Below are 144179 nucleotides of genomic sequence, written 5' to 3' on the forward strand. Positions count from 1 at the left end.
AGTTACAGGAGAGTGAGGAGACCGTCGATCAGTTACAGGAGAGTGAGGAGACCGTCGATCAGTTACAGGAGAGTGAGGAGACCGTCGATCAGTTACAGGAGAGTGAGGAGACCGTCGATCAGTTACAGGAGAGTGAGGAGACCGTCGATCAGAGTTACAGGAAGTAGTCACCCTGAAATTACAAGAGGTAGCTGGGTGACAATCAGGAGAAGGAATAAGACAGTGAATTAGTCAGTTAGCACCCCTGTGGCCTTTTCCCTCAATATTAAATATACTGTTTTGAATACCGTTGTGGGGGTTGACCTCCCAGGTGAATGCCACAGAGACCAGGCTACTGGCATTGAGCATGGGCCCGGAGTGCCGGATGGAAAGAGAGAGAAGAGGGGAGCAGTAGTTGTAGGGAACTCAATAGTCAGAGAAACAGACTGGAAATTCTGTGGATGTGAACAGATGGTGCAGTGGTGCTAGAAAGTTTGTGAATCTTGAATAATTTTCTCTATTTCTGCATAAATATGACTTAAAATGTGACTAGATCTTCGTGTAAGCCCAAAAACTAGATAAAGAGAACACAAGTAAATAAAGAACACAAAAATTATACTTGTTCCTTTATTTACTGAGAAAAATGATCCAATATTACATGTATTTGTTGGAAAAAGTAGGTGAATCTCTGAGGTAATGCCTTCTACAAAAGGTATTTGGAGTTGGGTCTTCCAGTCAATGAGATGAGATTGGAGGTGTGGGTTGTACAGATGCCCTAACCTATAAAAAAGACACACGAAGTCAGGTTACTGACAGAGACTGAACTTCTCAAGACAGATCTATTTTTGTGCCCCATGCCTCTATCAAAACAACTTTCAGAGGACCTTGAATGAAGAATTGTAGAGATGCATGAAGCTGGAAAAGGCTACAAAAGCATTTTGCATTTCTAAAGAAAATTTGTGTTCATCAGTCCACAGTAAGAGAAATTGTCTACAACTGAAGCACTGTTGCTGCTCTCCCTGGGAGTGGGCATCCTGCAAGGATCACATCGAGAGCACAATGTGCCACACTGAAGGATGTGAATAGGAACCCAAGGGTAACAGCAAATGACCTGCAGAAATCCAGAACTTGCTAAAGTTTCTGTTCATGAGTCCATATAAGAAAAACACTGAACAACGATGTTCATGGAAGGACACCTCAGAGGAAACCACTACTCTCCAAAAAAAAAAAAATTGCTGCATGTCTCAATTTTGCAAAAGATCACCTGGATGTTCCACAATGCTTCTGGGACAATGTTCTGTGGACAGATGAGACAAAAGTTGAACTTTTTGGCAGAAATGCACACCACTATGTCTGGAGGGAAAAGGGCACTGCACACCAACACCAAAACCTCATCACAATTGTGAAGCATGGTGGAAGGACCATCATGGTTTGGGGCTGCTTTGTTTCCTCAGGGCCTGGACAGCTTGCAATCATTGAGGGAACAATGAATTCAAAATTGTATCAAGACATATTACAGGAGAATGTCAGGGTACCAGTCTGTCACCTGAAGCTTAATAGATGTTAGATAATGCAACAAGAATATCATCCGAAAGGCATGAATAAATCAACAGCAAAATTGTTTAAAAAGAAGAAAATTCATTTTTGTAATACCTGAGTCAAAGTCCTCTCCTTAATCCTATAGAAATCCTGAAGCAAGCAGTTCATGCAAGGAAGCCCACCAACATCCCAGAGTTGAAGTAGTTTTGTAAGGAGGAATGGCTTAAAATTCCTCCAAGCCAAGGTGCAGGACTGATCAACGGTTACTGGAAATATTTGGTTGAAGTGATTGCTGTACAAGGGGGTCACACCAATTACAAAAAGCAAAGGTTCACATAGTTTTTCCAACAAATACTTGTAATATTGAATTATTTTTCTCAATAAATAAATGAACAAGTGTAATGTTTTTGTGTTATTTCTGTAACAGAGTTCTCTTTATCTAGTTTTAGGATTTGCATGAAGATCTGATCACATCTTAGGTCATATTTGTGCAGAAAGAGAGACATTTTGACAGGGCTCACAAACTTTCTAGCACTGCTGTATGTTGCCTCCCAGTTGCCAGGGTCAGGAACGTCTTGGATTGCGTCCACAGATTTTGGAGAGGGAGAAGAAGCAGCCAGATGTCTTGGTACATATTGGTAACAACGACATAAGAAGGAAAAGCAATGAGGTCCTGAAGAGAAAATTTAGAGAGTTTGGCAGAAAACTGAGAAGCAGGATCTCGAGGGTAGTAATTTCTGGATTGCTACCTGTACAATGTGCCAGTGAGAATAGATGAAGGATGATTTCACAGATAAATGTGTGGCTGAGAAGCTGGTGCAGGGGGTGTGGCTTCAGGTTCTTGGATCACTAGGATCTCTTCTGGTGGAGGTATGACCTGTACAAAAGAAATGGGTTGCACCTGAACCTGAGGGGGAGCAATATTCTTGTGGGCAGGTTTGTTAGAGCTGTTATCACAATTATCAGGATTCAGTTAAGGCTGTGAGAGCAAAGTACTTTTCTGATCTAATTTCTAACAATTTTCATAATCCCAAGGTCTTATTCAGTACCATAAATTCTATCATTTGTCCCAGTATTAGTTTAGATGTGTCCCCTGCTAAGTGTGAAGAACTTTAAAAATTCTTCATTAGCAAAGTTGAAGACATTAGAATGAATATTCTCCCTCCCGCCACCCCCACCCGTGACCTAACTGTCTCACTGGTCTGTTCACCCAAACTGGACTGTTTCCAACCCATCACGCTACCGTCCCTTACAAAGATTGTTTCCACCATGAAACCTGCAACCTGCCCCCTTGACATTGTCCCCACTGCCCTCCTGAAGGATGTCTTTGACATAGCCGGTCCCAGCATCCTCGCTATTATCAACAGCTCCCTGGCCACTGGTACCGTTCCAACCTGCTTCAAGCATGCCGTGGTCCAGCCCCTCCTGAAAAAAAACAACTTAGACCCTACCTTACCTAGTAACTACAGACCTATTTCTAAACTTCCGTTCCTGTCAAAGGTTCTCAAAGGTTATTCTTAGTCAATTGCTGTGCTACCTATACCAAAACAACATCTTGGAAAGATTTCAGTCAGGTTTTAAGGTTTATCATAGCACAGAGTCTGCCCTGCTGAAAGTGTACAATGATCTCCTCCTCTCTACCGACTCAGGTGACTCTGCCATCCTAATTCTTCTTCACCTCAGTGCTGCGTTCGATACTGTGGATCATGCCATTTTAATAGACCGTCTTCCAGTACGGGGTTGGTGTTGATGGCACAGCCTTGAACTGGTTCACATCCAACCTCAAAAATAGAAGCTTCTCCATCAACATAGGCAAATCTTCCTCTTCTCCAGCTAGTTTCTCCTGCAGGGTCCCACGGGGTTCCATCCTAGGTCCCATTCTTGTCTCTATATACAAACACGTACATGCTATCCCTCAGTCAAATCATTCAAAAACACAACATTTCCTTCCATTGTTTTGCTGACACCACAAAGCTTTATCTTCCCTTGAAACCAAACGACCAGTCCAATCTAGTCAGCCTCATGAACTGCCTTGAGGACATAAGGTGTTGGATGGCACAAAACTTCTTACAGCTGAATGAAGGCAAATCTGAAGTTGTCCTATTTGGCCCCCCTGTCTCCATCAAAGTGATTACCAACAGTCTTGGTAACCTGTCCACCCTTGTCAAACCCCATGTCAAAAACTTTGGTGTGATATTTGATTCCGCCTTTAAGTTTGACAAGCAAGTTAATGCAGTAGTAAAAGCCAGTTTTTTTTTTTCCAGCTTCGTACTATTGCCAAAATCAAGTCGTTTCTCTCTTTCAAAGATCTTGAGAAAGTCATCCACGCCCTTATATCCTCCCGCTTGGATTACTCCAACTCCCTGTATACTGGGATTAGTCAGTCGTCCCTGTCCCGCCTACAACTGGTCCAGAACACCGCAGCCAGGCTCCCGACAGGTGCCTGGAAGAGGGACCATATTACTCCTATCCTGGTCTCTCTCCACTGGCTACCTACCAGTACGGTTTAGAATTGATTTTAAGGTTCTCCTGTTTGTTTATAAAGCCCTAAATGGGCTGGCCCCCTCCTATATCGCAGACCTTTGAACCCCTTATTCCACTTCCAGGTCCCTCAAGTTGGCTGACTTGGGGCTCCTGGCTGTCCTGTGATCTAAATTTAAGTTCGGGGTGACCGCGCCTTTGCTGTTGTAGCCCCTAGACTGTGGAACAGCATTCCCCTTCCTATCAGATCTACCCCATCCATTGACCCTTTTAAGTCCAGGCTCAAAACTTACCTTTATTCACTAGCGTTTGAATCTTCCTGATGTGGTCAATTTTTGGCTTGTGCCTAGGCTCATGTGTTGTTTATTTTGTGCCTATAAGTTGTGTGCCTTGTTGTGTGGGCACGTGGCCAAGTGGTTAAGGCATTCGTCCAGTGATCTCAAGGTCGCTAGTTCCAGTCTTAGCTGTGGCAGCGTGCTTGTGTCCTTGAGCAAGGCACTTAACCACACATTGCTCTAGTGTCTGTACGAGGAGTGGCGCCCCACACAAACTTCCAATCTGTGCCTCGTAAGGCATGAAAATGCCCCACGCAGGCCTCTCATGGTCTGAGTCGATGTTCCCCCCTTGTTGTTTATATCTGTGTTTCTTGTATTTGTGACTTTAGCTACTTGTTATGGTTTGTATAGCACCTTGGTCAACATGGGTTGCTTTTAAATGTGCTTTATAAATAAATTTGACTTGACTTGACTTTAAAATAATTTGGCAGGAGGAACTGAAGTGAAGGGACTCAGGATAGGACAGATGGTAAGAAACCAAAGATGGCATGCAGTCAGATTGTCAGGAAGAACAGGCAAATGATAAGACAACATTGCAGCCAGCAGGGTGAGTATCAGTGCATTAGGGATGAAGAATCAAAAAGGGTAGCAAATACAGTACTCGAAGTGTTATATCTCAGTGCACGAAGTATAAGAAATAAGGTGGATGGTCTAGTTGAACTTATACAGGTTGTTAGGTATGATGTTGTGGCCATCACTGACTCGTGGCTGAAGAATGATTGTAGTTGGGAGCTGAATGTCCAAGGTTACACATTGTATTGGAGGGACAGGAAGGTAGGCAGAGGGGGTGGTGTGGCTCTGCTGGTAAAGAATAACATCAACTCATTAGAAAGATGCAGCAAAGGATCGGAAGATGTTGAATCCTTGTCCGTTAAGAAGCTGCAAAGGTAAAAGGACCCTGATGGCAGATATATACAGGCCTCCAAACAGTAGCTGGGATGTAGAGTACAGATTGCAATGGGAAATGGAAAAGGCATGTCAAAAGGGCAATTTTATGGTAGACATGGGAGATTTTAACATGCACTTAGATTGCAGAAATCAGGTTGGTAATGGATCTCAAGAGGGTGAATTTGTTGAATGCCTATGAGATGTCTTTTTAGAACGGCTTGTCTCTGAGCCTGCTAGGGATCAGCTTAACTTGATTGGGTGGTATATAATGAACTGGAGGTGATGAGGGAGCTTAAGGTAAAGCAACCCTCAGGAGACAGTGATCACCATATGATTGAATTCAACTTGAAATTTGATAGGACAAAAGTAAAGTCTGACCTAGCAGTATTTCAGAGGAGTAAAGGAAATTACAGTGGTACAAAAGAGGATTTTGCCAAAGTACACAGGGAGGAGCTGATGTCAGGAAAGGTGCAGGATAGATGTATTTCAAAAACAAAGAAATACTCAAATGGCAAATAGGTACAGCCGTGGCTAACAAGGAAGGCAAAGCTAATGTAAAAGCAAAAGAGAGGGCATACAACAAAGCAAAAAATAGTGGGAAGGTAGAGGATTGGGAAGATTTTAAAAACCTACAAAAAGCAACTAAAAGAATCATTAGGAGGGAAAAGATGAAATATGAAAGTAAGCTAGTAAACAATATCAAGGTAGATACGAAAAGCTTTTTTTTAAGTATATAATTATAAAAGAGAGATGAGAGTGGATACAGCACTGCTATAAAATGAGGGACAAGGAGATGGCAGATGAACTAAATGAATATTTTACATCTGTCTTCTCTGTGGAAGGCACCAGCAGTGTGTCAAATGTTGAAGGGTGTGAGAGAAGAGAAGTGAGTGCAGTTGTTGTTATAAGGGAGAAGGTGCTCAAAAAGCTGAAAGACCTAAAGGTGCATAAGTCAATGAGACCAGCAGAACTGCACCCTAGGGTTCTGAAAGAGGTAATGTTAGAGATTGTGGAGGCATTAGTAATGATCTTTCAAAAATTATTGGATGCTGGCATAGTTTCCTTAAAGGAAAATCTTGCTTGAAGAACTGTCGGAATTCTTTGAGGAGGTTACCGGTAGGATAGGATGTTGTATATTTGTATTTTCATTAGGCCTTTGACAAGGTGCCACACATGAGGCTGTTTACGAAATTAAGAGCCCAAGGTATCACAGGAAAGCTTCTAAAATGTTTGGAGTATTTCCTGATTGGTAGGAGGCAGTGTCTGGAAATGAAGTCCTTTTCTGATTAGATGCCAGTGAGCAGCGGTGTTCCACAGGAGTCGGTATTGGGACCACTTCTTTTTATGCTATATATTAATGATTTAGATGATGGAATGGGTGGCTTCATTGCCAGTTTTGCAGATGATATGAAGATTGCTGGAGGGGCAGATAGTATTGAGGAAACAGAAAGGCTAGAGAAGGACTTAGACAGATTAGGAGAATGGGCAAGAAAGTGGCAAATGAAATACAATGTTGGAAAATGCATGGTCATGCAGCTTGGTAGTAGAAATAAATGTGTGGACTTTTTTCTAAATGGGGAGATAATTCAAAAATCTGAGATATAAAAGGAATTGGGAGTCCTTGTGCAGAAACACTAAAGGTTAACTTGCAAGTTGAGTCAACAGTAAGGAAGGCAAATGCAATGTTGGCATTCATTTCAAGATTTCTAGAATACAAGAGCAGGGGTGTGATGCTGAGTCTTCACCCTGAGTATCGTGAACACTTTTAGGCTCCTCATCTAAGAAAATATGTGCTGGCATTGGAGAGGGTTTAGAGGAGGTTCACAAGATGATTCTGGGAATGAAAGGGTTATCATATGAGGAATATTTGATGGCTTTGGGCCTGTACTTGCAGGAATTTAGAAGGATGAGGGGGGGATCTCATTGAAACCTTTCAGATATTGAAAGGCCTAGACAGTAGATGTGGAAAGGATGTTTCCCATGGTGGGAGAGTCTCGGACAAGGGGTCACAACCTCATGATAGAGGGGTGTACATTTAAAACAGAGAAGGGGAAAAATTTCTTCAGACAGAGGGTGGTGAATTTGTGGAATTTATTAACACAGCCAGCTGCAGAGGCCAAGTCATTGTTATATTTAGGGTGGAGATTGATAGACTCTTGATAGGTCATGACATCAGAAGTTATAGGGAGAAAACTAGGAAGTGGACTGAGGAGGGGGAAAAAGAATCAGCTCTGATTGAATAGACAATAGTCAATGGGTGCAGGAGTAGGCCATTCGGCCCTTCGAGCCAGCACCGCCATTCACTGTGATCATGGCTGATCATCCACAATCAGTACCCCGTTCCTGTCTTCTCCCCCTATCCCTTGACTCCACCATCTTTAAGAGCTCTATCCATCTCTTTCTTGAAAGCATCCAGAGACTTGGCCTCCACTGCCTTCTGGGGCAGAGCATTCCACAGATCCATAACTCCCTGGGTGCAAAAGTTTTTCCTCAACTCCGTTCTAAATGGTCTACCCCTTATTCTCAAACTGTGGCCCCTGGTTCTGGACTCCTGCAACATTGGGAACATGTTTCCTGCCTCTAGTGTGTCCAATCCCTTAATAATCTTATATGTTTCAATCAGATTCCCTCTCATCTTTCTAAATTCCAGTGTTTACAAGCCCAGTCGCTCCAATATTTCAACATATGACAGTCCTGCCATCCCGGGAATTAACCTCGTGAACCTACGCTGCAATCCCTCAATAGCAGGAATGTCCTTCCTCAAATTTGGAGACCAAAACTATGCACAATACTCCAGGTGTGGTCTCACCAGGGCCCTGTACAACTGCAGAATGACCTCTTTGCTCCTATACTCAACTCCCCTTGTTATGAAGGCCAACATGCCATTAGCTTTCTTCACTGCCTGCTGTACCTGCATGCTTACTTTCAGTGACTGATGAACAAAGAGACCAAGATCTCGTTGTACTTCCTCTTTTCCTAACTTGACACCATTCAAGTAGTAATCAGCCTTCCTGTTCTTACCACCAAAGTGGATAACCTTACATTTATCCACATTAAACTGCATCTGCCCACTCACCCAACCTGTCCAAGTCATCCTGCATTATCTCAACATCCTCTGCACATTTCACACTGCCATCCAGCTTTGTGTCATCTACAAATTTGCTAATGTTACTTTTAATCCCTTCATCTAAATCATTAATGTATATTGTAAATAGCTGCGGTCCCAGCACCGAGTCTTCCGGTACCCCACTAGTCACCACCTGCCATTCTGAAAGGGACCCGTTAATCCATACTCGTATTTTCCTGTCTGCCAACCAATTTATGATCCATGTCAGTACCCTACCCCCAACACCATGTGCTCTAATTTTGCCCACTAATCTCCTATGTGGGACCTTATCAAAGGCTTTCTGAAAGTCCAGGTACACTACATCCACTGGCTTTCCCATGTCCATTTTCATAGTTACATCCTCAAAAAATTCCAGAAGATTAGTCAAGCACCATTTCCCCTTCGTAAATCCATGCTGACTCGGACTGAATGACGGAGCAGAATCGATGGGCTAAGTAGCCTAACACTGCTTGTACGTTTTCTGGTCTTATGGTCTGCATTTCCACATTGTCCAGCCTGGGCAACACCTATCCTGCCAATATCCTAAAGAACTTTGTGCTTCAATGGTTCTGCCCTTGTACTAAAGAAATACAATACTTGTTCTTTCTTTATACACCCATCCGAATAAGGCACGAATGTGGTGACTGTAGAGGATGGGGGAGATCAGTTTGGAGAAGGAGCTGAAAACAAAGATGGAACAACAGCTATGACAGAGCTGTCAATAGACAGAAAAAGAATGTTTCTGGAAACGTAGCATTCACAGTAAGTGTGGGCCACTTCAGCATTGGCTTGCAGTTGTGTTCTTGAAGTAGTCCCATGCTTTCATTAATGAAGTACTGGCCCAAAAAGTTGCTCAGGAGCTTTCTCATACAAGGTTTTCCATTTAAAAAGACTAAAGAGATTTGCTTGAAAATGGAACATTTGAAAAGAGGGTGCGAGGTAAAGGCCGAAGCAGTTTGGGAAGGATCAGGCCTAAGCCACCAGTGGTGGATGGACGGGAGTCAGGAACGAGTGAGAGGTTGGACACAAATGAAAGCAATATCCTGGAGAAATTTATAGTGATTCCACAGAATGTTGGTTTAATTGGGCTCCCTCTGTACTAGAATCTGTCATTTGGAGATGAGGGATTTGCAGCTGTGAATGGAGGTATATTTTATAAACTGTGCTACCACATTTCACTTTGCTTTTTCATGGTGGTTGTCTTGGAATCAGTTGTCCACTTGTCTGCAAACATGTAGTAATCTCAGAGGAGAGGTCAGCACTGAGACCGCTGGACCAGGCTGCAGAAGCTCTATAATTGATGGTGACCTTGGTCACTCTCTCTTTGACATTTGAGCTCTGACACTTGACCTCTCTGGGATCAAGATCAGTCATTTGTTGAGGGTTAAATGAATTAGCGGCTGCCTAGCCATTTAATAGCTTTGGCAATACTTAGGCTTTAATCATCTCAGTCTCTCTCCAGATTCACCTTTGACCCCTCCATGCTATTGTCTTTCGAATGAAGAATGGGAGCTGTTTTCAACTGCACAGAGGTCTGTTCAATAGTGCAATCAATTTGGATAAATATTCACCTGAATAATCATGAGATATTAGTTAAGAGTTAAGGCTCTTCTATTGATTTATCCCATCAATATTAATTACATTTTTGGATCTTATTTGCATAACCACAAAACCTGCAACCATTTCCTTCTGCTGGGCTTATAAATATTGGGAGTTATGGCTTTAATTGCTTATTTGATGTTGGCTGAGTCAGTGCAGGACACACAGATCATAAATACATTGAGCTAGTTGCTGTTATATTGAACTTTTCACAAGCTCTGAAGGTAAAAGCACAAGGAAACATGGGGGTTAGTTATCAATGTCATGCAGAGAGAGCCTGTTCAGGGCTCCAGGGAAAAGTCTCTGTCTTCTCCTCAGAATCATGCCAAGGGTCATCAGATGAAGGAAGACACTGTTCAACTCCCTGAGGGCTGCCTGTTTCCTGCACTGATGTTCTCACTGATAATTCCCATCTGTGGTAGGTACCGGTATTAATGTCTGGTCCTCTTTCATTAACTACAGTCTTGCATAGTGGCAAGAGGGGAGTACAGACAGAGGCTGCAGACAGATTAGTCCCTCTCCACTCAGTCATACGTCTCCATCTCTGTGGAGACACCAGAGACTAGATTCTGAATACTGAATCAACACAAAGTATTGGACAACTCAATGGGTCTGGCAGCAAGTGTGGAGGAAAATGAATAGATGACATTTTGACTCAACATACTTCATCTGCACTGGTGGAGGGAAGGGTTGGATCCAGGTGAGAGGTGATGGGTGGAGGACAGAGAGAGAGAATGACGTCAGAAGCAGGAAAAGGTTGACTATACTGGAAGTTGTAGGATTCAGTACTCATGCCTCCAGGTTGGAGACTACCCAGGTGGAATATCAGGCACTGTTCCTCTAATTTGCATTCAGCCTCAGCTTGCCAGTTGAGCAGTCTGAAGACAGACACATCGGCATGGGAATGGCAAGCAGTATAAACATGACCGGGAACTGTGAGATCAGGCAGTCATGGAGGATGGAGTGAAGGTGCTCAGCGAATTAATAACTCAGACTGTGAGGTCACCCTTCAGTTTCTTTACATTTTTTTCTCTCCTCCTGATCCACCTGGTCTCACACACTCCTCCCACTAGTTTCCCTTATCCATTCCTTTCATTTATCCATCTTTACCACCATGTCCTACCAGATTCCATCATCTTCAGCCTCTCTCACTTCCACCAATCACCTTCTGACTCCTTTGGGCTGTGGATCAGGAATTGTTGAGGGCCAGAAGAAATGCTGTCAGCTGATCGGTAGTTTCCTGGACTGGGGCACATGCACTGTTAACCCTTTCCTGATGGTTCCAGCCAGTTGAATGGCACAGCAGTTCCTCCAGCCCAAGCTGTCCATGCTGACCAAAATGTCTTCCCTTTTAAACCTTTCTCCTCTACTTTGGAAAGAAGACTGTGACAATTTATCATATGCCTCTCCAGATTTTTAAAATTCATCCCTGAACCTGCTTGTCTGAAGTGCCTGCATTGACCTCCCTTTGACCCGAGTGCTGTTGTTGCCATGATCAGCCTGTGCCTTTTCCTCTGAGGCTCCAGTACCAGATAAATACAAGTTATTGTCAGCACCAACTTCAGCCGTGAGTCATACAGAACACTTCCTGCAGAGTCACATAACCTCTGCCAAGCTCCCACTAACCCTTGGCATGGCATCCCATTACTACTGGCAACAATAACCTGCATTTATATGATAGCACCTTATACTGGAGTAACACAGACATTTGTTTAGCAGACATGTCAGTTACAGGAGATGCTGATAAAGGCTGGAAGGTGTGTCCAAAGAAGGGAGAGGAGGGGAGGAAGATTAATGAGGGGAAATTCAGAACTTGCAATGAAGATAGGTGGATTCCATGCTTCACAGGTAAGACCTCATCACTTTTTAACATCTACTCATTTGGAGATATTAGACAGCTGACAAAGCTTGATCATAAGGGACCGCGTTACGGAACTGGAGCTGCAGCTCGATGACCTTCGTCTGGTCAGGGAGAGTGAGGAGTTGATAGAGAGGAGTTATAGGCAGGTGGTCACACCGGGGCCACAGGAGGCAGACAAATGGGTCACGGTTAGGAGGGGGAAGGGGAAGAGTCAGGTAATAGAGAGTACCCCGGTGGTTGTGCCTCTTGACAATAGGTACTCCTGTTTGAGTACTGTTGGGAGGCACAGCTTACCTGGGGGAAGAGACAGTGGCCGTGCCTCCGGCACAGAGTCCGGCCCTGTAGGTCAGAAGGGTAGGGCAAGGAAGAGGAAGGCAGTTGTGATAGGGGACTCGATAGTAAGGGGGTCAGATAGGCGATTCTGTGGACGCAGTCCAGAGACCCGGATGGTAGTTTGCCTCCCTGGTGCCAGGGTCCGGGATATTTCTGATCGTGTCCAAGATATTCTGAAGTGGGAGGGTGAGGAGCCAGAGGTCGTGGTACATATAGGTACCAATGACATAGGTAGGAAAAGGGATGAGGTCCTGAAAGGAGAATATAGGGAGCTAGGAAGGGAGTTGAGAAAAAGGACCGCAAAGGTAGTAATCTCGGCATTACTGCCTGTGCCACGTGATAGTAAGAGTAGGAATGCGATGAGGTGGAGGCTAAATGCGAGGCTGAGGAATTGGAGCAGGAGGCAGGGATTCAAGTTTTTGGATCATTGGGACCTCTTTTGGCGCAGGCGTGACCTGTACAAAAAGGACAGGTTACACTTGAATCCTAGGGGGACCAATATTCTGGCAGGGAGATTAGCGAGGGCTACTGAGGTGACTTTAAACTAGAATGGTTGGGGGGGTGGGAATCAAATTAAAGAGGCTAGGCGAGAGGAGGTTAGTTCACAACAGGGGGATGAGAACCAGTGCAGAGAGACAGAGGGGTGTAAAGTGAGGGTAGAAGCAAAAAGTAGTAAGGAGAAAAGTAAAAGTGGCAGGCCGACAAATCCAGGGCAAGCATCAAAAAGGGCCACTTTTCAACATAATTGTATAAGGGCTAAGAGATTTGTAAAAGAGCGCCTGAAGGCTTTGTGTTTAAATGCAAGGAGCATTTGTAACAAGGTGGATGAATTGAAAGTGCAGATTGTTATTAATGATTATGATATAGTTGGGATCACAGAGACATGGCTCCAGGGTGACCAAGGATGGGAGCTCAACGTTCAGGGATATTCAATATTCAGGAGGGATAGACATGAAAGAAAAGGAGGTGGGGTGGCGTTGCTGGTTAAAGATGAGATTAACGCAATAGAAAGGAAGGACATAAACCGGGAAGATGTGGAATCGATATGGGTAGAGCTGCGTAACACTAAGGGGCAGAAAACACTGGTGGGAGTTGTGTACAGGCCACCTAACAGTAGTAGTGAGGTCGGAGATGGTATTAAACAGGAAATTAGAAATGTGTGCAATAAAGGAACAGCAGTTATAATGGGTGACTTCAATCTACATGTAGATTGGGTGAACCAAATTGGTAAAGGTGCTGAGGAAGAGGATTTCTTGGAATGTATGCGGGATGGTTTTTTGAACCAACATGTCGAGGAATCAACTAGAGAGCAGGCTATTCTAGACTGGGTTTTGAGCAATGAGGAAGGGATAATTAGCAATCTTGTCGTGAGAGGCCCCTTGGGTAAGAGTGACCATAATATGGTGGAATTCTTCATTAAGATGGAGAGTGACATAGTTAATTCAGAAACAAAGGATCTGAACTTAAAGAGGGGTAACTTTGAAGGTATGAGACGTGAATTAGCTAAGATAGACTGGCAAATGACACTTAAAGGATTGACGGTGGATATGCAATGGCAAGCATTTAAGGATTGCATGGATGAACTACAACAATTGTTCATCCCAGTTTGGCAAAAGAATAAATCCAGGAAGGTAGTGCACCCGTGGCTGACAAGAGAAATTAGGGATAGTATCAATTCCCAAAGAAGAAGCATACAAGTTAGCAAGAAAAAGTGGCTCACCTGAGGACTGGGAGAAATTCAGAGTTCAGCAGAGGAGGGCAAAGGGCTTAATTAGGAAGGGGAAAAAAGGTTATGAAAGAAAACTGGCAGGGAACATAAAAACTGACTGTAAAAGCTTTTACAGAAATGTAAAAAGGAAAAGACTGGTAAAGACAAATGTAGGTCCCCTACAGACAGAAACAGGTGAATTGATTATGAGGAGCAAGGACATGGCAGATCAATTGAATAATTACTTTGGTTCTGTCTTCACTAAGGAGGACATAAATAATCTTCCAGAAATAGTAGGGGACAGAGGGTCCAGTGAGATGGAGGAACTGAGCGAAATACATGTTAGTAGAGAAGTGGTGTTGGGTAAATTGAAGGGATTAAAGGCAGATAAATCCCCAGGGCCAGATGGTCTGCATCCCAGAGTGCTTAAGGAAGTAGCCCAAGAAATAGTGGATGCATTAGTGATAATTTTTCAAAACTCGTTAGATTCTGGACTAGTTCCTGAGGATTGGAGGGTGGCTAATATAACCCCACTTTTTAAAAAAGGAGGGAGAGAGAAACCGGGGAATTATAGACCGGTTAGCCTAACGTCGGTGGTGGGGAAACTGCTGGAGTCAGTTATCAAAGATGTGATAACAGTACATTTGGGAAGCGGTGAAATCATCGGACAAAGTCAGCATGGATTTGTGAAAGGAAAATCATGTCTGACGAATCTCATAGGATTTTTTGAGGATGTAACTAGTAGAGTGGATAGGGGAGAACCAGTGGATGTGGTATATTTGGATTTTCAAAAGGCTTTTGACAAGGTCCCACACAGGAGATTAGTGTGCAAACTTAAAGCACACGGTATTGGGGGTAAGGTATTGATGTGGATAGAGAATTGGTTAGCAGACAGGAAGCAAAGAGTGGGAATAAACGGGACCTTTTCAGAATGGCAGGCAGTGACTAGTGGGGTACCGCAAGGCTCAGTGCTGGGACCCCAGTTGTTTACAATATATATTAATGACTTGGATGAGGGAATTAAATGCAGCATCTCCAAGTTTGCGGATGACATGAAGCTGGGCGGCAGTGTTAGCTGTGAGGAGGATGCTAAGAGGATGCAGGGTGACTTGGATAGGTTAGGTGAGTGGGCAAATTCATGGCAGATGCAATTTAATGTGGATAAATGTGATGTTATCCACTTTGGTGGCAAGAGCAGGAAAACAGATTATTATCTGAATGGTGGCCGATTAGGAAAAGGGGAGGTGCAACGAGACCTGGGTGTCATTGTACACCAGTCATTGAAAGTGGGCATGCAGGTACAGCAGGCGGTGAAAAAGGCGAATGGTATGCTGGTATTCATAGCAAGACGATTCAAGTACAGGAGCAGGGAGGTACTACTGCAGTTGTAGAAGGCCTTGGTGAGACCACACCTGGAGTATTGTGTGCAGTTTTGATCCCCTAATCTGAGGAAAGACATCCTTGCCATAGAGGGAGTACAAAGAAGGTTCACCAGATTGATTCCTGGGATGGCAGGACTTTCATATGAAGAAAGACTGGATGAACTGGGCTTGTACTCGTTGGAATTTAGAAGATTGAGGGGGGATCTGATTGAAACGTATAAAATCCTAAAGGGATTGGACAGGCTAGATGCAGGAAGATTGTTCCCGATGTTGGGGAAGTCCAGAACGAGGCTGGAAGTCTGCAATATGCTCAGGTAGAGGAGTTGCTGTTTCCCTTCTAGTGTGGTTTGGTCTGGTTCAAACAGTGCAGAAGTCAGATTTCCGAACAGTCCATGAACCCATGAACAATACCTCATTCTTCCTCACTATCAGATTTCCAAATGGCCTTGAACCCATGAATACTACTTCACCATTTCTCTTTTGCACTATTTATTTTTTTTAATTGTAACTTCTGGGAGTTTGTTCTGCCTGCTCTGTACTGCTGCCACAAAACAGCACATTTCATGACTTAGTCAGTGGTAGCATGGCTGATTCTGACTCTATGTTGTTACTTCAATCCCTCTTTATTTTGTTCATTTTTTGTTTCGAGGCTGGGAGAATCTGGAGCGAGTGGCACAAGTTTAAGGTAAGAGGTGAAATTGCAAGGATCCAAAGATTAACTTTTTCACATGGGGAGGGTGTTAGTGGAACGATCTGCCGGAGGAGGTGGTAGAGGCAGATACAATTACAATTTTACAAAGTGTTTGACAGGTACCTGGATGGGAAAGGTGTAGAGGGATACAGGCCTAATGCAGGCAAATGGGATTAGTACAGGCAGATTTTGGGTTGAAGGGCTAATGACTGTGTGTATAGTTCCCCCTCTCTGTGCTTCAGCCTGATAACTTACTCAGTGTATCAGGTTTCAAACTGAGCTGAGCTTTTTACCTTCAAGTGCGGTGTCATCTTTGACTGCTGTCTGGCTCATCACTGTAACACTGCCCGAGTGACAAGCTCAGATGTCAGAACAACAAGCAGCATATCTGTTTTTGTTAAGTCAATAAACATTGTGAACCAATCCCCCCCATACTGTACCTAGAACATGAAGAACTGCACGCTACGTCCTGCAGAACTTAAAACTGTCATTACTGTTGCTGCAAGCTTCCAACTTGCTCTCAACTTCGGCTTGTCCCTTCTGAATCTTTCTTTACTTCTAGTGTCTGCCTCAGCTGTTAGGTTAGTGACAAATATCCATTTTATGTCTAGAGTCCACAAATCTTCCATTCTCAAAGTTCCTTCATTTCCATCAGATCACCTTCTACTCTACCTGGTTACAATGTCAGGAACTTCAGAAATATCTTACCCCTGTAATTTCTTTCTTTGATTTATTCATCTTTGCCTTATGTTGGCTCTTACAAACTCTGGTAATGTGGTCTTTCAGACCTCAGCTGAACACTGGGCTGAATCAACAAACAGCTCCATATGCAGCCATGCGATTTTTATGGTTTCTTAACCATGAGTTAAATGTAAATCTTTGCACCAGCAATCTTCTTCGTCTGCCTCCCAATGCAGCCATGCGATCAATCAGTTCCCTTTGTTTGGCTCCCTATGCAGCCATGGGATCATTATGGTTTCTTATCCGTGAGTTAAGTGTAAACCTTTGCACCACCTTTCTTGGCTTTGGGCCAAAGTGATTCTTCGACAATCCACCAATATCTTAAATGCTTAATAACCAGGTCTCTGCAGGTTATATAGAGCAGTACAGCCCAGGAAAGGCCCTTCAGTCCACAATGTTGTGCCAACCTTTTCATCTACTCCACGATCAATCTAACCCTTCCCTCCTACAGTACTTAGCATTTTGTTTTTCTTTTATCCATGTGCCTATCTAATAATATAACCATATAACAATTACAGCACGGAAACAGGCCATCTCGGCCCTTGTCGAACTCTTCCTCTCACCTAGTCCCACCGACCTGCACTCAGCCCATAACCCTCCATTCCTTTCCTGTCCATATAGTTGTCCAATTTAACTTTAAACGACAACATCGAACCTGCCTCAACCACTTCTGCTGGAAGCTCGTTCCACACAGCTACCACTCTCTGAGTAAAGAAGTTTCCCCTCATGTTACCCCTAAACTTTTGCCCTTTAACTCTCAACTCATGTCCTCTTGTTTGAATCTCCCTCATTCTCAATGGAAAAAAGCCTATCTACATCAACTCTATCTATCCCCCTCATAATTTTAAACACCTCTATCAAGATCCCCCTCAACCTTCTATGCTCCAAAGAATAAAGACCTAACTTGTTCAACCTTTCTCTGTAACTTAGGAGATGAAACCCAGGCAACATTTTAGTAAACCTCCTTTGTACTCTTTCAATTTTATTGACATCTTTCCTATAATTCGGTGACCAGAACTGTACACAATACTCCAAATTTGGCCCTACCAATGCCTTATACAATTTCAACGTTACATCCCAACTCCTATACTCAATCAGGAGGAATTCTGCAGATGCTGGAAATTCAAGCAACACACATCAAAGTTGCCAGTGAATGCAGCAGGCCAGGCAGCATCTCTAGGAAGAGGTACAGTTGATGTTTCGGGCCGAGACCCTTCGTCAGGACTAACTGAAGGAAGAGCTAGTAAGAGATTTGAAAGTGGGAGGAGGAGGGGAGATCAAAAATGATAGGAGAAGACAGGAGGGGGAGGGATGGAGCCAAGAGCTGGACAGTTGATTGGCGAAAGGAATATGAGAGGATCATGGGACAGGAGGCCCAGGAAGAAAGAAAAGGAGGAGGGGGAAAACCCAGAGGATGAGCAAGGGGTATAGTAAGAGGGACAGAGGGAGAAAAAGGAGAGAGAGAGAAAGAAGCAACACACATAAAAGTTGCTGGTGAACGCAGCAGACCAGGCAGCATCTCTAGGAAGAGGTGCAGTCGACGAAGTCCTGATGAAGGGTCTCGGCCTGAAACGTCGACTGCACCTCTTCCTAGAGATGCTGCCTGGCCTGCTGTGTTCACCAGCAACTTTTATGTGTGTTGCTTGAATTTCCAGCATCTGCAGAATTCCTGTTGAGAGAGAGAAAGAATGTGTTCATCTCCCCCCACACTGATTTGGACAGACCCCTGTTCATCTCCCCTCGCACTGATTCATGAGGGACCCATGTTCGGCTTCCCTCAGACTGATTCATAGGGGCCCCTGTTCAGCTTCGCCCACACAATGATTTGGGGGGCCCCATGTTCAGCTTCCCCCACTCTGATTCATAGGGGCCCCTGTTCAGCTTCGCCCACACAATGATTTGGGGGGCCCCATGTTCAGCTTCCCCCACTCTGATTCATAGGGGCCCCTGTTGAGCTTCCACACACTAATTTGCAGGGACCTTTGTTCAGCATCCTCCCACACTGATTCGGGTGTTGGGGGTTCTGCTGTTTAGCTTTCCCCGCACTGATTGGGAGGGACCCCTGTTTATTCTCAACATCTGCAGCCAAGACACCTGGTGGTATCTCACCACGTTCCTCCCCATGTTCCTCCCATGCCTGGCTTTCAGAATCAAATCTTCTTTTAAACCTACGGCCTCTTTCCTCCCTCAGTTTTTAAAGCAGATAGCTCTCCTCCTGCTCCTCACATCCCATCCATTTACTTGCTTTAAGAATGCATTTTCCCAACACAGATGTCTGACCTGGGAACTATTGTCCCCGGCAGCAGTGTGATCATTCTTCAGGTACAAGAAGAGGAGTGTGAGCTTTGTCCTTTACAACGTTTATTTATTTTCTGAAAGTTTCTGAGTGCAGTGTCTGCAAACTCCACACTTAAAGACATTAACCAAAATAGAGTCTGCCAAAGAGCAAGACAGTGACACAAGATAGGCCCCAGATACCATGGCTGTGACATTGTTGAGAACAATTGCGCACATATGTTACTATGTATGTTACTAAATAGAATATGTCCTTAAAAAGTGCAAAGAGAAGCCCAGGCAAGTGGCTTTCTTTCTGTTGAGAGGCTGTGTACCCATGAATGTTTGGGGGAGATGACCAAGGTGGTGAAATCGGCCTCAGTGGCATTACACTATTATGTACCAGATCTTCAAAGTTGATGCAGGTGGGAGGTTCAGTGATAACACAGGTGACACTCCCAGTCCGCCAGCTTGTTCGAAGGCTACAGATTCAAACACAGGTTTCTAATAGTGGAGGCAGGTCAGTTTCGACTCCGTCTGAGGAGGTGTTTTGATTGAAGACAGGATCCCTTGAAGAACATTCTTTGGCCTGGGATTCTGGCCTGTCCTTAATCAGGGGAACTGGTGCTGCTGATGAGCTGTTTGCCTGTGGAGAAGTGAACAAGTAGGAAGGAGAGTGTAATCATCATGTTTGTTGTAACACCAGATGAGGTGTCTGCATTCCTATAACACCCCTCAGGTCCCAGGAAACAGCTTGCGGATGTCGAAGCTCTCTTCAAATCCTACTACCCGATAGAATCTAGGGAAAGCTAGGCTGTAATCTTCATGTAGTACCATCTTTGCTTCTTTAGGAACAGGTTCTGTCCCACCGGGAACGGGTTCAGTCCCCATTGGAAATGCGTTTAGTCCCGCTGGGAACGGGTTCAGTTCCCATTGGAAATGCATTTAGTCCCTCTGGGAATGGGTTCAGTCCACCTGGGAACAGGTTCTGTTCATGGAACACTAGAGCACAGAAACAGGCCCTTCTGCACTTCTAGTCTATGCCAAACCAGTAATCTGTTTAGTTCTATTTCGAGTGCTCCCAGACCATTGCCCTCCACTCAATTCCCATCCATGTACCTTAAACATTGAAATCAACCCCCACATCCACTAGTTGCGCTGGGACCTCCATTTCACACTCTCACCACCCTCTGAGTGAAGAAGTTCACCCTCATGTTCCTCTTAAGTACTCCACTTTCACCCTTAACCCATGACCTCTAGTTATAGTCTTACCAAACCTCAGTGGAAAGAGACTGCTTGCTTTTACCCATCTATATGCATATAATTTTATGTACTCCATCAAATCTCCCTCAATATTTTATGTTCTAGGATAAAGTCCTAACCCATTTAACCTTTCCCCATAACTTAGGTTCTCAAGGCACAGCAACATCCTTGTAAATTTTCTCTGCACCCTTTCAATTTTATTTACATATTTCCTGTGGGTAGGTGACCAAAACTGCACACAATACCCCAAACTAGGCCTCACCAACGTCTTATATAATTTCAACATAACATGCCATCTCCTGTACTCAGTACATTAATCTATGAAGGCCAAAGTGGCAAAAGCTTTCTTTATAACTCAATGTACCTGTGACACCACCTTCAAGGAGTTATGGATCTGTATTCCCAGATATCTTTGTTCTACCACACTCCTCAGTGCCCTACCGCTCACGTATCAGGCCTATCCTGGTCAATCCTCCCAAAGTGCAATACCTCACACTTGATTGCATTAAATTTCATCTACCATTTTCAGCCAATTTTTCCAGCTGGTCCAGGTCCTGCTATAAGCTTCGATAGCTTCCTTGCTGTCTACTACACCCCCAATCTTGGCGTCATCCTCAAATTTGTTTATCTATTAAACCACATTATCATACAGATGGTTGATATAAACTGACAAACAGCAATGGACCCAGCACTGATCCCTGTGGCACTCCACTAGTCACAGGCCTCCAGTCAGAGACAACCATCTACTACCACTTCGTGGCTTCTCCCGTGAAACCAATGTCTTATCCAATTTACTACCACATCTTCAATGCAAGCGACTGAAACTTCTTGATGACCTCCCAGGCAGGATCTTGTCAAAGGCCTTGACATATAGACACAGATTTCCCTTCATCAACTTTCTTGGTAACTTCCTCGATAAACTCTGTAAGATTGGTGAGACATGAATTACTATACACAAAGCCATGTAGATGATCCCTAATCTGTCCTTGTCTATCCAAGTAGTTTTATATCTGGTCCCTCGGCATACCTTCCAATAACTTTCCCACTACACCAGCCTATAATTTCCTGGCTTATTCTTAGAGCCTTTCTTCAACAGCAGAACAACATTAGCTAACCTCCAATCATCCAGCACCTCACCAGTAGCTGAGGATGTTTTAAGTATCTTTACTAGGTCCCTGCAATTTCTGCACTAGTCACCCACAGGGTCTGAGGGAACACGTTGTCAGACCCTAGGGATTTATCCATCTGAATTGCCTCATGCATGGTCCTGGAGGACTGGAAAATTGCAAATGTCTCTCCATTCTTTAAGAAGGAAGGAAGGCAAAAGACAGGAAATTATAGGCCATTTAGCCTAACCTCAGTGGTTGGGAAAGTGCTAGAGTCTATTATTAAGGATGAGGTTTCGGGGTGCCTGGAGACTAATGATAAAATACGTCAAAGTCAACATGGTTTGCGTTAAGGGAAATCTTGTCTAAATCTGTTAGAGTTCTTTGAGGAAGTAACAAGGAGGGTGGACAAAAGAGAGGCAGTGAATGCCATTTACTTGGAATTTCAGAAGGCATTTGATAAGGTGCCACACCTGAGGCTGCTCAACAAGATAAAATCCTGTGGCTTTACAGGAAAGATACTGGCATGGATAGAGGAATAGCTGACAGGCAGGAGGCAGTGAGCGGGAATAAAAGGGGCCTTTTTTAGTTGCTTACTGGTGACTAGTGGTTTTCCTCAGGTGTCAGTATTGGGACTGCTACTTTTCACATTGTTGAGCAAAAATGTGACAGATGGAATGCAGTGTTGGGAAATGTATGATAATGCATTTTGGTAAAAGGAACAATAATACAGACTATTATCTATATGGGGAGAAGTTCAAACATCAGAGGTGCAGAGGGACTTGGGAGTCCTCGTGAAAAATTCCCAGAAGGTTAATTTACAGGTTAAGTCTGTGGTAAAGAAGGCAAATGCATTTACTTAAAGGAGAATTGAGTATAAAAGCAAGGAGGGACTGCTAAGCATTTATAAGACACTAATCAGGCTGCACTTGGAGTATTGTCAACAGTTTTGGGCCCCATATCTCAGAAAGAATGTGTTGTCATTGGAGAGAGTCCAGAGGAAGTTCATGAGGATGATTCAGAGAATGAAAGAGTTAGCATATGAGAGGTGTTTGGCAGCTTTGGGCCTGTACTCACTGGAATTTAGAAGAATGCGTGGGGATCTCATTGAAACCTAGAGAGTATTGGAAGGACTAGATAAGGGGACATGGAGAGGATGTTTCCTGTGGTGGGGGTATCCAGAACTAGAGCACAGCCTCAAAATTTTGGGGTGACCTTTTAGAACAGAGGTAAGGAGAATTTTTTTTTTAAGCTAAAGAGTAGTGAGTCTGTGGAATGCTCTGCCACAGACTGGAGTGGAGGCAAAATTCGTGGGTGTATTTAAGGTGGAAGTTGATCTTTTCCTGATTGGATAGGGCATCAAAGGATATGGTGAGAAGGCAGGTCTATGGGATTGAGTGGGTTCCAGGATGAGCCATGATGGAATGGTAGAGCAGACTCGATGGGTTGAATGGCCTAATTCGGCTCCTATATCTTATGGTCTTATGGTCCTATAGTCAAGACAGCAAACCACCCCCCACCTTTGTAATATGTATAAACACCATGACCTCGCAGCTATATTGCTTCATATCTATAGACTTTGTGTCCATCTGCTGAGTAAATACAGATGGAAAAATATCCATTTATGATCTCCTCCATCTTTTTTGACTCCATGCATAGATCACCACTCTGAGCTTACTATCCTTTTGCTCTTAACGTGTCCATAGAAGCCCTTGGGATTCTCCTTCACCTTGTCTGCTAGAGCAAACTCAAGCCTTATTTTAGACCTCCAGATTTCCTTCTTAAATGTTCCCTTGTATTTCTTATACTCCATAAGTACCTCCTTTGTTCCTGCCAGGGCCTCAATATCTTTAGAACAACCATAAGCCTATTCTCCTTGCTTTCATTCTGACAGGAACTTTGGACTATCAACATTTCGCTCTTGAAGGCCTCCCATTTACTAAGTACACCTTTGCTAGAAAACAGCGAATACCTATCCACACTTGCCAGACCTTCTCTGATACTATCAAATTGGCCCATCTCCAAGTTAGAATCTAAACTTGAGAATCAGACCGATCCTTTTCCAAAATTACCTTGAAAATACTGGCATCGTGATCACTATATGCAAAATGTTCCCCTTCACAAACTTCTGTCACCTGTCCTGTCTCACTCCCTAATAGGAGACCTAGTATCTCATTCTTTCTGCTTGAGACTTCTATGTACTGATTAGGGAAATTTCCCTGAACATTTTTAACAAACTCTTTCCCATCCAGCCCTTTTACAGTATTGGAGATGCAGTCAATTTATGGAAGTTAAAATCACCTACTATCACAATGTTATGTTTCTTGTAAAAGTCTGCAACTTCTCCACAAATTTGCTCCCCTAAAAGCTGTGGACTGTTGGGTGGTCTCTCATATAACCCCAAAATTTGGTCACACCTTTCTTATTCCTCAGTTCCACCCATAAAGAAATGGCAGATGGAATACAGTGTCAGGAAATGTATGGTTATGCACTTTAGTAAGGGAAATGAAATGATTGACTATTTTCTAATTGGAGAGAAAATGCAAAAAACCGAGGAACAAAGACACTTTGCTGAGCATCTATGCTCCGTCCGCCAGAAAAAACGGGATTACCCAGTGGTCAGCCATTTTAGTTCCACTTCCCATTCCGATTCCAACATGTCCAGGGGTGTGTGCTCAGCCCACTGCTCTACTCTCCACACCCATGACTGTGTGGCTAGGTACAGCTTAAATACCATCTATAAATTTGCTGATGATGCAACCATTTTTGGCAGAAATTCAGACAGCAGTGAGAGGGCGTACAGGAGTGAGGTAAATCAGCAAGTTGTGTGGCGTCTCAGTAACAACCTTGCATTCAACATCAGTAAGGTGAAAGAACTGATTGTGGACTTCAGAAAGGGAGAGATGAAGGAACATGCATCAGTCCTCACTGACATATCAAAAGTGGAGAGAGTGAGCAATTTCAAGTTCCTGGTTGCCGCAAAGTCAACAAATCTCATGACGTATGCCAGAGACATTAAACCCGATTCTGATTCTGATTGGCAGGAGGCAAAGAATGGGAATAAAGGGAACCTTTTCTGGTTGGTTGCCGGTGACACAGGGGTCAGTGTTGGGGCCGACTGCTTCTTTTTATGTTATATTCAATATCTTGGATGACGTAATTGATGGCTTTGTGGCCAAATTTGCTGACAATACAAAGATATGTAGAAAGGCAGGCAGTTTTGAGGAAGTAGAGAGGCTACAGAAGGATTTAAACAGATTAGGAGAATGGACAAAGATGTGACAGGTGGAATACAGTGCCAGGAAGTGTATGGTCATGCACTTTGGTAGAAGAAATAAAAGGGAAGACTATTTTCTAAATGGAGAGAAAAATTCAAAAAATTGAGGTGGAAAGAGACTTGGGAGTGTTCATGCAGGATTTCCTAAAGGTTAATTTTCAGGTTGAATTGGTCGTGAGGGAGACAAATGCATTGTTAGTATTCATTTTGAGAGGACTAGAATATAAAAGCAAGGATGAGGCTTTATAAAGCACTGGTAAGGCCTCATTTGGAATATTGTGAGTAGTTTTGAGAAAGAAAGGATGTGCTGACGTTGGAGAAGGTTCAAAGGAGGTTCGCAAAAATGATTTCAGGATTGAACGGCTCATCATATGAAGAGTGTTTAATGGTTCTGGACCTGCATTCATTAGAATTCAGAAGAATGAGGAATAATCTTATTGAAACCTATCAAATGTTGGAAGGCCTTAATAGGGTGGATGTGGCGAGGATGTTTCCTATTGTGGGGGACTCTATGACCAGAGGATACAGACTCAAAATAGATGGGCATCCTTTTCGAATGGAGTTGAGGAGGAATTGCTTTAGCCTGAGAGTGGTGAATGTGTGGAATTTGTTGCCGTGGAGGCCAGGTCATTGGATATACTTAAGGCAGAGGCTGATAAGTTTTTGATTGCTCAGGGCATGAAGGGATACGGAGAGAAGGCAAGAGATTGGGGCTGAGAGGAAGATTGGATCAGACGTGATGAAATGGTGGAACAGAGTCATAGAAACATAGAAACATAGAAAACCTACAGCACAATACAGGCTCTTCAGCCCACAAAGCTATGCCAAACATGTTCCTACCTTAGAAATTACATAGGGTACCCGTAGCCCTCTATTTTTCTCAGCTTCATGTACCTATCCAGGAGTCTCTTCAAAGACCCTATCGTATCCGCCTCCACCACCGTCAGTGGCAGCCCATTCCACGCACTCACCACTCTCTGCGTTAAAAAAAAATTACCCCTGATATCTCCTCTGTACCTTCTTCCAAGCACCTTAAAACTGTGCCCTCTCATGCTATCCACTTCAGCCCTGGGAAAAGGCCCCTGAATATCCACATGATCAATGCCTCTCATTATCTTGTACACCTCTATCAGGTCACCTCTCATCCTCCATCACTCCAAGGAGAAAAGGCCAAGTTCACTCAACCTATTCTCATAAGGCATGCTCCCCAATCCAGGCAACATCCTTGTAAATCTCCTCTGCACCCTTTCTATGATTTCCACATCCTTCCTGTAGTGAGGCGACCAGAACTGAGCACAGTACTCCAAAAGTGGGGTCTGACTAGGGTCCTATATAGCTGCAATATTACCTCTCGGCTCCTAAACTCAGTCCTACGATTGATGAAGGCCAATGCACAGTATGCCTGCTTAACCACAGAGTCAACCTGACTCGATGGGCCAGATGGCCTAATTCTGCTCCTATATCTTATGGTCTTATGGTCTAATACCATACTAACACTGTGTGAGCGACGATGAATATCCCTGTAATAACCATGCTCACTCTGATGGGCCAGGTGTGTGAGAGGTGATGGATAATTGTAATAATCAGGCTAACACTGTTGGGTTGGGTGTGAGAGAGACAATGGATATCCCTGTAATAACCAAACTAACACTGATATGTCAAGAGCGTGAGAGACGACAGATGTTCATTTTACGACTGTACCAACACTGATGGTCTGAGTGTGCGAGACCCATCAGATATCGCTGTAAGAACCTTGTTCTCACTGATGGACCAGGTGTGTGAGAGACTATGGATATCTGTGCAAAAGCAACACTAAAACTGATGGGATTAGTTTGTAAGACATGACTAATATCCCATTAATAACCATACTAACACTGATGGGTCATGTGTGTGACAGATGTTGTTTAACCCTGAAATAAACATACTAACTCTGATGGGCTGGCTGGGTGAGAGACAACGGATATCACTGTAATAAACATACAAACACTGATGGACTGGGTGTGTAAGGGACAATGGATATCACAAGATCACAAGACAAGGAGTAGAAGTAGGCCATTTGGCCCATCGAGTCTGCTCTGCCACTCCACCATGAGCTAAAATATTCTCCCATCCAGTTCCAATTTCTGGCTTTTTCCCCATATCCCTTGATACCCTGACTAATTAGATACCTATCAATCTCCTCCTTAAACACCCTCAATGATCGGGCCTCCACAGCTGTATATGGCAATGAATTCCATAAATCCATGACCCTCTGGCTAAAAAAATTCCTCCTCATCTCTGTTTTAAATGGGTACCCTCTAATTCTGAGACTGTGGCCTCTTGTCCTGGAAACAGCCTTTCTACATCTACTCTGTCCAAGCCTTTCAACATTCGGAATGTTTCTATGAGATCCACTCTCATTTTTCTATCACTGTAATAAACCTACCAACACTGATGGACTGGCTGTGTGAGACGTTGGATATCACTGTAATAAACGTAGAAACACTGATGGGCCGGGTTTGTAAGGGACAATGGATATCCCTGTAATAACTACTCTAACACTAATGGGCTGGCTGTGTGAGAGACAATGGATATCACTGTAATTAACGTACCAACACTGATGGACTGGGTATGTGACAAGATGACCAATATCCTGTAATAACCATTCTAACATTGATGGGCTGGGTGTGTGAGAGACAACGGATATCCCTGTAATTACCATTCTAACATTGATAGGCCGGATGTGTGAGAGATGATCAATATCCTGGTAATAGCCAAACTAACATTGATTGGCTGGTGTGTGGGAACTGATAGATATCCTCTCATTTTCAACCTCTCACTGCTAAGGGTGGAAGTTCCCACTTGCTTCAAAAGGTCAAGAATTATACCAGTGTCTAAGGAGAACAATGTGAGCTGCCTTAATGACTATCGCCCGGTAGGACTCACATCTAGAGTGATGAAATGTTTTGAGAGGTTGGTCATGACTAGAATGAACTCCTGCCTTAGCAAGGACCTGGACCCATTGCAATCTGCCTATTGCAGATGCAATCTCAACGCCCCTCCACACGGCTTTAGACCACCTGGACAACACAAACACCTACGTCAGGATGCTGTTCATCAGCTATAGCTCAGCATTTAATACCATCATTCCCACAATCCTGATTGAGAAGTTGCAGAACCTGGGTCTCTATACCTTCCTCTGCAATTGGATCTTTGACTTCCTAACCGGAAGACTGCAATCTGTGCGGATTGGTGATAACATCTCCTCCTCACTGATGATCAACACTGGTGCACCTCAGGGGTGTGTGCTTAGCCCACTGCTCTACTCTCTGTATACACGTGACTGTGTGGCTAGGCATAGCTTAAATACCATCTATAAATTTACTGACAATGCAACCATTGTTGGTAGAATCTCAGGTGGTGACAAGAGGGCGTACAGGAGTGAGATATGCCAACTAGTGGAGTGGTGTCACAGCAACAACCTGGCACACAACATCAGTAAGACGAAATAGCTGATTGTGGACTTCCGGAAGGGTAAAGCAAAGGAACACATACCAATGCTCATAGAGGGATCAGAAGTGGAGAGAGTGAGCAGTTTCAAGTTCCTGGGTGTCAAGATCTCTGAGGATCTAACCTGGCTCCAAAATATCGATTTAGTTATAAAGAAGGCAAGACAGCGGCTATACTTCATTAGGAGTTTGAGGAGATTTGGTATATCAACAAATACACTCAAAAACTTCTACAGATGTACTGTGGAGAGCATTCTGACAGGCTGCATCACTGTCCAGTTTGGGGTGGGTGGGGCTACTGCACAGGACCGAAAGAAGTTGCAGAGGGTTGTAAATTTAGTCAGCTCCATCTTGGGTTCTAGCCTACAAAGTATCCAGGACATCTTCAGGGAGCGGTGTCTCAGAAAGGCAGCATCCATTATTAAGGACCTCCAGCACCCAGGGCATGGCCTTTTCTCACTGTAGAAGGTACAGAAGCTTGAAGGTACACACTCAGTGATTCAGGAACAGTTTCTTCCCCTTTGCCATCCAATTCCTAAATGGATACTGAACCCTTGTACACTACCTGACTTCTTTTAGAATGTAGAACATAGAACAGTACAGTACAGGCCCTTTAGCCCACAATATTGTGCCGACCCTTAAACCCTGCCTCCCATATAACGGCCCACCTTAAATTCCTCCATATACCTGTCTAGTAGTCTCTTAAACTTCACTAGTGTATCTGCCTCCACCACTGACTCAGGCAGTGTATTCCATGCACCAAACACTCGCTGAGTGAAAAACCTTCCTCTAAAATCCCCCTTGAACGTCCCACCCCTTACCTTAAAGCCATGTCCTCTTGTATTGAGCAGTGGTGCCCTGGGGAAGAGGCGCTGGCTATTCACTCTATCTATTCCTCTTAATATCTTGTATACCTCTATCATGTCTCCTCTCATCCTCCTTCTCTCCAAAGAGTAAAGCCTTAGCTCCCTTAATCTCTGATCATAATGCATACTCTCTAAACCAGGCAGCATCCTGTGGTAAATCTCCTCTGTACCCTTTCCAATGCTTCCTCATCCTTCCTATAGTGAGGCGACCAGAACTGGACACAGTACTCCAAGTGTGGCCTAACCAGAGTTTTATAGAGCTGCATCATTACCCCGCGACTCTTAAACTCTATCCCTCGACTTAGGAAAGCTAACACCCCATAAGCTTTCTTAGCTACCCTATCCACCTGTCAGGCAACTTTTAACATATCGTATTACTGTTTATGTATGATTTGTAATCTATTGTATATATATATACTGGAATTGATTTACATATTTATTTATTATTATTATTATTTTATTGTGTGTCTCTTTTCCTCCATATTATGTATTGCATTGAACTGCTGCTGCTAAGTTAACAAGTTTCACGTCACATGCTGGTGATAATGACCAGATCACTTTAGTAACCATGCTAACACTGATGGGCCAGGTAGATGAGAGACGATTGATGTCCCTGTAGAACAACAGTAACACTGATGGGCTGAATGTGTAAGAGATGATAGATATCCCTGTAATAATCAGAGTAACACAGATAGGTGGGTGTGTGAGCGATGATGGATATCCTTATAATAATCAGACTGACACTGAATGGCCAGGTGAGAGAGACGATGGATATCACTGCAATAACCATACGAACACTGATCGGCTGGGTGTGTAGGTGAAAACCGTAATCACCATGACACAGATGGAACTTACATATTTGATTGGTATTTCCTCAGTCTCTTCAGAAAGTGGCTTCCCTTTAAACAGATCCCACCAGAGCAGACCACTGGCAATGTCTTTTCTCATTGTCGGCCCTAAGTATTGAGTAAATTACGAAAACATCACTTATTTAACCAAATAAAGCCAATCCCACTGAAGACAGTCACATCACCCAAAATCTCCCAGTGAAACTAGTTCCATCACTCCCAATCTGCCCAACTGAAACACATCACACCAGTCCCAAATCCCCCACGAAACCATCACACCAGTCCCATTCTCCCCACTGAAACCATCACACCAGTCCCATTCTCCCCACTGAAACCATCACACCAGTCCCAAACTACCCACTGAAACCATCACACCAGTCCCATTCTTCCCACTGAAACCATCACACCAGTCCCAAACTTCCCACTGAAACCATCACACCAGTCCCATTCTCCCCACTGAAACCATCACACCAGTCCCATTCTCCCCACTGAAACCATCACACCAGTCCCAAACTCCCCCACTGAAACCATCACACCCATCCCATTCTCCCCACTGAAACCATCACACCAGTCCCATTCTCCCCACTGAAACCATCACACCCGTCCCATTCTCCCCACTGAAACCATCACACCAGTCCCAAGCTCCCCACTGAAACCATCACACCAGTCCCATTCTCCCCACTGAAACCATCACACCCGTCCCATTCTCCCCACTGAAACCATCACACCAGTCCCAAACTACCCACTGAAACCATCACACCAGTCCCATACTCCCCACTGAAACCATCACACCCGTCCCATTCTCCCCACTGAAACCATCACACCAGTCCCATTCTCCCCACTGAAACCATCACACCCGTCCCATTCTCCCCACTGAAACCATCACACCAGTCCCATTCTGCCCACTGAAACCATCACACCAGTCCCATTCTCCCCACTGAAACCATCACACCAGTCCCATTCTCCCCACTGAAACCATCACACCAGTCCCATTCTCCCCACTGAAACTATCACACCAATCCCATTCTGCCCACTGAAACCATCACACCAGTCCCATTCTCCCCACTGAAACTATCACACCAGTCCCAAACTCCCCCACTGAAACCATCACACCAGTCCCAAACTACCCACTGAAACCATCACACCAGTCCCAAACTACCCACTGAAACCATCACACCAGTCCCATACTCCCCACTAAAACCATCACACCCATCCCATTCTCCCCACTGAAACCATCACACCAGTCCCATTCTCCCCACTGAAACCATCACACCCGTCCCATTCTCCCCACTGAAACCATCACACCAGTCCCATTCTCCCCACTGAAACCATCACACCAGTCCCATTCTCCCCACTGAAACCATCACACCAGTCCCAAACTACCCACTGAAACCATCACACCAGTCCCATACTCCCCACTGAAACCATCACACCCGTCCCATTCTCCCCACTGAAACCATCACACCAGTCCCATTCTCCCCACTGAAACCATCACACCCGTCCCATTCTCCCCACTGAAACCATCACACCCGTCCCATTCTCCCCACTGAAACCATCACACCAGTCCCATTCTCCCCACTGAAACCATCACACCAGTCCCATTCTCCCCACTGAAACCATCACACCAGTCCCAAACTACCCACTGAAACCATCACACCAGTCCCATTCTCCCCACTGAAACTATCACACCAGTCCCATTCTGCCCACTGAAACCATCACACCAGTCCCATACTCCCCACTGAAACCATCACACCCGTCCCATTCTCCCCACTGAAACCATCACACCAGTCCCATTCTCCCCACTGAAACCATCACACCCGTCCCATTCTCCCCACTGAAACCATCACACCCGTCCCATTCTCCCCACTGAAACCATCACACCAGTCCCATTCTCCCCACTGAAACCATCACACCAGTCCCATTCTCCCCACTGAAACCATCACACCAGTCCCAAACTACCCACTGAAACCATCACACCAGTCCCATTCTCCCCACTGAAACTATCACACCAGTCCCATTCTGCCCACTGAAACCATCACACCAGTCCCATTCTGCCCACTGAAACCATCACACCAGTCCCAAACTACCCACTGAAACCATCACACCAGTCCCATACTCCCCACTGAAACCATCACACCAGTCACATTCTGCCCACTGAAACCATTATATCTGTTCCAAACTTTATGAGTGAAGCCCATGACATTCAGCCCCCTCTGAAAATTATCACAACAGTCCAGTTCCGAATTCCATTGCTTGCACTAAGATACTTTTATCTAAGCCAAGTATTCCCAGCCTGGAGATCCGCAGACTCCTTGCTAAATGGTATTGGTCGATGGTGTAATAAAGCTTTGGGATCTCCTGATATACGTCTATCTCTCTACCTGCTTAGTTGTTTCATGAACATCTCTATCTAGTTCCTATTGCTTTTCAGTGCATCTTTTTCAATTTCCAACACCAGCCTCTCCATTAGTTCTTCCCCCAGTACCCTGTATGAATTGTTACATCTTTTAAATTTTCTAAATAGTGTAAGGTTGCAGGACTATTCTTACAGAACATGGTTCAGGATTTTGTGCATAATTGTCTGACTTACCTGTTAAATAACTCACTCCGATTCCAATGATTATAGTTACTGTTGTTCCCAGGATTCCATAATAAAGGTAAGACAAGGCATAGAAATGCTGAACTACAGGTGTTCTGCAACAGAAATGACGTGAGTGAGTTGCAATGGATTCACGTTACAAACCTCTCAGATGTGTGGACACCTGCATCTTGTATCTGTTTCTGGCTTATCGCAGTTCACTGCCCCTGTCACACCCACTTGTTCCACCAATTATTCCTCCACTATGGAGATCTCTTATCTATTTTGATTCCAGGTGTTACTCCCTCTCTGACCCAGCTATACCTTTTCCACTCACCAATACAGATGAGACCACTCTCTCTCCTCTCAATCTAGATGTCACTTTGAGTTTTCACTGATTATTCCCAACAGCAAACCTCCTCTGGTTAAGCAGTCAGACATGGAAAAAATTGACTATTGCACATAACTTCAGAGATGGAGGTGACAACAGAGCTGTGCCAGGATATCAAAGATTAGTCTCACCTCTCCATTTGTCCTGAAATCTCTCCTCCTCTGTCAATGATCCACACACTGCCATTGACGGTTGTGTTGTACCTGTAGGAGGCATTGCAGCTCTTTGTGTTGAGTGGTAGGACACCCATAATTCCAGGGCTGGGTGGGTATAGAATACCTCCAATGGAAACCCACAAGGATATTGCAAATCCAGCTGCCAAGCCTGAAAATGCACCCTGCAAAAGGGAGACTAGAATGGAGAGATCAACGCTGCTGAACAGAACTAGAGTGTCAGCAATAGTAGCTAAATGGCATTGCATCAGATGGAGGGGAACCAATATCCTGGCAGGGAGTTTTCTCTGGTGCTACTCGGGAGGTTTTAAACAAGTTAGGGGGATGGGATTAAGGGCACCAGGTCAGCAAGTGGAGGAAGGCAGACGTTAAGAACAAAGTAATCGACACAATGGGATAGATGGGGTGAAGTATGTATTTTAACACTAGAGTATTAGGGGCAAGAGTGATGAACTCAGAGTGTGAATCAGCTGGATCTGTAAATGGAGCCATGGTGTGTAGCCAGAACAGAGACCTGTTTGAGTAAGGGACAGGAACGGGTGATAAATGTGCTGTGTGGCTAAGCACAGCTGCTATGCCATATTCAAGTTTGTCGATGACACCACTGTTACAGGCTGAATTAAAGGTGGTGACGACTCAGCATATAGGAAGCAGATTGAAAATCATAACAACCTCTTACTCAATATCAGCATGACCAAAGTGCTTCAGGAAGAGGAAACTACATGTCCATGAGCCAGTCCTCATCGAGGATCAGAGGGTCAGCAAATTTAAATTCCTTGGTGTTATCATTTCGGCAGACCTGTCCAATATCTAGCACATGAGTGCAATTATGAGGAAAGCATGGCAGTGCCTCTTCTTCCACAGTTTATGAAGATTCAGCTACAGGGAGTTAGTCACCCCGAGGCTGCAGCAGTCAGATAAGTGGGTGACTGTCAGGGAAGGGATGGGAAGAACTCAGATAGTAAATCTCCTCTGCACCCTTTCTATGGTTTCCACGTTCTTCCTGTAGTGAGGCAACCAGAACTGAGTACAGTACTCCAAGTGGGGTCTGACGAGGGTCCTATTTAGCTGCAACATTACCTCTTGCTCTTACACTCAAGAAGAAAGCAGAGAATGGGGTTGAAGGGGATAATAAATCAACCATAATGGAATGGCAGAACAGACTGAATGGGCCAAATGGCCTAATTCTGCTTCAATGTCTTATGGTCTTCAAGTCATAGAGTCATAGAAAAGTACAGCATAGAAACATTGGCCCATCTTGTCTGTGCCGAATTATTTAAACTGCCTTTTCTGGAAATGTTGAAATCAAGCTGACATGCACCACTTGCACTAGCAGCTTATTCAACACTCTCACAACCCTCTGACTGAAGAAGTTCCCCCATTTTCCAATTAAACCTTTCACCTTATACCCTTAACCCATGACTTCTAGTTGTAGTCCCAACCAAACTTAGTAGAAAAGCCTGCTTGCATTTACTCTATCTATACATATCATAATTTTGTCTACCTCTATTAAATCTCCCCTCAATCTTCAACCTTCCAAGGAATCAAGTCCTAACCTATTTAATCTTTCCTTATAACTCAGGTCCTCTAGTCCCAGCAAAATCTTTGAAAATTTTCTCTGTATTCTTTCAACCTTATTTTCTTTTTTCGTCACTAACCAATCTTATAGAATTATACAAGGAAATTACCAGTAAAGTTGAAGGTAAGGTAGTGGATGTTGTCCACATGGAAGGCATTTGACAAGGTCCGCATGGGAGATTGGTCAAGAAGGATCAGTCATTCGGCATACAAGATGAGGTAGTAAATTGGATTAGACATTGGCTTTGTGGGAGAAGCGAGAGTGTGGTAGTAGATAGCTGCCCATGACTAGTGGAGTACCACAGAGATCAGTCACCATCTGAGTAATTACAGATGTAAAAAATTCATTTATATCTCCCCCATCTCTTTTGGCTGCATGCATGGATTACAATTCTGATCTTCTAGAGGACCACTTTTGTTCCTTGCAATCCTTTTGCTCTTAACATATCTGTAGAATCCTGTAGGATTCTCCTTCAACTTGTCTGCAAGGGCAACCTCATGCCTTCTTTTAGCCCTCCTGATTTCCTTCTTAAGTGTTCCCCTGCATTTCTCATACTCCATAAGCACCCCAATAGTACCTACTATGCCGCTCCTTTTCTTTTATTAACCAGAGCCTCAATGTCTCTTGAAAAGCAAGGTTCCCGAAACCTGTTATTTTTACCTTTTATTCTGACAGGCACGTACAAGCTTTGTACTCTCATATTTCACCTTTGAAGGCCTCCCATTTAACAAGTAGACCTTTGCCAGAAAACAACTTCCCAATACACACCTGACAGATATTTTCTGATACCATCAAAATTGGCTTTTCTCCAACTGTGAATCCCGACCTGCAGACCAGACCTATCTTTTTCCATACTTACTGTACTTTGAAACTAATGGCATTATGATCTCCAGGTGCAAAGTGTTCACCTATACAAACTTCTGTCACCTGCCCTGTCTCACTCCCTAATAACAGATCAAGTATTGCTGATACAATAGGGTCCTTTAAGATACTCCTGGATAGATACATGGAGTTTAGGAAAATAGAGGGCTATGGGATACCCTAGGTAATTTCTAAAGTAAGTACATGTTCGGCACAGTATTGAGGGCCGAAGGGCCAGTATTGTGCTGTTCGTTTTCTATGTTTCTATTAACGCTTATGTCAAAAAGCCAAAGAAGAATGGTTAAACCAGGAATGTGAGCAAATAGAAAGAATCCCTGTTACTGATCCAAAAAGGTTACATCAACAAATCAAGAATATCACTGGTAAAAAGCTCCTCTGTTCTTCAGGCGGATGTTTAAAAGCAAAGGACGGTACCATTATCATGGAAAAAGATGAGATTATGAACAGATGGACTGAGTATATTCAGGAATTGTTTGAAGACAATTGAGGCGAAAAACCAGAAATTAAGGAAAACATTGAAGGTCCAAGTATTTTAAAATCTGAAGTTCGTAATGCAATAAATAAGATGAAGAAAGGAAAGGCAGCAGGTCCTGATGAATTAGTAATAGAACAAATTATCGCCCTTGAAGATTATGGAATCGAAAAACTTACTGATTTAATCAATGGACATTTATGAGACTGGAATAATACCAGAAGAGATGAAAAAATCAGTATTATCACTCTTCCTAAGAAACCTGGAGCAATAGAACATGAATTACATAGTACCATTAGTTTAATGAGTCATATCACTAAGATACTTCTAAGAATTTTGATGACAAGAGCTAAAAGTAAGATACAAGCTGAAATAGGTAAAGAACAATGTGGTTTTGTGAAAGACAAAGGTACAAGAAACGCAATATTGATGTATTGATGTTAAGGATACTATCAGAATGAGCTATTCAAGTGCAAAAAGATTTGTTTGTTTTATCGACTACACAAAAGCATTTGACAAAGTGAAGCACAATAAGTTATTTGAAATATTACAGAAAACTCTAGATCTAGATTCAAAAGACCTCCGCCTAATCAGAAATCTGTACTGGGAACAAACTTCCGCTGTAAGAATAGATGGAGAAGTGAGTCAGTTTATGAAAATCAAGAGCGGCCTTAGACAAGGGTGTATTTTCTCCCCTGATTTGTTTAATGTGTAAGGTGAAACAATATTACAAAAAATAAGAGACGTCTTGGGAATCAAAGTTGGCGGTGAAAACATCAATAATTTCAGATATGCAGATGACACTGTGTTAATTGCAAGTATGGAGGAAGAACTACAAAACTTAATTGATATAGTTGTTGAAGAAAGTGCAAAAATGGGTCTATCTATCAATTGCAAAAAGACAGAATGTATGGTGATATCCAAAAAGAAGGAGAATCCTATCTGCAGGCTGAGAATAAGTGGCGAAGACATAAAACAAGTACAGAACTTTTGCTACTTAGGAAGCTGGGTGACATCAGATGGCAGGTGCGACATGGACATCAAAAGAAGAATAGGGATGGCAAAAGACACCTTTATGAGAATGAAGAGTATACTGACCAATACTAAACTAGGCATGACAACCCGCCTCAGAGTACTGAAATGTTCCATTTATCCAGTTATGTTATATGGCTCAGAATGTTGGACAATATCTAGTTACATCAGGAAACGAATTGAAGCAGCAGAGATGTGGTTTTTGAGGAGGATGCAAAGAATATCATGGATGAAACGATTATCTAATGAGGATGTCATGAACAAAGCAATCACAAAAAGAGAAATAATGTATGAGATCATGAAAAGGCAACATAACTTCATTGGACATGTGATTAGGAGAGAGGAGTTAGAATGCCCGGTAATTATGGGAAAGATTGAAGGGAAGAAAGCAAGAGGAAGACAAAGACAAATGATGATGGAGACAGCAGCCAGGGAACAGGAAATGAATACCAATGAATTGATCCACTTGATCCGAAACAGGAGTGTGTGGGCTATGGTAGTCAAAGCTCAGACCGGGCACAGCACCTGATGATGATGATGATGTTTCTATTGCATACTCTCTTGCTGGAACTTGTATTTAATGATTAAGGAAACTTTTCAGAACATCTTTGACAAACTCTTTCCCATCCAGCCCTTTTACAGTATGGGACTCTCAGACAATATATGGAAAGTTAAAATCACCTACTATCACAACCCAATATTTCTTGCAAAAGTTCAGAATCAAAATCAGGTTTATTATCAGCATGTATCATGAAATTTGTTAACTTAGCGACAGTGATTCAATGCAATACATAATATAGAAGAAGAAAAAAATAAGGAAATCAATTACAGAAAACGTATATTGAATAGATTAAAAATCATGCACAAAACAGAAATAAAATATATTATAAAAGTGAGGGAGTGTTCAAGTGTCAATGTCCATTTAGGAATCAGATGACAGAGGGGAAGAAGCTGTTCCTGAATCGCTGAGTGTGTGCCTTCAGGCTTCTCTACCTCCTACCTGATGGTAAACAGTGAGAAAAGGCCATGCCCTGGGTGCTGGAGGTCCTTAATAATGGACACTGCCTTTCTGAGACACCACTCCTTGAAGATGACTTGGGTATTTGTAGGCTAGTACCCAAGATGGAGCCGACTAAATTTACAACCCTCTGCAGATTATTTCGGTCCTGTGCAGTAGTGCCCCCCCCACCCAATACCAGACAGTGATGCAGCCTGTCAGAATACTCTCCACAGTATATCTATAGAAGTTTTTGAGTGTATTTGTTGACATACCAAATTTCTTCAAACTCTTAATGAAGTATAATCGCTGTCTTGCCTTCTTTATAACTACATCGATATGTTGGGACCAGGTTAGATCCTCAGAGATCTTGACACTCAGAAACTTGAAACTGCTCACTCTCTCCACTTCTGATCCCTCTGTGAAGATTGGTATGTGTTCCTTCGTCTTACCCTTCCTGAAGACCACAATCAGCTCTTTCATCTTACTGACGTTGAGTGCCAGGTCGTTGCTGCGGCATCACTCCATTAGTTGGCATATCTCACTCCTGTACGCCCTCTCGTCACCACCTGAGATTCTACCAACAATGGTTGTATTATCAGCAAATTTATAGATTGTATTTGAGCTACCCCTAGCCACATAGTCATGTGTATATAGATAGTAGAACAGTGGGCTAAGCACACAGCTGAGGTGCGCCAGTGTTAATCGTCAGCGAGGAAGATATGTTGTCACCAATCCGTACAGATTGTGATCTTCTGGTTAGGAAGTCAAAGATCCAATTGCAGAGGGAGGTACAGAGACCCAGGTTCTGCAACTTCTCAATCAGGATTGTGGGAATGATGGTATTAAATGCTGAGCTATAGCTGATGAACAGCATCCTGACGTAGGTGTTTGTGTTGTCCAGGTGGTCTAAAACCGTGTGGAGAGCCATTGAGATTGTGTCTGCCATTGACCTATTGTGATGCTAGGCAAATTTCAATGGGTCCAGGTCCTACTGAGGCTGGAGTTCGTTCTCGTCATGACCAACCTCTCAAAGCATTTCATCACTGTTGATGTGAGTGCTACCAGGCGATAGTCATTAAGGCAGCTCACATAGGCACAGGTATAATTGTTGCCTTTTTGAAGCAAGTGGGAACTTCTGCCCATATCAGTGAGAAGTTGAAAATGTCCGTGAACACTACCGCCAGTGTGTTGGCACAGATTTTCAAAGCCTTACCAGGTACTCCATTGGAACATACCGCCTTGCAAGAGTTCACTCTCTTGAAAGACAGCCTAACATCAGGCCTCTGAAACGGAGATCACAGGGTCATTAGATGCAGCAGGGATCTTCACAGCTGTAGTTATATTCTCCCTTTCAAAGTGGGCATAGAAGGCATTGAGTTCATTTAGTAGTGAAACATCACTGCCAATCATGCTATTGGGTTTTGCCTTGTAGGAAGTAATGTCTTGCAAAACCTGACAGAATTGTCATACATCCGATGTTGCCACCAATCTCATTCGAAATTGTCTCTTCGTCCTTGAAATAGCCCTCTGCAAATCATACCTGGTTTTCTGGTGCAGGCCTGGGTCACCAGACTTGAATACCACAGATCTAGCCTTCAGCAGATGACGTACTCCTGGTTCATCCATGGCTTTTGATTTGGGAATATACAGTAAGTCTTTGTAGGCACACACTCATCCATGAAGTTGGCAAGTATGATGTTGTAGGAATAACAGAGACATGGCTGCAAGAGGACCAGGACTGGGAAATGAATATTCAAGGCTTTACGTCCTATTGAAAGGACAGACAGGTGGGCAGAGGGGGTGGGGTGGCTCTGTTGGTGAGGACTGAAGTTCAGTCCCTTGCGAGGGGGGACATAGAATCAGGAGATGTAGAGTCAGTATGGATAGAACTGAGAAATTGTAAGGGCAAGAAGACCCTAATGGGAGTTATCTACAGGCCCCCAAACAGTAGCCTGGATATAGGGGCAAGTTGAATCAAGAGTTAAAATTGGCATGTCGCAAAGGTAATGCTACGGTTGTTATGGGGGATTTCAATATGCAGGTAAACTGGGAAAATCAGGTTGGTACTGGACCCCAAGAAAGGGAGCTTGTGGAGTGCCTCCGAGATGGATTTTCAGAGCAGCTTGTGCTGGAACCCACCAGGGAGAAGGCAATTCTGGATTTAGTGTTGTGTAATGAACCGGATTTGATAAGGGAACTCGAGGTAAAGGAGCCATTAGGAGGTAGTGACCATAATATGATAAGTTTTAATCTATAATTTGAGAGAGAGAAGGGAAAATCGGCAGTGACAGTATTGCAGTTGAACAAAGGGTCTATGGAGCCATGAGGGAGGAGCTGGCCAAAGTTGACTGGAAAGATACCCTAGCAGGGATGACAGTGGAACAACAATAGCAGGTACTTCTTGGAATAATACAGAAGGTGCAGGGTCAGTTCATTCCGAAGAGGAAGAAAGGTTCTAAGGGGAGTAAGGGGCGACCGTGGCTGACAAGGGAAGTCAAGTACAGCATAAAAATAAAAGAGAAGTATAACATAGCAAAGGTGAGCAGGAAGCCAGAGGACTGGGAAACTTTTAAAGAGCAACAGAGGATAACTAAAAAAGCAATAAGGGGAGAAAAGATGAGATATGAAGGTAAGCTAGCCAAGAATATAAAGGGGGATAGTAAAAGCTTCTTTAGGTACTTGAAGAGCAAAAAATTAGTTAAGACCAAAGTTGGGCCCTTGAAGACAGAAACGGGTGAATTTATTACGGGGAACAAGGAAATGGCAGACGAGTTAAACAGGTACTTTGGATCTGTCTTCACTAGGGAAGACACGAACAATCTCCCAGGTGTAATAATGGTCGGAGGACCTAGGGTAATGGAGGAACTGAAGGAGATTCACATTCGGCAGAAAATGGTGTTGGATAGACTGTTGGGTCTGAAGGCTGATAAATCCCCAGGGCCACCAAAAGGAGGTGGCTCTAGAAATCATGTACGTATTGGTAATCATTTTCCAATGTTCTATAGATTCAGGATCAGTTCCTGAGGACTGGGGGGTAGCTAATGTTATCCCACGTTTTAAGAAAGGAGGGAGAGAGAAAATAGGGATTTATAGACCAGTTAGCCTGACATCAGTGGTGGGGATGTTGCTAGAGTCAATTATAAAAGATGAAATAGCGGCACATTTGGATAGCAGTAACAGGATCGGTCCAAGTCAGCATGGATTTACGAAGGGGAAATCATGCTTGACTAATCTTCTGGAATTTTTTGAGGATGTAACTATGTAAATGGACGAGGGAAAGCCAGTGGATGTAGTGTACCTGGACTTTCAGAAAGCCTTTAATAAGGTCCCACATAGGAGATTGGTGGGCAAAATTAGAGCACATGGTATTGGGGGTAGGGTACTGACATGGATAGAAAATTGGTTGGCGGACAGGAAACAAAGAGTAGGGATTAATGGGTCCCTTTCAGAATGGCAGACAGTGACTGGTGGGGTACTGCAAGGTTCGGTGCTGGGACCACAGCTATTTACAATATACATTAATGATTTAGATGAAAGGCTTAAAAGTAACATTAGCAAATTTGCAGATGACACAAAGCTGTGTGGCAGTGTGAAATGTGCGGAGGATGTTGAGATAATGCAGGATGACTTGGACAGGTTGGGTGAGTGGGCAGATGCAGTTTAATGTGGATAAATGTGAGGTTATCCACTTTGGTGGCAAGAACAGGAAGGCTGATTGCTATCTGAATGGTGTCAAGTTAGGAAAAGGGGAGGTACAATGAGATCTAGGTGTCCTTATTCATCAGTCACTGAAAGTAAGCATGCAGGCACAGCCAGCAGTGAAGAAAGCTAATGGCATGTTGGCCTTCATAACAAGGGGAGTTGAGTATAGGAGCAAAGAGGTCCTTCTGCAGTTGTACAGGGCCCTGGTGAGACCACACCTGGAGTATTGTTTTTAAAAACGCAAACAACAGGAATTCTGCAGATGCTGGAAATTCAAGCAACACACATAAAAGTTGCTGGTGAATGCAGCAGGCCAGACAGCATCTCTAGGAAGAGGTACAGTCGACGTTTCAGGCCAAGACCCTTTGAAGGGTCTCGGCCTGAAACGTCAACTGTACCTCTTCCTAGGAATACTGCCTGGCCTGCTGCGTTCACCAGCAACTTTGATGTGTGTTGCTGGAGTATTGTGTACAGTTTTGGTCTCCAAATTTGAGGAAGGACATTCTTGCTATTGAGGGAGTGCAGCGTAGGTTCACGAGGTTAATTCCCGGGATGGTGGGACTGTCATATGTTGAAAGATTGGAGCGACTGGGCTTGTATACACTGGAAATTAGAAGGATGAGAGGGGATCTGATTGAAACATGTAAGATTATTAGGGGATTGGACACACTAGAGGCAGGAAACATGTTCCTGATGTTGGGGGAGTCCAGAACCAGAGGCCACAGTTTGAAAATAAGAGGTAGGCCATTTAGAATGGAGTTGAGGAAAAACTTTTTCACCCAGAGAGTTGTGGATCTGTAGAATGCTCTGCCTCAGAAGGCAGTGGAGGCCAATTCTCTGGATGCTTTCAAGAAAGGGTTAGATAGAGCTCTTAGTGATAGCGGAGTCAAGGGATATGGGGAGAAGGCAGGAACGGGGTACTGATCGTGGATGATCAGCCATGATCACAGTGAATGGCGGTGCTGGCTTGAAGGGCTGAATGGCCTACTCCTGCACCTATTGTCTATTTCCTATTGGTAACAATTTTAGCATACTCATCCAGATTCGAAGATGAATCCCTGAATACAGTCCAGTCCACCAATTCAAAGCAGTCCTGTAAGTGCTCCTGTGCTTCCCTTGTCCATACCTCACTACTGGTGCTGCAGTCTTCAGTCTCTGCCTATAGTCAGGGAGTAGAAGTACAGCCAGGTGATCAGACTTCCTGAAGCGAGTCTGATCACTTCACAAACTCCCAACAGTTTGCAATAGTTGCAAATTCTCTACAAATTTGTTCCTCTGAATCCCTTGTACTGTTGGGTGATCTATAATATTGGTCCATTAACATGTATATATTTTTTTATTCCTCAGCTCCAGCTATAACACCTGACTAGACGAGTTCTCCAGACTGTCCTGACTGAGCTTAACTGTGACATTTTCCATGATGAGTAATGTCATTTCTCCCTCCTGCTCTCTCACACATAAAACAACAGAACCGTGGAATATTGATCTGCCAGTCCTTCCCCTCCTGCAACCAAGTCCAACTAATGGCTACAATATCATAATTCCATGTGTCGGTCCATGCCCTGTGCTCACCTGCCTTTCCTCCAATACTTCCTGCATTGAAATATATGCGCATCAGGACACTAGTCACATCATGGTCAACCTTTTGGTTCCTAACTACCTGAGGTCTTAAAAACATCTGTCTCCACAACCTCTCCAATATCTGTTCAGGCACTTTGGTTCCCATCCCCCTGCAGCTCTAGTATAAACCTCTCTGTGCAGCATTAGCAAACCTTTGCACTAGGATATTAGTCCCCTTCTAGTTCAGGTACATAGAGATAGAACATAGAATAGTACAGCACAGTACAGGCCCTTCAGCCCACAATGTTGAGCCGACCCTCAAACCCTGCCTTCCATATAACCCTCCACCTTAAATTCCTTCATATACCTGTCTAGTAGTCTCTTAAACTTCACTAACGTATCTGCCTCCACCACTGACTCAGGCAGTGCATTCCACGCACCAACCACTCTCTGAGTAAAAAACCTTCCTCTAATATCTCCCTTGAACTTCCCACCCCTTACCTTAAAGCCACGTCCTCTTGTATTGAGCAGTGGTGCCCTGGGGAAGAGGCGCTGGCTATCCACTCTATCTATTCCTCTTATTATCATGTACACCTCTATCATGTCTCCTCTCATCCTTCTTCTCTCCAAAGAGTAGAGCCCTAGCTCCCTTAATCTCTAATCATAATCTATACCCTCTAAACCAGGCAGTATCCTGGTAAATCTCCTCTGTACCCTTTCCAATGCTTCCACATCCGTCCTATAGTGAGGCGACCAGAACTGGACACAATACTCCAAGTGTGGCCTAACCAGAGTTTTATAGAGCTGCATCATTACCTCGCGAGTCTTAAACTCTATCCCTCGACTTTTGAAAGCTAACACCTCATAGGCTTTCTTAACCACCCTATCTGCCTGTGAGGCAACTTTCAGGGATTTGTGGACATGTACCCCGCACCCCCTCCCCCCCCCCCCCATCCCTCTGGTCCTCCACACTACCAAGTATCCTGCGATTTACTTTGTACTCTGCCTTGGAGTTTGTCCTTTCAAAGTGTACCACCTCACACTTTTCCGGGTTGAACTCCATCTGCCACTTCTCAGCCCACTCCTGCATCCTATCAATGTCTCTCTGCAATCTTCAATAATCCTCTACACTATCTACAACACCACCAACCTTTGTGTCATCTGCAAACTTGCCAACCCACCCTTCTATCCCCACATCCAGGTCGTTAATAAAAATCATGTAAAGTAGAGGTCCCATAACTGATCCTTGTGGGACACCACTAGTCAGAACCCTCCAATCCGAATGTACTCCCTCCACCACGACCCTCTGCCTTCTGCAGGCAAGCCAATTCTGAATCCACTTGGCCAAACTTCCCTGGATCCCATGCCTTCTAACTTTCTGAATAAGCCTACCGTGTGGAACCTTGTCAGATAGTCATAGTCATAGTCATACTTTATTGATCCCAGGGGAAATTGGTTTTCGTTACAGTTGCACCATAAATAATAAATAATAATAGAAATAGTAATAGTAATACTACTATTAGTAAATAGTAAATAGTAATAGTCATGGAAATAATAAATAGTAACAGAATAGTAATAGAGAAATAGTAATAAATAGTTAAATAGTAATATGTAAATTATCCAGTAAATTAGAAATAAGTCCAGGACCAGCCTATCGGCTCAGGGTGTCTGACCCTCCAAGGGAGGAGTTGTAAAGTTTGATGGCCACAGGCAGGAATGACTTCCTATGACGCTCTGTGCTGCATCTCGGTGGAATGAGTCTCTGGCTGAATGTACTCCTGTGCCCAACCAGTACATTATGTAGTGGATTGGAGACATTGACCAAGATGGCATGCAACTTAGACAGCATCCTCTTTTCAGACACCACCGTGAGAGAGTCCAGTTCCATCCCCACAACTTCACTGGCCTTACAAATGAGTTTGTTGATTCTGTTGGTGTCTGCTACCCTCAGCCTGCTGCCCCAGCACACAACAGCAAATATGATAGCACTGGCCACCACAGACTCGTAGAACATCCTCAGCATCGTCCGGCAGATGTTAAAGGACCTCAGTCTCCTCAGGAAATAGAGACAGCTCTGACCCTTCTTGTAGACAGCCTCAGTGTTCTTTGACCAGTCCAGTTTATTGTCAATTTGTATCCTCAGGTATTTGTAATCCTCCACCATGTCCACACTGACCCCCTGGATGGAAACAGGGGTCACCAGTACCTCAGGTCTACCACCAGCTCCTTAGTCTTTTTCACATTAAGCTGCAGATAATTCTGCTCACACCATGTGACAAAGTTTCCTACCGTAGCCCTGTACTCAGCCTCATCTCCCTCAAATGCCTTACTAAAATCCGTGTAGATCACATCCACTACACTACCCTCATCTATATGCCTACTCACCTCCTCAAAGAACTCTATCAGGCTTGTTAGACATGATTTGCCCTTCACAAAGCCATGCTGACTGTCCCTGATCAGACCATGATTCTCTAAATGCCCATAGATCCTATCTCTAAGAATCTTTTCCAACAGCTTTCCCACCACAGACGTAAGTCTCACTGGTCTATAATTACCCAGACTATCCCTACTACCTGTTTTGAACAAGGGGACAACATTCGCCTCCCTCCAATCCTCCAGTACCATTCCCGTGGACAATGAGGACATAACGATCCTAGCCAGAGGTTCAGTAATCTCTTCCCTCGCCTCATGGAGCAGCCTGGAGACTTATCTGTCCTAATGTATTTTAACAACTCCAACACCTCCTCTCCCTTAGCATCAACATGTTCCAGAACATCGACTTTACTCATATTGTCCTCACCATTGTCAAGTTCCCTCTCATTGGTGAATACCGAAGAGAAGTATTCATTGAGGACCTCGCTCACTTCCACAGCCTTCCCACCCTTATCTCTGATTGGTCCTACCTTCACTCCTGTCATCTTTTTGTTCTTCACATAATTGAAGAAGCCTTGGGGTTTTCCTTTACCCTACTCGCCAAGGCCTTCTCATGCTCCCTTCTTGCTCTTCTCAGCCCCTTCTTAAAGTCTTTTCTTGCTGCTCTATGTTCCTCAATAGACCCATCTGATCTTTGCTTCCTAAACCTCATGTATGCTGCCTTCCTGCACCTGACTAGATTTCCCTCTTCACTTGTCACCCATGGTTCCTTCACCCTACCATTCTTTATCTTCCTCACTGGGACAAATTTATCCCTAGCATCCTGCAAGAGATCTCTAAACATCAACCACATGTCCATAGTACATTTCCCTGCAAAAAACATCATCCCAATTCACACCCGGGTACAAACAGAAGGTATAAACCATCCCTTCTGTACAGGTCCCATCTTCCCTGGAAGAGAAGCCAATGATCCAAAAATCTTATGCTTCCCGCCTACACCACCTCCTTAGTCATGTGTTAAACTGTATAATCTTCCTATGTCAGGACTCATTAACAAGTGGCTTGGGTAACATCCTGAGATCACAACCCTGGAGATCCTGCCCTTCAACTTATCTCCTAACTGCTGAACTCCCTTTCCAGAACCTTGTCAATCTTCCTACTAATGTCCTACATGGACAAGAACCTCTGGCTGCTCACCCTCCACTTAAGAAAACTGAGGACTCGATCTGAGGTGACTCGATCAGAGGTGTCCCAGTCCATGACCCCCGGGAAGTAACATACCATCTGGGAATCTCATTCTTGCCCAGAGTATCTTCTTTCTGTTCCCCTAACTAATGAATCCCCTATCACCACACTCACCTCTTCTCCCCCCTTCTCTTCTGAGTCACAGAGTCAGACCCAGAGCCATGTTTCAAGTCTTAAGGTTTCCATGTTTTAGTAAAGATAGAGTGGGAGGTTAAGGTTGTGGGGGATGGGGGGGTTAAGTTGCAATATCAATATCAAAGATGCACTTAGAGGGGATATAACGGCAGACTCATTCACAGAGTCTTTAAGGGTAGCACTCAAAGATAAGAAATTTGCAATCATTCTGATGGGATTATACTCTCAACACCCCAATAGCCCACTGGAACATTGAGGAACTTCTGGCCACAGGCCTGTACTCGTGATGTTCTGCAGGGTCTTGTACTGGGATCTCAGTTGCCTGCATATTTGGATAGTTTAGATTCCCAAAGATACAACAAGATATCGATCAGTTGTATATAAGGGCAGAGAAATGGCAGATGGAGTTTAATTCAGCCAAATGAGAGGAGCTATATTGTAGGAGATCAAATGTAAAGAGTAAAATATTAAGGGCAAGACCTTTAACCGTGTTGATGTGCAAAGAGATCAAGTACATAGCTCCTTGAAGGTGGCTACACAGTTGATCGGGTGGGTAAAGAAGGCTTATGGTATAGTTGCCTAGATTAGTTGAGGCATTGAGTTGAAGAGTTGGAAAGTTATGTTGCAAATGTTAGACCACATCTGGAGTATTACATTCAATTCTGATCATCCCATTATGGAAAGGATAGGGAAGCATTGCACTGGGTGCAGAAGAGGTTCACCAAGATGCTACCTGGATTGGAGGACATGCTTTACGTACTCTCTGTTTTATCCCTTCTCTTTGTTTTTATTTTTCTGCTTCTGCCCCCATTACCCATCCGGATGGCCCTCTCATCCCTTCTCTTCTCCTCTGTACTTACAGTGGTGTTGGCAGCAGGTAGAAATATTCCAAGGATGAAGACCCCCAGCAAGGGATTACTGATCACGCTCATCACTGTGAAGGAACCCTAGAATGAAGGTGAAATATTTTAGTTAATCTTATACAAAGACTAACCTGATAAAGTTAACATTTGGCACTCATGTAAAACAAAATATATATTTGTCATGGTATAGAGGAAGCTGTTCAACCCATCAAGTCTATGCTAGCTCTCAGGGCATTCCCATTAATCACTGCCCTACTCCCTATTGGTTCCCCATGACCTTTACTCTCTCATATGTCCACCAACTCCCCACTATTCTCCAAACTACCTCGTACACTGGGACCAACTGACAGTGGCCAGTCAACCTACTGGTCAACATGTCTTTGGGATGTGGAGTAAGCATGGAGATGAGTGTGGTTGGGATGTACCAGTGTCACTGGAACTCTGAGACAGCAGTGCTTCTGTCACAGCTAAACTCAGTCTTTCCCCAATAGTGGAGGACATCACAACAAAATCAAGTCTTTCTCAAACAGTGGGAGGCATCACAAGTAAAATTGGTCCTTCCCCAGTGGTGGTGGGCTTCAGAACTAAACCATGTCTTTTGCCAATGGTGAAGTTCATCACAACTAAATCTTCCTCAATGGTGGGGTCATCACAAGAGAACAGGCCATTCTCCAACGGGGGTGCACCACAGCTAAATCAAGTCCGTCCCCAAGAGTGGGGAGGGATCATCACAGCTAAACCAGGTTTTCAGCAATGATGGTAGCTAAATGAGGTCCTTCCACAACAGTTGGGGTCATCATAACTAAACTTGGTCCTTCCCCAGTGCTGGGGGCTCACAACTAAACCAAGTCCTTCCACAATGTATGGGGCATCAAAGTTAAACTAGTTCCAACCAGTTCCTTCCACAAATATTAGAGGCATCACAGCTAATCCAAGTCCTTCCCCAGTGGTGGGGGGCATAACAGCCAGATGAGGTCCTTCCACACTTGTTGGGGGTATCACAGTTAAACCAGGTCGTTCCACAACAGCAGGGGAGCATCACTCTTAAACCAGGTCCTTCCACAACAGGGGTGAGTATAACTCCTAAACCAGGTCCTTCATTAATGGAGGGATTCATCACGGAAATACCAGAGCCTACCCAAATGATGAGGGGCATCACAGCTAAACCAGGTTCTTCCACAACAGGGGGCAATCATAGCTAACTAGGCCCTTCCTTCATCCACACTAAACTCGGTCCTTTCCTCAGCCACGCCTAGATTCTGTGACCTCTCAAACAGGAAGTCTCTGGCTGGGTTCAGGAGTGCGCACACCCAGAACGGGAAGCAAAGGTAACCAATAGCACCCTAGCAGAGCATTATTTCCGCACAGATCAAAGATTCAGCCGAAGATCTTTCTGCATTTGTTGATGTTTCAGGAAAATTCAGTCCCATTTCAGGGTTTTGTCCCAATACATCAACAATTTCTTTTCCCACACAGATGTGGCTTGGCACATTGTCTCCTCCAGCAGGTTATTTGTTGCCTGTTTGGAAGTCTGTAAAACAACATTTGGATCCAAAGGTCTGATGAATAACTTACTGATCTCCGTAGACCTGGCTATGAAATTACTCAAATAACTTGAAAACCCAGTCAGTTTCCCACAGCAAACTTGCCATCCAGGTTGGCTCTGGGTCTCAATGTACCTGTGGTCCCAGACCATCAGGAAGTAAATGTCATTTAGAAGCAAGGACCACTGAGGCACTGGAGCAGGGTCTTGGGGAAATGGATCCATGACTCAGCTGGAAAAATGGAAAGGTTGAGCAGAGAGCTGTTCCATTGTCTGTCCTAAATCTGAGCCCAGAGCCACCCCAACATGGAAATGTGGCCAACATACCTGTAGAACGCCCCCTTCAAGGAGAGAGGCTAGAGCAGCAAATATGATGCAAACCAAACCGTAAAACAAGGCTGTAAAGAAACAGAGAGGATGATTTCAGCAGCCCTCCCAGGCCTCGGTAAAATCACTAGGAATGTCAGCCACTGACTCACCTGACAAACATGAGCAAACCATCTAATAGGCAGTTTGAAGGAGTATGTCAAAGGAGTGAGGGGAGAAAGGATTCAGAGTGTACAGGAGGGAGGAAGGGAGGAGAGGCAGATGAAGGAGGGGTGAGAAGAGGGGATGAGGGGAGGGAGATGTACATGAGTGGAGAGAAGAGGGGATGAGGAGGGAGGAGGATAGAGAAAGAGGAGGGTGAAGAGGAGAGAGGAGAAGTACATGTGGGAGGTGAGGATGAGGGAGGGATGAGGGAGATGAGGGGACAGAGGAAGTGTTGAGAGGAGGGAGCAGAATGATGAAGGGAGGGAGGAAAGGATGAGGGAATGAGGAAAGGGGAAGGCGATGAGGGAAAAGGAGGGGCTGAGGGAAGAGAGGAGGATCTGAGGTGAGGAAGAGGAGGGTAGGAGGAGATATTATGGAGGGAGGAGGGGATGACGGGAGAGAAGAGTGGATGAGCAGAGAGAGAGAAAGGGATGAGAGGAGGCGGGAGGGAGGAGGGGAAAGGGAAGGGAGAAGGTAGGGAGGGAGGAGTGTATAATTGGAAAGAGGAAGGGATGAATGGATTGAGGAGGGAATGAGGGAGGGAGGAAGGGATGAGGGGAGGAGGGAATAATGGAGAGAGGAAGGGATGACAGAGGGAGGAAGGGATGAGGGAGAAAGGAAATGAGCAGCTTGAGGAAGGGTTGAAAGAAGGGATGGGAGCATGAGGAAGGAAGGAGGGGATGGGAAGGCAGAGGTGAGGAGAGGGAGGGGATAAGAAAATGAGGAGGGGATGAGGGGAGGGAGGAGGAGATGAAGGTCGAAGAACGGGAGGTTTGAGAGGATGTGGGAGGGAGGTGGTTATGAGGGAGGGAGGAGGGTATGAGGGGATAAAATTATGAGGGGGAGGAAGAGATAAGGAAAGGGAGGAGGAGATGGGGAGGGAAGATGGGATGAAGAGGAAGGAAGGGATGAAGAGATGGTGGAAGGTAATGGGGGAGGGAATAGGGAGAAGAGGGGAGGGAGTAGGGAGATGAGGGGACGGAGGATGTATTGAGTGATGGAGTAGGGATAAAGAGGAGGAGGGGATAAAAAGAGGGCATAGGCAATGACAGGAGGGAGGAGAAGGAGGAAGGTTTGAGGGAGGAAGGAGGGAGATAAGGGGGAAGATGAAGGGGATGAGGGAAGAGAAGTGGGAGGTGGAAGACAATGGCAGTGAAGTTTGAGGTGTCGGGATCATGAAGTGTGTGAAGTTACCATAACTAGAGAGAGGGTTCTTGGGAAATTGAAAGGTCTGAAGGTAGATAAGTCACTCGGACCAGATGGTGTACTCTGTAGAGTTCTGAAAGAGGTGGCTGAAGAGATTGTGGAGGCATTAATAATGATCTTTCAAGAATCACTAAATTCTGGAATGGTTCTGGATGACAGAAAATTGCAAATGTTGCTCCACTCTTCAAGAAGGGAGAGATGCAGAAGAAAGGATGGGGAAGGCGTTGGAGTTGACTGTTAAAGAAGTGGTTTTGGCATATTGGAGGCATATGATATAATAGGTTCTAGTCAGCGTAGTTTCTTCAAGGGAAAATCTTACCTGACAAATTTGTTGGAATTCTTTGAAGAAATAACAAGCAGCATTGACAAAGGAGAATCGATTGATGTTGTGTATTTGGATTTTCAGAAGGCCTTTGAGAATGTGCCACACATGAGGTTGCTTAACAAGCAATGAGCTCATGGTATAACACGACAGATTCTAGCATGGATAAAACAGTGGCTGATTGGCAAGAGGCAGAGAGTGGAAAGACAGGGAGCCTTTTCTTGTTTGCTGCCACTGAATAGTGGTGTTCTTCAGCGGTCTGTGTTGGGACTGATTCTTTTTATGTCATTGGATGATAGAATTGATGGCTTTGTTGCAAAGTTTGTAGACGATACAGGTAGTTTTGAGGAAGTAGAGAGGCTACAGAAGGACTTAAACAGATTAGCAGAATGGGCAAAGAAGTGGAAGATGGAACACAGTGTCATGAAGTTTGTGGTCATGCACTTTAGTAGAAGAAATGAAAAGGTTGGCAGCATCTATGGAAAAGAGTAAACAGATGAAAGATTCGAAGAGAGACAGCTTCACACAAGTCGGGGAGAATATTTTAAGAAAGGAGCAATCATGGGACTCAGCGCGTTAGCGGTGAACCAATCGATTCGTGATTCATTAGCAGAGCAAATAAGAGTAAAGCAGGGTCAAAGCAGAGCGGCCATCGTGTGAGTGGACCAGTGCAGGAGTGGGAACTTGAGGTTTTGGTGAGGAAGCACGTGGCTGAAGACATGGTGCAGGGGGGAGGGCTTCAGATTTATAGATAATTGGGCAGTTTTCCAGGGAAGGTGGGACCTGTTCCAGCAGGATGGTCTACATCTGAACTGGAGGGGGACAAATATTCTTGCAGGTAGATTTGCTAGAGAGGTTCCGGTGGATTTAAACTAGATACGAGGGGGAAGGGGAACCAGAGTGTAGAAACAGAGGTAGGGAAGAAGGAAGTAAAAGAAAATAGTAAAGTTGTTTGCACCGTTAGTGATAAACAGAGAGTAAGAGGTGGAAAATTTCTTAAATGCATTTATTTTAATGCTAGAGGCATTATAAGAAAGGTGGAGGAGCTTAAGGCATGGATTGACACCTGGAAGTATGACGTGGTAGCTATTAGTGAAACATGGTTACAGGAGGGGTGTGATTGGCAACTAAATATTCCTGGATTTAATTGCTTCAGGTGTGATAGAATGGGAGGGGCAAGAAGGGGAGGTGTTGCATTGCTTGTCAGAGAAAATATTACAGCGGTGCTCTGGCAGGATAGATTAGAGGGCTCATCTAAGGAAGCTATTTGGGTGGAATTGAGGAATGGGAAAGGTGCAGTAACTCTTATGGGGGTGTATTATAGACCACCAAATGGGGAGCGAGAATTGGAGGAGCAAATTTGTAAGGAGATAGCAGGTATTTGTAGTAAGCACAAGGTTGTGATTGTGGGAGATTTTAATTTTTCCCACATAGACTGGGAAGCCCATACTGTAAAAGGGCTGGATAGTTTGGAGTTTGTAAAATGTGTGCAGGATAGTTTTTTGCAGCAATACATAGAGGTACCAACTAGAGAAGGAGCAGTGTTGGATCTCCTGTTAGGGAATGAGATAGGTCAGGTGACGGAGGTTTGTGTTGGGGAGCACTTCAGGTCCAGTGATCACAATGCCATTAGTTTCAATATAATTATGGAGAAGGATAGGTCTGGACCCAGGGTTGAGATTCTTGATTAGAGAAAGGCTAACTTTGAGGAGATGCGAAAGGATTTAGAAGGAGTGGATTGGGACAATTTGTTTTATGGGAAGAATGTAATAGAGAAATGGAGGTCATTTATAGGTGAAATTTTGAGAGTACAGAATCTTTATGTTCCTGTTAGGATGAAAGGAAAGGTTAAAAGTTTGAGAGAGCCATGATTTTCAAGGGATATTGGAAACTTGGTTCGGGAAAAGAGAGAGATCTACAATAAATATAGGCAGCATGGAGTAAATGAGGTGCTCATGGAATATAAAGAATGTAAAAAGAATCTTAAGAAAGAAATTAGAAAAGCTAAAAGATATGAGGTTGCTTTGGCAAGTAAGGTGAAAATAAATCCCGAGGGTTTCTACCATTATATTAATAACAAAAGGATAGTGAGGGATAAAATTGGTCCCTTAGAGAATCAGAGTGGACAGCTATGTGCGGAGCCAAAAAAGATGGGGGAGATTCTGAACAATTTCTTTTCTTCGGTATTCACTAAGGAGAAGGATATTGAATTGGGTAAGATAAGAGAAACAGGTAGGGAAGTTATGGAAACTCTAATGATTAAAGAAGAGGAAGTACTGGAGCTTTTAAGGAATATAAAAGTGGATAAGTCTCCGGGTCCTGACAGAATATTCCCTAGGACCTTGAGGGAAGTTATTGTGGAAATAGCAGAGGCTCTGACAGAAATATTTCAAATGTCATTAGAAACAGGGATGGTGCCGGAGGATTGGCATATTGCTCATGTTGTTCCATTGTTTAAAAAGGGTTCTAAGAGTAAACCTGGCAATTATCAGCCTGTGAGTTTCACGTCAGTGGTGGGTAAATTGATGGAAAGTATTCTTAGGGATGGTATATATAATTATCTGTATAGACAGGGTCTGATCAGGAACAGTCAACATGGACTTGTGCGTGGAAGGTCATGTTTGACAAATCTTATTGAACTTTTTGAAGAGATTACTAGGAAAGTTGACGAGGGTAAAGCAGTGGATATTGTCTATATGGACTTCAGTAAGGCCTTTGACAAGATCCCACACGGAAGCTTGGTTAGGAAGGTTCAATCGTTAGGTATTAATATTGAAGTAGTAAAATGGATTCAGCAGTGGCTGGATGGGAGACGCCAGAGAGTATGGTGGACAACTGTTTGTCAGATTGGAGGTCAATGACTAGTGGTGTGCCTCCGGGATCTGTACTGGGTCCAATGTTGTTTGTCATATATATTAATGATCTGGATGATGGGATGGTAAATTGGATTAGTAAATATGCAGATGATATTAAGATATCATGTGGCCAAGTGGTTAAGGCTTTGGACTAGCTACCTGAAAGTCATGAGTTCGAGCCTCAGCCGAGGGAACGTTGTGTCCTTGAGCAAGGCACTTAATCACACATTGCTCTGCGACGACACTGGTGCCAAGCTGTGTGGGTCCTAATGCCGTTCCCTTGGACGAGACTAATGCCCTTCCCTTGGACGAGGGGAAACTTGCAGCATGGGCAACTGCTGGTCTTCCATACAGCCTTGCCCAGGCCTGCACCCTGGAGAGTGAAGACTTTCCAGGTGCAGATCCATGGTCTAGCAAGACTAACGGATACTAAGATAGGTGGATTTGTGGATAATGAAGTAGGTTTTCAAAGCTTGCAGGGAGATTTATGCCAGTTAGAAGAGTGGCTGAAAGATGGCAGATGGAGTTTAATGCTGATAAATGTGAGGTGTTACATTTTGGTAGGACTAATCAAAATAGGGCATACATGGTAAATGGTAGGGCATTGAAGAATGCAGTAGAACAGAGGGATCTAGGAATAATGGTGCATAGTTCCCTGAAGGTGGAATCTCATGTGGATAGGGTGGTGAAGAAAGCTTTTGGTATGCTGGCCTTTATTAATCAGAGCATTGAGTATAGGAGTTGGGATGTAATGTTGAAATTGTATAAGGCATTGGTGAGGCCAAATTTGGAGTATTGTGTACAGTATTGGTCTCTGAATTATAGGAAAGATGTCAACAAAATAGAGAGAGTACAGTGAAAATTTACTAGAATGTTACCTGGGTTTCATCACCTAAATTACAAAGAAAGGTTGAACAAGTTGGGTCATTATTCTTTGGAACGTAGAAGGTTGAGGGGGGACTTGATAGGGGTATTTAAAATTATGAGGGGGATAGATAGAGTTGACGTGGATAGACTTTTTCCATTGAGAGTTGGGGAGATTCAGACAAGAGGACATGAGTTGAGAGTTAAAGGCAAAAGTTTGGGGGTAACATGAGGGGAAACTTCTTTACTCAGAGAGTGGTAGCTGTGTGGAACGAGCTTCCAGCAGAAGTGGTTGAGGCAGGTTTGATGTTGTTGCTTAAAGTTAAATTGGACAGCAATATGGACAGGAAAGGAATGGAGGGTTATGGGCTGAGTGCAGGTTGGTGGGATTAGGTGAGAATAAGAGTTCATCACAGACTAGAAGGGCCGGGATGGACTGTTTCCGTGCTGTTATTGTTATATGGTTATATGGTATATAGTAAGTAAGGCTTTTAGAAACATATTTTTTATAGGCATCCGCTAGCCTCATGAGACCATGGATTTGTGCCTTGGAAGGTTTCCAGGGTGCAGGCCTGGGCAAGATTGTATGGAAGACCAGCAGTTGCCCATGCTGCAAGTCTCCCCTCTCCACGCCACCAATGTTGTCCAAGGGAAGGGCATTAGGACCCATATTGCTTGGCACCAGTGTCCTCGCAGAGCAATGTGTGGTTAAGTGCCGTGCTCAAGGACACAACACGCTGCCTCAGCTGAGGCTCGAACTAATGACCTTCAGATCACTAGACCGACACCTTAACCATGGTCACACGCCAACACATTAGAAACATAGAAGTATAGAACACTTACAGCACAATACAAGACCTTCGGCTGACAAAGCTGTGCCGAACATGTCCTTGCCTTAGAACTACCTAGGCTTACCCATAGCCCTCTATTTTTCTAAGCTCCATGTACCTGTCCAGGAGTCACTTAAAAGACCCTATCGTTTCCATCTCCACCGCCGCCGCCAGCAGCCCATTCCACACACTCACCGTTCTCTGTGTAAAAAACGTACCCCTCTTCACCTATTTCCAGGAACCTTAAAACTATGCCCTTTTGTGCTATCCATTTCAGCCCTGGGAAAAAGCCTCTGACTATCCACACGATCAATGCCTCTCATCATCTCATACACCTCTATCATGTCACCTCTCATCCTCTGTCGCACCAAGGAGAAAAGACTGAGTTCACTCATCTTGTTCTCAAAAGCCATGCTCCTCAATCCAGGCAACATCCTTGTAAATCTCCTCTGCACCCTTTCTATGGTTTCCACATCCTTCCTGTAGTGAGGCAACCAGAACTGAGCACAGTACTCCAAGTGGGGTCTGACCAGGGTCCTATATAGCTGCAACATTACCCCTCGGCTCTTAAACTCAATCCCATGGTTTATGAAGGCCAATGCACCGTATGCCTTCTTAAACAGGGAGTCAACCTGCGTAGCCTTCATCTGTACTAGGTGCGTTGAGCTGCAGCTCCTTAGGGACCGTGTTAAGGAACTGGAGAGGCAGCTCGATGACCTTCATCAACTTTGGGATTGAGTTCAAGAGCCGAGAGGTAATGTTGCAGCTATATAGGTCCCTGGTCAGACCCCACTTGGAGTACTGTGCTCACTTCTGGTTGCCTCACTGCAGGAAGGATGTGGAAACCATAGAAAGGGTGCAGAGGAGATTTACAAGGATGTTGCTTGGATTGGGGAGCATGCCTTATGAGAATAGGTTGTGTGAACTCGGCCTTTTCTCCTTGGAGCGACGGAGGATAAGAGGTGACTTGATAGAGGTGTATAAGATAATGAGAGGCATTGATCGTGTGAATAGTCAGAGGCTTTTTCCCAGGGCTGAAATGGATAGCATGAGAGGGCATAGTTTTCGAGGTGCTTGGAAATAGGTACAGAGGAGATATCCGGGGTAAGTTTTTTACGCAGAGAATGGTAACTGTGTGGAATGGGCTGCCAGCGGCTGCGGTGGAGACGGAAATGATAGGGTCTTTTAAGAGACTCCTGGATGGATATATGGAGCTTAGAAAAAATAGAGGGCTATGGGTAAGCCTAGGTAGTTTGAAGGAAAGGACATGTTCGGCACAGCTTTGTGGGCTGAAGGGCCTGTATTGTGTTGTAGGTTTTCTATGTTTCTCTGTTTCTTTGTCACATGGCACAGGCAGTAATCCTGAGATGACTACCTTTGAGGTCCTACTTCTCAACTTCCTTCCTAACTCCCTATAGTCTGTTTTCAGGACCTCCTCCCTTTTCCTGGCTATGTCGTTGGTACCAATATGTACCATGTCTTCTGGCTGTTCTCCTTCCCACTTCATGATATCATAGATGCGATCAGAAACATCCCGGACCCTGGCACCTGGGAGGCAATCTACCATCCGCGTTACTGTACTGCGTCCACAGAATCGCCTGTCTGACCCCCTAACTATAGAGTCCCCTATCATTGCTGCCTTCCTCTTCCTTTCCCTACCCTTCTGAGCCACAGGGCCAGACTCTGTGCCAGAGGCACAACCACTGTTACTTCCCCCAGGTAGGCCGTCCCCCCTAACAGTACTCAAACAAGAGTACTTATTGTTAAGGGGAACAGCCACTGGGGTACTCTCTGGTATCTGTCTCCTGCCCTTCCCTCTCCTAACTGTTACCATTTATCTGTCACCCGAGGCCCTGGAGTGACAACCTGCCTATAGCTCCTCTCTATCACCTCCTCACTTTCACTGACCAGACAAAGGTGCATCTCCAGTTCCCTTACATGGTCCCTAAGGAGCTGCGGCTCGATGCACCTGGCGCAGATGCGGTTGTCCGGGAATCTGGGAGTCTCCTGGACTTCCTACATCTGACATCGAGCACAGAAAACTGGCCTCACACACATACTTTCTGTCTATATACCACACAGATAACCTACCTCACCTCGACCCTTTATCGCCAAATCCTTCCTATTCTGTCTCCCTCTACTCTGTTGCTGGCTTCTCCGATGCCCGCTGTATAATTCTGTCTTCTTTTTAAACTCTACTTGCTGTTCTCACTAGTTGACATCCACACGCTTGCACAGTTGTGCCCTGTTCAAACCGCTGAAGAAATAATTGTAGTGGTTGAATAAAAAGTCACTAAATTACAGCTAATTAAATAAAGGGTTGATGTGCTGTATGATGTGGGAGTTGGTGGACTCCATTATGGTTCCTGGTGACCACATCTGCAGCAAGTGTTGTCTGCTTGAGGAACTCAGGCTTAAAGTTGATGGTCTGGAGTCTGAGCTTCAAACACAGCGGCACATCAGGGAGGGGGAGAGTTACCTGGATTCTCTGTTTCAGGAGGTAGTCACACCCATTAGATCAGCTGCCTCAAATTCAGTCTGTGATCAGGAACAAGAGGGTGTGACTGCGAGTGAGGCGGGTAGTGGGATCCAAGAGACAGTGCTGGAGGAGCCTCAGCCCTTGAGCTTGTCCAGCAGGTCTGAGATTCTTGTTCCTGTGTGGATGAGACTGGGGGCTGTAGGAAGGATGAGCAACCTAACTGTGGAACTGTAGTTCAGGCAGCCATTCAAGAGGGAGAAAGGAAGAGTGATATTTGGCTAAAGTGAATGTAGGTTCCTTGGAGAATGAGAAGGCGGAATTGGTATTGGGTAATGAGGAAATGGCCGAGGCTTTGAATGACTATTTTGTGTCGGTCTTCATGGTGGAGGACACATCTTACATGCCAAAGAAAGATGTTATGGATACGATGGGAGGTGAGGACCTGATACAGTAGCGATCACTAAAGAGGTAGTGCCGAGCAAACTTGTGGGCCGGAAGATAGATAAATCCCCTGGTCCCGATCGAATGCATCCCAGAGTAATGAAAGAAATGGCAGGAGTTATAGTAGAGGCTTTGGTGATAATTTACCAAAACTCTGGGCAGGTCCCAGTGGATTGGAAGACAGTGAGTGTCACACCACTGTTTAAATAAGGATGTAGGCAAAAGGCAGGTAACTATAGGCCAGTTATTTTAACATCAGTAGTTAGGAAAATGCTTGAAGCTATCATGAAAGAAGAAATAGTGAGGCATCTGGAATGAAATGGATCCATCAGGCAGACGCAGTGTGGATTCAGCAAAGGCAGGTCCTGTTTGACAAACTTCCTGGAGTTCTTTCTGGATATAATGAGCATAGTGGATAGGGGGGGAACCGATGGACGTTTTTTACTTGGAATTCCAGAAGGCATTCGATAAGATGTCGCATAAAAGACCTATCCATAAGATATGGATGCATAGAGTTGGGGTGATGTATTAGCATGGATAGAGGATTGGTTAACTAATAGAAAGCAGGGAGATGGGATACATGGGTGTTACTCTGGTTGGCAATCAGTGGTGAGCGATGTGCTGCAGGGGTCAGTGCTGGGCTCGCAACTGTTCACAATATATATTAACGAACTGGAAGAGGGGATCAAGTGTAGTGTATCTAAGTTTGCTGATGATACTAAATTGAGTGGAAAAGCAAATTGTGCAGAAGATATGGAGAGTCTGCAGAGAGATGTAGATAGGTTAAGTGAGTGGGCAAGGGTCTGGCAGATGGAGTACAATGTTGGTAAATGCAAGGTCATCCACTTTGGAAGGAAAAATGAAAGAGCAGATTATTATTTAAGTGGTAAAATATTGCAGCATGCTGCTTTGCAGAGGGACTTGGGAGTGCTTGTATATGAATCACAAAAGGTTGGTTTTCACGTACGGCAGGCTATCAAGAAGGCAAATGGACTGTTGGCCTTCATTGCTAGAGGGATTGAATTTAAGAGCAGGAAGGTTATGCTGCAACTGTACAGGATACTGGTGAGGCTGCACCTGGAGTGCTGCTTGCAGTTCTGGTCTTCTTAGTTGGAGAAGTTCATACCGGCTTTGGAGGTGGTGCAGAGGAGTTTCACCAGGTTGATTCCAGAGATGAGGGGGTTAGTCTGTGAGGAGAGATTGAGTCCCTTAGAAGAATGAGAGGATTTCTTATAGAAACATATAAAATTATGAAAGGGATACATAAGATAGAGGCAGGAAAGTTGTTTCCACTGTTAGGTAAGACTAGAACTAGGGGACATGGACTCAAGGTTTGGGGAGTAGATTTAGGATGGAGATGAGGAGGAATTATTTTACCCAGAGAGTGGCGAATCTGTAGAATTCTCTGCCCAATGAAGCGGTGGATGCCTCCTTACTTTTTAAATAAGCCTTCCATGAGGTACCTTATCAAATGGCTTGCTGAAATCCATATACACTACACCTACTCCTCTACCTTCATCAATGTGTTCAGTCACATCCTCAAAAAGGAGAGGAGTGAGGAGAGAGATGAGGGAGTTAGAAGGGGATGATGGGTGGAGGAGGAGATGAGGGTGGGATAGAAGGGGAGGAGGTAGGGAGGTGGATGATGAGGGGTGAGGATAGAAGGGGAGGAAGAAACTGAAGGAAGGAGATGAAAGGGATGGAGGGGAGGGGAGGGAAGGGAGAGATAGGAGGGGAAGAGGTGTGAGGGAGCAAAGGGAGGAAGGAGTTTGTGAGGAACTGATCCTGACATCTCTGACAGTGATCTGTTGCTCCTCCATCAAAGGCAGGGAAGACAGCTGAGTGAGCAGAAGCGGGAGCTCACTCTTGGTGTGTGATGTTGCAAAGAAGGCACAGTTAGTGTGGGCACTTACAGAGTCCCTTTGATATCAGATCCAATGTCCTTTCAGACAATCTTTTCATCCTGGGTTTAAGGATGTCCTCCAAAGTGACAGCTGCCATGGCGTTAATACTTGTTGAAACTGTGCTGTAAATTAAACAACACTTTAATTTCTAGTTCTCTTGTAGTGTGTCAGCAATTGGAAAAGAGACCTGGTGGAAGGACATTAAAACATTAGACCAAGGGGTGGGGTGTTCCTTTGGGTTTTCTGAAACCCTGGCTGATCTATCACAATGTGTTTTCCTGATGATGAACTTTAGCCGTATACTGAATCACAAATACTGAGCCATAATCTCCCCTGGGAGAACATTCTCAAAGTGACTGAAGAAATTTCTCTTCTTCTTAGACATACCTAGTGATTGAAAGTTGTGCCGCTTGATCCTACACTTTCCAGAAAGGAACAACTCTTCCTTGCCAAATATTTTTAGAATTCTATAAATTTTGATGTGTCTCCTCTTAGTCTTCACAGCTCTGAAGAACAGGGATCCTCATATACCGTCTAAGTAGTCTCCAGCCCCTTGGTATGAACATAGAATTCTCCAACTTCCGGTAATTCCTTCCCCCTCCCTTCCCCTATCCCTATGTCACTCTGCCCCCTCGCCCTGCTGCCTATCACCTTCCTCATGGTTCCGCCTCCTTCTACTACCCATTGTGTTTTCCCCTATTCCTTCTTCACCCTTCCTGCCTATCACCTCCCTGCTTCCCCTCTCCCACCCCTTTATCTTTCCCCTTACTGGTTTTTCACCTGGCACCTACCAGCCTTCTCCTTCCCACCCTCCCCCCACCTTCTTTATAGGGCCTCTGCCCCTTCCCTCTTCAGTCCTGACGAAGGGTTCCGGCCCGAAACGGCGACCGATCTTTTCCACAGATGCTGCCCGACCTGCTGAGTTCCTCCAGCATGTTGTGAGTGTCACTGAAAGAAGTTAACTTTAGAAAAAATGTTACAGCAGAGAAATGAACAGAATTAATTTGTTCATCATAGAATTAACAGGACCTGACCACCTGCAAGTGTTGGATTGGAGGAAGATACAGAGATAATGTTATCTTCTAAACTTCAATGGATTTTATCATGACTCCTGCAGATTTGATAAGAATAAATGTTACAGTAGTCCACAACATCACAGAGCGAGAGAGATAAAGGGATTTAAAAACCAGCTGACATCACATCAGTAGTAGGGAAGAAGCTGTAATCAATTATTAAACATATAAAGGAAGGAGGCCCTGAAGAAAGAATTTAGGCAGTGAATCTATATCAATGATCTGGATGATAATGTGGTTAACTGGATCAGCAGATCTGTGGATGACACCATGATCTGGGGTGTAGTGGACAGTGAAAAAGGCAATCATGGCTTGTAGCAGGATCTGGAGCAGCGGGACTGAAAAATGGATCATCAAATTTAATGCAAACACATATGAGGTGCTGCACTTTGCTTGAACCAACCAGAGTAGGTCTTACACAGTGACCGGTAGGGCACTGAGTACAATGGGTGAACAAAGGGATTTGGCAATGCAGGTGCATAATTTGTTGAAAGTGGTGTCACAGGTAATAAATCTTTTGACATATTGACCTTCATAAATTAAAGTATTGAGTACACAAAATGGGACATTAGGTTGAAGTTGTATAAAATATTGATGAGCCTAATTTGTAGTATTGTGTGCAGTTTTGGTCACCTATCTACAGGAAAGATGTAAACAACGTTCAAAGAATGCAGAGAAAATTTACAAGTATGTTACCAGGTTTGGAGGACCTGAGTTATAAGGAAAGATTGAATAGGTTAGGAGTTTATTCCTTGGAACGTAGAAGATTGAGGAGATTTGACGAGATTTACACAATTATGAGGGGTATAGACAGGGTAAATGCAAGTAGACTCTTTCATCTGAGGTTGGGTGGGACGACAACCAGAGGTCATGTGTTACAAGTGAAAGATGAAAATTTTAAGGGAACATGAGGGGAAATTTCTTCACTCAGAGAGTCATAAGAGTGTGGAACGAGCTGCCAGTGGTGCATGCAAACGTGATTTCAAAGTTTATGAGAAGTTCTGATAGTTATGTGGATGGCAATGGTCCTGGTCTAGGTTGATGGAAGTAGGCAGTTTGTATGTTTTTCCACAGACTAGATGAGTCGAAGAGCCTGTTTCTGCACTGTACTTTTCTATGACTCTGTATTTGCATTAACGAGCAGGTGCACAGGGTTACCTAATAAACTGGCCACTGAGTAAACTGGTTGTGTCTGAAAGAGCTGTGACTTGAAGCACCACAGATCACAATCAGTCTGGCAGGATGGCATGGGAGTTGGCATTGCTGGGGGAGGGGGTGAGGAGCTTTGTTTCAACTAGCATAGATTTGAAAGGCCAAATGGCCTTTGCTTCTGTTTCACACATTTTCTATGATTCTCTAATTTCCACGATTCTGAGAGACTGAAGGAACGGGTTGGAGAATGGAATGGGCTCATGTTTGAGTGTTTATGTGAAGGAGCGGCAGAGAAACATGCTCTCAGACTGGCGATGTACACTGAGATCCAGACTGCTCGCCAATGGCTGTGAAACTTCACACAGGACAACCAGGAGTTCTGGCCAGGAATCATCCCTCAAGTCTGACAACAAATTACTAACTGGATTAGCCCAAGGCATCATTTGAATGACATATATCAACACTTCTCCCTCCGGAGGATCTATCCAGTAGCCTTGATGTGGGCTAAGTCAATGGATTGTACCCTTTTTGACCGCAAGGATTCCATAGCACATGAATTAATTTTGAAATCAGTCACTCTTCCAGATGAACAAAGCGACTTCCACAAATGGAAGTGAGATGAATGACTAGTTAATGTTACTGTGGTAGGCAGCGTAGGGTAAAGGAGAGATGGTTAGTACATTTTTGGAAAACAGTACTCATTGATAAAATCTCATCACCAGTTAGTCAGTGATTAGAGGGGATAACTTCACTCAGTTTTACTCTCCCAACACTGAACTGTTCACACAACACGAGGACTCACTTTCAAGGATTCTTTATCCCATGTTCTTGATGATTATTGCTTATTTATTTATTATTATTATTGTTGTATTTATTTACTTTTCTCAGCTCATATTGGTAAAACCTGAGGTAGTGGCATAGCCAAATAAGCTCATTTGTCAATTGCTAGGAATGTTCAGATTATTCTAGTGGTGTTTACTATAGTGGCTTTCTGAAACATTCACTGTATCCTATCTTATCAGTCTCAAGTGCCATTACTTGGTAATATACATGCAATATGAATGCGTCTTCTTCTCCTTCTTCTTTGTTTTTTATTGATTCTATCGTGACTCTTGTACTTATTGTGAATGCCTGCAAGAATATTCTACAAGTATAGAACATAGAACAGTACGGCACATTACAGGCCTTTCAGCCCACAATGTTGTGCCGACCCTCAAACCCTGCCTCCCATATAATCCCCCACCATAAATTCCTCCATATACCTGTGAAGAGCAAGAGGATAAGATGTGAGCGAATAGGATCAATCTAGTGTGACAGTGGAAGAGTGTGTATGGAACCGGAAGAGATAGCAGAGATACTTAATGAATACTTTTCTTCAGTATTCTCTAGGGAAAAGAATGCTGGCAATTGTAGGGATGACTTACAGCGGCATAGATTAACTCTGTCACCTCCAGAATCAACCTGGTAAGCTTTCCCTACACTGTCACTGAAGCCAATATATCATTCCTCAGGTAAGGAGAGCAGAGCTGCACAAAATACTGCAGGCATAGCCTCACCGGTACCCTGTACAGTTGTATCATAACCTCCCTGCTCTTAAGTTCAATCTCTCTGGCAATGAAGGACAACATTGCATTTTTTTGATAACCTGTAATATCTGTTTTTGTGATTCATGTACTGTACAACCACTCCCAAGTCCCTTTGCACAACAGCAAACTGCAATCTTTCCCTTGAGAGTGGATAATATCGCATTTGGGGTGACACGCCAGCCACTTCCCTTCCTCACACATTCCAGAGTGCCCCTCGGTTCATTGGTTACATGTATGTAATCAGGCGGTGCAGGCTCGCTGGACATGAAGGACCTGTTACTGTGTTGTATCTCTAAATAAATAAGTAAATACCAACATGGTACTCCACCTGCCGGACCCTTGCACACACACCTAACCTTTCTATATCTCTCTGCGGACTCTCCCCAACCACGGCACAATTTAGTGTCATCAGCGAATTTAGAAATACTACACTGTCCCCTCTTCCAGATCGTTAATATATATCGCCAACAGGTGTGGGCCCAGCACCGACCCTATGGCAATAATCGGAGAATATTCTGACTGACTGAGGTGTATAAGATGATGAGAGGCATTGATCGTGTGGATAGTCAGAGGCTTTTTCCCAGGGCTGGAATGGCTAGCCTGAGAGGGCACAATTTTAAGGTGCTTAGAAGTAGGTACAGAGGAGATGTCGGGTAAGTTTTTTTATGCAAAGAATGGTGAGTGCATGGAATGTGCTGCCGGCGATGGTGTGGAGGTGCATACAATAGGGTCTTTTAAGAGACTCCTGGATAGGTATATGGAGTTCAGAAAAATAGAGGGCTATGGGTAAACCCAGCTAATTTCTAAGTTAAGGACATGTTCGCCTTTGTGGGCTGAAGGGCCTGTATTGTGCTGTAGGAATTCTATGTTTCTGTGTTTCTATGATTTCATCACCACCGGTGTGGAGTCTCCAAAGTTCAGGATGATGAGGGGCTGCAGAAGGTTGTAGGCTCAGATAGCTACATCATGGACAAAAGCCTCCCCTACCCACCATCGACATCAGCAAGAGGGAGTGCCCTAAGAAGGTAGAACCCATCATTTGGAACCCTTACCATTGATGGCTGCTTCCATCATCAGGATCTCCATCAAGAAAGCAACATCCATCATTAGGAAGCCTCACCATTGAAGGCAGCACCCCTCTTTACGGAGCCTCACTATGCGGGTCAAGTCCGCTTCCTGTTATTTCTATCAGGAAGAAGGTATAGGAGACTGAAGAGGCACACTCAGTGATGAAGGAACAGCCCCTTCCCCTCTGCCAAAAGATTTCTGAATAGTCATTGAACTTATTAACATTAGCTCGTTATTTGTCTTTGCACTGTTTATTCTTTTTGTAAATTAGTGTATTTTATGTCTCTCATTTTACTGCTGCCACAAAACATCAAGTTTTGCAACATATGTCTGTGATAATAAACAGGCTTCTGATTTTGAAACATATGAAATAGAATCAGTCAGTCACTCGGGTGATTGACGTCAGGTACTCCACAGACTCTCCAGTTTATCTGACTTTGCTATGTTAGTGCGTTCATGGTCTGTAGCATGTGCTCAGACTCTGGATGTGACATTAATGAGTTGTTTGGTTAGCAAGTGGGATTGGGGCATCCCTGACAAGGGCAGCTCTTGTTGCTAATCCATACTTACACTTGAGAGCGAGGTTGCATCTGCCTTTTGTGAACACTGATCCCTCTGCTGAAGGTGGTCTTGCAGTTCTGTCGGACAGGCAGTTCCTGCACTGCATCCCGTGAAGGTGGAGGAACAGTGGAGTATCTCCACGTTATGTTGTGGGATTTGAACATAGAACATTACAGCACAGTACAGACCATTTGGCCCATGATCTTGTGGTGACCTTTTAACTCATTCTAAGATCAAATACTTCCCTCCTACATAACCCTCCATTTTCTATCATCCACGTGCCTAAGAGTTTCTGAATGTGCCATAAAGAACATATTTTTAAGCTGGTCTGAGAAGAGTATATGGAAGGGGGTGGTGTCAGAAGGGTGGGGTATGGAAAGCATTGCTGGGAGTGGTGGCTGAGCCCGTTGCATTAGGGACATTTAAGTGATTATTGTGCTGTACTCTGCTAGAATGCCTGTCTTCTATATTCTAAAACTCACTAAAATTTAGGAGACATGATTGCCAATGCTACATCCCTTGATGACTGTGCCTAATCAATTGTTGCTTTTTTAAATCAAAATACAATCTGATCAATGACTTGGTCATGTTCCTGAATGGGTTGGAAGTGGAGATGAAAGGGATTACTATGATTACTACCAACCGGTCACTGCACAACTATCAACATGGTTTATGGTGGACCCCAGAGATAAGATCACTGGGTTAATGTCTTGACCAACTGCCCATCAATAGTCTCTTTCAGTGGTCAACCTGCAGGGATGACATATGGACCCTGTTCAGGGAAACTCAGTGCAAAATAAATTTGGCTTAATGGCTTAGACCATAAGGCCATAAGACATAGGAGCAGAATGAGGCCATTCATCCCATTAAATCTGTTCCAACATTCCATCATGGCTGATCCTGGATCCCACTCAACCACATACATCTGCCTTCTCACCATATCCTTTGATGCCCTGACCAATCAGGAAACTATCACCTTCCGCTTTAAATACATCCATGGAATTGGCCTCCACCTGCAGTCTACACCTGAGCATCCCACAGATTCACTACTCTCTGGCTAAAAAAAATCCCTCCTTACCTCTGTTCTAAAAGGTTGCCCCTCACACCGATCGTGAACTAAAATATCTATATTTCACACTTCACAAAACATTGTAATGCCCTGTATACCCCACACATCACCTCAGTGTTCCACTGAAGGCTGCCGCCAGAAACAAGCCTGGAACTCCAGGGTACGTCCGAAAAATATCCAGCACCATGTAAGGCATCAGCTGTAAGGAGAATGAAAAGGTGAGGCGGGCAGATGGAGGTGATCACAGCCCAGTGCCCAGAACAGACAAGTGGAGAACCACAACCCAGTGGCCAGTGCAGACAAGTGGTGAACCAGAACCCAGTGGCCAGTGCAGGCAAGTGGTGAACTGTAATCCAGTGCCCAGAGCAAATGGTGAACCACAACCCAGTGCCCAGAGCAGACAAGTGGAGAACCACAACCCAGTGGCCAGTGCAGACAAGTGGTGAACCACAACCCAGTGGCCAGTGCAGACAAGTGGTGAACCAGAACCCAGTGGCCAGTGCAGACAAGTGGTGAACTGTAATCCAGTGCCCAGAGCAAATGGTGAACCACAACCCAGTGCCCAGAGCAGACAAGTGGAGAACCACAACCCAGTGGCCAGTGCAGACAAGTGGTGAACCACAACCCAGTGGCCAGTGCAGACAAGTGGTGAACCACAACCCAGTGGCCAATGCAGACAAGTGGTGAACCACAACCCAGTGCCCCACAGACAAATGCCAAGACACAGCCCCCATGTGCTTAAAGCAGAGTGGTGCAAACAGCACGGCCTCTCCATAATCCACACCCACTCACTACAGATGGGGATCCCCCGTACAATGGAGAGAAAGAGACGTGGCAAGGTGCGGATGGTTTGTTGTGTAAAGTGTCAGGGTTGTGAGGGTTGTGAAGGTTGTGTGTGCAACTGGGTGCAGAGCGAAGGGGCTATGAACAATTGTGGTGGGCTGTGAATAGATAAGGAGGGGTGTGAATGGGTGGGCAGTAGTGTGAACTGGTGAGGAGGGAGTGTGAATGGATTGGGAAAGGTGTGAATAGGTGGGAGGGATGTGACCGGGTGGAGATGGTGGTGAATGTGTGGGCAGTGGTGTGAACGTGAGGAGGAGGGGTGAATGGGTGGTTAGGGGTGTGACCGGATGGGGAGGGGGTGTGAAAGGGTGGCGAGTGATGTGAATGGGTTGGAGGAGTTGCGAACAGATGGGGTGGAGGTGTGAATGGGTAGGAAGGGGTGTGACCAGTCGGGAGGGGTTGTGAACAGTAGGAGTGTTGCGAAAGGGTAGGGAGGTGATGTGACAGGTTGGAGAGGGGTGTGAATGGCTGGAGAGGGAGTGTGAACTAATGGGGAGGATGTGGACGGTGTGTGGAGAAGATATATTAAAATATTCTGTAGAACAGTGAGCCCATTGAATTGTATTATATGTTGCATTCACCTGATCAGGTGCAGTCACATGACCTGACCTGCTGCACTTACCTGGCTAGGTGCAGTCATGTGATCTACCCTGCAGCACTCACCTGGTCAGGTGCAGTCACATGACCTGCCCTCACTGGGTCACAGTCTCGGTACAGAACAAATGCGATGATACCACAAGCTCCTGCACTGGTCACAATACACCAGAGGCCCAGCTGGTTGATGAAGATGGCACTAGTATCAAAGAAAGGCAGAGTGAGGCCTGTTCTACACCAAGGTCAGTGAGAGATGCCTAACTCTCCAGTTCACATGAGGGGTGAAAAGGAGAGGGGGAAAGAGCTAGGGAGAGGAGTGAGGAGATAGGAAAGGAAGTTGGGTCTGGGACTTGAAAGTTAGAGTCCTGTCCAGCTCTTGGCTCTATCCCTCCCCCTCCTGTCTTCTCCTATCATTTTGGATCTCCCCCTCCCCCTCCAACTTTCAAATCCCTTACTCACTCTTCCTTCAGTTAGTCCTGACGAAGGGTCTCGGCCTGAAACGTCGACTGCACCTCTTCCTACAGATGCTGCCTGGCCTGCTGCGTTCACCAGCAACTTTGTTGTGTGTTGCTTGAATTTCCAGCATCTGCAGAATTCCTGTTGTTTGGGTCTGGGACTGTTCCTCTGGTCAGGCTGGTTTCGAACACTTGTCAGAACATCAGGCTGGGGGTGAGTTATTTAGGACTGAGCTGAAATGTTTCTTAAGTGGTCAGTAAACTGTAGTCACCAGGGCACCAAATATAACAAAAGTTTCAGTGACAGAATGCGTGAGAGGAGATGGTGAAACAGCAGTAACCTGATTGTGAGATCCGGCATTGAATGATGGCCAGGCTCAGGGAACAACTATTGCTCCTGTTTTCTTTACATTTCATATGGTCGGGATGAAAGGGTCCTGAAGAAAGGTTCTCAAATTGAGACAGCTCTCTCCACAGATGTCATGGGATCTGCTGCATATATCAGCTCCAGCATTCCATCCCTCGCCCTTCTCCTCTGAGTTCCGTCTTTCTCACTGTCCACCCTCTCTAGAGAAATCAGCCCAGAGTAGTGAATTGTCCCCTCCTCTCCCAGATGGCACTGTGCATGTCTTGGTCTCCTATCACAGATATTCCCTTTGCTTTATCCACCTGTCGCCATTCCCTGAAGAAAACACATTCAATTTCAGCTGAATGTTAACCCTGTCTCTTTCTTCACAGATGCTGCCTGATCCGCTGAGTATTTCTGGTATTTTGTGGGAGGAGGCTAGGGTGTGGGGGTGATTGAGAGAGTGCAGGAATTAGCTAGAGAATGTGGATTGGGGTAGGAGTTTGGTTTGAGGATTATATGGATAGAAAAGGGGACTATGTGAATAGCAGGGGATAGGACAGACATTGTTTTAGGGTGGTTGTGTTGCTGGAGCTGGGAGTCTAATGATGATGGAATGGGTGAAAATTACAGTACGCATTTGGCCCCTTGATACTGGACTGGACCTTGCTGAGGTTGTTATCATTAATCCATTTTATTTCTCAGTGAATGAGGATCATCTGTCCAGTGTGGTTTCTCTGTTCGTCCTCAGGCTCCAACTTGTCCACACCCTCACCCTTCACTCCAAAAATCTAAGGCCACATGTGGTTTCCATTGTTGGCAGAACTTCAAATGATGACGAGAGGGCGTGCAGGAGTGAGGTATAGCAGTCAGTTGAGTGGGGTCACAGCAACAACCTTACACTCAATGTCAGCAAGACACACCGCGCATGAATATAGTGATAACTCAATTATAAGGCACTTATAAGTCAATAGCATCATAACATTTTAAGTAACGTTTGGATATTAAACACACAGCACATATTTTCCTCGTATGAACATATAAAATCATTGCAACACACCAATATCGCTGAATCAGTGGGAGCCCCGGGCTTGTTCCCTTGCAGCAAGACGGTCCCATCGAAGGGTGATGGGAGACAGCAATACTCAAAGGGGGTTCTTTATATCCAGATTATTCTGCAATTTAGTTTTCGTTGCATTCATTGCAGAAAACCTTGCTTCGCGGAGATATGATGTTGGAAATAGAAGCAACGTTTTCAGTGCTTTCATGGCTATCTCAGGATATTCAGCCTTGACTTTGATCCAGAATGCTGGCAGGGATATTATGTCAAACATACTTTTCAGCCCACCGTCATTTACAAACTCGAGGAGTTGATCTTCTTCCTGCACTGACATGGATGACGTGTGTGTAATAAACTCACTTGTGTTCAAGTTCAACAGTGGGCGTGACAGGGAATGAGAAAAGGTGCAGCTATCTCATATCGTTTCATATCGCTAAATCATATTGTTTCCTCGCGGCCCGGTAGCACATGCTTTGCGGCCCGGTACCGGTCCATGGCCCGGTGGTTGGGGACCATTGCTCTATAGTATCCAAGACATCTTCGAGCAGTATTGCCTTAGGAAGGTGGTGTCCATTATTAAGGATCCCCACCACCCAGGACATTCCCTCTTCGCACTGTTACAGTTGGGAAGGAGGTACCGAAGACTAGAGGCACATACTCAAGTGATTCAGGAACAGCTTCTTCCCCTCTGCCATCTGATTTCTAAATGGACATCGAATCCATGAACACTACATTGTTACTTTATTATTTCTGTTATTTTGAACTACTTGTTTTAACTTAACTATTTAATAGACATATATATAGTTAATGTAACTCATTTTCCCCTGTTTATTTATCATGTATTTCATTGTACTGCTGCCGTAAAGTTAACAAATTTCCATAAGACCATAAAACATAGGAGCAGAATTAGGCCATCTGGTCCATCGAGTCTGCTCTGCCATCCAATCATGGCTGATCCCTTTTTTCCCTCCTCAACCCCATTTCCTGGCCTTCTCCCCGTAATCTTTGATGCGATGTCCAATCAAGAACCTATCAATCTCTGCCTTAAATACACAAAATGACCTGGCCTCCACAGCTGGATGTGGCAACAAATTCCACAAATTCACCATCCTTTGGCTAAAGAAATTTCTCCGCATCTCTGTTTTGAAAGGGCACCCCTCTACCCTGAGGCTGTGCCCTCTTGTCCTAGACTCCCCCACCACGGGAAACATCCTTTCCACATCTACTCTCTCTAGGCCTTTCAATATTTGAAAGGTTTCAATGAGATCCTCCTCATCCTTCTGAATTCCAGTGAGTACAGACCCAGAGCCATCAAACATTCCTCATATGATAACCCTTTCATTCCAGGAATTATCCTTGTGAACCTCCTCTAAACCCTCTCCAATGCCAGCACATCTTTTTGAAGATGAGGGTCCCAAAACTGTTCACAATACTCAAGCTGAGGCCTCACCAGTGCCTTATAAAGCCTCAGCATCACATTCTTCTTGTATTCCAGACCTCTTGAAATGAATGCTAACATGGCATTTGCCTTCCCCACCACCGACTCAACCTGCAAGTTAACCTTTATGGTGTTCTGCACAAGGACTCCTAAGTCCCTCTGCATCTCAAATACCTGGATTTTCTCCCCATTTAGAAAATAGTCTGCACATTTATTTCTACTACCAAAGTGCTTACCCATGCATTTTCCAACATTGTATTTCATTCCAACTTTGTTACCCATTCTCCTAATCTGTGTAAGTCCTTTTTCATCCTACCTGTTGCCTCAACACTACCTGCCCCTCCAAAATCTTCTCAAAGAATTCCAGCAGGTTCATCAGGCAAGATTTTCCCTGAAGGAAACAATGCTGACTTTGTACTATCTTGTCATGTTTCACCAAGTTATCACTTCATCCTTAACAATTGACTCCAACATCTTCCCAACCACTGAGGTCAGGCTAACTGGTCTATAATTTCCTTTCTGCTGCCTTCCTCCTTTCTTAAAGAGTGGAGTGACATTTGCAATTTTCCAATCCTCTGGCAGCACGCCAGAGTCCAATGAGTTTTGAAAGATCATTTCTAATGCCCCTACAATCTCTAACACATCTTCTTTCAGAACCCTAGGGCACAGTTCCTCTGGTCCAGGTGACTTATGTACCTTTAGATCTTTCAGCTTTTTGAGCACCTTCTCACTTGTAACAATGACTGCACCCACTTCTCTTCCTTCACACACTACAACATCAGGCATACTGCTAGTGTCTTCCACTATGAAGACTGATCAAAATACTCATTTCTTTCATCAGCCATCTCCCTGTCCCTCCGTTATTATCTCTCCTGCCCCATTTTCTAGCAGTCCTATATCCACTCTCATTTCTCTTTTATTTTTAAAATACTTAAAAAAAACTTTTACTACCCACTTTGATATTATTCGCTAGTTTGCTTTCATATTTCATCTTTTACCTTCTAATGATTTTTTTGGTTGCTCTCTGTAGGTTATAAAAAACTTCCCAATCCTCTATCTTCCCACTAATTTTTGCTTTGTTAGATGTTCTTTCTTTTGTTTTTACAATAATTTTGTCTTCCCTTGTCAGCCATGTCTATACTATTTCACCATTTGCGTATTTCTTCATTTTTGAATACACGTTTCCTGCACCTTCCTCATTTTTCCCAGAAATGTACACCATTGCTGCTCTGCTGATATCTCTGCTAGCAGCTCCTTCCAATTTAGAACAATAGAACCATAGAACATTATAGCACTGAATCAGGCCTTTTGGCCCTTCGTGGCTGTGCCGAACCATTTTTCTGCCTATCCATGTACCTGTCCAAGTTTTTCTTAAATGTTAAAAGTGAGCCTGCATTTACCACTTCATCTGGCAGCTCATTCCACACTCCCACCACTCTGTGTGAAACCCCCCCCCCCAATGTTCCCTTTAAACATTTCACCCCAAACAATTATTTACCTCCTTTCCTAATTTAAGTGATTACATGTTGATAATGGGGGGAGACTTTAATTGCTGTTTAAATCCCTCAATGGATAAATCTGTATCTACTCAGGCATTACTGAATAAGTCAGCTATTCTTATCAACTCGTTTTTGACTGACTCAGGAATCTCAGAGATCTGGAGATTTCTACATCTTAAGGATAAAGAATTTTCTTTTTTTTCACATGTACATCATACTTATTCTAGGATTGACTATGTTTTTATAGACTCTTGTTTAATTCCATCTGTAATTGAGAGTAACAATGACATCATTGCCATCTCTGATCATGCACCATTGAATCTCTCTATCAAATTATTGGATATACCTTCTAATACTAGACAACGGTGTTTTAATTCCAATTTACTTCAAGATTTGGATTTTGTAAAATTTATTAAGGATCAGATTGACTTTTTTTTTTAAACTAATGCTACGGATGAAATTTCCAGTGGGGTTATGTGGGACACTTTTAAAGCATATATCCGTGGTCAGAATATTTCCTACTCTGCTGGATTGAAAAAATGCATTAAGAATGAAATACTTGTGTGATTGATAAGATTAAAGACATTGATAAAAAATATGCCATTGCTCCTAACGAGGAGCTTTACAAACAGAGAGTTGAACTTCAAATGGAGCATAGTTTACTTGTAACATTGTCAATTGAAAACCAACTAATGAAAACTAGAAGTGAGTTTTAGATACATGGTGATAAATCTGGTAAATTATTAGCCAATCAATTAAAAACAGCTTTGGTTAAACGTCAAATTATTCAGATTCGCAAACCTGATGATACTTTAACAGTTGATCATGATGAGATTAATAAATCTTTTCAAGAATTTTATACATCTTTATATCAGTCAGAATTTCCTCATGATCCCAATGAGATGTATGACTTTTTAAGGAAATTGAACTTTCCAAAATTGACGCCCAAAGAACATCTAAAGTTAGAAACACCTATGACGGATGAAGAAATAAAGGGTGCTATTTCTCCAATGAATTCTGGCAATTCACCTGGTCCAGATGGCCATACAGTAGAATTTTTAAAGTTTTCCTCTTCTATCCTTTCTCCCCAGTTATGCAGAGTTTTTAAAGATGCAATTATTATAGGTAAACTACCACTATCATTTTACCTCTATTTCCTTAATTCTAAAAAAAAAGCATCCTACTGAATGTGCATCATATAGACCGATATCCTTATTGAATGCAGATTCAAAAATTTTTTCTAAAATATTGGCATCTAGGTTAGAAAAGGTATTACCTCAAATTATTTCTGTGGACCAAACTGGATTTATTCAAAATTGTTATTCATCCTTTAATATTAGGAGATTAATAAATATTGTTAATATTCCTTCACTGAGAACTCCAGAATGTGTTATTTCATTAGATGTTGAGAAAGCTTTTGACAGAGTTGAATGGCCATATTTATTTAGTACGCTTGAGAAGTTTAATTTCAGTCCAATATTTATATCCTGGATTAAACTGATATATCATACCCCTCTAGCTTCAGTTTTGACTAATAATCAAAGTTTTCCCTTTTTTCAATTATTTTGTGGTACTAGGCAGGGTTGTCCTCTAAGTCCTTTATTATTTGATATTGCTTTAGAAACTTTAGCAATTGCTATTCGAGATTCACCAAATATTTTTGGTATTACTCATGGGAAAGAGATACATAAGTTATCATTATATGCAGATGATTTATTATTGTATAATTCTGACCCAGAGAAATCCATTCCTGCAATTTTATCTTTGTTGGCTAAGTTTAGTAAATTTTCTGGCTACAAACTGAATCTTAATAAGAGTTAACTTTTTCCGTTAAATATGCAGGTTCCAAATTATAAACGTTTACCATTTAGATTAGCTACTGATCACTTTCCCTATTTAAGAGTAAAAATCACCAAGAAGCATAAGGATTTATTAAGGGTTAATTTTTTACCTTTATTTGATCAGATTAAAGGTTAGTGTACTAAATGGTCACCAATGTCTTTGTCATTAATTGGTCAGATCAACGCTGTTAAGATGATTATTTTACCTAAATTTCTATATTTATTTCAAGCACTGCTAATTTTTATTCCGAAATCATTTTCTGATAACGTTGATTCAAAAATTTCCTCATACATATGGCAGAATAAAAATCCTAGACTAGGTAAAAGATACTTACAGAAGCCCAAAACAGAGGGCGGTTTAGCATTGCCGAAGTTTAGATTTTATTACTGGGCAATTAATATTCGTTATTTAAAATTTTGGACATGGAATTGGGACACAGTTTCAAATCCACAGTGGGTTAATCTTGAATGTAATTCTGTTTCAGGATTTTCATTGGGTTCTATTCTAGGGACCCCACTCCCCTTTGATTTTTCTAAATTGGACAAACAAATGGATAACCCAGTAGTTAAATATACTCTTCGAATATGGTTTCAGCTTCGAAAATTTTTTGGACTGAATTCAATCTATTTTAGCAAGCCCTATTGTATCCAATTTTCTCTTTCATCTTTTGTTTTTGGACCAAGCCTATCTGGTCTAGAAAATAAAAGGTATAATATGGTTTTCTGATTTATTTTTGGATAATTGTTTTATGTCTTTTGAACAATTATCTAATAAATATAATTTACCTAGATCCCACTTTTTTAGACATTTGCAGATCAGAAACTTTTTAAATACTGTTCTTACTACCTTTCCGATTTCATATTCTACAGATATAATGGAAAAATATTTAGATTTAAATCCTTTTCAGAAAGGTTCAATAGCAATTATTTATAATATGATAATGAAAATAAATCCAGATGTTTCGAATACAATTAAGAACGATTGGGAAAGGGAACTTAAGCTTACCTTACCTACTGAGAAATGGCAAAAAATTTTCCAACTAGTTAACTCTTCCTCTATATGTGCTAAACATGCATTGATACAGTTTAAAGTTATACAGAGAGGTCATATATCTAAGGATAAATTAGCTCGTCATTACTCTCATATAAACCCTGTATGTAATAGATGTCATTCTGAGATAGCCTCATTAACTCGTATGTTTTGGTCTTGCCCTTTGTTGAAAAAACATCGGGGCGATATCTTTGATATTATTTCAATTGTTTTGAATATTGATCTACAACCTCAACCTATTACTGCCATCTTTGGTTTACCACTGATAGAACAATGTTATCTGACCTCCTCAGCTTGTCGGATGATTGCTTTTGTTACTCTAATGGCTAGAAGATCCATACTATTGAATTGGAAAGAGATTAATCCTCCTACTACATTTCATTGGTTTTCTCAAACTATGCCTTGTTTAAATTGAGAAAAAAATAGAAGTGTCATGTATGACCCATCTATTAAATTTGATGAGATTTGGAGACCATTTACTCAATATTTTCACATGATGTAATTTGACCCTTTCCAATTCCATTTTGTTACTTCAGTATATGGGGAGAGGAGCAGAAGTGGCAACACTATTGGTTTTATCTGAGATATCATAATAGCCCTTTCTTTTTCTCTTTAGTTTTCTTCTAGTTTGGTTAGATTAGTTTTTTTTCCTAATGGGATTTTTTTTTTGTTTTCTTATATTTTTGTATTTTCATGTATTTTTTTTCTATATTTTATTGGTAATTTTATGAGATTTTTGGAGGCTTATTAAGTATGTGCCATTTGAGTTTATACCTGTATAAACCAATTATTATCAATATAATCCCAATTGTTCTGTACTTATTTTTTGTAATGTTTATGATGTTGAAATTAATAAAAAGATTGAAAAAGAAAAGAACATTTCCCCCTTCACCCTTAACCCATGTCCTCAAGTTTTTTTCTCCCCTAGCCTCAGTGGAAAAAGCCTGCTTGCATTCACTCTATCTATACGCATCATGATTTTATATACCTCTATCAAATCTCTCCTCATTCTTCCATGCTTCTCCTTTGACCAACTCCTCTCTCATACCACTGTAATTTCCTTACTCCACTGAAATACTGCTATATCAGACTCCCTATCAAATTTCAAGTTGAACTCAATCACATTGTGATTACTGTCTCCTGAGGATTCCTTTACCTTAAGCTCCGTAATTGCTTCCGGTCCATTACATAACACCCAATCCAGCGTAGCTGATTCCATAGTAGGCTCAACAACAAACTGCTCTAAAAAGCTATCTCTTAGGTATTCAACAAACTCACTCTCTTGAGATCCATTACCAACCTGATTTTCCCAATCGACCTGCATGTTAAAATTTCCCATGACTATCATAACGTTGCCCTTTTGGATCTCCTTTTCTATTTCCTGTTGTAACCTGTGGTCCACCTGCCAGCCACCGTTGGGAGGCCTGTATATAACTACCATCAACGTCCTTTTACCCTTGCAGTTTCTTAACTCAACCCGCAAGGATTCAACATCTTCCACTCCTATCTCACACCTTTCTACTGATTTGATGCCATTCTTCACCAGTAGAGCCACACCACCCCATTTGCCCACCTTCCTATCCCTCTGATATAACATGTAACCCTGGACATTAGCTCCCAACATTTCACGACATACACTAGTGATATTCATTCTGATGTTGGTCTGTTTGTCTGAAGCGTTTTGGAAATTACAACTTTCTTCGACTGGGGTCGGAAGGGAAATTACTGGTACAAGTGGGAGAAAAAACAATTCCCAGCTTGCCTCCTCTCTCAGCTTCATCCTCACGGCTAAGCAACTAAGGTTTCTACACCTCAAACAATCCTGCAGCAAGGAGTTAATTTCATTTTCCAAATATATCCTTCACTCCTCTCTCTCTGTTGAAGGAGTCATGTAGCTGTGCAGGACTGGCATGGTAGGAAGCCACTGACATCTCCTGGGTCTTTGGCCTGTCGTCCTTTCCCATAGTGAATACTGAAGCAAAGTATTCATTAAGTATCTCTGCTATCTCCTCTGGTTCCATACACACTTTTCCACTGTCACACTTGATTGGTCCTATTCTCTCATGTATTATCCCCTTGCTCTTCACATACTTGTAGAATGCCTTGGAGTTTTCCTTAATCCTGTCTGCCAAGGCCTTCTCACTCTCCTAAGTTCTTTCTTAAGCTCCTTTCTGCTTGCCTTATAATCTTCTAGATCTCTATTACTAATTAGTTTTTTGAACCTTTCGTAAGCTCTTCTTTTCTACTTGACTAGATTTACAACAGTACACCATGGTTCCTGTACTTTACCATCCTTTCTCTGTCTCACTGGAACTTACCTCTGCAAAACTCCACGCAAATATCCCCTGAACACCTGTACATTTTCCTCAGAACATCTGTTCCTAATTTATGCTTCCAAGTTCTTGCCTGATACCCTCATATTTCCACTTACTCCAATTAAATGCTTTCCCAGCTTGTCTGTCCCTATCCCTCTCCAATGTAATGGTAAAGGAGCTAGAATTGTGATCACTATCTCCAAAATGCTCTCCCACTGAGAGATCTGACACCTGACCAGGTTCATTTCCCTATACCAGATCAAGTACAGCCTCTCCTCTTGCAGGCTTATCTACATGTTGTGTCAAGAAACCTTCTTGAATACACCTAACCAACTCCACCCCATCTAAACCCCTTGCTCTAGGGACATGCTGATTGATATTTGGGAAGTTAAAATCTCTCACCACAATAACCCTGTTATAGAAACATAGAGATATAGAAAACCTACAGCACAATACAGGCCCTTCGGCCCTCAAAGTTATGCCGAACATGTCCCTACCTTAGAAATTACTAGGCTTACCTATAGACCTCTATTTTACTAAGCTCCATGTACCTATCTAAAAGGCTCTTAAAAGGCCCTGTCGTATCCGCCTCACCACCGTTGCCGGCAGCCCATTCGACGCACTCACCACTCTGAGTAAAAAAAATTTACCCCTGACATCTCCTCTGTACCTACTCCCCAGCACCTTAAACCTGTGTCCTCTTGTGGCAACCATTTCAGCCCTGGGAAAGAAGCCTCTGACTATCCACACAATCAATGCCTCTCATCATCTTATACACCTCTATCAGGTCACCTCTCATCCTCCGTCGCTCCAAGGAGAAAAGGCCGAGTTCACTCAACCTATTCTCATAAAGTATGCTCCTCAATCCTGGCAACATCCTTGTAAATCTCCTCTGCACCTTTTCTATGGTTTCCACATCCTTCCTGCAGTGAGGCGACCAGAACTGAGCGCAGTACTCCAAGTGGGGTCTGACCAGGGTCCTATGTAGCTGCAACATTACCTCTCGGCTCCTAAGTTCAATTCCACGATTGATGAAGACCAATACTCTCTTAACTACAGAGTCAACCTGTGCAGCTGCTTTGAGTGGACCGCAAGATCCCTCTGATCCTCCACACTGCCAAGAGTCTTACCATTAATACTATATTCTGCCACCATATTTGACCTACCAAAATGAACCACTTCACACTTATCTGGTTTGAACTCCATATGCCATTTCTCAGCCCAGTTTTGCATCCTATCAATATCCCGCTGTAACCTTTGACAGCCCTCCACACTATCCACAACACCCCAACCTTTGTGTCATCAGCAAACTTACGAACCTTCCCTCCATTTCCTCATCCAGGTCATTTATAAAAATCATGAAAAGTAAGGGTCCCAGAACAGATCCCTGAGGCACTCCACTGGTGACCAACCTCCATGCAGAATATGACCCATCTACAACCACTCTTTGCCTTCTGTGGGCAAGCCATTATTACACCTTTCCAGGATCTTTCTCCTTATCTGCTCCTCGATATCCCTATTACTATTGGGTGGTCTTTAAAAAACACCCAGTAGAGTTATTGACCCCTTCCTGTTTGCAACTTCCACCCATAGAGACTCAATAGACAATCCTTTCCTCCTTTTCTGCAGCCGTGACACTATCTCTGATCAACAGTTCCATGCCCCCAACTCTTTTGTCTCCCTCCCTGTCCTTTCTGAAACATCTAAAACCCGGCACTCGAAGTAACCATTCCTGCCCCTGAGCCATCCAAGTCTCAGTAATCACCACAATGTCATAGCTCCAAGTACTGATCCATGCCCTAAGCTCATCTGCTTTGTTCATGATGCTCCCTGCATTAAAATAGACACATCGGAAACCATCGGTCTGAGCGCGTCCCTTCTCTATCACCTGCCTATCCTCCCTCTCGCACTGTCTCCAAGCTTTCTCTATTTGTGAGCCAACCGCCCCTTCCTCTGTCTCTTCAGTTTGGTCCCCACCCCCCAGCAATCCTAGATTAGACCCTCCCCAAAAGCCTTAGGAAGCCTCCCCACCAGGATATTTGTCCCCCTTGAATTCAAGTGCAACCTGTCCTTTTTGTACAGGTCACTCCTGCCTCAAAAGAGGTCCCAATGATCCGGAAATCTGAACCCCTGCCCCCTGCTCCAATCCCTCAACCACGCATTTATCCTCCACCTCACTCTATTCCTATACTCACTGTATATTGTATACATTTCTCTGACATTAAATTGAACCTTTGAACTGGAGACATGAAAAGAGTTTATCCAAGCACCTGTACAAGTTTTGATGTCCCTAGCGACCTGGGGACATGGGAGAGTTTATCCAAAGCAACCCATGACCATCTCCAGTTTCCACAGTGATCTGGCAACACAGAGTTTATCCAAAACAACCTGTTACTAGTTCCAGTGTCTTTAGCAATCTGGGGACATGGAATGAGTTTATCCAAGCACCTGTAAAGGTTCCTGTGTCCTCAAAGATCTGGACATATGGAGAGTGTTTATCCAAAGCAACCTGTTACAAGTTCCAATGTCCACAGTGATTTGGGGACATGGAGAGAGTTTATCCAAGCACCTGTACAAGTCCCTGTGTCCACAGCAATCTGGGGACATGGAGAGAATTCATTTAAAGCAACCCATTGCAAGTTACAGTCAACACACACTAAATATTAAAAGAACTCAGCAGGCTGGACAGCATCTATGGAAAAGAGTACAGTTGACGTTTTTGGGCTGGGATCCTTCATCAGGACACAAGTTCCGGTGTCCACGGAGATCTGGGGACGTGGAAGAATTATTAAAAGCAACTCATTTCAAGTTCGGGTGTCCACCGAGATCAGGGACATTGTAAGAGTTTATCCAGCACCCATTCAACGTCCAGTGTCCATAGAAATCTGGGGACATGGAAGTATGTATCCAAAGCAACCTGTTACAAGTTCCAGTGTTGACAGCGATCTGGGGACATGGAGAATTTTCCATGCGACCCAGAAATAGTTATTGCGCTCAGCTTATCTTCCATTGTACTGCGCAAACTTTCCTCATTTTCTGGCTGCTGCTCTGTACTCTCCCTACTGGGTGGATTGTTTATGTTTTTCCATTAAATGGAAGGAATAATCTGTCAGAAGAGCTCTTCAGTCTCACTCAAACCATTCAGAAGACAAATGAAAACAAAGAGCTATGGTTTCTGAAGAGCCACTTGACCCTGGCCGAACTGGGGCTTGACGAAGAAACAAGGCCACTGCTGGAGAATGAAAGGGCAGTTTGTGAGGAGCTACGTCATGGGTTTTTTACAGTTCGCTTCCCTCCAGTACCTTCAGTGTTAGTTGTAGAACAACACTCGATGCACAGGTCAAAGGGTGACACCCTTGAAAGCTTCTCCAACAGACAGAGTCAATTACTATGCTCGACAAGTGCTTAGCAACAGCAGTGAATCAATGTGGAAGGCCGGCACTTGCAGCACTGAAGGAATTCTCGGTGTTTCCACAGAGAATGAGCAATACGGAGACAGGATTACAAGTCGTCACATTACTGCCCCCACATTACCTTTCGTTTGAGAGAAGACAGTAGTGACTAAGCAGATGACAGTTAGTGTGAAATTGGATTTTTCAGTCTCACTGAGACTTTCCCACATTAACACGGACAGTATGAATGGTAGCAGAGAACCGACAGGCTTCCTGCTTCCTCCCTGGCTATATTGTATTTATGAGTGTTCTCCCAAGGTCCTGGCCAGTTTTGGGCATTGCTTCACATCATTGGTACAGATTATGGAGCATGCTGTGTGCAGTGCTGGCAGGTGAATTCTTATTACTGGTAAATCATTTTCAGGTGCCTTTCCAAACACTGAGACACACTCTTAACAGAAGGCACAGTATGCAGCATCCAGCAAAGTGAATGTGGACAAGAACATCTGACATCCAAGCTCTCTGCACTGTTTCTCCTGGTCCCAGCTAAGATATCTCCAGGAGATCTTTTTGTTGATCTCCCCAAATCCATGGAACTTCCTATTCAAAGTGTCAGCTAAGCATACAGAAACTCAAACGTTGAGTATAGAACAATGCAGCACAGGATATAATGATGCCGGATGAAACTACACACTTGCCTGTACATGACCACAATCCCTCTGTTCCCTGCTCCTTACCTACCTGTTCAAATGCCTCTTCAAGTAACACTTTTGTTTTCACCACAGTGTGACCTAGACACCCAACACTCTCTATATCAAAAAAATGTGCCCCATAAATTCCCTTTAAACATAACCCTTAGGGATGTGACAGGGCGGGTTTGTGTGGGTAGAAACTCTGCATCTAGTTATCAAAATGCTATTACTTTCAAGGTAGTTATAGAAAAGGAAAGGTCTGGTCCTCAGGGTGAGATTCTAAATTGGAGAAAGGTCAATTTTGATGGTATCATAAGGATCTGGCAAGTGTGGTTTGGTACAGGTTGTTTTCTAGCAAAGGTGTACCTGGTAAGTGGGAGGCCTTCAAAAGTGAATTTTTGAGAGCACAAAGTTTGTATGTTCCTGTCTGAATAAAAGCCAAGGATAATATGTTTACAGAATCTTAGTGTTTGAAATATAGTGAGGTTCTGGTTAAGAAAAAGAGGAGGTGCATAGCAGGCAGGAACAAACGAGGTACTTGAGGAATATAACAAATGCAAGAGAATACAAGAAGAAAATCAAGAGGGCTAAGAGAAGATTTGAGGTTGCTCTGGCAGACAAGGTGAAGGAGAATCCTAACTGCTTCTACAGATAAATTAAGACCTAAAGGCTAGCAAGGGACAAAATAGGTCCTCCGGAAGATCAGAGTGGTAATCTATGCATGGAGCCAAAAGAGATGGGGGAGATCTTAAGTGGATTTTTTGCATCTGTATTTACTTGGGAGATGACACAGAGTCCATAGATGTGAGGCACTGCAGCAGCGAGTTTATGGACCCTATACAGATTACAGAGGAGGAGGTGTTTGCTGCACTGAGGCAAATTAGGGTGGATAAATCCCCAGGACCTGACATGGTGTTCCTTTGGACCCTGTGGGAGACTAATGCAGAAATTGCAGGGACCTTGGCAGAGATATGAAAAACGTCCTTAGCCCTGGGGGTGGTGCTGGATGATTGGAGGATGGCTGATGTTGTTCTATTGTTTAAGAAAGGCTCTAAGAATATGCCAGGAAATGATTTGCTACTGAGCCTGGCATCTATGGTGGTAAAGTTACTGAAAGATGTTCTAAGGGATGAAGCATACACTTATTTGGATAAACATGGACTGATTTAGAATAGTCAGCATGGCTTTGTGCATGGTAAGTTGTGTCTAACCAATCTTATAGAGTTTTTTGAAGAGGTTACCAGGAAAGTTGATGACGCAAGGCAGTGGATGTTATCTACATGGACTTTAGTAAGGTATTTGACATGGTCCTGCATGGGAAGTTGATCAAGAATGTTCAGTTACTTGGTATTCATTATGAGGCAGTAAATTGGATTAGACATTGGCTTTGTGAGAAGCTAGAGAGTGGCAGTAGTTGGTTGCCTTTTTGACTGGAGGCCTGTGACTAGTGGAGTGCTGCAGGGATCAGTGCGGGGTCCTTTGTTGTTTGTCATCTGTATCAATGATCTGGATAATAATGTGGTTAACTGGATCAGCAAATTTGCAGATGACACCAAGATTGGGGGTATAGTGGACAGTGAGGAAAGCTATTATGGTTTGCAGTCGGATCTAGACCAGCTGAAAAATGGGCTGAAAAGTGGCAGATGGAATTTAATGTGGAGAAGTGTGAGGTGTTGTACCGGTAGGACCAACCAGGGTAGGTCTTACATGGTGAGCAGTAGAACACTGAGAACTGTGGTAGAATGGATGATCTGGGAATACAAGTCTATAATTCCTTGAAAGTGGTGTCATAGATAGATAGAGCCTCAAAGAAAGCTTTTGGCACATTGGCCTTCATAAATCAGTGCATTGAGTATAGGAGATGGGATATAATGTTGAAATTATATAAGACGTTGGTGTGGCTTAGTTTGGTGTATTGTGAGTAGTTTTGGTCACCTACCTACAGGAAATATGTAAATCAGATTGAAAGAGTGCAGAGAAAGTTTACAAGGATGCTGCCAGGAGTTGAGGACCTGAGTTATAGAGAAAGAATGAACAGGCTAGAGCTTTATTCCCTTTAATGTAGAAGATTGAGAGGAGATTTGATAGAGGTATACAAAATTATGAAGGGTATAGATATAGTAAATGCAAGCAGGCTTTTTCCACTGAAATTGGGTGAGACTACAACTAGAAGTCATGGGTTAAAGGTAAAAGGTGAAAAGTTTAAGGGGAACATGAGGAAGATCTTCTTCACACAGTGGATGGTGAGAATATTGAACATGCTGCTAACGCAAGTGGTGGACGTAGGGTCAATTTCAACATTTGAAAGACATTTGGATAGGTACATAGATGGAAGGAGCATCAGGTGCAGATCGATGTGACGAGGCAGATTAATGCTTCAGCACGGACAAGATGAGCAGAGGGCCTGGATCTGTGCTCTAATGTTCTGTGATTCTGTGATTCCATTGAATCCTCTCCACAGCCTTCCTGTATAATGAGTAGAAATGCTCACTGTACTCCAAATGTCACCTAATCAAAGTTGATACAGCTGAAACATGACTTCCTGACTCTTACCCTCACTGCCCTTATTCACTTTCTTTGCCGCCCTCTCTACATGTATTGACACTATCCTGCAACTTTAATACCCCTCTATACACCGAGGTTCTTGAGGGTCCTGAAATTTACTCAGTACTTTCCCCTTGGATTGATCTCCCAAATGCAACACCTCACTTGTCTGGATTAAATGCCATCTGCCATTTCTCCACCTATATCTGTTACTGGAATTTCAAACCAAGCCCTTCCTTTCCCTTCAGGATATGTGAGCACGAGAGGAGGAAAGAACTCTGGTGTCTCAGTAATTACTGGCGTTTGTTTCCTGGGGGAACAATGCAGAAACTTGGATACCCTCAGCTTCATGTCCCACCTCCCCAGTAGAGGCAGCTCTTCTGCAGACTTACAGCCGTGCTTGGAGCTCTGTTTTGCACGCAATGTAACGCTGGACTTGGGACTGGTTGACTCCATACATCGACAGCCACATCCCCGTTCCGCCAATAATAAATGTCCAGAAAGTGTAGCGTCGCCTGGGATCTGGATCAAAACTAAGGAGAAATTTTCAATTAGTATCTACCATCATACCATTTCCATTAAGGGTAGATCAGTAGAAGATGCCATTGTCACATCAGATGGACAGGCACTGTGGTCAGCATGGACTGGTCGGGCTGAAGGGTCTGTATTCATGCTGTATTATTGCTCTAAGGCTCTGAGAGACATCACTGAGAGAAAGGCAAGGAAGGAGGCAAGGTGCAGCTATCCCTGATGTGTGCTGGCCCACTTGTGGCTCTGACTTGCTCTGTTTTCCCAGCTAAGTCCAGAACCCCAACCCTCCCAGTGCCCAAGCCTTGCATAATGCATCGCACCATCTCACATTTCCTAGAAATTTATCAATTTCAGCACACCTGCTATTGCTTGCACTTCCAAAGACCCTCCCAGGAATAGTTCCCAAAGTCAAAGTAAATTGAGTCAGAGGCTTTTTCCCAGGGCTGAGATGGCTAGCATGAGAGGGCACAGTTTTAAGGTGCTTGGAGTAGGTACAGAGGAGATATCAGGGATAAGTTTTTTTTACACAGAGAGTGGTGAGTGCATGGAATGGGCTGCCAGCGACGGTGATAGAGATGGATACGACAAAGGGTCTTTTAAGGGATTCCTGAATAGGTACATGGAGCTCAGAAAAATAGAGGACTATGGGTAAACCTAGGTAATTTCTAAGGTAAGGACATGTTCAATGCAGCTTTGTGGGCCGAAGGGCCTGTATTATGCTGTAGGTTTTCTATATTTCTAAATTTATTATGGAAGTACATTTAATACCTTGAGATTCATCCTCTTGCAGGCATTTACAGGAAAACAAAGAAATACAATAGAATATATAAACAAGGACTGACAAACCATCAATGTGCAAAAGAAGACAAATAGTGCAAATAAAAAATAAATCATACAGAAAACATGGATTGTAGAGCACTTGAAAGTGAATCCCTAGATTATGGAATCAGTTCCCAGAGTTGTGACGAGTGAAGTTATCCCCTCTGGTTCAGGAGCCTGATGGTTGGAAGGTAATAACTGTTCCTGGTGGTGTGCTGAAACACCTGTATACTTAAAGCAGTGGTTGATAAGTTCTTGATTAATAAAGGCATCAAAAGTTACGGGGAGAAGGCAGGAGATTGGGGTTGATGGGGAAATTAAATTAGTTACGATGGAACGGTGGAGCAGACTTGATGCGCTGAATAGCCATATTCTACTCTTATGTCTTATAGGCAAGTAGCCAGAGGATCAATGCTTACAGTGGAGGCAGTGATGCACATAGAGGAGGCAGATACATTAGGAACATTTAAGAAACTCTTAGATAGGCACATGGATGATAGAAAAATGGAGGGATGTGTAAGAAGGAAGGGTTAGATTGTTCTCAGAGTAGGATAAAAGGTCAGCACAGCATCGTAAGCTGAAGGGCCTGCACTGTGCTGCAGTGTTCAGTAGTATGTTCTATGTTCTAATGAAGCTCTGGATCGTTACTCTGAAACGGGAAGACCAATATGACAAAGTAAATCCATAAAAATGATGGTCAGCTAGGGCAAGCTCACTGTCAACACTTCTTTGTGTTTGCTGAATGCTGAGTGTGCCGAATGCTGAATCAGATGGGTGTTCCAGCAAAGACATCTCTTACTCTCCAAAATTGATCCTGGACCCATTGTAGGCATTCTCCAGAACTTTGCTCACTCCTCCCACTAAGTAGGTGCCGCGGATGATGACAGCTACAAAGCCAGACATCATGGTGATGACCTGAAAGATGTCGGTGCAGACCACTGCCTTCAGTCCACCCTGCAGAGAAAAGGCATGCCGGTAAAGATGTGGTGTCAGTCTGACTTAGAGCAGTACATTCCTTGACAAGAGAAGTTATTGAACAACTCTGGTGTAATTTAATGCATACTAAAAATGCAGGTGCAATTAACTGCATCATCATTTTGGATCAAAGGATGCACAAAGAGGGTCTGAAATACTGAAAAGCAGGAAACAGAGAAGGTCCAGAGAGATTTGGAGATTCTTGTGCACAATGAACAGTGATGGAGAATAAAAGCAGTCATCACAAAGACCACAAAGGCACTGGGCTTTCAATCCAAAGGGCTGGAGTCCAAAGAGGAGGATGCACTCCCTGGTTACACAGTGTCAGGAGCATATGGAACAGTTCCACACACATCGCAAGACACAACTAGCTGAATCATGCTGGCATTTAGCCTGGTCCTGGCTAGCTGCAGTGTCAATTAACATGCTGGAGACTTCCTCATCAGCCAGGAGACATCCACCTCCTGCTGCACAGTCATGGCGTCTGCCCCCACCCTGGCTGGTACCTATAGAGAGACCCTTAATCATGTCAGTCTGAGGGTTAAGATCTGTGTGTCTTTATTTTAATTATACTATTGCCTTAATTAGTAGCACGATCTGTCATAAAGCTGTCCTGGTGGAGTACCGGGCTGGGTTCACCACCACCAACCTCACAATGTCACAGGCTGGCCATGTCAGTAAGGCAACAGTTTTTATTTGGACGAGAGGCAAATGAGCTTGGTGTTCAGTCATGTCTACACAACTTGACCCAGTGCCCTCAGAACAGCTACTGGGTAGATTTACCAAGAGGATGTTTGGTCTGTAAGGGTTAAATTAAGGTTTAGATTTCACAAGGTGTGTATTCTGTGGATTTTAGCAGAGCTAAGGGACGTGACTGGAATTTTCAAAATATTTCAAGGAACTGATAAGTCAGAGAGAGAGAAATTATTCCTGGAGTTGAACAGTCAAATATTATGGAGCAGAATCGAGAGATCAGAACCAAAATTCACAAGGGTGAAAATGGGAATCATGGAAGAGCTGGAAAGGTAGAATTCACTTCTGCAAACATCTGTTGATGTCAGGGCCAATATAGAACCACAGAGCTGTATGGCAAAAAGCAGCCCCATCAGCCCATCACATCTATGCTGACTATCATGCCTATCAAGACTGATTCCACACCAGCAATAATTCCATATCTATCTAAACCTTGAGTAACACATATAGAATGCTGGAGGAACTCAGCGTGCCCTGATGAAGGGTCTTGACCCAAAACGTCGGCTGTTTATTCATTTCCATAGATGCTATCTGACCTGCTGAGTTCCGCCAGCATTTTGTGTGTGTTACTATAAAAACAGAAACATAGAAAACCTACAGTACAATACAGGCGCTTCGGTTCACAATGCGTGCTGAACATGTACTTACTTTAGAAATTACCCAGGGTTACCCATAACCCTCCATTTTTCTAAGCTCCATGTACCTATCCAGGAACCTCTTAAAGGACCCTGTCGTATCTGCCTCCACCACTGTCATCGGTACCCCATTCCATGCACTCATCACTCTCGGTGTAAAAAAACGTACACCTGACAGCTCCTCTGTACCTACTTCCTAGCACTTTAAAATGTGCCCTCTTGTGTTAGCCATTTCAGCCCTGGGAAAAAGCCTCTGACTATCCACACGATCAATGCCTCTCATCATCTTATACACATCTATCAGGTCACCTCTCATCCTCCGTCGCTCCAAGGAGAAAAGGCCAAGTTCACTCAACCTATTCTCATAAGGCATGCTCCCCAATCCAGGCAACATCCTTGTAAATCTCCTCTGCGCCCTTTCCATAGTTTCCACATCCTCCTTGTAGTGAGTGACCAGACTGAGCACAGTACTCCAAGTGGGGTCTGACTAGGGTCCTATATAGCTGCAACATTACCTCTCGGCTCTTGAACTCAATCCCACAGTTGATGAAGGCCAGTGCACCGTACGCCTTCTTAACCACAGAGTCAAGCTGCGCAGCCGTGTTGAACGTCCTATGCACTCAGACCCCAAGATCCCTCTGATCCTCCACACTGCCAAGAGTCTTACCATTAAAGCTAGATTCTGCCATCATATTTGACCTACCAAAATGAACCACCTCACACTTATCTGGATTGAACTCCACCTGCCACTTCTCAGCCAAGTTTTGCATCCTATCAATGTCCCGCTGCAATCTCTGACAGTCCTCCACACTATCCACAACACCCCCAACCTTTGTCTCATCAGCAGATTTACTAACCCACCCCCCCACTTCCTCATCCAGGTCATTTATAAAAATCACAAGGAGTAGGAGTCCCTGAACAGATCCCTGAGGCACACCACTGGTCACCGGCCTCAATGCAGAATATGACCTGTCTACAACCACTCTTTGCCTTTTGTGGGCAAGCCAGTTCTGGATCCTCAAAGCAATGTCCCCTTGGATCCCATGGCTCCTTACTTTCTCAATAAGCCTTGCATGGGGTACCTTATCAAATGCCTTGCTTTATCCATATACACTACATCTAGTGCTCTACCTTCATCAATGTGATTAGTCACATCCTCAAAAAATTCAATCAGGCTCGTAAGGCACAACGTGACTTTGACAAAGCAATGCTGACTATTCCTAATCATATTATGTCTCTCCAAATGTTCATAAATCCTGCCTCTCAGGATCTTTTTCATCAACTTACCAACTACTGAGGTATGACTCACTGGTTCATAATTTCCTGGGCTATCTCTACTCCCATACTTGAATAAGGGAATAACATCTGCAACTCTCCAATCCTCCGGAACCTCTCCCATCCCCATTGATGATGCAAAGATCATCGCCAGAGGCTCAGCAATCTCCTCCCTCGCCTCCCACAGTAGCCTGGGGTACATCTCATCTGGTCCAGGAGATTTACCCAACTTGTTGCTTTCCAAAAGGTCCAGAACATCCTCTTTCCTAATGTCTATGTACTCAAACTTTTCAATGAATTGCAAGTATCCCTACAATCACAAAGATGCTTTTCCGCAGTGAATACTGAACCAAAGTGATTAAGTATCTCTGATATCTCCTCCGGTTCCATACACACTTTTCCATTGTCACACTTGATTGGTCCTATTCTCTCACGTCTTATCCTGTTGCTGTTCACATATTTGAAGAATGCTCTGGGGTTTTCCTTAATCCTATCTGCCTAAACCTTCTCATGTCCCCTTCTGGCTCTCCTAATTTCATTCTTAAGCTCCTTCCTGCTGGCCTTATAATCTTCTACATCATTATCATACCTAGTTTTTTTGAACCTTTCATAAGCTTTTCTCTCCTTCTTGACTAGATTTTCAACAGCCTTTGTACACCATGGTTCCTGTACCCTACCATTCTTTCCCTGTCTCATTGGAACATACCTATGCAGAACCCCATGCAAATATACCCGGAACGTTTGCCGCATTTCTGCCGTACTTTGCCCTGAGAACATCTGTTCCCAATTTATGCTTCCAAGTTCCTGCCTGGTATTTTCATATTTCCCCCTACACCAATTATGCGCTTTCGTAACTTGTCTATTCCTATCCCTCTCCAATGTTATGGTAAAGGAGATAGAATTGTGATCACTATCTCAAAAATGTTCTCCCACTGAAAGACATGACACCTGACCAGTTTCAGTTCCCAATACCAGATCAAGTACAGCCTCTCCTCTTGTAGGCTTATAGAAATATAGAAAACGTACAGCACAATACAGACCCTTTGGCTCACAAAGCTGTGCCAAACATGTCCCTACCTTAGAACTACCTAAGCCTTACCCATAGCCTATTTTTCTAGGCTCCATGTAGCCATCCAGGAGTCTCTAAAAAGACCCTAACGTTTCCACCTCCGGCAGCTCATTCCATGTACTCACCTCTCCCTGCGTAAAATACTTAACCCTGACATCTCCTCTGTACCTACTTCCAAGCACCTTAAAACTGTGCCCTCTCATGCTAGGCATTTCAGTACTGGGGAGAAGCTTCTGCCTATCCACACGATCAGTGCCTCTCATTATTAAAGGCCGAGTTCACTCAACCTGTTTTCATAAGACATGCCCCCTAATCCAGGCAACATCCTTGTAAATCTCCTCTGCACGCTTTCTATGGTTTCCACGTCCTTCCTGTAGTGAGGTGACCAGAAATGAGCACAGTACTCCAAGTGGGGCCTGACAAGGGTCCTATATAGCTGCAACATTACCTCTCAGCTCCTAAATTCAATCCCACGATTGATGAAGGCTAATGTCCCGTATGCTTTCTTAACCACAGAGTCAACCTGCGTAGCAGCTTTGAGAGTCCTATGGACTCGGACCCGTAGATCCCGCTGATCCTTTACACTGTGAAGAGTCTTACCATTAAAGCTATATTCTGCCATCATATTTGACCTACCAAGATGAACCACCTCACATTTATCTGGGTTGAACTCCATCTGCCATTTCTCAGCCCAGTTTTGCATCCTATCAATGTCCTGTTGTAACCTCTGACAGCCCTCCACACTATCCACAACACCCCCAACCTTTGTCTCATCAGCAAATTTACTAACCCATCCCTCCACTTCCTCATCCAGGTCATTTATAAAAATTATGAAGAGAAGGGATCCCAGAACAGATCACTGAGACACACCACTGGTCACCGACTTCTATGCAGAATGTGACCTGTCTACAACCACAATCTGCCTTCTGTGGGTAAGCCAATTCTGGATCCATGAAGCAATGTCCCCTTGGATCCCATGCCTCCTTACTTTCTCAATAAGACTTGCAAGGGGTCCCTTATCAAATTCCTTGCTGAAATCCATATACACTACATCTATGGCTCTACCTTCATCAATGTGTTTCGTCACATCCTCAAAAAATTCACTCAGGCTTGTAATGCAAGACCTGCCATTGACAAAGCCATGCTGACTATTCCTAATCATATTTTGCCTCTCCAAATGTTCATAAATCCTGCTTCTCAGGATCTTCTCCATCAACTTACGAACCACTGAAGTGAGACTCTCTGGCCTATAATTTCCTGGGCTATCTCTACTCCTTTTCTTGAATAAGATAACAACATTCACAACCCTCCAATCCCCCGGAAACTCTCCCATCCTCATTGATGATGCAAAGATGCAAATATCATTTCTCGCTTCCCACATTTCTCTCGCTTCCACAGTAGCCTGGAGTACATCCCATCCTGTCCTGGTGACTTATCCAAGTTGATGCTTTCCAAAAGCTCCAGCACATCCTCTTCCTTAATATCTACATTCTCAAGCTTTTCAGTCCACTGCAAGTCATCTCTACAATCGCCAAGAACCTTTTGTGTAGCGAACACTGAAGCAAAGTATTTATTAAGTACCTCCGCTACCTCCTCCGGTTCCATACACACTTTTCCACTATCACATTTGATTGGTTCTATTCTCTCATATCTTATACTCTTGCTCTTCACATACTTGTAGAATGTCTTGGGATTTTCCTTAATCCTGTCCATCAATGCCTTCTCATGGCCCCTTCCGGCTCTCCTAATTTCATTCTTAAGCTCCTTCCTGCTAGCCTTATAATCTTCTAGATTCCTATCATTATCCAGTTTTATGAACCTTTCATAAGCTCTTCTTTTCTTCTTGACTAGATTTACAACAGCCTTTGTACACCACGTATCTTGCACCCTGCCATCCTTTCCATTTCTCATCGGAACGTACCTACTCAGAACCCCATGCAAATATCCCCTGAACATTTGCCACATTTCTTCCGTATATTTACCTGAGAACATCTGTTTCCAATTTATGCTTCCAAGTTCCTGCCTGATAGCCTCATATTTCCCCTCCAATTAAATATTTATCTAGCTTGTTTGTTCCTGTCCCTCTCCAATGCTATGGTAATGGAAATAGAATTGTGATTGCTACCTCCAAAGTGCTCTCCCACTGAGAGACCTGACACTTGACCAGGTTCATTTCCCAATGCCAGATCAAGTACAGCAGGTGTGACCTGTACAAAAAGGACGGGTTGCACCTGAATCCCAGAGGGACCAATATCCTGGCATGGAGGTTTGCTAAGGCTACTGGGGAGAGTTTAAGCTAGAATTGCTGTGGGGTGGGAACCGAACTGAAGAGACAGAGGAAGGGGCTGTTGGCTCATAAATAGAGAAAGCTTGTAGACAGTGCGTGAGGGAGGATAGGCAGGTGATAGAGAAGAGATGAGCTCAATGTTCCTGTTACAGGAGCAAGGTTTTTCTACTAACCACAGTTGTGTAGAATGTGCAGATGATTCCAGTAGACAGCAGGGAAAGCCAAATATTCAGCTCAGTAACTGAAAGAGAAGAAAGCAGATCAGAGTGACTATACAGATAATCAACACTTTTGGAGAGTCTGATTAACATCTCCAATAACATAATGCATTGAGTGGAGTACTACACAGATGCAACAAAAGCATTCCTGCTCAGGTCCAGCGAAGATCTTTAAAAACCCAGTCCCTATAAGGGAGAGTGCTGCCTAGTGAGGATAGGAATAGAGTGAAGTGGCAGATAAATGTGTGGCTGAAGAATTGGGGCAGGGGACAGGGATTCAGTTTTCTGGATCATTGGGACCTCTTCTGGGGCAGGTGGGACCTGTACAAAAGGGACGGGTTCCATTTTAATCTGAGGGGGACCAATATTCTTGCCGGCAGGTTTACTTGAGCTGTTGGGAGTGGTTTTAACTAATATGGCAGGGGGATGGGAACCAGTATGATAAAGCTGAGGATAGAGGTGGACAAACTCATGGTGCATTTAAAGATTGGTCGGTATGACGTTCTGGGCTTGACTGAGTCGGGGCTGAAAGAAAGCCATGGTTGGGAGCTTACTATCAAAGGATGTTCTTGTATCAAAAGGACAGGCAGGAAGGCACAGGCAGCGGTGTGGCTTTGTTGGTAAGAGATGGAATTACATCTTTAGAAACAGGTGACATAGGGTCATGGAGTGTTGAATCTTTGTGGGTGGTGTTAAAAAACTGCAAGGGTAAAAAAAAATCACAGGATTCATATATAGACCTTCAAATAGTAGTCAAGATGGGGGGGGTGGTGAGATTGCAAAGGGAGCTGGAAAAGGCATGTAACAAAGGAAATGACACAATTGTAATGGGGGACTTCAATATGCAAGGGAATTGGGAAAACCAGGTTGGTGTTGGATCACAAGAGAGGGAATTCATTGAATGCCAACGAGACAGATTTTTTCGAGCAGCTTGTGCTTGAGCCTACTCGGGGAAAGACTATTGTAGATTGGGTGTTGTGTAATAACCTAAACTTCTCAGGGTGCTGAATGTAAATGAACACTTAGTGATCATAGTGATCACAATATGTTTGAATTCGTACTGCAGTTTGAGAGGGAGAAGCATAAATCACATGTTGATAAATCTCCTGGACCAGATGGAATGCATTCTCGTGTTCTGAAGGAAGTAGCTGTGGAGATTGCGGAGGCATTAACGATGATCTTTCAAAAGTCGATAGATTCTGGCATGGTTCCGGAAGACTGGAAGATTGCAAATGTCACTCCGCTATTTAAGAAGGGGGCAAGGAAGCAAAAAAGAAATTATAGACCTGTTAGCTTGACATCGGTGGTTGGGAAGTTGTTGGAGTCCATTGTCAAGCATGAGGTTACAGAGTACCTGGAGGCATATGACAAGATAGGCAGAACTCAGCACGGATTCCTTAAAGGAAAATCCTGCCTGATAAACCTATTACAATTTTTTGAGGAAATTACCAGTAGGCTTAGACAAGAGAGATGCAGTGGTTGTTGTATATTTGGATTTTCAGAAGGCCTTTGACAAAGTGCCACACATAAGGCTACTTAACAAGATAAGAGCCCATGGAATTACGGGAAAGTTACATACGTGGATAGCGCATTGGCTGATTGGCAGGAAACAGAGAGTGGGAATAAAGGGATCCTATTCTGGTTGGCTGCCGGTTACCAGTGGTGTTCCGCAGGGATCAGTGTTGGGGCCACTTCTTTTTACATTGTACATCAACAATTTGGATTATGGAATAGATGGCTTTGTGGCTAATTTTGCTGACGATACGAAGATAGGTGGAGGGGCCGGTAGTGCTGAGGAAATGGAGAGTCTCTATAGAGACTTGGATAGATTGGAAGAATGGGCAGAGAAGTGGCAAATGAAGTACAATGTTGGAAAGTGTATGGTTATGCACTTTGGCAGAAAAAATAAACGGGCAGACTATTATTTAAATGGGGAAAGAATTCAAAGTTCTGAGATGCAACGGGACTTGGGAGTCCTTGTACAGGATACCCTTAAAGTTAACCTCCAGGTTGAGTCGGTAGTGAAGAAGGCGAATGGAATGTTGGCATTCATTTCTAGAAGAATAGAGTATAGAAGCAGGGATGAGATGTTGAGGCTCTATAAGGTGCTGGTGAGACCTCACTTGGAGTACTGTGGGCAGTTTTGGTCTCCTTATTTAAGAAAGGATGTGCTGATGTTGGAGAGGGTACAGAGAAGATTCACTAGAATGATTCCGGGAATGAGAGGGTTAACATACGAGGAACGTTTGTCCGCTCTTGGACTGTATTCCTTGGAGTTTAGAAGAATGAGGGGAGACCTCATAGAAACATTTCGAATGTTAAAAGGCATGGACAGAGTGGATGTGGCAAAGTTGTTTCCCATGATGGGGGAGTCTAGTACGAGAGGGCATGACTTAAGGATTGAAGGGCGCCCATTCAGAACAGAAATGCGAAGAAATTTTTTGAGTCAGAGGGTGGTAAATCTATGGAATTTGTTGCCACGGGCAGCAGTGGAGGCCAAGTCATTGGGTGTATTTAAGGTAGAGATTGATAGGTATCTGAGTAGCCAGGGCATCAAAGGTTATGGTGAGAAGGTGGGGGAGTGGGACTAAATAGGAGAATGGATCAGCTCATGATAAAATGGCGGAGCAGACTCGATGGGCCGAATGGCCTACTTCTGCTCCTTTGTCTTATGGTCTTATGTATCTATACAACAATGGAATAAAGGGAATTACAGAGGCCTGAGAGAGGAGCTTGCCCAGGTGGATTGGAGGAGGATACTGGCAGGGATGATGGCAGAGCAGAGATGGCTGAGGAAATAGTTCACAAGGCACCGGGTAGATATGTCCCACAGAGGAAGAATTCTCAAATAGTGGGAGTAGGACACCATGGCTGACAAAGGAAGTTAAGGACCACATAAAAGCCAAGGAAAGGGCATGTAAGGTAGCAAAAGTGGGTGGAAAGCTTTTAAAATCCAACAAAAGACAACTAAAAAGGCTATAAAAAAGGAAAAGATGAAATGTCAGGGCAAACTAATACAAAGTAGGATATAAAAAGTTTTCTCAGTTATATAAAGAGTAAAAGGGAGGTGAGAGTTGATATTGGACCACTGGGAAATGATGCTGGTGAGGTAATCATGGGGACAAAGATGTGACAGATGAAGTTAATGAGTACTTTGCATCTGCCTTCACAGTGGAAGAGACTAGCAGTGTGCCAGAGGTCCGTGAGTGTCAGGGAGCAGGAGTGAGTGGCATTGCTATTACAAAGGAAAAAGTGCGAGGCAAGCTTAAAGGCCTTAAGGTGAATAAGTCACCTGGATCAGATGGACTACATCCAAGAGTCCTGAAAGAAGTTGTTGAGGCAATAGCAGATACATTGGTTATGATCTTTCAAGAAACACTTGATTCTACCATGGTCCTGGAGGACTGCAAGATTGCAAATATTACACCACTCTTTAAGAAGGAAGGAAATTATAGGCCAGTTAGCCTAACCTCAGTGGTTGGGAAAGTGTTGGAGTCTATTATTAAGGATGAGTTTTCGGGGTATTTGGAGACTAATGATAAAATAAGTCAAACTCAGCATGGTTTCTGTGAAAGGAAATCTTGCCTGACAAATCTGTTAGAGTTCTTTGAGGAAGTAACAATCAGGGTGGACAAAGGAGAGGCAGTGGATGTCATTTACTTGGATTTTCAGAAGGCATTTGATAAGGTGCCTCTCATAAGGCTGCTTAAGATAAAATCCTATGGTATTACAGGAAAGATACTGGCATGGATGGAGCAATGGCTAACAGGCAAGTGGCAGCGAGTGGGAATAAAAGGTTGGTTGCCGGTGACTAGTGGTGTTTCTCAGGAGTCAGTATTGGGACATCTACTTTTCATTTTGTTTGTCACTGATTGAGATAATGGAATTAATGGCTTTTTGGTGAAGTTTGTGGATGCTATGAAGATAGGTGGAGGAGTAGGTAGTGCTGAGGAAGCAATGCGATTGCAGCAGGACTTCAACAAATTGGAAGAATTGTATGATAATAGTTTTTGATAAAAGGAAAAATAGTGCGGACTATTATCTAAATGGGGAGAAGATTCAAACATCAGAGGTGCAGAGGGACTTAGGAGTCCTCGTACAAAACTCCCAGAAGGTTGATTTGCAGGTTGAGTCTGTGGTAAAGAAGGCAAATGCAATGTTGGCATTTATTTCAAGGGGAATAGAATATAAAAGCAAGGGGATAATGCTGAGTCTTTATAAGACACTAGTCAGGCCATGCTTGGATTATTGTCAATAGTTTTGGGCCCCATATCTCAGAAAGGATGGTTTGTCATTGGAGAGAGTCCAGAGAAGGTTCACGAAGATGATTCCAAGAATGAAGGGGTTAACATATGAGGAGCGTTTGGCAGTTTTGGGCCTGTACTTAATGGAGTTTAGAAAAATGCAGAGGAGATCTCATTGAACCCTACTAAACGTTGAAAGAACTAGATAGAGGGGATGTGGAGAGGATGTTTCCTGTGATGGGGGTATCCAGAACTAGAAGGCACAGCCTCAAATTCGAGGGGTGACCTTTCAGAACAGAGATAAGGAGGAAAACGTTTTAGCCAGAGAGCAGTGAATCTGTGGAATGCTCTGCCACAGTCTGTGGTGGAGGCCAAGTCCGTGGGTATATTTAAGACGAAATTTGATCATTTCCTGATTGGTCAGGGCATCAAGGGATATGGTGAGAAGGCAGATGAATGGAGTTGAGTGGGATCCAGGATCAGCCATGATGGAATGGTGGAATGATTGGTCTAATTCTGCTCTGATGTCTTATGATCTTATCTCATCATTGTAGCATGCTTCCACAGACCAGATACTCAAGGATCTTCCTTCTCAAAGATCATCACCAAGTTTTCTATTTAAGAAGGAAACTAAACACGTCTAACCAATTTTATTGACTTCTATAATGGAATAGAGGCTTCTGCAACTACCATTTCCTTCCAAGAATTCTCTGAAGATTAGCTATTCCCATTCCATGTTTATTTCCTCGAACTCCCACACTGACTGTATTCTGGGAGCATTCATCATTGAGATGGCTGAAACCATCTCACCACTGTGAGAGTTGGACACAAGAATAATGGAAGGATCTAAATTGTCCTTTATGTCACCTGGTTCCACCCACTTACCACCTACACATTGAGCAGATCCCTCTCCCTCTCCCCATCAGCCCTTCACTTCTCTCTCATTGATTTGCTTATCAGACTCCAGCACTGATAACCCTTTGTGTTCCAGTCGCTGTCTTCTCCTTCAGCATTCCCTCCCTAAGTCTCGCTCCATCTGCTTTTGTTTTATCACAAGTAGGTCTCCTCGAACCATCTCTCCCCCTCCCATACACGGCTCCATTTGCCTACCATCCTTCACCCCTCGTCGGTTTACCTATCCTCTCCAGCCACTGTCTCACCCCTCACCCCTCCTCTTTATATGGGCCATCTGCCCTTTCCACTCTCAACATCAATGCTAGTTCTGGATCCACAGATGGTGATCGATCTGATCCCCAGTGCTGGCTCTGGGTCTACAGAAGGTAATCAACCTGATCCTCAGTGCTGGCTCTGGATCCACAGGTAGCAATCGACCTGATCCACAGTGCTGGCTCTGGATCCACAGATGGTGATCAACCTGTTGAGTTCCTCCAGTAGTTTGTGTGCTGCTCCAGATTCCAGCATCTGCTGTCTCTAGAGCCTCCATGATTATAGTTGACTTAGCCAGTTTTCTTTCAGCTGATGGACGAGAGAGATCTTGTGAACAGGGTGGAGGGACGAGAGAGATCTTGTGAACAGGGTGGAGGGAGGAGCTAGGGCTAAAGAAAACAGTTGTAATTTGAGTGAGTGGGAAGAAACACTAAGAGTTCTTCCAAAAACTTCCACTCCAATGCCTAATTTTTGTAAACAAGAAACAGAATGTCTTCTACTTGCCTTGGTTTAATATCAGTGCTGGGGCATAAATGACAACTCCTGTGTACAAGACCTGTAATGTTTAAAAACAAACAGTTAGACAAAGGAGATACTTGGCATGAATACTGTCTGCAAAAGATTGACACACATACACCATGTCCATTAAAAGGAACATTTGATCTCTGAAAGCTAAATATATCAGCCATGGTTTCCTTGACGTTGCGAAGCTGATAGGTTGAGGAGGAATTTCCCATCACGGCTTCAGTAATCTTCTTCATAAATCTCCAAGATATCCATTTCCTTCATTGCCCTATTGTATGGACTTCAGGAAGGGAAGTCAGAAGAGCACATGCCAGTCCTCACTGAGAGGTCAGTGGTGGAAAGGGTAAGCCCTTTCAACCTCCTGGGCATCAACATCTCAGGGGATCTATCATATTGATGCAATCATAAAGAAGGCATGCTGGCAGCTCTACTGCGTTAGGAATTTGAGGAGATTTGGTATGTCATGAGAAATAGGAGCAGGAGTAGGCCATCCAGCCCATTGGCCCATGTCATCTAATACTCCAGCAAATTTCTACAGATGTACCATGGAGAGCATTCTGACTGGTTGAACTTTGAACTTTGTATCACAGCCGGTATGGAGGTTGCATTGCACAAGAAGAAAGTGGCTGCAGAGTGTTCTCAATTCAGTCAGCTCCATCACAGACAATACACTCCTCACCCACTGGGGACATCTTCAAGATACAGTACTTCAAAAGAACAGCATCATCATTAAGTACATGCCCTCTTTTTAATGTTAACATCAAAGAGTAAATACAGAAGCCTGAAGACACTCACTGCACTTTTAAGAACATGTTTTTCTTCTCTGCTATGAGATTTCTGTACAACACACACAAAATGTGGTGAGATTGATGCACGACTGCGCAGGCATGTGGACATCAGCGAGTTAGACTGGCTGTAAGAACTTAAAAAGAAGACAACTTTACAAAGCGGGCATCAGAGGAGTGGGCAACGGAATAGAGGGAGGAGCATTTTAGAGATAGTGATCACAATTCTATCTCCTTCACCATAGCGTCGGAGAGGGATGGGAACAGACAAGTTAGCAAAGAATTTTAATTGGAGTAAGGGGAAATATGAAGCTATCAGGCAGAAACTTGGAAGTTCTCAGGGAAATGTACAGCAGAAATATGGCAAATGTTCAGAGGATATTTGCGTGGCGTTCTGTATAGTTCCGTTCCAATGAGACAGAGAAAGGATGGTAGGGTACAGGAATCATGATGTACAAAGGCTGTTGAAAATCTAGTCAAGAAGAAAAAAAATGTACGAAAGGTTCAAAAAACTAGGCAATGATTAAGATCTAGAAAATTATTGGGTTAGCAGGAAAGAGCTTAAGAAGGAAATTCAGAAAGCCAGATGGGACCATGAGAAGGCCTTGGCAGGCAGGAATAAGGAAAACCCAAGGCATTCTACAAGTATGTGAAGAGCAAGAGGATAAGACATAAGAGAATAGGACCAAACAAGTGTGACAGTGGAAAAGTATGTATGGAACCGGAGGAGGTAGTGGAGGTACCTAATGAATACTTTGCTACAGAAAAAGACCTTAGTGATTGTAGGGATGACCTACAGCGGACTGAAAAGCTTGAGCATATAGACATTAAGAAAGAGGATGTGCTGGACCTTTTGGAAAGCATCAAGTTGGATAAGTCACCGGCACTGGACAAGATATACCCCAGGCTACTATAGGAGGTGAGGGAAGAGATTGCTGAGCATCTGGCAAAGATTTTTGCATTAGCAATGGGGATGGGAGAGGTTCCGGAGGATTGGAGGGTTGCAGATGTAATTCCCTTATTCAAGTAAGGGAGTAGAGATAGCCCAGCAAATTCTGGACCAGTGAGTCTTTCCTCAGTGGTTGGTAAGTTGATGGAAAGGATCCTGAGAGGCAGGATTTATGAACACTTGGACAGGCATAATATGATTAGGAATAGTCAACATGGCTTTGTCCAAAGCACGTCGTGCCTTACTAGCCTGATTGAATTTTTTGAGGACGTGACTAAACACATTGATGAAGGTAGAGCAGTAGATGTAATATATATGGATTTCAGCAGGCATTTGATAAGGTACCAAATACAAGGCTTATTGAGAAAGTAAGGAGGCATGGGTTCCAAGGGGACATTGCTTTGTGGATCCAGAACTGGCTTGCATACAGAGGGCAAAGAGTGGTGGTAGACGGGTCATATTCTACATGGAGGCCGGTGACCAGTGGTGTGCCTCAGGGATCTGTTCTGGGACCCCTTCTCTTCGTGATTTTTATAAATGACCTGGATGAGGAAGTGGAGGGATGGGTTAGTAAATTTGCTGATGACACAAAGGTTGGGGGTGTTGTGGATAGTGTGGAGGGCTGTCAGAGATTACAGCAGGACATCGATAGGATGCAAAAGTGGGCTGAGAAGTGGCAGATGAAGTTCAACCCATATAAGTGTGAGGTGGTAAATTTTGGTAGGTCAAATATGATGGCAGGATATAGTATTAATGGTAAGACTCTTGGCAGTGTGGAGGATCAGAGGGATCTTGGGGTCCGAGTCCATAGGACACTCAAAGCTGCTGCACAGGTTGACAGTGTTCTTAGGAAGCCATACGGTGCATTGGCCTTCATCAACCATTGGATGAGTTCAAGAAACGAGAGGTAATGTTACACTTACATAGGACCCTGGTCAGACCCCACTTGGAGTACTGTGCTCAGTTCTGGTCACCTCACTACAGGAAGAATGCGAAAACTATAGAAAGGGGGCAGAGGAGATTTATAAGGACATTGCCTTTTGAGAATAGGTTAAGTGAACTCGGCCTTTTCTCCTTGGAGCGACGGAGGATGAGAGTTGACCTGACAGAGATGTATAAGGTGATGAGAGGCATCGATCATGTGGATAGTCAGAGGACTTTTCCCAGTGCTGAAATGGCTAACACGAGAGGGCACAGGTTTAAGGTGCTTGGAAGTAGGTACAGAGAAGATGTCAGGTGTAAGTTTTTTATGCAGAGAGTGGTGAGTGCGTGGAATGGGCTGCTGGTGACGGTGGTGGAGGCGGATACAATAGGGTCTTTTAAGAGACTCCTGGATAGATACATGGAGCTTAGGAAAATAGAGGGCTATGGGTAACCCTAGGTAATTTCTAAAATAAGTACATGTTCAGCACAGCATTGTGGGCCAAAGGGCCTGTACTGTGCTGTAGGTTTTCTATGTTCTATAATGCTGGAGGAATGCAGGAGGTCAGGCCGCTTCTTAGGAAAGGAAGTTGTAGTAATTTCTACTTTGAAAAAGGCACACTCAACAACGTCATGCCCAAGAAACAACTTTATCTCAACTATCAAAGCCGATATGTATATACAGAGGCTTTCACAACCCGTACGGCATGGCTGGCACACAATATACAAACACACCGGAAGTAAAAAGAATGGAAGTAAAACCCCCCATTATCCTAATATAGTATTAACTTACTTTTAATAATGCTCACATTACAACACTTCTCCCCTCTTAAAATCCAACATTCCCCAAATGTAAAAAACTGGGAAATAAAAACTGTGGTGTTATTAACTTACGTACCCTTGAAAACTTATACTAGTATCTCAGCAACAGTTTACCAATACAAAACATCTGGAAAACATGACAGATTCAACAACAAAAAAACTGTTCCGTCAAAGATTCAGTCTGTCAGGAGGTTTACGAGTGCGCTGTGATCTGCGCAGTACCCCAGGTGACCTAGCAGGCACCGCTGGTGATGGTGTTTTGGGTGGATCTGGTTTTGGGGGCATGACAGGGGTCTGTGTGTCTGCATGAGAATGTCCATCCTCTTCAGGAGACCCCGACCCCTCTGCCAGCGTCTCGCTCTCTGGCAAAGTCACTGGTGGACATGTTTCCACCGTAGTCTGTCTCACTTTTGCCTTCATGTCCGGGCACAGCAGGTCCAATCTTGACTTGGGCCTACACCCCATCAGCATCTCTGCTGGAGTGTGGGCAGTCGAGGTCTGTGGCGTGAGGTGGTATTTAAACAGGAAACACAAAAGCCGAATACTAAGCGAGTCCCCTGTCATCTGCTTCGATCTTCCTTCACTGTCTGAACAGCCCTCTCAGCCAAACCATTGGTGGCTGGGTGGAAAGGGGCCGTCCAAGTGTGATGAATGCCATTCTGCTGCATGAACTCACTGAACAGCTCACTGGTGAACGTCGGGCCATTATCAGTGACCAGAGTGTCAGGCACCCCATGGACTGCAAACACTTGCCTGAGTTTGTCTATGGTCGAGGGGGCTGTGACGTTGCTCATGATGTGAGCTTCGATGCATTTAGAATATGCATCTACCATGACAAGAAACATCTACCCCATAAAAGGCCACGCAAAGTCCAAATGTAGCCTAGACCAGGGGTGGTCTGGCCACTCCCATGGGTGCAAAGGAGCTGGTGGTGGCATTATCTGATTAGTCCGACATTGCGTGCATGATATTACCTTGTTCTCCAGATCCTGATCCATTCCTGGCCACCAAACGTAGGATCTTGCAAGGCTTTTCATTCGAGACACTCCTGAGTGAGTCTCATGAATTTCCTCCACAATCTGTGAATGGCCAGGGGAAGGCATGATGACCCTCAACCCCCCAGAAAATGCAGCCATCCTGCAGACTGAGTTCTATCTTGTGTTTGGCATAGGGCCTCAGTTCCTCTCCTTTCACGACTCTGGGCCAACCTTGTAAAAGAAAAGTCTTGACTTGGGACAGGACTGGGTCCCTCTCTGTCCACTGCTTGATCTGGGTTGCCTTTACAGGTGTCTCTGACAGCCTCTCCAATGAAAACACAGTCTTTGGAGGCACATATGTAGCAACAGGTGTCTCAGGTAAAGGTAGCCAACTCAGTGCATCGGCGTTTGCATTATCCCCACCCGCTCTGTACACTATAGCATACTGGTAGGCTGACAATGTACGAGCCCAATGCTGTATCCTGGCTGAGGCTAGCAGTGGGATGCATCTAGTCTCACTGAACAGGCTCATCAGTTGTTTATGGTCCGTATAAATTGTAAATACGCATCCATAAAGGTACTGATGAAAGCGTTTGACCGCACAAATAATGGCCAGGCCTTCTTTGTCTAGCTTCTCAGCAGCTGTCAGGGTACGTGAAGCAAAACCAATAGACCTGCGTGTTAAAATTTCCCATGAATATCATAACATTGCCCTTTTGACATGCCTTTTCTATTTCCTGTTGGAATCTGTGGTCTACATCCCAGCTACCGTTGGGAGACCTGTATATAACTGCCGTCAGGGTCCTTTTACCCTTGCAGTTTCTTAACTCAACCCACAAGGATTCAACATCTTCCAGTCCCATGTCACATCTTTCTACTGATTTGATGCCATTCTTTACCAGCAGAACCACAACAACCGCTCTGCCTGCCTTCCTATCCCTCCAATACAACATGTAACCTTGGACATTCAGCTCCCAACTACAATCATTCTTCAGCCATGATTCAGTGATGGCCACATCATACCCGACAATCTGTAACCGTGCAACGAGGTCATCCACCTTATTTCTTGTACTCGGTGCATTGAGATCTAAAACTCCGAGCGCTGTATTTGCTATCCTTTTTGATTTTGCATCCCTAATGCAATGATAATCACCCTGCTGACTGTAATTTTGCCCTACCAACTGCCTACTCTTCCTGACAGCCTGACTGCACGCTATCTTTGCTTTTTTTACTATCTGACCTATCATGAATTCCTTCACTCCGGCTCCCACCCCCTGCCAAATTAGATTAAACCCTCCCCAACAGCTCTAACAAACCTGCCCACCAGAATATTGCTCCCCCTCGGGTTCAGATGTAACTCATCCCTTTTGTACAGGTCACACCTCCCCCAGAAGAGATCTCAATGATCCAAGAACCTGAAGCCCTGCCCCCTGCACCAGCTTCTCAGCCACACATTAAGATGCCAAATCATCCTGTTTCTACTCTCACTGGCATGTAAGAACAGGTAGAAATTCAGAAATTATTATCCTGGAGATCCTGTTTCTCAGCTTTCTGCCTAACTTTGTAAGTTCTCTCTTCAGGACCTCTTTGCTTTTCCTTCCTATGTCATTGTTAGCAATACATAGCAAGATATCCGGCTGCTCTCCCTCCCTCTGTAAAATGCTGTGGACATGGTCTGAGATGTCCCTGACCCTGGCACCTGGGAGGCAACATACATCTGGATGTCTCGTTCATGTCCACAGAATGTCCTGTCTGTTCCTCTGACTATTGAGTCCCCAATCACTACTGCTCCTCTCTGCTTCCACTTTACCCTCTGCGCCACGGACCCATGTTCAGTGCCAGTAACCTGGGCTCTGTGGCGATTATCCCCCTGGGAGATTATCCCCCACAACAGTATCCAAAACTGTTGAGAGGAATAGCCACAGGGTTGCTCTGCGCTAACTGTCTACTCACATTTCCATTTGTCCTGACAGTCACTCAGCTACTCTCCTCCTGCAACTTCGGGGTGACCACTTCCCTGTAACTCTGATTGATTATCTCCTCACTCTCCTGTAGAAGCCGAAGGTCATCCAGCTGCTGCTCCAGATCCCTGACGCTGCGGCTGGATGCTCTTCATACAGACGTAGCTCCCTGGGAGACTTTGGGTCTCGCAGGATTCCAACATCGGCATAAAGAACACACAGCCCCATTTACTACACTAAGTACAGCAAAAGAGAGTAAAAAAGGAAACCTTAACAGAAACTTACGCAGGGCCAACGCCTCCTCCTCCTCTTTTGAGCCAAAACTTGACACTCCTACTCTGACCACTGCTTACTCCCAACAATGGCCCTGCTGCTTGCCCCTTCTGTACATTTATTTCATTTGCTGTGCTCTGCTCCCACCGCTGATTGGGCCTCTGGAAAGTCCGAACGCCCGCGAATCTTTCCTGTTGAACAATCATCACCAACCAGCGAGAAACCTCGTCACCATGCTCTGCTCCTGGCACAGATTAGGATCCAAGATATCTTCAAGGACGATGCCTTAGGAAGGTGGCGTCTGCCATTAAAGACACCTATCACCCAAGGCATTCATTCTTCACAATATTAGTATCGGGAAGGAGGTACAGAAGCCTGAAGGCACACACTCAGCGATTCAAGAACAGTTTCTTCACCTCTGTCATCCGATTCCTAAATGGAATCGTAATGAGAATCAGAATCAAGTTTATTATCAACGGCATGTGACGTGAAATTTGTTAACTTAGCAGCAGCAGTTCAATGCAATACGTAATCTAAAAGAAAAATAAATAAATCAACCAATCAATTACAGTATACGTATATTGAATAGATTAAAAATTGTGCAAAAACAGAAATAATATATATTTTATAAAAGTGAGGTAGTGTTCAAGGGTTCAATGTCCATTTAGGAATGGGATGGCAGAGGGGAAGAAGCTGTTCCTGAATCGCTGAGTGTGAGCCCATGAACACTACCTCACATTGATGAAGGTAGAGCAGTGGATGTAGTGCATATCGATTTCAGTAAGGCATTTTAGTAACCCTAACCCTAACCCTAATGCGAGTCTCATTCAGAAAGTAAGGAGGTATGGGATCTAAGGAGGCCTTGCTTTTTGGATCCAGAACTGGTTTGTCCACAGAAGACACAGGGTGGTTGTAGATGGTTTGTATTCTGCTGGAAGTTGGTGACCAGTGGTGTGCCTCAGGGATCTGTTCTGGGACCCCTCCTCTTTGTGATTTTTATAAATGACCTGGATGAGGAAGTAGAAGGATGGGTTAGTAAGTTTGCTGATGACACAAAGGTTGGGGGTATTGTGGATAGTCTGGAGGGCTGTCAGAGGTTACAGCGGGATATCGATAGGATGCAAAACTGGGTTGAGGAGTGACAGATGGACTTCAATCCAGGTAAGTGTGAGGTGATTCATTTTGGTAGGTCAAATTTGAAGGCAGAATATATTATTAAAGGTAAGACTCCTGGCAGTATAAAGGATCAGAGGGATCTTGGCGTCCGTGTCCATGGAACACTCAAAGCTGCTGCGCAGGTTGACTCTGCGGTTAAGAAGGCATACAGTGTGTTGGCCTTCATCAACCATGGGATTGAGTTCAAGAGCCATGAGGTAATGTTACAGCTATATAAGACCTTTATCAGACTTCACTTGAAGAACTGTGTTCAGTTCTGGTCACCTCATTACAGGAAGGATGTGGATACTATAGAGAGAGTGCAGAGGAGATTTGCAAGGATGTTGCCTGGATTTAAGAACATGCCTTATGAGACTAGATTGAGTGAACTTGGCCTTTTCTCCTTGGAGCGACAGAGGATGAGAGGTGATTGGGAGAGGCGTCTAAGATGATGAGAGGCATTGAACCTGTGGATAGTCAAAGGCTTTTTCCCAGGGCTGAAATGGCTAACACGAGAGGGCACAGTTTTAAGGTGCTTGGAGGTAGGTACAGAGGGGATGTCAGGGGTAAGTTTTTCACACAGAGATTGGTGGGTGTGTGGAATGCACTGCCAGTGACGGTGCAAGAGGTGGATAAATAGGGTCTTTTAAGAGATGCTTAGATAGGCACATGGAGCTAAGAAAAATAGAGGGCTATGCAGTAGGGTAATTTTAGGCAGTTTCTAGAGTAGGTTACATGGATGCCACAACACTGTAGGCCGAAGGGCGTGTAATATTCTGTAGATTTCTATGTTCTCTCTGCTTTTTTATTTCTGTTATTTTGCACTACTTATTTAAACTTATCTATTTAATAGAAATGTATAAACTTAAAGTAATTCAGTTTTATTCTCTATATTTATTTATCATGTATTTCATTGTACTGCTGCATAAAGTTAACAAAGTTCACAACAAATGCTAATGATATTAAATCTGCTTCTGATTCTGGATGGTAGGGGTATGGAGATCTGTGGTCCCGGTGCAGGTCGATGGGAGTAAGCAGTTTAAATGGCTTTGGCTTGGACTAGATGGGCCAAACGGTCTGTTTCTGTGCTGTACTTTATGAACCTAGAACAACGATGAGGAGGAATTTATTTAGCCAGAAGGTGGAGAATCTGTGGAATTCATTGCCACAGATAGCTGTGGAGGCTAAGTCATTGGGTGTATTTAAAGCATGGGTTGATAAGTTCTTGATTAGTAAAGTCATCAAAGGTTATGAGGAGAAGGCAGGAGAATGGGTTGATGGGGAAAATAAGTTGGTTATGATGGAATAGTGGAGCAGACTTGATGGGCTGAATGGCCTTATTCTGCTCCTATGTCTTATGGTCTTATGGGTGGTGGTGGAGGCAGATACAATAGAGTTGTTCAAAAGATACTGTATTTTGGGAAGATAAATTCTGCTAGGACTCAAAGATTAAATGGGAGTGATCATAGGAGTGTTGCTATATGGAGACCCTGGGGTGCAAGTTCAGAGCTCGCTGAAAGATACAAAACTGGGGAGACAGTAGTGAGAAAGGCATCAGGCATGCTTATCTTCAATCACTGAGCCATTGACTTTGTGTAGCGGTAGTTTCCTCAGCAATCTTGTTTATTTAGGATAGAAACTGTTGGGAAGGTTATTGGCTGGTGAACAGCAAGATGCCTTCCAGTGGCTGCACTTTTTGTGACTTCACTTTTAACTTTACAAGCTTTAAAAGTGCAATCAAAAATGTTATTTGTTCTTCCTTCTGAATAGAAAGATTAACTTGCATTTGACAGCATTTCTCAAATCTTCCAGAAATGTCTCAGAGTGTGTCCTGGAAAAGTATCGAATGGAAAGTGACCATTTAGCCATTGTGTCATTCACCTGCAACCTTCCCTACAACTCTTCACAGGTAAGCTTTATTCGGCCCCCAGTGGGTTTGTTTGTAGGTAGTAACTCTACTCAATGGAAATGCTGATGATACCAATTGGAGGTGACCATTGTTGCTACCTTTACACTTCCATCTTCTCCTTTATTCCTGAAGCATTGGATTATAGCTCATTGTTTGTCTGATTAAAGTTTGTTTTAAAGCAACACACACAAAATGCTGGAGGAACTCAGCGGACTAGGCAGCATCTGTGGAAAAGAGTAAACAGTCGACGTTTCGGGCCAAGACCCTTCATCAGGGTCGTTTTAAAGAAAGCTGAATTGTAATTCTTACTGTAGCAACCAGGAACTGCGAAGTCCCACACAATCGGAGGCCTTTGACGAATTGTAATTCTTACCGTAGCAACCAGGAACTGCGAAGTCCCACACAATCGGAGGCCTTTGTTGAATCGCAGCTCCAGATACTGTAAAAGAGGGGGGATGGGGGGCATGGTTGAGAAAATATTCAGAACAGCCTCAGAAACACAAAATGACACTTTCACGCTCAGAAGCTAGCAGACCCTACAATGTGCCTGCCTGAAATGGTGGTTGATCAATGCAACAGTTGGCTTTAAGTTGTCACAGAATGTGAGCTTTGCAGATAAGACCAGTGTTTACCAGCTGCCCTTGGTCAGTCAAAGATATTGTATTTGTGAAAGAATGGGAGGATTCACACTAAAGAGTGCACAATATTCAATTCTGCTTGTATCCACTTGGAGATGGAAGCTGACATGGCAGTGTGCAGCAAGACTGAGACAGCACTGGGCACCGACTGATGAGTGGCAGGTAAAAGCTATCCACCAAAGTTCAAGGCAGTGACCATCTGCAGCAAGAGTTTCTGACCACCAACGCCTGGCATTCAGCCATGCTACTGCTACTGAGACTTGGAGCAACTCAACCGAGCAGACACATAAACATCACGTGTATGTCAGAACTTAGCTGTCCTGTGGTGAGTGAACCATCAGGATAACAGTATGGCACTGATTGGATCGGCTGAGGGGTCTGATTCTCTGCTATAGTGTTCTATAACTTTATTTCTGTATCATCTGACACACAAAAGCTTTCTTAGTACCTGCAAAGCACAAGTCAGTGGCAAATTGGCCCAATGGGCCGACACGGTGCTGCACACTGTATAGTGTTCTATAATGACAAGTCAGTGATTCTGGACTGAATCTTGCAACATATCACAGGTACATAGCGTCAGATACACAATATTCATTAAAAAAATGTAAAATTATACAAGAAAGCGCGTGAAGCTTCCTGACTATGGACTCTATCCAGTGCCTCAGTGAAACAGCCAGCATAAACAATGTCTCCACCCAGCCTGGACATTCTGTTGTCTCTCTCCTCCCACTGGGCATAAAGCACGTACTACCAGGCACACCAATCATTTCTATCCTTCTGTTATCAGACTCTTGAATGGATCTTTTGTGTAATAACATGGATCCTTGGTTTCACAATGAATCCTCATTATAATCTTGCACCTTATTGTTGACCTGAACTGCACTTTTCAGTAGTTTTTACATTTCATTCTGCATTGTTATTATTTTTACCTTATCTAGGTCAATAATCTGATCTTTATGAACAGTGCGCAAAACGGTTCACTGTATCTTTGTACATGTGACAATAATAAATTAATTCCAATATCTTTACCAATAATTAGAACAAAAATGTTCCAATGTAGTGCAGTGGTGAAAGTAAATCATGTCTTTCAAATGTTGTAGTGTGACCAGAACTGTACATACATCTTAAAAAGGAGGGCAAACATGCCAATGGCCTTCCTAATGGCTTGCTACACTTACCTTCAGTGACTGGTGAACCAGTTCACAGTTCCATTTAAAGATCAATATTTCTCAGTCTATTGTCATTTAAATAAAACTTGGTTAGTGTGGATTCTTCATTATATTCACCGTTTCCTGCATCCATCCGGTTGCCTTGAAGAACACACTCCTCCTTGAGCTGGAGGAAATCCATCGGGTCAAGCAGCCCATTGCCTTCTCCTCACACCTCACAGTCCTGCCTAATTTCACAAATTTCACAGACACTTACCTGATTCCTTCAGTCAGAAAATTGATCTGTGGCTCTGCACTGACCCTATGAGACAGTCATAGTCATCTTTTCCCACCCCAAGAAAGGCCTGTCTCTTCCTATTCTGCTTCCAGTCTGTCAATCAATTATCAGTCTCAGCAAATCCATCACCTCAGTTCTCTCTGCTCCAATCTGATACACCAGCACTTTGTTCAGTCTTTACCTAAGGTCATGTGGAATTAGATGGAGCACATTCTGCTTGGAGGTTAGTGACTAATGGTGTTCCACAGGGATATGTTCTGGAAACCCTGCTCTCTGTAAGTGTGATGAATGATTCAGATGAGGAAGTGGAAGGTGGGTTAGTAATTTTGCAGATGACATGAAGGTTGCTGGTGCTGTGCAAGAGTGTAAATGTTTGTTGTACAGTAGGTTACAGTAGGATATAGACAGAATGCAGAGTTGGGCAGAGAAGTGTCAGATGGAGTTTAATCGGAGAAGTGTCAAGTGATTTGAACATTGACTTCTCTAACTTCCGTTAATGCCCCACCTCTCCTTCGTACCCCATCCGTAATTTATTTATCTTTTATTATTATATATTTTTTCTCTTTCTCCTTTTTCTCCCTTTGTCCTTCTCACTATACTCCTTGCCCATCCTCCGGGCTTCCCACCCCTCCCCTTTCTTTCTCCCTAGGCCTCCAGTCCGTCCCATGATCCTCTCGTATCCCTTTTGCCAATCACCTGTCCAGCTCTTGGCTCCATCCCTTCCCCCTCCTGTCTCCTCCTATCATTTCAGATCTCCCTCTCCCCCTCCCACTTTCAAATCTCTTACTATCTCTTCTTTCAGTTAGTCCTGACGAAGGGTCTTGGCCCAAAACGTCGACTGTACCTCTTCCTATAGATGCTGCCTGGCCTGCTGCATTCACCAGCAATTTTTAAGTGTGTTGCAAGTGATTCACTTTGGTAGGTTGAACCTGAAGGCAGAGTACAGGGTTAATGGGAGGATTCCTGGCGTCGTGAAGAAACAGAGGGATGCTGGGATCCAGGTCTATAGATCCCTCAAATTTGCCATGCAAGTTGATAGGGTGGTTCCAAAGGTGTATGGTGTGTTGGCCTTCATTAGTTGGGAGATTGAGTTTAAAAATCACGAGATAATGTTGCAGTTTTTTGAAACTCTGATTAGACAACACTTAGAGTACTGTGTTCAGTTCTGGTCGCTTCATTATTGGAAGGATGTGGAGGCTTTAGAGAGGGTGCAGAGGAGATTTACCAGGATGTTGCCTGGATTAGGGAAAATATGATGAGGAAAAATTGAGCATGTTAGGGGATATCTCTTTGGAGTGACAATGAATAAGAGACGACTTGATAGAAATTATAAAATGATGAGAAGCATAGAAAGAGTGGACAGCCAGTGCCTGTTTCCCAGGGCAGCAATCAACAGACATTCATTCAAGATGAGTGGAGGTAAGTTTAGGCGGGAGGGATATCAAGGGTAGGTGAGGGTTAAGTGCCTGGAACACACAACTTGGTGTGGTGGTGGGGGCTGATACGTTAGGGACATTAAGACAGGCACATGGATGTAGGGAAACTGGAGGGTTGTGGGCTGGGTAGGAGGGAGGGATTATTTTGATTATGGAGTAAATCAACACAACATTGTAGGCTGAATGGCCTGTACTGTGTGCTGTTCTAGGTTCTATGCAGAGAAGAATGTTGTTTACATTGACTGGTTAAAATGTGGAACTTTGCCATTCTTAGCATAATTAAATCATTGTTTAAAAATTGTGAAGAGTGAAGGGTGTTGGGAGCAGGTGTGGGGGGTTGGGGTCAGATATGCACACCTATATGTTGGCAAGGCAGAAGGTTTAACTAATCCACCCCCTCAGAGTGGCAAAACTCAGCAGGCAAGGACGGGTGAGGGCAATGATTCAGTTAATGATTATTGCCCCACAACAGATTCCTGTCTCTGAAGGTATTTTCCCATAAAAAGCAACTTCCTTCTGAGTGAGCCAGTCATCAATTTGGATCTTGTTCAAGAGATTTGAGTACAAAGTCTTGGCAGGTACACAACGGTCTGCCTGGGGGACACAACAGTGTTATAATGTTAACAACAATGTTAACAACAGTTGGCTATAAAACATCCTGTGTTATTGTTCAAAAGAGAACAAACAAATATCCTAGTGATCTTTACCTCAACTGTATCTGATTGTAAGCTCACTAGTTCAACAGTGAATATGTACATTAAATTATTTTGTAGTCAGTGTGCTGTGGCTGTGAAAGGTGCTGTGTTGCCCAAGTTCACTCTATCAGATACGACAATGGTTTGTTAAAGTGACATTTTAGGAGGGAACTTACAAGATATGGTTGTTGATTCCTTGATAGCTTACCTCATAGGTACTGGTTAATCCCAAACGATAGAAGATAGGCAGAAAGAGATAGGCAGTGAGCACGGCGTTCAGTGTTTGGCCCAGGCACATCTGTGTAAACTTGATCCCATAGTTGTATGCCTCTACAGGAACTCCAAGCACTTGAACAGCTGACATGAAGCTAGCCGCAAGAGACAGTCCCACAGGCAGGGCTGACAGCTGCCTACCTCCTGTGAAAAACTCATCCACCTTTGTTCTCCCACCTTGACGAACCGCATAATATATCCCGATCCCAACAGAAGTCAGGAACATCCCAGCAAAGAGGATGTAATCCCAGAAGGAGAAGGTTATTCTTGTTGATTCAGTTGTGGCTGCAGACATGACCTTCCGTGTGAGAGCCTCGCATTAACAGTACAGGAATCAATTGGCAATTAGCTCAGACAACGTAATCAAATTATTCAAGCAAATGAAGATTATTCAAAATAAATTGCTGGACAGAACTCAAAACATTGGAAGAGAACTCTCAATATTCACAGAGAATGAAATCTTCAGTAAGCTTGAAGTTATTTCTAGCTTGCTTAAGTTCCTGAATTAACAAAGTGCAACTGAGTCCAAGCTGTCAGGATGACTTCTGATTTAGGTATGGCATAGTCTTTACTGCGCATACTTTTCTTTGTCAGAGTTGGAGTGTTACTTGTGAATTATAAGCATTTTAGTAATATGAAGGGGGCGTGCTGGGCTGTCACTTCTCCGCATCAATCTACACATACAGTACTTTGTAATTTTTTAACCCTTTAGAAGGTCCAGAAAGGCTGTTTAATTGTTTCTCCACAGAATCCTAAATTAAGACAAATTTAAGTTCTGTTCTCAGCCTTGTAATCTCCATAAGACCATAAGACATAGGAGCAGAATTAGGCCATTTGGCCCAGCGAGAATCCTCCATAATTCAATCATGGCTGATCCCTTTCCTCCTCCTCAGCCCCACTTCCCCATAACCTTTGATGCTGTGGCCAATCAAGGACCGTCCACCATGGCAAACATCCTTTCCACATCTATTTTGTCCAGGCCTTTCAACATTCGAAAATTTTCAATGAGATCCCGCGCCCCCCCCCCCCCGGCATCCTTCAAAATTCCAGCAAGTACAGGCCCAAAGTCATCAAAAAATTTCCTGTATGATAACCCTTTCATTCCCAGCATTATCCTTGTGAACCTTCTCTGAATCATCTCTCATGTCAGCACATCTTTTCTTAGATAAGGAGCCCAAAACTGTTCGCAATACTCAAGCTGGGGCCTCACCAGTCCCTTATAAAGCCTCAGAATTACTTCCTTGCTCTTGTATTCTAGACCTCTTGACATGAATGCTAACATTGCATTTGCCTTCCTCACCACCAACTCAACCTGCAAGTTAACCTTTAGGGTGTTCTGCACAAGGACTCACAAGTCCCTTTGCATCTCAGATTTTTGGATTTTCTCTCCATTTAGAAAATAGTCTGCACATTTATTTCTACTACCAAAGTGCATGACCAAGCGTTTTCCAACATCGTATTTCATTTGCCACTTTCTCTCCCGTTCTCCTAATCTGTCTAAGTCCTTCTGCAGCCTACCTGTTTCCTCAACACTACCTGCACCTCACCAATCTTCATATCACCTGCAAACTTGGCAACAAAGCCATCTATTCCATCATCTAAATCACTGATATACAGCATAAAAAGAAGTGGTCCCAACACCAACCCCTAAGGAACACCACTTGTCACTGGCAGCCAACCAGAAAAAGATCCTTTTATTCCCACTTACTGCCTCTTAACAATCAACAAATGTTCTAACCATGCCAGTAACTTTCCTGTAATACCATGGGTTCTCAACTTGGTAAGCACCCTCATGTGTGGCACCTTATCAAAGGCCTTCTGAAAATCCAAATATACAACATCCACTACATCTCCTTTATCTATCCTACATGTTATCTCCTCAAAGAATTCCAACAGGTTTGTCAGGCAAGGTTTTCTCTGAAAGGAACCATGCTGATTTTCTCTTTTCTTATCCTGTATTACCGTGTACTCCATAATTTCATGTAACCCAGGTTAATTAAACGTAAAGTTGTAACGTTGGAAAGTTCTCCCTGCAGAAGGATCAAAATGAGGTTTACCGATTATAAAAAGATAATATGAAAAAATGTGAGGGTGGGTCAGGCTGGACACAGAACGGACAAGGAGAGAAACACAGCAACGATTAGAAGCTGAAGACATGAACTGTTAAGAGTGGAATTAGTACTGAGTATCTTTACCCTACTAACTTGAAACCCTCAGGGTGAAACCCCTGGAGGAGAGACAATAGCGATAAAAGATTTGTTGAAGCTATAGCTATAACATGCAGCAGCTATAACGAGACAATATCAGCAGAGACAAGTGTCCAAAATCCGTACCATGTAGTCGGGAATTAGTTCTATAAAATCAAACCAAGGGATTTGGTGAAGTTTTTGTACAAGCTTGTGAATTGTCCTCCTGTGGATGATAAACTATTTCATCCAATGAACCAGGAAACAAGATGGCAAGCCACCCAGGACGAAGAACCAGCACGAGAACGAAATGTGTAATGACGCAGAGGATTTAATATGGTTGGATCTATGAGTTTATTTTCATTTGAAGAATCTGAATTTGATTTTCTGCAAGAACTGATTAATTTTGTAAGACTTTGATGAGTTATTGAATGAGATTTATTTTGTTTAAGAGTTGTGATGTTGGAGAATTGTCATGAAAGGAGTTAAACTGTGTATATATAATTTTGAATTTGAATTTAAACTTGTAGATATACTGCCTGGAACTGAAACTGAAGTTAACTATAACAGGAATTACATTTGGTTTTCTAACTAACTCGGTATAAGCTAAAAGGGAAGTTTAGTCTGTAAACTTTTAAATAGGGAATAACACTAGATCTAATTAGTTAGAGAAATTGGAGTAACAAAGGTTATTCTAATGAATATCATTGATTCCAGCTAAACAGGAATTTGGCTTTTGTTGATATCTAAGATTTGGAACCTAAACAGAATGTTTGAATTTTGAACTGTTCTTGCTCATTGTGAATAATTTGCACATATTGCTTTTTTCTTATAAACAAAACTTGTCTCCAGGAGTGTGTGGTTTCTATTCACTGCCTCCTTCTGATACCAGAATCTTCTGATAGCCTACTAGAATGTAGTGTAATTTGATTTTCTCAGAGTGCGGTGACTAGTCACAGGGACTGGTGCTACACAGGCGTTACATTCATCCTCTAACAATTGACTCCAACATCTTCCCAACCACTGAGGTCAGGCTAACAGGTCTATAACTTCCTCTCTGCTGCCTCCCTCCTTTCTTAAAGAGCGGAGTAACACTTGAATTGAAAACAATTGAAAAACACTCTGATAGGTTCAGATCCCCACTCATTCAACTATGACATTGTCATCATTCAGGATAATGCAGTATCTGGTCTCAGTCACATCTCTGCATGCCACAGTTGATAAAGATAGGAAGGAGGAATATCCATTTGAATGTCCAAGTTTTAGTGGCTTGGTCAACTATACACTTATCCCAGTTGACTACAAGTTCCAATTTGTGGTACTGGGACTGATGCTGTTCCTCTCCTTTACTTCCACTGGTTAGTAATGGTGTTGTTTTAATAGGAAATTGGACCGCTCAGACAGAAACATTGAATTCCAGCAGCTAAGCAGATACTAAAAAAAATCGTTTTTCTATTGCAAAATGATGTGCCCCCCCTTTAATCTGGAAGCAATGAACCAACTGTTGATGCTGACTGTGTGATGAATAGGCAGATGGAGGTGACCAAGTTTTCAGACCTTCAGGTCACTCGTACTCCTTAGGATTCTAGTGGTCGATGAATTGGACATGCGTGAAGGTGGAGAGCCCTTGCCGACCATTCACTTCACCTTCCCACTGACCACTGATGTTCATCCTGGAACTTTGATGACGTCACCAACCTCCAACACCAAGGCAGTTTTGTCATAGGCGTAGAAACTCTTTTCTGGATGGCCCTGGTATAGCCAGTCCGGTTGTGCGTGGTGGGTAGTGGGTTGGTGCCGGTGGACAGGGTGCTGGGCATAGGCACATGTGGGCTCTGAGATGCTGTAGCTGCTGGAGTTGCAGTACCCTACCGCCTGTCGCTGCTGCAGCATGCATTTCACAACCACCTCAACATACGGCATGGGAATCATGCCGAGGTAGCCATCCTTGTCGCAGGCACTCCGCCACTGCTCCCCGGGCTTTTCCATGATCGCTAGCACCTCGCCCTTCTTGAAGGGCAGGTCCCCCACATCGTCGCCAGGAAAATCATAGAGCATCCACATGTAATTCAGTGGCTAGTAGAGCTGCCTCTTCGTCATAAGACCACAAGACATGGGAGCAGACAGGCTATTCACCCCATCGATTCCGCTCCACCATTCCATCATGGATGATCCCGGATCCCTTTCAACCCCACACACCTGCCCTTTCACCATATCCCTTGATGCCCCGACCAATCGGGAAACTATTAACTTCCACTTTGTATACACCTACAGACTTGGCCTCCAGCGCAGTCTGTGGTAGAGCATTCCACAGATTCACCACTCTGACTAAAAAATATTTCTCCTTACCTCCGTTCTAAAAGGTCACCCTTCAATTTTGAGGCTGTGCCCTCTAGTTCTGGATACCCCCACCAGAGGGAACATCCTCTCCACATCCACCTTATCTAGTCCTTTCACCATTTGGTAGGTTTCAACAAGATCCCCATGTATTCTTCTAAATTCCAGTGAATACAGGCCCAAAGCTGCTAAATGGTTCTCAAATGTTAACCCCTTCATTCCCAGAATCATCCTCATGAACCTCTTCAGGACTCTCTCCAATGAAAATACAACCCTTCTGAGTTATGGGGCCCAAACCTGTTGACACTACTCTAAGTGCTGCCTGATTAGTGTCGTATAAAGGCTCAGCATTATCTCCTTGATTTTATATTCTATTCCCCTTGAAATAAATGCCAACATTGCATTTGCCTTTTTTACCTTAGACTCAACCTGTAAGTTAATCTTCTTGCACAAGGACTCCTAAGTCCCTCTGCACTTCTGATGTTTGAATATTCTTCCTATTTAGATAATAGTCTGCATTATTGTTTCTTTTACCAAAATGCATTATCATACATTGCCCAACATTGTATTCCATCTGCCACTTTTTTGCCGATTCTTCCAATTTGTCTAAGTCCTGCTGCATTCTTCCTCAGCACTACCTACCCCTCCACCCATCTTCATTTCATTCGCAAACTTTATTACAAAGCCATCAATTCCATTACCTAAATCATTCACAAATAACATGAAAAGTAGCAGTCCCAATATTGACCCCAGAGGAACACCACAAGTCACTGCCAAACAACCAGGAAAGGCCCCTTTTATTCCCACTCTCTGCCTCCTACCTGTCAGCCATTTTGCTATTCATGCCAATATCTTTCCTGTAATGCCATAGGATTTTATCTTGTTTAGCAGCCTCATGTAAGGCACCTTATCAATTGCCTTCTGAAAATATAAGTAAATATCATTCACTGCATCTCTTTTGTCCACCCTGCTTGTTACTTCCTCCAAGAATTCTAACGGATTTGTCAGGCAAGATTTCCCTTTACAGAAACCGTGCTGACTTTGACTTATTTCAGTCTTGAAGTACCCCAGAACCTCATCCTTAATAATGCACTTTAACATTTTCCCAATCACTGAGGTTAGGCTAACTGGCCTATAATGTCCTCTCTTTTGTCTTCTTCCCTTCTTAAAGAGTGAACTGATATGTGTAATTTTATAGTCCCCCGAGACCTCTGGGACCATGACAGAATCTTGGAAGACCATGACCAATGCATCTGTTATCTCTTCAGCAACCCCTTTCAGGACTCTGGGATGTAGCCCATCTGGTCTAGGTGAAGTATCCACCTAAAGACCTTTCAGTTTGTCTATCACTTTTACCTTTGTTATAGCAATGGCACTCATGGACAGTCTGGCATACAGCCAGTGTCTTCCACAGAAAAGACTGAAGTAAAGTACTTATTAAGTTCATCTGCTATTTATTTGTCCCCCATTACTATCTCACCAACTTCATTTTCCAGTGGTCCAATATCAACTCTCACTGCTTTATATTATTGGCTAGTTTGACAAGAAGGATAGGCAGATGTTAGAGCAAAGATGCACTCAGCCTGATGGTTTGAGATGTGTCTATTTTAATGCAAGGAGTGTCATAAACAAGGCAGATGAACTTAGAGCATGGTTCAATGCGTGGAACTGTGACGTTGTTGCCATTACAGAGACTTGGATGTCTCAGGAGTAGGAATGGCTGCAGAGTGTGCAACCTGTATCCTTTTACAACTGATCTATGTCCCCCAGAACCCTTTTACAATGGATCTATACCCCCCGTATCCTTTTACAACTGATCTATGTCACCCCAACCCTTTTACAACTGATCTATGACCCCTGTATCGTTTTACAACTGATCTGTCCCCTGTATCGTTTTACATCTGATCTATGCCCCCTTTATCCTTTTACAACTGATATATGTCCCTCTGTATCATTTTACAACTGATCTATATGCCCCGTATCCTTTACAAATGATCTATGCTGCCCGTACCCTTTTACTACTGATCAATGACCCCTGTACCGTTTTACATCTGATCTGTGCCCCCTGTATCATTTTACAACTGATCTAAGCCCCCTGTATACTTTTACAACTGATCTATGCTGACTGTATCGTTTTACAACTGATCTGTTCCCCGTACCCTTTTACAACTGATCTATACCCCCGGTATCATTTTATATCTGGTCTACGCCCCCCTGTATCATTTTACATCCAATCTATGCCCCCTGTATCATTTTACAACTGATCTATACCCCTAGGTACCTCTTATAACTGATTTATGCTCCGTGTACCCTTCTACAACTGATCTATACCCGCCCCCCCGTATCCTTTTACAGATGATCTATGCCACCCGTACCCTTTTACAACTGATCTATGCCTCCGTATCATTTTACATCTGATATTAGAATAGATTATGAGGACACGCAGTCCCCTTTTATTGTCATTTAGTAATGCATGCATTAAAAAATGATAGCAACACACATAAAAGTTGCTGGTGAACGCAGCAGACCAGGCAGCATTTCTAGGAAGAGGTACAGTCGACGTTTCGGGCAGAGACCCTTCGTCAGGACTAACTGAAAGAAGAGCTAGTAAGTGATTTGAAAGTGGGAGGGGGAAGGGGAGATCCAAAATGATAGGAGAAGACAGGAGGGGGAGGGATGGAGCCAAGAGCTGGACAGGTGATTGGCAAAAGGGATATGAGAGGATCATGGGACAGGAGGCCCAGGGAGAAAGAAAAGGCAGGGGGGGAAACCCAGAGGATGGGCAAGGGGTATAGTGAGAGGGACAGAGGGAGAAAAAGGAGAGAGAGAGAGAGAGAAAGAAAGTGTATTTAAAAATAAATAACGGATGGGGTACGAGGGGGAGGTGGGGCATTAGCAGAAGTTTGAGAAGTCAATGTTCATGCCATCAGGTTGGAGGATACCCAGATGGAATATAAGGTGTTGTTCCTCCAACCTGAGTGTGGCTTCATCTTTACAGTAGAGGAGGCTGTGGATAGACATATCAGAATGGGAATGGGACGTGGAATTAAAATGTGTGGCCACTGGGAGATCCTGCTTTCTCTGGTGGACAGAGCGTAGATGTTCAACAAAGCGGTCTCCCAGTCTGCGTCGGGTCTCGCCAATATATAAAAGGCCATGTCGGGAGCACCAGACGCAGTATATCACCCCAGCCGACTCACAGGTGAAGTGTTGCCACACCTGGAAGGACTGTCTGGGGCCCTGAATGGTGGTAAGGGAGGAATTGTAAGGGCATGTATAGCCGCTTACAAGGATAAGTGCCAGGGGGAAGATCGGTGGGGAGGGATGGGAGGGACGAATGGACAAGGGAGTCACATAGGGAGTGATCCCTGTGGAAAGCAGAGAGAGGGGGGAGGGAAAGATGTGCTTAGTGGTGGGATCCTGATGGAGGTGGCAGAAGTTATGGAGAATAATATGTTGGACCCGGAGGCTGGTGGGGTGGTAGGTGAGGGCAAGAGGAACCCTATTCGTAGTGGGGTGGCAGGAGGATGGAGTGAGAGCAGATGTGCATGAAATGGGGGAGATGCGTTTGAGAGCAGATTTGATGGTGGAGGAAGGGAAGCCCCTTTCTTTAAAAAAGGAGGACATCTCCCTCGTCCTGGAATGAAAAGCCTCATCCTGAGAGCAGATGTGGTGGAGACGGAGGAATTGCGAGAAGGGGATGGCGTTTTTGCAAGAGACAGGGTGAGAAGGGGAATAGTCCAGATAGCTGTGAGAGTCAGTAGGCTTATAGTAGACATCAGTAGATAAGCTGTCTCCAGCGATAGAGACAGAAAGATCTAGAAAGGGCAGGGAGGTGTCGGAAATGGACCAGGTAAACTTGAGGGCAGGGTGAAAGTTGGAGGCAAAGTTAATGAAGTCAACGAGTTCAGCATGTGTGCAGGAAGCAGCGCCAATGCAGTTGTCGATGTAGCGAAGGAAAAGTGGGGGAGAGATACCAGAATAGGCTTGGAACATAGATTGTTCCACAAAGCCAACAAAAAGGCAGGCATAGCTAGGACCCATACGGGTGCCCATGGTTGCACCTTTAGTTTGGAGGAAGTAAGAGGAGCCAAAGGAGAAATTATTAAGAGTAAAGACCACTTCTGCTAGACGGAGCAGAGTGGTGGTAGAGGGGAACTGGTTAGGTCTGGAATCCAAAAAGAAGCGTAGAGCTTTGAGACCTTCCTGATGGGGGATGGAAGTATATAAGGACTGGACATCCATGGTGAAAATAAAGCGGTGGGGGCTAGGGAACTTAAAATCATCGAAAAGTTTAAGAGTGTGAGAAGTGTCACGAACATAGGTAGGAAGGGATTGAACAAGGGGTGATAAAACAGTGTCGAGGTATGCAGAAATGAGTTCGGTGGGGCAGGAGCAAGCTGAGACAATAGGTCTGCCAGGACAGACAGGCTTGTGGATCTTGGGTAGGAGGTAGAAACGGGAAGTACGGGGTGTGGGAACTAGAAGGTTGGTAGCAGTGGGTGGGAGATCCCCTGAGCAGATAAAGTCAGTGATGGTGTGGGAGACAATGGCCTGTTGCTGGAGTCACGACCGAGGGGTAACTAAGAGGAGGTATCCGTGAATTGTTGCTGTGCCTCGGCAAGGTAAAGGTCAGTACGCCAGACTACAACAGCACCCTCCTTATCGGCGGGTTTTATAGTAAGGTTAGGATTAGTGCGGAGGGATTGGAGAGCAGAGCGCTCGGAAGGAGTGAGGTTGAAATTGGAACAAGGTGTGGTGAAGTCGAGACTGCTGATGTCCCGTCGGCAGTTAGCAATAAAGAGATCCAGAGCAGGCAGAAGGACCACAGCGGGGTGTCCATGAAGAGGAGGAGGGTTGAAGACGAGAGAAAGGGTCATCAGTGGGGATGGGAGAGTCCTTGCTGAAGAAGTAGGCTCGGAGACGGAGTCGGCAGAAGAACAGTTCTGCATCATGGCGAGTGTGGAACCCGCTGTGGTATGGGCGAAGGGGAACAAAGGTAAGAAATGATACAATATTCCTCCGGTGTGATATCACAGAAACACAGGACAGACCAAAACTGAAAAATAACAAAACCTACATAATTATAACATATAGTTACAACAGTGCAATAATACCATAACTTTATGAAGAACAGGCCGTGAGCACAGTAAAAAAGTTCAAAGTCTCTCGAAAGTCCCACATCTCACGCAGACGGGAGAAGGAAGAAAACTCTCCCTGCCATACCCAACCACAGTCCGACTCTGAGTCATCCGAAAACTTCGAGCTCCGATCAGCCCTCCGACACCAAGTACCGAGCACCAAGCTACTTTATGTTACAACCAACAGTCCCTGCCTCTGTAGTGGACTCCGGCGCCGAGGGAAACCCCTTGGATGAAAACATAGCTTCCCGGGCTGGATTTCCTCGGGAGCCATTGAGTAACCCTTTGGAAGCCCGGGCACTGGATGGTAGACTCCTGGCCCGAGTCACACACTGCACACCACCCCCGTCTCTTATTCTCTCTCCGGGAACCATTGGAAACAGGTATGATTTAACCTAATTTCCTCTCCTTAAACTCCTGTAGTCGTTGGGTACCCCTGGTTAATCCCCATAATCCCCACATTGACTGGTCCACCGGGAAGATAGTCAGCTGGAGTCCGTTCTGTCACTCCACTTGTGTACAATCGGCCTTTTCCCCTGTGAAAGTCATCGCGACCTCATCTGCTGCTGAAACCCCCGACTTATCCGAGGTTCCAGCCGCGTATCACGACCTGGGAGAAGTGTTTAGCAAACAACGGGCTTTTCCCTGCCTTCACAGCACCCTTACGATTGCGCAATTGACCTTCTCCCTGGAGCTCCTCTATCCACCAGTCGGCTGTATAACCTGTCCCGGCCAGAAAGGGAAGCAATGGAGGCTTACCTTAATGACTCTCTCGCGGCGGGCATTATCCGACCCTCATTTTCTCCTGTAGGATCAGGTTTCTTCTTAGTGGGGAAGAAAGACAGTTCACTGTGCCCCTGCATTGACTACCGGGGCCTAAATAGCATAACCATAAAAAATAAATATCCACTCCCCCTTATCAACTCCGCTTTCAAACCACTTCACGGAGCCACCACCTTCTCCAAGTTGGACCTACGACCTGGTCAGGATAAGGGAGGGAGTTGAGTGGAAAACAGCTTTTAACACCCCTCTTGGTCACTTCGAATGCCTGGTCATGCCATTCGGTTTCACCAATGTCCCTGCTGTCTTCCAAGCCCTGATAAAACGATGTCCTTAGGGACTTTATTAACTGTTTCATTTTTGTTTATTTGGACGACATCTTAATCTTCTCCTGCAGTCTTCAGGAACATACCCACCATGTCCGTCAGGTTCTGCAGAGGCTTTGGGAGAACAAACTATTCATTAAGGCTGAGAAGTGCGAGTTTCATGTTCTTTCTGTCAATTTATTAGGGTACATCATCGAGAGTGGGCGAGTGAGGGCGGATCCTGAAAAGATCCGGGTGGTGGCGGAGTGGCCAAAACACAAGACACTCAAGCAACTCCAGCGATTCCTGGGGTTTGCAAACTTCTATCGTCACTTCATCACGGATTACAGCCGGGTGGCAGCGCCCCGTACCTGACTCACCTCGCCTACAAACCCTTTTCACTGGGACCCCGAAGCGGACTTTGCCTTCTCAGAGCTGAAGAGGCGTTTCACCACCTCCTTCCATCTCGGTCTAACCAGACCCCTCTTACAAATTCATTGTGGAAGTCAACGCCTCCGACTCTGGGATGGGAGCGGTCCTCTCCCAACGCTCTGCCCCAGACCAAAAGCTCCATCCCTGTGCCTTCTTTTCTCGCCGGCTGTCCCCAGCCAAACGGAACTACGACGTAGGGAACCGGGAGTTACTGGCCGTCAAACTCGCTTTGGAGGAGTGGAGGCACTGGCTGGAGGAAGCGGAACATCCATTTTATCGTCTGGATGGACCATAAGAACCTCGCATACATCCAAACTGCCAATTGCATGAATTCTTGCAAAGCCCGTTGGGCATTATTTTTTGGCCATTTCAGATTCACACTCACCTATTGTCCGGGGACCAAGGACGGGAAGCCCAATGCTCTCTCCCACCAATACGTCTCCGAGGCGGGCCTTCCCAACCCCGAGACCATCTTTCCACCATCCTGTATAGTGGCTGCCCTAACCTGGGAGATCGAATCAAGAGTCAAAGAGGCCCAAAGGACTCAACCTGACCAGGCAATGGACCCCCCCCCCCCCCGTTCGCCTCTTCGTCCTGTTTGGTCTCAGGTTCTCCAGTGGGGGCACATTTCTCGTTTGGCCTGCCATCCCAGAATTGATCGAACTCTGTCGCTTCTGAAGAGACATTTCTGGTGGCCCTCCAGGATGCTGTTCATTCATCTCTGCCTGTTCTGTGTGTGCCCGCGGAAAAGCCTCCCACCGACCACCTGCTGGGCTGCTTCGACCCCTACCTGTCCCTAGCCGCCCTTGCTCTCACATTGTGGTGGATTTTGTTACGGGACTACCCCTTTCACATGGGAACACTGCCGTACTCACCTTAGTGGACTGCTTCTCCAAAGCTGTGCACTTCATAGCCCTTCCCAAACTCCCTACAGCCCGTGAGACAGCCGACCTCCTTGTTCATCATGTCTTCCGCCTCCATGGAATTCCCTCTGTCATTATTTCTGATCGGGGCCCCCAATTCATCTCACAAGTCTAGAGATCCTTTTGTCAAACCCTTGAAGCCTCAGTAAACCTGTCTTCTGGCTTCCATCTGAAGACTAATGGTCAAACAGAACGAGCAAACCAGGATTTGGAAGCAGCACTGCACTGCATAACTGCCAACAACCCGTCATCCTGGACCATCTCACTTGGGTAGAGTATGCCAACAACTCCCTGGTCAATACCACCACCGGAATGTCTCCCTTTGGATGCTCCCACAGTTACCAACCCCCTCTGTTTCTCGCACATGAAGATGACAGTGCTGTGCCTCAGTTCAGGCCCATGTCTGCTGGTGCCGCAAGATCTGGAAGGATGCACGCGCGGCCCTGCTCCGCTCAGCCGACCACAACCAGAGGATTGCCAATCTCCATCGAACTCCTGCACCAAATCATCGGCTGGGCAGAAGGTTTGGCTCTCGTCAAAAGACATTCCCCTCAAGAATGAACCCAAGAAACTCACCCTTTGCTACCTGGGATGACTCAAGATTGAGAGTGTCATCAACCTCTTGGTGGTCAGACTCAAACTACTCGGATCCATGCACATTCATGCCACGTTCCACGTCTCCCAACTGAAACCTGTATCTGTCAGCCCTTTGTGCCCTCCTGCCGAACCCCCTCCACCCGCCCGGATCGTTGACGACCACCCAGCTTACACCGTCCGGCAAATACTGGATGTGCGCTGCCAAGGCAGGAGCCTCCAGTATCTGGTCGATTGGGAGGGATACGGCCCGAAGGAACGCTCCTGGATTCCCCGTTCCTTCATCGTGGACCCTTCCCTCATCCGTGATTTCCATCGAGACAATCCGGGCAAGCTTGGTGGTCCGCCTGGGGACTCCCGTTGGTGGGGGGGTAGTATCACGGTACTGATCGTTAATTCCCTATCTTTCTCCTAATTTCCTTTGATTGTGCCATGGTTCCGACCATTAATTTCTCATTTACTTCTAATTCTCTTTGATGACAGCACATCTGGTATCCACGAAGACTGCAGCACAAGAACCTCGGTGTTACAACCACTAGTCACCAGATGGTTGGTTTTGTCTGTGTGGTAATTAATGGTTCCCGGCCGCTTAGGATAGTGTGTTCTAAGTTTTGTTCCAGTTTCAATGTTTACTTATGAAACTCTGTCTCTCTGTGTCAAGGCTCCATGTCCAGATCCCTCCTGTTTGCTGTCCAACGTTCATGTCCGCGTAATCATCCTAACTCAATCTCCGTGCCCGTGTCCTGCACTTGGGTTTGTTTCATTCACTCATTGCAACAGATCCATGCCCCCAGTATCATTTTACAACTGATCTGTCCTCCTGTATCCTTTTACAAATGATCTATGCCCCCTGAACCCTTTTACAACTGATCCATGTCCCCCTGTATCCTGTAACAACTGATCTATCCCCCTGAACCCTTTTACAACTGATCTATGTCCCCCAGTATTGTTTTACAATTGATCTATGCTCCTCTGTATCCTTTTACAACTGATCTATGCTCCCTGTATCATTTTGCAACTGATCATTATCCCTCTGCATCATTTTACAACTGATCTGTGTACCCCTGTATCATTTCACAAATGATCTATGTCCCCTGTATCACTTTACAACTAATATATAGACCCCTTGTACTTTTACAACTGATCTGTCCCCCTCTATCCTTTTACAACTGATCTGTCCCCCTCTATCCTTTTACAACTGATCTATGTCCCCCTATATCCTTTTACATATATAACATATAACAATTACAGCATGGAAACAGGCCACCTTGGCCCTTCTAGCCCATGCCAAACTCCTACTCTCATCTAGTCCCACTGACCTGCACTCGGTCCATAACCCTCCATTCCCTTCCTGTCCATCTATCTATCCAATTTAACTTTAAACGACAACATCGAACCTGCCTCAACCACTTCTGCTGGAAGCTCATTCACACAGCTATCACTCTCTGAGTAAAAAAGTTCTCCCTCATGTTATCCCTAAACTTTTGCCCTTTAACTCTCAACTCATGTCCTCTTGTTTGAATCTCCCCCACTCTCAATGGAAAAAGCCTATCCACGTCAACTCTATCAATCCCCCTCATAATTTTAAACACCTCTATCAAGTCCCCTCTCAACCTTCTACGCTCCAAAGAATAAAGACCTAAGTTGTTCAACCTTTCTCTGCAACTTAGGAGATGAAACCCAGGCAACATTTTAGTAAACCTCCTCTGTACTCTCAATTTTATTAACATCTTTCCTATAACTCGGTGACCAGAACTGTACACAATACTCCAAATTTGGCCTTACCAATGCCTTATACAATTTCAATATTACATCCTAACTCCTATACTCAATGCTCTGGTTTATAAAGGCCAGCATACCAAAAGCTTTCTTCACCACCCTATCCACATGAGATTCCACCTTCAGGGAACTATGCACTATTATTCCTAGATCCCTCCGTTCTACTGCATTCTTCAATGCAGTACCATTTACCATGTATATCCTATTTTGATTAATTCTACCAAAATGTAGCACCTCACATTTATCAGCATTTAACTCCATCTGCCATCTTTCAGCCTACTCTTCTAACTGGCCTAAATCTCTCTGCAAGCTTTGAAAACCTACTTCATTATCCACAACGCCACCTACCTTAGTATCATCTGCATACTTACTAATCTAATTTACCACCCCATCATCCAGATCATTAATATATATGACAAATGACATTGGACCCAGTACAGATCCCTGAGGCACACCACTAGTCACCGGCCTCCAATCTGACACACAGTTATCCACCACTACTGTCTGGCATCTCCCATCCAGCCACTGCTGAATCCATTTTACTACTTCCATATTAATGCCTAACTGATCTATGTCCCCCTCTATCCTTTTACAACTGATCTGTCCCCCTATATCCTTTTACAACTGATCTATGTCCCCTCATATCCTTTTACAACTGATCTGCCCCTCTGTATCCTTTATACTTTATTGTCGCCAAACAATTGGTACTAGAACATACAATCATCACAGCGATATTTGATTCTGAGCTTCCCACTCCCTGGATTACAAATATTAAAATATTAAAAATGGTTAAAATTAGTAAATATTAAAAAGTTAAATTATAAATCATAGATAGAAAATAGAAAAATGGAAAGTAAGGTAGTGCAAAAAAACCGAGAGGCAGGTCCAGATATTTGGAGGGTACGGCCCAGATCTGGGTCAGGATCTGTTCAGCAGTCTTATCACAGTTGGAAAGAAGCTGTTCCCAAATTTGGCTGTATGAGTCTTCAAGCTCCTGAGACTTCTCCTGGAGGGAAGAGGGACAAAAAGTCTGTTGGCTGGGTGGGTCGTGTCCTTGATTATCCTGGCAGCACTGCTCCGACAGCGTGCGGTGTAAAGTGAGTACACGGACGGAAGATTGGTTTGTGTGATGTGCTGCGCCGTGTTCACGATCTTCTGCAGCTTCTTTCGGTCTTCGACAGGACAACTTCCATACCAGGTTGTGATGCACCCTAGAAGAATTCTTTCTACGGTGCATATAGAAAAATTAGTGAGGGTTTTAGGGGACAGGCCAAATTTCTTTAGTTTTCTCAGGAAGTAAAGGCGCTGGTGGGCCTTCTTGGCAGTGAACTCTGCTTGGTTGGACCTAGTCAGGTCATTTGTGATATTGACCCCAAGGAACTTAAAGCTTTTGACCTGTTCCACTTGCGCACCACCGATGTAAATTGGGTCGTGCGGTCCGCTACTCCTTCTGAAGTCAGCAACCAATTCCTTCGTCTTGCTGACGTTGAGGGATAGGTTATTGTCTTCGCACCGTGTCACCAGGTTCTTAATTTCCTCTCTGTACTCAAACTTATCATTACCCGAGATATGGCCTACAATTGTTGTGTCATCAGCAAACCTATATATTGAGTTTGATGGAAACTTGGCTACACAATCATGGGTGTACAGTGAGTACAGCAGGGGGCTGAGTACACAGCTTGTGGGGCACCAGTGCTCAGAGTGATTGTAGAGGAGAGATTGTCCCCTATTTTTACAGCCTGGGTCCTGTCTGTGAGGAAGTTGAAGATCCAGCTGCAGATCTGAGTGCTAAGGCCCAGGTTCCGGAGCTTAGGAATCAGTTTATTTGAAATGGTGGTATTAAAGGCTGAGCAGTAGTCAATGAAAAGGGGCCTTATGTATGCGTCTTTATTCTCCAGGTGTTCTAAGGAGGAATGTAGGGCCAGAGAGATGGCATCTGCTGTTGACCTGTTGCTTTGGTAGGTGAATTGCAATGCGTCGAGGTTGACCGGTAGGCTGTGGTTGATGTGTGCCATAACCAATCTCTCGAAGCACTTCATAGCAATTGATGTCAGAGCCTTTTTATCCTTTTACAACAGATCCATGCCCCCCTGTAACATATTATAACTGATCTGACCCCCTGTATCCTTTCACAACTGATCTATGCATCCTGTATCCTTTTACAATTGATCTATGCCCCCTGTATCATTTCACAAATAATCTCTGTCCCCTGTATCGTTTTACAACTGATATTTAGATCCCTGTATCTTTTTACAACTGATCTATGCCCCCCCTGTATCATTTTACAACTGATCTATGCCTCCCATACCCTTTTACAACTGACCTGTCCCCCGTGCCCTTTAGAACTGATCCATACCCCTTGTATCCTTTTACAACTGATATATAGACCCCTTGTTCTTTTACAACTGATGCCTGCCACTCCCATATCCCTTTACGACTGATCTAAGTTCCCCTATATCCTGTTAGGAACAGAAAGGGGTCAATAACTCGACTGGGTGTCTTTTTATAAATCACCCAATAGTGACAGAAGCATCGAGGATCAGATAGGGAGATAGATTCTGGAAAGGTGTCATAATAACAGGGTTGTCGTGCTCGGAGATTTTAATTTCCCAAATATTGATTGGCATCTCCCTAGAGCAAGGGGTTTAAATGGGGAGGAGTTTGTTTGGTGTGTTTAGGAAGGTTTCTTGACACAATATGTAGATATGCCTACAAGAGGAGAGGCTGTACCTGATCTGGTATTGGGAAATGAACTTGGTCAGGTGTCAGATCTTTCTGTGGAAGAGTATTTTGGAGATAGTGATCACAATTCTATCTCCTTTCCTATAGCACTGGAGAGGGATAGGAACAGACAAGTTAGGAAAGCATTTAAATGGAGCATTTAAGGAGCATTTAATGGAGCATTTAAATGGAGCATTTAAGGGGAAATATGAGGCTATCAGGCAGGAACTTGGAAGCATAAACTGAAAACAGCTGTTCTCAGGGAAATGTATGGCCGAAATGTGGTGAATCTTCAGGGGATATTTGTGTGGAGTTCTGCATAGGTACATACCAATGAGACAGGGAAAGGATGGTAGGGTACAGGAACTGTGGTGTACAAAGGCTGTTGAAAATCTAGTCAAGAAGAAAAGAAAAGCTTATGAAAGGTTAAAAAAAAAATGAGGTAATGATAGAGATGTAGAAGATTATAAGGCTAGCAGGATGGAGTTTAAGAGTGAAATTAGGAGAGCCAGAAGGGGCCATGAGAGGGCCTTGGCAGGTGGGATTAAGGAAAACCCCAAGGCATTCTACAAGTATGTGAAGAGCAAGAGGATAATACATGAGAGAATAGGACCGATCAAGTGTGACAGTAGATAAGTATGTATGGAACCAGAAGAGAAAGCAGAGGTACTTAATGAATACTTTGCTTCAGTATTCACTACGGAAAAAGATCTTGGCAATTGTAGGGACGACTTACAATGGTCTGAAAAGCTTGAGCATATAGACATTAAGAAAGAGGATGTGCTGGAACTTTTGGAAAGCATCAGGTTGGATAAGTCACAGGGACCAGACAAGATGTATCCCAGGCTAATGTGGGAGGCGAGGGAGTAGATTGTTGAGACTCTGGCAAGGATTTTTGCATCATCAATGGCGACAGGAGAGATTCCGGAGGATTGGAGGGTTGCGGATGTTGTCGCTTATTCAAGAAAGAGAGTAGAGGTAGCCCAGGAAATTATAGACCAGTGAGTCTTATTTCAGTGGTTGGTAGGTTGTTGGAGAACATCCTGAGAGGCAGGGTTTATGAACATTTGGAGAGGCATAATATGATTAGGAATAGTCAGCATGGCTTTGTCAAAGGCAGGCCATGCCTTAGGATCCTGATTGAATTTTTTGAGGATATGACTAAACACATTGATGAAGGTAGAGCAGTAGATGTAGAGTATATGGATTTCAACAAGGCATTTGATAAGGTACCCCATGCAAGGCTTATTGAGAAAGTAAGGAGGCATGGGATCCAAGGGGACCTTGCTTTGTGGATCCAGAATTGGCTTGCCCACACAAGGCAAAGAGTGGTTGTAGACGGGTCAGATTCTGCATGGAGGATGGTGACCAGTGGAGTGCCTCAGGGATCTGTTCTAGGACCCATACTCTTGATTTTTATAAATAACCTGGATGAAGAAGTGGAGGGATGGGTTAGTAAATTTGCTGATGACACAAAGGTTGGGAGTGTTGTGGATAGTGTGGAGGGCTTTCAGAGGTTACAGCGGGAAAATGATAGGATGCAAAACTGGGCTGAGAAGTGGCAGATGGAGTTCAACCCAGATAACCCAGTTTAGTAATAACAGTAGCATTAGAGGTATGCATCTTGGATTAGTGTTGTGCTTGGAGTGCCAGATGTGGGGACGCTGGAAGACTCCCAGCCTCCCCAAGGATTACATCTGCACCAGGTGCATTGAGATGAGGCTCCTTATGGACCGTGTTAGGGATCTGGAGCTGCAACTTGATGACCTTCAGCTAATTAGGGAAAATGAGGAGGTGATTGATAATACCTATAGAGAGATTATGGACAACACCTCTATGACAGTCCCCCTCAGAAATCGATATATCGTTTTAGATACTGTTGGAGAGGTTGACCTGACAGAGGAAGACCACAGCGAACGGGACTCTGACACTCTGTCCAGCGCCGTGATCAAGAGAGCAAGGAGAAATGCAGTAGTTCTCGGGGATTCCACAGTGAGGGGAACAGACAAGAGATTCTGCGAGCCAGACAAGGATACCCGGATGGTGTGTTGCCTCCCTGGTGCCAGGGTATGGGATATCTCAGATCGGGTCCAGAGTATTCTGAGGAGAGAGGGCGAGCATCCAGAAGTCTTGGTACATGTTGGTACCAATGACATAGACAGAAAAAGAGAGGAGGTCCTGAAGGAAGATTACTGGGAGCTAGGAAGAAAATTGAAAAGCCGGACCTCCAGAGTAATAATCTCAGGATTACTTCCTGAGCCATGCACTAATGAAGGTAAGAATAGCAGAATTAAGCAGATGAATGTGCGGCTAAGTAACTGATGCAGGGGGCAGGGCTTCAAATTCTTGGATCATTGGGATCTATTTTGGGGGAGGTATGACTTATACAAAAACGATGGGTTACACCTGAACTCAAAGGGCACTAATATCCTGGTGGGATTGTTTAATATAGCTGTTAGGGAGGGTTTAAACTAAGTTGGTGGGGGAAGGAAACCAGGGTGTTTGGATCGAGGAAGAGTAAAATAGAAATAAGTCAAAGATACTGTGCAGCAAAGATGGCAAGAAGGACAGGCAGGTGAATAGACAGGATGATTTGCTGTGCGATAGAAATATAACAAAATCGGTAACTGATACTGATCTAAATGTGCTGTACTTAAATGCATGCAGCATTAGAAAGTGGATGACCTTGTTATACAGCTACAGGTTTAAAGATATGACATTGTGGCCATCACCGAGTCATGGCTAAATGATGGATGTGATTGGGAGCTGAATATCCAAGGATACACAGTGTATAGGAAAGAAAGGAAGGTAGGTAAAGGGGGTGGCATGGCCCTGATGGTAAGCAACGATATCAAATCACTAGAAAGAAGGGACATAGGATCAGAAGAGGTAGAATCCTTATGGGTCGAGTTAAGAAACGGCAAGGGTAAAAAGACACTAATAGCAGTTCTATACAGGCCTCCAAATGGCAGCTGGGATGTGGACTACAAATTACAGCTGGAAATAGAAAAAGCATGTCAGAAGGAAAATGTCAAGATAATTATGAGGAATTTTAATATGAAAGTGGATTGGGAAAGTCAGGAAGGTACTGGATCTCAGGAGAGGGAGTTTGTAGAATGCCTACGGGATGGCTTTTTGGAGCAGCTTGTCCAGAAGCCCACCAGGGGATTGGCTGTTTTGGATTGGAATGAACCTGAGGTGATTAAGGAGCTGGAGGTAATGGAACCCCTTGGAAGTAGTGATCATAATATGATTGAATTCTGTTTCAAATTTGAAAAGGATAAGCTGGTATCAGGTGTATTGATATTTCAGTGGAACAAAGGAAATTACAGTAGTATGAGAGAGGAACTGGCCCAAGTAGATTGGAAAAGTAAGCTAGATGGAGGGACGGTAGAGCAGAATTGGATGAAATTCCTACAAGAAATAAGGAAAGTGCAGGAAAAATATATTCCAAGAAAAAAGAAAATCATGAATGGAAAAATGGCACAAATGTGGCTAACGAGAGAGGTTAAGGCTAAAATAAAAGCAAAAGAGACGGTATACAAGGAAGCAAAAATTAGTGGGAAAACTGAGGACTGGATGACTTTTAAAAACTTACAGAAGGAACCTAAGAAAGTCATTAGGAAAGAAAAGATGAATTATGAAAGGGAGTTGGCAAATAACATTAAAAAGGATACTAAGAGTTCCTTTAAATATATGAAGAGTGAAAAAGTGACACTGGTAGATACAGGACCGATTGAAAATGATGCTGAAGAAATTATAATGGGTAACAAAGAGATGGCAGAGGAACTAAATGAGTATTTTGCATCAGTCTTCACAGTGGAAGACATTAGCAACATACCTGATAGCCAGAGGTCTTGGGGAATAGAATTGGGTACAGTCAAGATTACTAGAGGGAAAGTGCTTGGGAAGCTAAATGGACTAAGAATAGATAAGTCTCCCAGACTGGATGAGGTGCACCCATGGGTTCTGAAAGAGGTGGCTTTGGAGATTGTGGAGGCATTGGAAATGATCTTCCAATAATCAATAGACTCTGGCATGGTTCCAGGGGACTGGAAGGTCGCAAATGTAGTTCCGCTGTTTAAGAAAGGAGGGAGGCAGCAAAAAGAAAATTACAGACCTATTAGTCTGACATCGGTAGTTGGAAAGTTATTGGAGTCGATCATCAAGGATGAGGTTATGAAATACCTCGAGGTGCTTAACAAGATAGGCCAAGCCAGCATGGTTTCATGAGGGGAAGATCCTGCCTCACCAACCTACTGGAATTTTTTGAAGTAACCTCAAATAAGATTGATAAGGGAGGGGCTGTGGATGTTGTGTATTTGGATTTTCAAAAGGCCTTCGATAAGGTGCCGCATAAGAGGCTGCTTAATAACATGAGAGCCCATGGAATTACAGGAAAGATATTGGAATGGGTGGAGCATTGGCTGATAGGCAGAAAGCAAAGGGTGGGAATAAAGGGATCCTATTCTGATTGGTTGCTGGTTACTAGTGTTCCGCAGGGGTCGGTGTTGGGGCCGCTTCTTTTTACAATGTATATCGATGATTTAGATTATGGATTAAATGGTTTTGTGGCTAAGTTTGCAGATGACACCAAGATAGGTAGAGGAGCAGAAAGTGTTGAAGAAACGGAAAGGTTGCAGAGAGACTTGGTCAGTTTAGGAGAGTGGGCAAAGAAATGGCAGATGAGATACAATGTTGAGAAATGTACGGTTGTACATTTTGGAAGAAGAAATAATCAGGCAGATTATTATTTAGATGGGGAGAAAATTCAAAAATTGGAAGTGCAAAGGGACTTGGGGGTTCTCATGCAGGATACCCTAAAGGTTAACCACCAGGTTGGATCGGCAGTAAGGAAAGTGAATGCTATGTTGGCATTCATTTCAAGAGGAATAGCATATAAGAGTAAGGAGGTGTTGATAAGGCTCTCTGGGGCACTGGTGAGACCTCATTTGGAATACTGTGTGCAGTTTTGGGCCTCCTATCTTAGAAGGGAGGTTCTGATGTTGGAGAGAGTTGAGAGAAGATTTACGAGGATGATTCCTGGAATGCAGGGGCTAACAAATGAGGAGTGTTTGTCGGCTCTGGGACTGTATTCATTGGAGTATAGAAGAATCAGAGGGGATCTCATAGAAACATTTCGAACGTTGAAAGGGTTGGACAGAGTAGATGTGGAAGGTTGTTTCCCTTGGTGGGTGAGTCCAGGACAAGAGGCCACAGTCTTAGAATTAGAGGGTACCCATTTATAACAGAGATGAGGAGAAATTATTTTAGCCAGAGGGTCGTGGAAATACAGACTTCATTGCCACATACAGCTGTGGAGGCCTGATCATTGAGGGTGTTTGAGGAGGAGATTGATAGTTATCTAACTAGTCAGTGTATCAAGGGATATGGGAAAAAAGCTGGAAATTGGAACTAGATGGGAGAATAGCTTAGCTCATGGTGGAGTGGCGGAGCAGACTCGATGGGCTGAATGGCCTACTTCTGCTACTTTGTCTTGTGATCTTGTGAAGTGTGAGGTGGTTCATTTTGGTAGGTCAAATGTGATGGCAGAATATACAAACCATAGTATTAATGGTAAGACCCTTGGCAATGTGGAGGATCAGAGGGATCTTGGGGTCTGAGTCCATAGAACACTCAAAGCTGCTACACAGGTTGACTCTGTGGTTAAGAAGGCATACGGTGTATTGGCCTTCATCAATCGTGGATTGAGTTTAGAAGCCAAGGGGTAATGTTGCAGCTATATAGGACCCTGGTTAGACCCCACTTGGAGAACTGTGCTCAGTTCTGGTTGCCTCACTACAGGAAGGATGTGGAAACCATAGAAAGGGTGTAGAGGAGATTTACAAGGATGTTGCCAGGATTAGGGAGCATGACTTATGAGAATAGGTTGAGTGAAGTCAGCCTTTTCTCTTTGGTGCGACGGAGGATGAGAGGTGACCTGATAGAGGTGTACAAGGTGATGAGAGGCATTGATCGTGTGGATAGATAGAGACTTTTTCCCAGGGCTGAAATGACTAGCACGAGAGCGCACAGTTTTAAGGTGCTTGGAAGCAGGTACAGAGGAGATGTCAGGGCTAAGTTTTTAATGCAGAGAGTGGTGAGTGTGTGGAATGGGCTGCCAGCGTCTTTTAAGAGACTCCTGGACAGGTACATGGAACTCAGAAAAATAGAGGGCTATGGGTAAGCCTAGGTAATTTCAAAAGTAAGTACATGTTCGGCACAGCATTGTGGGCTGAAGGGCCTGTATTGTGCTGTAGGTTTTCTATGTTTCTGTTTCTGTCCTTTTACAACTGATTTGGGTCCCCATGAATCTGTATACAGCTGATTTCTGTCCCACCATATCCTTTCACAACTGATCTCTGTCTCACCATATCCTTTCACCACTGATCTCTGTCCCACCATATCCTTTCACAACTGATATCTGTCCCACCATATCCTTTCACAACTGATCTCTGTCCCACCATATCTTTTCCACCACTGATCCCTGTCCCACCATATCCTTTCACCACTGATCTCTGTCCCACCATATCCTTTCACCACTGATCTCTGTCCCACCGTATCCTTTCACCACTGATCTCTGTCCCACCGTATCCTTTCGCAACTGATCTCTGTCCCACCGTATCCTTTCACCACTGATCTCTGTCCCACCGTATCCTTTCACCACTGATCTCTGTCCCACCATATCCTTTCACAACTGATCTCTGTTCCCCTGGGCAACACTCACAGAATTCTGTGGGAGCTCAGCAGGCTGGGCAACATCTATTGAAAAGAGTATAGATGTTGTTTCAGTCTGAGACCCTTCGGCAGGACTGGGGAAGAAAAGCTGAGTAGATTTAAATGGTGAGCAGAGGGAAGAGAGAAACACAAGGTGATAGGTGGAATCTGAAGGGGTAGGATTGAAGGAAAGAGCTGAGGTGTTGACTGGTGAAAGAGATACAGAGCTGGAGAAGGGGGAGTCTGATAGAAGAGGACAGAAGCCCATGGAAGAAAGAAAAGGGGGAAGCAGTAACAGAGGGAGGCGAAGGGTGGGCAAGGAGATAAGGTGGGACCGGGAAAAGGGGATGGGGAATGGTGAAGGTGAGGAGGGAGGGATGTTACTGGAAGTTCAAGAAACCTATGTTTATGCCATCAGGTGGAGGCTACCTCCAACCTAAGTGTGGCCTCATCGCGACACTGGAGGAGGCCATGGATTGACATATCGGAAAGGGAATGGGAAGTGGAATTAAAATGTGTGGCCACTGGGAGATCCTGCTTTTTCTGATGGATGGAGCGTAGGTGCTCAGCAAAGCAGTCTCCCAATCTACATCGGGTCTCACCAATATACAGGAGGCCACACTGGGAGCACTGGACACTGAATATGACCCCAAAAGACCCACCTCACCTGGAAGGACTGTTTGGGGCCGTGAATGGTAGTGAGGGAGGAGGTGAAGGGGCAGGTGTAGCACTTGTTCCAGTTGCAAGGATAAATTCCAGGAGGGAGATCAGTGGGGAGGGATGAATGGACAAGGGAGTTGTGTAGGGGAGCGATCCCTGCAGAAAGTAGTAAGTGGGGGAGGGAAAGATGTGTTTGGTGGTGGGATCCTGTTAGAGATGGCAGAAGTTATGGAGAATTATGTGCTGGACGCGAAGACCGGTGGGATGATAGGGGAGGACAAGAGGAATACAGTCCCTGGAAGGGTGGCAGGTAGTTGTAGTGAGAGCAGACATGTGTGAAATGGAAAAGATGCAGTTGAGGGAAGGGTTAGGGCTAGGGCATAGAAGATTGGCTGACAGGCAGAAAGCAAAGACTGGGAATAAAGCCGGCCTTTTCTGGTTGGCTCTTGGTGCTTTGTGGCGTTTCACAGGGGTTGGTTTTGGGACCACTTTTTTTCCTGTTATAATGTCAATGATTTGGATGACAGAATTGATGCTTTCAGGCCAAATGTTCAGATGATACAAAGGTGGATGGAGAGGCAGATAGTGTTGATGAAGCAGGGAGTCTGCAGAAGGATTTAGACAGATTAGGAGAATGGGCAAAGAAGTGGTGGATGGGATATAGTGTAGAGAAGTGTTTAGTCATGCACTTTGGTAGAAGGAATAAAGGCGTAGACTATTTTCTAAACAAGTAGAAGATTCAGAAATCAGAGGTGCAAAGGGATTCCCTAAAGGTTATCTTGCAGGTTGAGTCAGAAGTAAGGAAGATAAATGCAATATTAGCATTCATTTTGAGAAGACTAGAAAACAAGAGCATAGATGTAACGACGCAAACACGAGGAATTCTGCAGGTGCTGGAAATTCAAGCAACACACATCAAAGTTGCTGGTGAACGCAGCAGGCCAGGCAGCATCTCTAGGAGAGGTACAGTCGACATTTCAGGCCGAGACTCTTCGGCAGGACTAACTGAAGGAAGAGCTAGTAAGAGATTTGAAAGTGGGAGGGGGAGGGGGAGATCCAAAATGATAGGAGAAGACAGGAGGGGGTGGGATGGAGCCAAGAGCTGGACAGGTGATTGGCAAAGGGGATATGAGAGGATCATGGGACAGGAGGCCCAGGGAGAAGGAAAAGGGGGAGGGGCAAGCCCAGAGGATGGACAAGGGGTATAGTTAGAGGGAGAAAAAGGAGAGAGAAAAAAAGAACGTGTGTGTGTATATAAATAAATAAATAACAGATGGGGTACGGGGGGAGGTGGGGCATTAGCGGAAGTTTGATAAGTCAGTGTTCATGCCATCAGGTTGGAGGAGGTGTAATGATAAAGCTTTATAAGGTATTGCTCGGACTGCACTTAGAGTATTGTAAGCAGTTTTGGACCCCTATCTGTGAAAGGTATGCTGACATTAGAGGGGACCCAGAGGGCGTTTGCAAGAATGGTTCCAGGGACGAAAGAGTTAACATAAGAGAAGTATTTGATGGCTCTGGGCTTGTACTCACCGGAGTTTAGAAGAATGAAGAGGGATCTCTGAAACTTATTGAATATTGAAAGGACTAGATACAGTGGATGTGGAGAGGATGTTTCCAATGATGGGGGAGTCTGGGACTAGAGGGCACAGCCTTAGAATAGAGGGGCATCATTTAGAACAGAGATGAGGAGTTATTTCTTTAGCCAGAAGGTGGTGAATCTGTGGAATTCATTGCCACAGATGGCTGTGGAGGTCTAGTCATTGGGTATATCTAAAGCAGATGTTCATAGGTTCTTGATTAGTCAGGGTGTCAAAGGTTATGGGAAGAAGGCAGGAGAATTGGTTTGAGAGGGATATATGATGAAATGGCAGAGTGGGCTTAATGGGCCAAATAGCCTTATTCTGCTCCAAGATCTTATGGTTTCATGGGTAAACTGCCAAATTATTTTGGATAATGATGAATTCCCTTTTATTGACAGCAGTCTCTGCCCTGACTGTTGTAAGTCTGAGGGTGACCCACATTTAAGGCTAAACCTCAATGTCTGAATCAATAGAAGTTTAACTCCTGTGGGTCCACACTGACTGAACCTTGGCTCTCTTCCCGCTTCCTGCCTGGTACCTGTGCCAGCTGATTCATGTAACTTTGCTCATTATAATGGTAATACATTTGAAACAAGGAAATAACATCTCAACTATCCCAGTTGCTGTTTTCTGCTGTTAAAGCAAGCCCATCCCATGTCATGTGTAAACAAAGGACCTTCCAAAGATCTTCCTGGGGCTAGATTGAGATGTGTAGAGTTTCTGTTTTGTGACAGTGCTGTAAAATATAGACATTCCTGTTGGCCAACCCTTGATGACTGCCCAAGGTTGGACTCGGGTTTCAGTCACAAACACACACAGCTTGTTTTCAGAGCTTCCAAAGATTGATGCCTTCAATCACGAGAGAAGGGAAGCCTATCATTTCACAAAATACTCTGCAGACGCTGGGGTTAAAGCAACACTCCCAACATGCTGGAGGAACTCAGCAGGTCGGGCAGCATCCGTGGAAACGATCAGTCAATGTTATGGGCCGAAGGGTTCTGGCCCGAAACAAGCCTATCATTTCATTGGGTTACATCACAGGCAGACAGGGCCAGAACAGATTTCTGGCCCCAGTCAGAATTTTCTGTAGGTGTTGCTATCCCACCTGCCTTGAAAATTATATTAGCATCATCAACATCCCAGGGGTCACCACCAACCACATCATCAACTAACTAGCATGGAAATAATTTGGCCAAAAGAGTTCAGAAGCTAGCAAACAAGTGTCAACCTTATAACCTGACCCTTTCACCAAGACCACATAACTAGATTCTAAAAGAAGGAGGAGTGTAAGGGGACTTGATCTGAATGAATAGAGTATTTGAAACATGGTCAGTGAGCCTTTGGCATAAATTAGTGCAAAGGGCTATAATTTAGTGACCATTACAGAAATGTGTCTACAGGGTGGCGATGATTGGGAATTTGGGTGTCAGATAATATGGAAGATGAGGGAACTGAGTAGAGTCTTTATTAAGTGTAACCCTCTCACCGGGCTCATATACTGTAAAAACTTGGCTTGTTAGCCAGCCCTGCTAACAGTCACGTGACTCACAATATATGTCTTGGGTCTATATGATTTGGGGTTTAACCAAACAGGAACATTGTGATGTTCTGATTAAAGAAGCCAAAGACATACTTTCCAGCATGGCACACTGCTTTTACAGAAATCTGCTAATATAAACTACCCCACAGAATAGCAGTAGAAACCTTAACCAGGGTATTACTCTGTCCCTTCCCCCCACCAAAATTAGTCATGTCCTCAAGACTTTCAAACTTAACCATACTATTGTGGCGGCTCGCCCACGTGGCAAGCGAACCTGCTCCAGCAGTCGCGGGCGAGTCCGCAGCCAACGGCAACCGACAGGGCTCTGAGTGCTGGGCAGACCTCGGCCCGGAAGCTGACGTCACTTCCGCCCCGCAAAGAGTGGGGGATGCTGGAAGCGGGCACTTAAGCGTGCGCGGATTGAAAACAGTAAACAGTTCAACCAGACCCTGCTCGACTCAGTGTGTTGCTTTCACTCGTTGCGTATCAACGTGACTACATTGATGACCCGGACGGTCCAATGGCATTTGGACCCAGCATGAATGACTCGGCTCTGCAGAATGCAGTTTCCCTTAAACTGCCGACCTTCTGGACCACTCAATCCCTGGTCTAGTTTGAGCAGGCAGAGGCCCAGTTCCAGGTCAGGCAAACTGTCTCAGATGCCACCAGGTATTACTACGTAGTGGGCGCCCTTGACCAGGAGACAGCGGGCCGCACTATCGACTTTCTGCATCAGCCCCCGGCAACAGACAGGTATGAGGCACTCAAGACCCTGCTAATCCGTACATTTGGCCTCTCCCACCGCGAACGGGCCGCGCGGTTACTGCATATGGACAGCCTGGGCGACCGCACGCCATCAGCCCTGATGAGCGACATGCTAGCACCGGCAGATGGCCATAAGCCTTGCCTGCTTTTTGAACAGATCTTCTTGGAGCAAATGCCAGAAGACATCTGCCTCCTGCTAGCAGATGAAGACTTCAGAGACCCGCGCAGGGTGGCTGCCTGCGCGGACGTGCTTTGGCGCACCAAACAAAATGGCCGAACCACCATCGAAATTATGGCTGCGGCATGGCTGAAAGCCCAGCCCTCCCACACCCCAGCAGCGGAGCACTGAACACCCACACCAAGGGACGGCACCACTTCTGAGTCTTGGTGTTTTTATCATAAAAGGTGGGGTTCTGGGGCCTGCTGCTGCCGACTGCCATGCTCATTCCAGGGAAATGCCAGGACCAGCTGTCACTGAAGGCTACGGCGGCTGGTCACCGTGAAAGCCTCCTCTACATTTGGGACAAGCACTCTGGACATAGATTCCTGGTGGACACGGGAACGGAAATCAGTGTCCTACCCCCCTCGAGCCACGATACCCGAACTAGAAGAACAGGACCGGAACTTGCGGCAGCCAACAGCACCATCAGCACCTACGGCACAAGAACCATTCCCTTGTAGTTCGGTTCCAGCCACTTTACATGGACATTTACGCTGGCCGCAGTGTCGCAGCCATTGCTAGGTGCGGACTTCCTCCGCGCGCACTGCCTGCTCGTGGATTTGAAGGGATGATGATTGGTCGATGTGAAGATGTTCCAGTCTTTCTCCCTCAGTGAGGCCAGGTTACCGGCCCCGCACCTGGACTTCGTCACTTATTCCAACAACGAGTTCGCCAGAGTGTTATCGAAGCTCCCATCTATCATCACACGGCAGATTTCCTCACCAGACCCCAAGCACGGCGTGATGCACCCCATCCCCACACAGGGACCTCCCCTTCATGCCCAGGCCCGCAGACTACCGCCCGACAAGCTCCACCTCGCGAAGGAGGAATTCAAGAAGATGGAGGAGTTGGGGATTGTGCAGCGTTCCGACAGCCCGTGGGCCTCCCCATTTCATATGATGCCCAAGTCCGCGGGAGGGTGGAGACCGTGCAGCGACCATAGGAGGCTGAATGTTGCCACCATGTCCGATCGCTATCCGGCACCGCACACCCAGGACTTTACGGCCAACCTGCACAGGGCATGAACCTTTTTAGAGATTGATGATACCCTCAGACCAGGTCAGATCCCAGTCCACCCAGACAATGAACCCAAGACAGCCCTCATTACCCCCTTTGGCCTGTTCAAGTTCCTCAGGATGCCGTTCAGGCTCAAAAACGCGGCGCAGACATTCCAGTGCCGAATGGACGCAGTAGGACGAGGTCTGGACTTTCTGATCATCTACCTGGATGATATACTTATCACCAGCCGCTCCCGCCAGGAACAGCTAGCACATTTACACCTGCTCTGCCACCGCCTAAGCGACTACGGCCTGGCTATCAACCTCGCCAAGTGCCAGTTCGGCCTACCCATCATCGATTTCTTGGGACACCAGATCGACTGCCATGGAGCTGTGCCCCTGCCGGCAAAAGTTGAAGCCATCCGCCAGTTCGCCAGACCCAGCACTGTTAAAGAC

At 44.3% G+C, this 144179-nt stretch overlaps 1 protein-coding gene and 1 pseudogene across 2 annotated transcripts; both read right to left on the bottom strand.

The window, feature by feature from the left end:
* Nucleotides 1–19004: 19004 nt before the first annotated feature.
* Nucleotides 19005–114608, bottom strand: slc5a5 (solute carrier family 5 member 5). 2 transcript variants are annotated; one of them, XM_072249931.1, is made up of 15 exons: nt 113978–114608; nt 109928–109993; nt 99782–99833; nt 93822–93889; nt 87454–87608; nt 85697–85837; nt 68741–68870; nt 67345–67433; nt 60735–60847; nt 49621–49691; nt 47748–47834; nt 32866–33071; nt 32356–32459; nt 29773–29873; nt 19005–19563 (listed from the first exon to the last, which is right to left on the bottom strand). In XM_072249931.1, exons 1-15 carry the CDS (start codon nt 114335–114337, stop codon nt 19408–19410), a joined length of 1899 nt encoding a protein of 632 aa, XP_072106032.1. In that variant the 5' UTR covers nt 114338–114608; the 3' UTR covers nt 19005–19407. The 2 variants fall into 2 exon arrangements, with proteins under 2 accessions (XP_072106032.1, XP_072106034.1); XM_072249933.1 differs by lacking the exons at nt 67345–67433; nt 68741–68870.
* A 3205-nt stretch (nt 114609–117813) lies between these two features.
* Nucleotides 117814–118292, bottom strand: LOC140192255 (crk-like protein pseudogene; annotated as a pseudogene).
* Nucleotides 118293–144179: the final 25887 nt, after the last annotated feature.

The sequence above is a fragment of the Mobula birostris genome (assembly GCF_030028105.1).
Source record: "Mobula birostris isolate sMobBir1 chromosome 26 unlocalized genomic scaffold, sMobBir1.hap1 SUPER_26_unloc_1, whole genome shotgun sequence".
Taxonomy (NCBI): domain Eukaryota; kingdom Metazoa; phylum Chordata; class Chondrichthyes; order Myliobatiformes; family Myliobatidae; genus Mobula; species Mobula birostris.

Bases quoted from the DNA above. Each gene is read 5' to 3' on its own strand.
- slc5a5 (XM_072249931.1), bottom strand. From the start codon at position 114,337: ATGTCTGCAGCCACAACTGAATCAACAAGAATAACCTTCTCCTTCTGG. The intron at 49,692-60,734 runs GTAAGTGCCCAC...GTTTCTTTACAG, and splicing joins TCTGATATCAAAGGGACTCT to CCTTGTTTTACGGTTTGGTT. The intron at 33,072-47,747 runs GTAAGTACAGAG...TCCCTTTTGCAG, and splicing joins TACCTGCTGCCAACACCACT to GGTGCATTTTCAGGCTTGGC.